The sequence below is a fragment of the Argentina anserina genome, chromosome 4 (assembly GCF_933775445.1).
Source record: "Argentina anserina chromosome 4, drPotAnse1.1, whole genome shotgun sequence".
NCBI lineage: Eukaryota > Viridiplantae > Streptophyta > Magnoliopsida > Rosales > Rosaceae > Argentina > Argentina anserina.
The window spans coordinates 23847605-23960077 of NC_065875.1; the positions used below are offsets into that span (position 1 = coordinate 23847605).

General features: G+C 36.9%; 6 protein-coding genes, 1 long non-coding RNA gene and 2 pseudogenes across 8 annotated transcripts; 1 reads left to right on the forward strand and 8 right to left on the reverse strand.

Annotated features, from left to right (window-relative positions):
* Positions 1 to 462: 462 nt before the first annotated feature.
* On the reverse strand, positions 463 to 2642 carry LOC126792437 (cytochrome P450 CYP749A22-like). Its single transcript, XM_050518855.1, has 5 exons — positions 2351 to 2642; positions 2016 to 2239; positions 1577 to 1809; positions 1035 to 1413; positions 463 to 932 (listed from the first exon to the last, which is right to left on the reverse strand). The coding sequence occupies exons 1-5, from the start codon at positions 2640 to 2642 to the stop codon at positions 504 to 506; spliced, it is 1557 nt and encodes a 518-aa protein (XP_050374812.1). The 3' UTR covers positions 463 to 503.
* Positions 2643 to 26058: 23416 nt separating this feature from the next.
* On the reverse strand, positions 26059 to 27277 carry LOC126792438 (cytochrome P450 CYP749A22-like). Its single transcript, XM_050518856.1, has 2 exons — positions 27077 to 27277; positions 26059 to 26397 (listed from the first exon to the last, which is right to left on the reverse strand). The coding sequence occupies exons 1-2, from the start codon at positions 27275 to 27277 to the stop codon at positions 26059 to 26061; spliced, it is 540 nt and encodes a 179-aa protein (XP_050374813.1).
* A 93-nt stretch (positions 27278 to 27370) lies between these two features.
* Positions 27371 to 29723, reverse strand: LOC126792439 (cytochrome P450 CYP749A22-like; annotated as a pseudogene).
* A 1782-nt stretch (positions 29724 to 31505) lies between these two features.
* On the reverse strand, positions 31506 to 33712 carry LOC126791483 (cytochrome P450 CYP749A22-like; annotated as a pseudogene).
* Positions 33713 to 34291: 579 nt separating this feature from the next.
* LOC126791449 (uncharacterized) lies at positions 34292 to 36979 on the forward strand. Of its 2 annotated transcripts, XR_007671821.1 has the most exons (5): positions 34292 to 34640; positions 35104 to 35283; positions 36065 to 36138; positions 36452 to 36572; positions 36778 to 36979. It is a non-coding gene; the product is annotated as an uncharacterized LOC126791449 (long non-coding RNA). The 2 variants fall into 2 exon arrangements; XR_007671820.1 differs by having other exon boundaries at positions 34292 to 35283.
* A 9847-nt stretch (positions 36980 to 46826) lies between these two features.
* On the reverse strand, positions 46827 to 49835 carry LOC126790308 (cytochrome P450 CYP749A22-like). The gene is made up of 5 exons (XM_050516499.1): positions 49555 to 49835; positions 49250 to 49476; positions 48895 to 49127; positions 48003 to 48381; positions 46827 to 47917 (listed from the first exon to the last, which is right to left on the reverse strand). The coding sequence occupies exons 1-5, from the start codon at positions 49823 to 49825 to the stop codon at positions 47489 to 47491; spliced, it is 1539 nt and encodes a 512-aa protein (XP_050372456.1). The 5' UTR covers positions 49826 to 49835; the 3' UTR covers positions 46827 to 47488.
* A 7157-nt stretch (positions 49836 to 56992) lies between these two features.
* On the reverse strand, positions 56993 to 62444 carry LOC126790198 (uncharacterized). The gene is made up of 14 exons (XM_050516354.1): positions 62064 to 62444; positions 61850 to 61984; positions 61600 to 61750; positions 61396 to 61454; positions 61159 to 61218; positions 60893 to 61042; positions 60642 to 60770; positions 59615 to 60301; positions 59162 to 59354; positions 58869 to 59062; positions 58467 to 58571; positions 58235 to 58374; positions 57678 to 57956; positions 56993 to 57569 (listed from the first exon to the last, which is right to left on the reverse strand). The coding sequence occupies exons 1-14, from the start codon at positions 62361 to 62363 to the stop codon at positions 57302 to 57304; spliced, it is 2850 nt and encodes a 949-aa protein (XP_050372311.1). The 5' UTR covers positions 62364 to 62444; the 3' UTR covers positions 56993 to 57301.
* A 964-nt stretch (positions 62445 to 63408) lies between these two features.
* Positions 63409 to 65031, reverse strand: LOC126791543 (uncharacterized). Its single transcript, XM_050518003.1, has 3 exons — positions 64543 to 65031; positions 64370 to 64446; positions 63409 to 63878 (listed from the first exon to the last, which is right to left on the reverse strand). The coding sequence occupies exons 1-3, from the start codon at positions 64880 to 64882 to the stop codon at positions 63579 to 63581; spliced, it is 717 nt and encodes a 238-aa protein (XP_050373960.1). The 5' UTR covers positions 64883 to 65031; the 3' UTR covers positions 63409 to 63578.
* A 9607-nt stretch (positions 65032 to 74638) lies between these two features.
* LOC126790084 (truncated transcription factor CAULIFLOWER A-like) lies at positions 74639 to 82019 on the reverse strand. Its single transcript, XM_050516217.1, has 8 exons — positions 81614 to 82019; positions 76630 to 76708; positions 76482 to 76546; positions 76269 to 76368; positions 76151 to 76192; positions 75824 to 75865; positions 75577 to 75701; positions 74639 to 74782 (listed from the first exon to the last, which is right to left on the reverse strand). The coding sequence occupies exons 1-8, from the start codon at positions 81796 to 81798 to the stop codon at positions 74707 to 74709; spliced, it is 714 nt and encodes a 237-aa protein (XP_050372174.1). The 5' UTR covers positions 81799 to 82019; the 3' UTR covers positions 74639 to 74706.
* Positions 82020 to 112473: the final 30454 nt, after the last annotated feature.

Sequence of the window (112473 nt, forward strand, 5' to 3'; positions counted from 1 at the left end):
ATACTTTATATATACTCTAAAAGTTAATAAGTCAAGTATTGAGCCGAGCTTGTCCAGAGTCCGAACTTACTCGCGAGCTAAATGAGTCAAACGAACAGAATAATTATTGTTTAAGCTCGGTTCATCCAAAGTTGGGCTTAATATGGAGCTTAAACTCGGCTCATTTTCAAGGTCGGACTTAATATTGAGCTTAAGCTCAGCTCATTTAACTTTACGAGCTCAAGCCAAAACGGGTTAAAAGCGAACCAAACACGAGTCAAACACTAGCGGCTCGAACCTATTTACAGCCCTACCGTGAGCAATGTAGTTCATTATGACGTGGTTATACAAAAAAAAAATCATCCAACAGTCTTCTAACCATATAACAGGCCGGTAAGCAACTGACCAGTATGAAAGTTAAATACCAATGGTTATGTTTATTTCATAGGCTACACACTAAGAACGAGAAATATGCACGGATGCATGGAATGTAAGATTTTATGGAGAATTATGGTCTTCGCTGCTCAGAGTGAGTGTAAAATAACTTGAAGTCCATGCTGTGGACGAACTGTGAGAAACTGAATGGGGGAGTGCACATAGGCTGGGGAAAGGGTGAAGGAGTAGCGTTGAAGAATCATTGAAAGAGCAATCTTTGCTTCTATGGTAGCAAAGTTGAGACCAACACAAGTTCTAGGTCCCATTCCAAAGGGTAAGAATGCAGCAATGTTGTTGTTAGTAGCACTAGCAACACCTTCGGAAAATCTATCCGGTTTGAAAACATTCACATCTTGTCCCCAGAACTGAGGTTCATGATGAAGTGCTAGATTTGGGACAAGTATTTCAACATTAGAAGGAACAGTGAGGTTTCCCAATTTAACTTCCTTATCCACTCTTCGTATGAGGCTTATAACTGGAGGATATAGCCTCAGAGACTCATTGATGATCATACTCATCTGCATGGAAAATAAATATTAACAGCAGCTCAGGATTAATGGAACATTTCTTCTCCCATTAGAAAAAGATATACTGAGGACAGAGTTCTTATACGTTCGTACTGTTTTCAGTTTGGCAAGGCCACCAGGACTTGGAGGTTGTTTGCCGAATAACTGCAGGACTTCCTTTCTCCCTTCCTCCTGCCAGTCCGGATGGAGAGCCAGAAGAAAGACAGTCCAAACAAGCAAAGAGTTAGTGGTTTCTTGTCCAGCAAAGTAAAATGTCTTGCACTCCTCAACCAATTCGTTCCCCGAAATCATCTGTTTATTATCAGCATTATGGTGAGCCTTCAAAAGTACTCCAAGAAAATCAGTCCCAAAGCTGGCTTCTTCTCCAGTCACAGCCTCCCCTTCTCTTTTCTTAACAATTTCTAAAATGGTGTCCTTGATTCCCTTCTCAAGCTTCTCTGATTCTTTCTCATCACTTGTTTTATACAACATGCTGCAATTTTGAATTTAACAATATCGAGAAGTAACAACACTCAGCAGTTGATATCATAAGTTTATCTTCTTTCTTTAAAGTTATAGTGTAATACAGTCCACCATATAAAAAAGAAGATTCACCAGTAGCTAAAGGAAAATCAATTCTTTCAATGTAGAGGTACCTGATGCCAGGAACCCTTAGTTTGCGATTATTTCTGAATATTAAGGAGCTTAACTTCATCAACATGTCAAAAATATCTCTCCCTTCCAAATAGCTGCTACCAAATGCTGTCTTTGAAATCACTTCAGAAGTGAATAACCTAAAATGTTCATACACCTCGATCTCTTTTTCTTCATGCTTTTTCCACCCTTCGAGCATCGTCTCAGCACTAGCTATCATGTCTGGAATCATATTCTAGCAAAACCGAGCAAGAATCACTTAGCAGATTGTACAATAAAAATTTAAGTCTTTTCCTTTACACAGTTGAGATTATAAGTACCACTACCTAATAGTCTGCTGCTACTGCACAAATATTTGTAAGGGCGCCAGTCACTAGTAAGTACTAAGTAGTACTATTTATTCACATACAAGTCAGAGATAAATGCAAGAAAGGAACTTACTTTTAAGCTGTCTCCATGGAAGGCATGGTTGGAAAGCTTTCTCAATTTTGACCATTTTTCACCTTCTGTTATGGAAATGCTGTCTCCCAATAGCTTCTTCCCATATGGATTGAGCTTCTGTTTTAAAAAACACCTATCTTTGTTGTTGAGTATCTCCTTCGCTAACTCAGGTTCTGTAATGACCAAAACTGGTTGATGGCCATACCATTGTACATAATTCCTCCCTGTGTAGAAGATAGTACGTGAGACCATAAAAAAATAAAATAAAAACCAAAGCTTTAGAGTAAAACTTAACAACTAAACATGTTTGAGTTAGGAGTTGGCTAGTTGATTACCGTAGCTCTTGGTCCATGAGTGAATGTGAGGTTGAACTGCAGATAGGACATCATGTGATAAGTTCAGTACAGGCCTGCTCATGGCTTCCATTTGCATGTTGCTGATTTCTTTGCTGTTTCCATGGATGAGTTTGTAAGAAGGACCTCTGATGCCTTGAGAAGCCAAGAATTTCTGTGTGCGGGTTGGAGTCCACCATAGTCTGTGAAAGATCTTGATGAAGATCAGAGCCAACACAAGAAGGAAGGTACACAAAACACTGTGAAGATCGAGTACTGTGTCTCTTACCCTCATTTTTTGTGTGGTTGTTTGTTCTCTCTTTCGTGTTCCTTTTATAGAGAGTGTATAGCAGGCACCGGTAGAGTGCAGGCACCGGTAGAGTGCAGGCACCGTAGAGTACAGGCACCCTCATACTTTAAATCTTCTTCATTTAATTTAGAATTTTCCTCGGTTATTTTTTTTGGAAAATTATTTATTGGTACTGATTACATTTAAATTAACTAAAAACTTATTTTTCATATTTCTTATGCAAATTAGAACATAAGCTTAAGCCCAAAGAATAAGTAGAACAAAACTGATTAATTAATTAATGCAAAAATATCTAAAATACATTTATTTTCGTGAAAATTATCAAATGTCACTCATAGATCTAACAAATTTCTCTCTTCTCGTTTTTTAGTTTTTTTTTTCTGGTAAATTTAAGTTTTCCGGCCAAACCACCTGCAATTTGGAGGTGAACCAATATATAAAGTTGTTCCTTATGTCATGGGCTTTCATTTAAGTACCATATTGCATATGTTTTGAGAAATTTTGAAATTTTGAATTTTACTCACCAAAAACCACAGTAGCAGTTGGTTTCTCGATCGACAGTAGCAGCTAGATTTATAGTTGACAATAGCAGGTACTTTCCAAGTCGACAGTAGCAGTTAGATTTATAATTGACAGTAGCATGTACCTTTCAAGTCGACAGTAGCAGGTGTCTTCCAAGTCGACAGTAGCAGCTGATTTTTAATTTGACGGTAGCAGTTAATTTTTATAGTCGACAGTAGCAGTTAGTTTTTATAATCGACAGTAACAGATGACCTCTTCATTGATGGTAGCAAACATTATGTGTAACGACCCTAAAATTTCGAGCTTCAAAACTCAAAATCTTAGAATCGTTAAACACAAAAATAATCTCAATGAAATCGAAATCATTTTAATGTCGCAGCGGATCACATCTGAGTTTAAAATATAACTCAGTCAAGCCGATTATTACAAACCCAAATGATAACTCAACATATAACAAATGGAATTGTATAATCCTCACAACAACCTCACAAATAAAATCACACCAAATCTCACACACAATCCACGCTGGAACCTCACCACGACTGGATGCGATCGACTTCGAGTTTTCGGAGTCGTCACTCAATCACCACTACTCAGCACCTGCGGAAGTATTCCCTACACCATTGAAATTGGTGCACCGGGATTGCAACACAAACCCGGTAAGCTTTACAGCTCGTATGAGTAAAATATTAAGATAACTCAAGTCTCATAAAAGACACAACTCCACATCAACACAGTATAATGAAAAATCATGAGAAAACGAGCAACCCATCTGGTTACTCTAATACTTTCACAAAATGGTATCTAATGAGCGCTGGTACACATCCGTTACCCCTCACTTAGTATACCGCTGATGTTGGGCAACCACCCGCCACCCAACATCCAAAACAAGCTGAGTACCCATGATCAGATAACCACCCGTTACCTCATGCAGTACTATGGCAGACAGACTAGAGCTCTAACTGTATCGTAACTTTCGCCCGGCCAAAGGCTAGGTTCCGACTTGCCTCACATGTACAATAATCTCACATCATATTGTACCACACATCACGTCCGAAGACAAATCACAATATTTCACATTTTCCGTGATAAAATCATGTACAATAATCACTCATCATATTGTACGTTTTAAAACTTTCACAATATATCCATAATAAAAATCATAACAGTATATTATATAGCAAACTATATATATTCGTATTTATTTACCATTTATACAATATATACATAGTCCACTATATCATATACATGTCATATTTCATAAACACCTGAAAAATTACGTACGATAATCTCACATCATATCGTACCATTAAAATCACACATGCACAATTTTTCTGTCACCGAAATGACTATTTTTAATGAATTAATAACAGTATGTAATTTAATGAACTATATATATATATATGTATTTATTACCATTATACTATATATATACGTAGTCCACTAAGTTATATACATGTTGTAATTCATTAAATAAACACACTTGCAAAAATGTTGAATCACCGCGAGGGTAGATTCGTAATTCAGTGAGATTTTACTCACCTTATCGACTTGAGCGTAAATCCTCAATTTCCGATGATAATCCCTTTCCTCGATTTAGCGATCACCTTAAAAGAATAAGAAAAGAATTTAGAATCGTTTCGTAAACCTTTAAATGCCAAAACAGTAATATACGGTTACTGTTCAGCAATTTTGGTTTATACGAAGTTACTGTTCATGGTTCACTATTCACGGTTACTGTACAATACTCCATTAATACGTATTGCTGTACGTATAAATATTATATACGTATTTCTGTACGTATAAATATTAAATACGTATTTCATGTACGTATAAATATTAAATACGTATTATCTGTACGTATAAATATTAATACGTATTTCTGTACGTATAAATATTAATACGTATTTCTGTACGTATAAATATTTAAATACGTATTTCTGTACGTATAAATATTTAAATACGTATTTCTGTACGTATACGTACGATTTAATGTAAATACAAATTCAGTAAATAAAATTTACTAAATTACCCTTTTACAATTTACTTTTTACATTTACCGAAAGTAATTTATAATTACATTTACCGAAGGTAAAATTTAATTACATTTACCGCAGTAAATAAAAATTACATTTACTTTTACCGTACACAGTAAATTACAAAAATACCCTTCTGTCAAAACTTGTCCCACCGCCGCACGTGGCGGCGCGTGTGGCACACGCGCCACCTCCGGCGGCCCGCGCGTGGGGCCCACGCGCCGAGGCTAACCGCGGCGCGTAGCACGCCACCGCTACCTCGAATCTCTCCTACTTTCTCCCCTCTCCTTCTCTCCGGCCTTAGGCCGCCCCTACACCACCCCATACTTCCACACGCGCCGCCTAAAGCGGCGGCGTTCATCAACCCCCGATCTCCTCAAATCCAACCAAAAAGTTCCAACAATCATCATCAACCATCACAACAATTACTCGAAGCTATTCATTACCTCTATCGACGTTTTGGACCGTCGGATTCCCTCGATGAAGCTCCAAAAGTCGCCGTGAGACTCGGTTTCGGAGGAAGGGTGATCGATGGCGCCGCTGCTCGAGGTGAGTCCCCCGTGGGTAGGTTCGTGTCGCGGAGGAAAGGGCGAGGTCGTGGTGGTGGCGCCGAGCTCCTACGATGCCGGCCGCGTCGAACTCGACGATCCCGAGGTCAAGCTTCGTCGGTGTTGCTCGATCCCCGCTCGGGGTGCGTCGCCGCTACTACCGATCGCTGCGTCGTGGTCACGCGGTCTCTGTGACACCGGCGGTGTCGAGCACGGAGGCGATTGGAGGGAAATCGCCGGCTTGGAAGGAGAGATAGGGGAGAGAGAGTCGCGAGGGAGGGAGAGAGAAAGGGAGAGCGGCGGGATGAGAGAGAGAGAGAGAAAGGGTTTCTGATTATGGAAACCCTAATTCCATAATTATCTATTTATACTAGTTTCCAAATCGGAAACTAACTTCCGACGTTAATAACTTTTACCTCCGACGTCCGATTCGAACGCGTCACATACTCTCGAACTCGTATCGACGAGCTCTACAACTTTCGTGAAGAAAGTTTTCGCAACCGAGCGACGGAGTAAAAGTCGATAATTCAGTTCGGAAACGTAACGTTTTTCTTAATAAACGTTCCGAAAACGTTTCCGTTTTTTCGTTTCAAAACATCGCAAACAATAGTTTCATTTTATTTGAAATTCCAAAACTTAATAGAATTCAAAACAATTCACATATTGTTTTAAAATCTAGGGTTATTACAATCTATCCCCCTTAAAGGAATTTCGCCCCGAAATTCAAGCTCACTCAACAAATAACTGTGGATATCTGGTCATCATGTCTGACTCTAGCTCCCAAGATGCGTCACCCTCATCATGGTGACTCCACAGCACCTTGACTAGCTCAACTTCTCTCCTCCGAAGCTTCTTTGTGGATCTATCCAGAATACGAACCGGCTCGACAACAAATGGTATTTTCCTTCACCTCAATGGTGTTATGATCGATCACATATGCGACACATCAGGATCATACTTCCTCAACATGGAAATGTAGACGACATTGTGAACGTCCGACATGCTAGTAGGCAACGCTAGTTTTCCCACCTTCTCGAGAATCTCAAAGGCCCAACATACCTCGGCCAACTTTTCTTTCTTGTCAAATCTCACTACACCCAACTTTGGCCCAATAGATAGATGATCGACATGGTCTACCTTAAGTGTCTCATAGTGTACCATGTCGATGCTGGAATGGTAACTGTCGTTGTAGGCGAACTCAATCATTCTCAATGATTTCACAGCTACCTTAAAATCCAGCATACAAGCTCCCAACCTATCTTCCGTTACCTCAAACTTCCTCCATCAGACAATTTGTCGCATGTCCTAACAATAATAGTCGCATGTGAGCTACTCCAAATATAATTATCCTCCCGAACATAATGATGTTTTCAGCATGGAGGCGTCGACGCCCTCTTTTGTCTAGTTCACCACTCTCTTGCGATTTGACATACTATCCTCACGTCACGAGTTAGCTCCTACCACTGAGCGTGGTCAAAACTCTCAACATCTAACATGAGTCAAATCAATGATTAACACATGCCTACTACTTACATTACACATAGTGGTTTTCAAATAAACATGCTTTATCACGACAATAACTTCATGACTTCACCACAATGCATCGCTAGAATAACGAACCTACCATTCCTTCCAATCAACAAAATAATCTCATTTCAAGATCATCTTATTGTAACCATAAAAAGTTGTCGTGCATGATACTCACCCAAGTACCCTATTTGTATTGGTAACACGATAAGGAAATCTTAGCTCATCGAGTTCACAACCACCACAGCACACCACCTTGGACTAAGAATTACTCTCCAAAAATTTCACCAGAGAATCGACTAATATACGCACAAGGCAGTAGAGAACCTCTACCGCCACCACAAGAGCGACACATCACGCATCCCATCATACTCACCAAACTTACCGTCGAAAATTAATTACAACTTCTTGCTTCCATGAGTGGTATGCCACAATTTGGGGTTCAGACAAGAAGGTGATTATCTCACATCGGTGGAACATGAAAATCAGGCGAACTTTACAGCGCGAAATCCAACACGACCACAACTGAGACATACTTTACCCCCTGGTTCATACATGCCTCAAATGCAAGACATATGGTCCACACAAATGCCCCCGTGCATCATCTAAGATATTGGTTCCTCCCACCGTTGCAGTACTAATAAATTTAGAAATTACTTCAACGGAACCCGATATTAGGTACACCATCCCCTCAAAACTAATCCAAAATGATCGCTATACCACCACTCTAAACAGTTGTTTCTTTACTTTCATTAAGAACTCTCCTGGCCAACGCATTCGGCCAAAATAATTTCTCTGCAAGCAGTAATATAATTGGGTACTCTTTATTGTAAAATTTATCCCTTGTTGAACACTTCAGTCAACTTCTCCTTATCCAACAATAAACAATCTGATGCATAGAGGAAAAGAACCTCTAAGTCTCCAACATTAACGCCACTTGTACTTGAAAAGAAAATTTGGTTCTCAACCATTTCTTTACCAGTTGGAAGGTGCTTGTCACGAAAAAGAAATTCGTTAAAACACCACTAAGCTAAGGTCATCTCATATCTTACCTTTAATAGAGTTACTTCACCGCCATTGCGTCTCGTTTGGACCTGTGGCATTGTGAAGTTCCAATCCTCAATACCAAAATGATTAAATCCTGAAAGACCAGCGTTCTCATTTAAATGCTCATCTAGCAAATAATTAATTCATATCGCCACATTGAGATTTCTCCATCACCTTATATTTCTTGCTCAGCCAAGAACAATGTATAACATCAATTGTCTATAGCCGAACCAAAACAAGTTTGGAATGTCACATCGACAAAATGTGAATCTCAATTCAATAATTGTATTACCACTTTATGGACGTATCATACGCCCTACCACTCTGATAGCAATAGCGTTAGAGATGCTAGTCACGAAAATTTTCGTTAACCACCTCCAACCTATGGTCTACACATCACTTACCTGAACGTAATCTCTCAACCTTGTTAGGCTTCAACTTAGATTAGTTGCATAACTAAAATCTAGTCCTTAACATTTAAACACTGAACATCCCTCAATATAGGGTCAACGCTCTCTATCAAGACTCCTTGATAGTTCTCTGCCCTGATAGGAAACTATATACTCAAACCTGTTAGCATTCCAGTATTTGGATCGCATGTCAAACTCAGGGAGTATTGTAGCCTCTCTAAGCTGATCGCACCAGTCATTAAGTCTTTGAATTCATTTGTCTCATTCATACGTCGTCTTTGTTATAGGGGCTATAACACAGTATCTCCTGAAACGTCTCACTTTTCTCTGATATCACAACGATGTATGTGATAGCTACTTCAGATCCACATACTCAACATATGCCATGACTCAAACTCTCATGACATTATCCGCCTCGAGTCAAAGATACGAAACTCTGATTTCCTGGGTCTACGAATGAACCCACCATGTCAAACAATCAATCACCGTGTACTGCGTACTCAACCAATCAATTCCTATGATCACATCATAGGTGTGATCCGGAATCACGATCAAATAAGCAGTGAACTCTCCACTTCCACTCACAATAGGACAAGCCTTTCATTGTCTCCAATTCGAGGAACACTCCAAATGCGAAGTGACACATAAAGAGTTTCTCATAGATGTAGGAGTCAATCCTACCATCTCCTCTACCGAACTATCACTAATAAGTGTCGATATCATCTTCTTCTCTCTCAGGGTACTCAATCATCTCAAAGTAGATTATGATGTCCTCGATCCAGTGGTCCACTACCATATGATCCAGGCCTCTATGAAATAAGACGTTGACAGACGATTAAAGTCCTTGATCAACTTAACACATGACTATCGTCGTCTCTAACGACAGTAGCACGGTCAACCTGTTCTGCCCGTGGAGCAGCCTCCTCGTAAAGGTTCTCCACATTGCGGACTCGGCCTGCAACCCTACCTCGGCCGCGACCTATCGTCCGTCCTCGACCCTGTCCACGACCATTTTCCAAATTCATCACCATTCAACAATTAACACTCAGTCATACATGTGAAGTCTCGAATTCGACAAAATAGATCCAACCAATATCAATCATAAAACTTCAGAAGAAGGTGAATCATCGGAATATCGTCACAATACTCTCTACAGGACCAAACCATAAGGTATGGCTCCTAACACTCTCGCGTACCCGGCGACATATCAATACCGAGGAGCATGTGATGGGTGCCCGCCTGCAGTCGGATCATCGCTCCCGGATGATATTGATAATCACCAAATACACACTTAGGCTCTGATACCAACTGTAACGACCCTAAAATTTCGAGCTTCAAAACTCAAAATCTTAGAATCGTTAAACACAAAAATAATCTCAATGAAATCGAAATCATTTTAATGTCGCAGCGGATCACATCTGAGTTTAAAATATAACTCAGTCAAGCCGATTATTACAAACCCAAATGATAACTCAACATATAACAAATGGAATTGTATAATCCTCACAACAACCTCACAAATAAAATCACACCAAATCTCACACACAATCCACGCTGGAACCTCACCACGACTGGATGCGATCGACTTCGAGTTTTCGGAGTCGTCACTCAATCACCACTACTCAGCACCTGCGGAAGTATTCCCTACACCATTGAAATTGGTGCACCGGGATTGCAACACAAACCCGGTAAGCTTTACAGCTCGTATGAGTAAAATATTAAGATAACTCAAGTCTCATAAAAGACACAACTCCACATCAACACAGTATAATGAAAAATCATGAGAAAACGAGCAACCCATCTGGTTACTCTAATACTTTCACAAAATGGTATCTAATGAGCGCTGGTACACATCCGTTACCCCTCACTTAGTATACCGCTGATGTTGGGCAACCACCCGCCACCCAACATCCAAAACAAGCTGAGTACCCATGATCAGATAACCACCCGTTACCTCATGCAGTACTATGGCAGACAGACTAGAGCTCTAACTGTATCGTAACTTTCGCCCGGCCAAAGGCTAGGTTCCGACTTGCCTCACATGTACAATAATCTCACATCATATTGTACCACACATCACGTCCGAAGACAAATCACAATATTTCACATTTTCCGTGATAAAATCATGTACAATAATCACTCATCATATTGTACGTTTTAAAACTTTCACAATATATCCATAATAAAAATCATAACAGTATATTATATAGCAAACTATATATATTCGTATTTATTTACCATTTATACAATATATACATAGTCCACTATATCATATACATGTCATATTTCATAAACACCTGAAAAATTACGTACGATAATCTCACATCATATCGTACCATTAAAATCACACATGCACAATTTTTCTGTCACCGAAATGACTATTTTTAATGAATTAATAACAGTATGTAATTTAATGAACTATATATATATATATGTATTTATTACCATTATACTATATATATACGTAGTCCACTAAGTTATATACATGTTGTAATTCATTAAATAAACACACTTGCAAAAATGTTGAATCACCGCGAGGGTAGATTCGTAATTCAGTGAGATTTTACTCACCTTATCGACTTGAGCGTAAATCCTCAATTTCCGATGATAATCCCTTTCCTCGATTTAGCGATCACCTTAAAAGAATAAGAAAAGAATTTAGAATCGTTTCGTAAACCTTTAAATGCCAAAACAGTAATATACGGTTACTGTTCAGCAATTTTGGTTTATACGAAGTTACTGTTCATGGTTCACTATTCACGGTTACTGTACAATACTCCATTAATACGTATTGCTGTACGTATAAATATTATATACGTATTTCTGTACGTATAAATATTAAATACGTATTTCATGTACGTATAAATATTAAATACGTATTATCTGTACGTATAAATATTAATACGTATTTCTGTACGTATAAATATTAATACGTATTTCTGTACGTATAAATATTTAAATACGTATTTCTGTACGTATAAATATTTAAATACGTATTTCTGTACGTATACGTACGATTTAATGTAAATACAAATTCAGTAAATAAAATTTACTAAATTACCCTTTTACAATTTACTTTTTACATTTACCGAAAGTAATTTATAATTACATTTACCGAAGGTAAAATTTAATTACATTTACCGCAGTAAATAAAAATTACATTTACTTTTACCGTACACAGTAAATTACAAAAATACCCTTCTGTCAAAACTTGTCCCACCGCCGCACGTGGCGGCGCGTGTGGCACACGCGCCACCTCCGGCGGCCCGCGCGTGGGGCCCACGCGCCGAGGCTAACCGCGGCGCGTAGCACGCCACCGCTACCTCGAATCTCTCCTACTTTCTCCCCTCTCCTTCTCTCCGGCCTTAGGCCGCCCCTACACCACCCCATACTTCCACACGCGCCGCCTAAAGCGGCGGCGTTCATCAACCCCCGATCTCCTCAAATCCAACCAAAAAGTTCCAACAATCATCATCAACCATCACAACAATTACTCGAAGCTATTCATTACCTCTATCGACGTTTTGGACCGTCGGATTCCCTCGATGAAGCTCCAAAAGTCGCCGTGAGACTCGGTTTCGGAGGAAGGGTGATCGATGGCGCCGCTGCTCGAGGTGAGTCCCCCGTGGGTAGGTTCGTGTCGCGGAGGAAAGGGCGAGGTCGTGGTGGTGGCGCCGAGCTCCTACGATGCCGGCCGCGTCGAACTCGACGATCCCGAGGTCAAGCTTCGTCGGTGTTGCTCGATCCCCGCTCGGGGTGCGTCGCCGCTACTACCGATCGCTGCGTCGTGGTCACGCGGTCTCTGTGACACCGGCGGTGTCGAGCACGGAGGCGATTGGAGGGAAATCGCCGGCTTGGAAGGAGAGATAGGGGAGAGAGAGTCGCGAGGGAGGGAGAGAGAAAGGGAGAGCGGCGGGATGAGAGAGAGAGAGAGAGAAAGGGTTTCTGATTATGGAAACCCTAATTCCATAATTATCTATTTATACTAGTTTCCAAATCGGAAACTAACTTCCGACGTTAATAACTTTTACCTCCGACGTCCGATTCGAACGCGTCACATACTCTCGAACTCGTATCGACGAGCTCTACAACTTTCGTGAAGAAAGTTTTCGCAACCGAGCGACGGAGTAAAAGTCGATAATTCAGTTCGGAAACGTAACGTTTTTCTTAATAAACGTTCCGAAAACGTTTCCGTTTTTTCGTTTCAAAACATCGCAAACAATAGTTTCATTTTATTTGAAATTCCAAAACTTAATAGAATTCAAAACAATTCACATATTGTTTTAAAATCTAGGGTTATTACATTATGGGTCAAAGAGGGGTAAAAAAGTAAAATATTTTATGACATGTGGTAACTTGCCATCATTTGGTCCTTATTTGTAAATTTTGGTCTTTATTTGCTCTATCAAATTAAATAGTGAGTTATTTGTAAACTAAATTTTTGTCTAGTACTTTTGAGTTATTTGCTTTCTAATAGCACGTTCAAACAACGCGCCCAGTTTGCACAGATTACCCCACGCGCAGTATTCTTCTTCTCTAACATGTGTTCTTCCTCTGTGTGCATCGCTACCGTGTGCACCTTTGTTGCATGTAGCACAATTCCGACTTACCTCGGCATAGATTCAAGTCCATTGAGTCATTACCTTTGAGTTATTTGCTTTCTAATAGCACGTTCAAACAACGCGCCCAGTTTGCACAGATTACCCCACGCGCAGTATTCTTCTTCTCCAACATGTGTTCTTCCTTTGTGTGCATCGCTACCGTGTGCACCTTTGTTGCATGTAGCACAATTCCGACTTACCTCGGCATAGATTCAAGTCCATTGAGTCATTACCTTAACTTATAGCAAACCTAAAGTCTGCACTAGTCAACAACAATCAATACAACGCCCGTAATCTTGATATTTAGTTCTACTTATTCTCCAAGTGGTTTAAGTAAAAACCAGTCATCTTACAAAGAGGTGAAGAAAAATCCTAGCAGTTATCTGTCGCAGGTCTTATTCGAACTCATTTGCAAGTTTAGTCAGCACTTGCATTCAGTCGTTTGAGAAGAATGAACTACATGAGCACATTCAACAAGCAGAAGCAAGTTGTACCTGACTCATAGGTACTGGCACGCTAATGCATACACAATCAAGAAACAAGGCAAACCGCAAGAATTCGTTGTCGCGTGTTGACTGTTCGCCGGAAGTGAAATTCTGAACCGAACAAAACCTAACCAATTTTAGATTAAAACTCAAATATCAAAAAAACCATTGGGTGTTGTTATTCAGATTCAGAAAACTAGTTGGTGCATCCGTTCTGGACATCGAATAAAGCAATTGGTGTTGCAACACAAAATCTGATTGCAACTCTGAATTTCGTAAAACCCAAATATTAAATACCTTGATCTCCATCTCTCTGAGTTCTTGAAATCCAAGAATTGAGTTTCGGTATATCAAATATTAAATATCTTGATCTCCATCTCTCTGAGTTTTTGAAATCCAAGAATTGAGTTTTCGGTATATTGGTGCGGTAATTAGATTCTAAACAACAATCATTAATTTTATGTTCTTTTCTTTTTATGCTTTGATTACTTGACCCAAACTGTCAATGCCTTGATTCGTAAAACCCCAATACACTTCAGTAATACGTTGCGGAGATTGTAGAGTCAAAGTCTCAGAAACTGATTATGAAATATTGGCGCTCTATCTTCTTCTGGAATTAGTCGTGCTTCAGCCTTCAGGAAAACTCTCGTCCATATGAAGATCACTGGCTTCTGTGTAGCCGACCCAAATGGCACGCGCAATTTGATAATTAATCCACCTGTACAAATCGACAGTGGAGATTTGTCAGTGGAGGAGCTCGCCGGTTAATACAATTCGTCTCTCTCCCCCTTTATATTCCTTAGCATGAATAGCCATTTTGACCCAAGCTTGTTGCCATGATTGACCACAATCCTTAATTAGAGATAGCTTGATCAGAGAGTACTTTTCAAAATTACATACCGATCTGTTTCTGAAAATCATTTCCCCATTAACTATCTGACTCTGATAATCAGCAGCCGACCATGACTTTATTTGTCTAAGGGCGGCAAAATATAAAAATAAATAAAATTTAAACATTAAAATTAGAGACAAATATTATTTCTTTGAAACATTTTCGAATAATACTTATCAAGCAAAGAGTTATAATATACAAGACACAAACACACCCGGGTATAGTTGAATAATTGCATAGGGTGGTTTATTTAGAGATATGGGTGGTTAATAAGAGATATAGGTGGAACTATTTAGATATTTTCTATTTATTTTGTAAGTTACTATTATATCACTCCCTATTTTATAAGTACTAATCTTTTTAAATCTTATGAGGTTAAATAGTACATTTTTTTAGAATTGGCTAGCAAGCCCTCTTTTGGTTATTAGAGTACAGATTCTACATCGAAAATCTTAGTAGAAAAAAATAGGATCAAACAATAGGTTGCGTTTGAATCTCTTAAACCCTATTTTTTTATTAGATTCTTTTATTCATTTGTAATTTAATAGCACATATGCCAAAAAAGAAATAACACAGTCCAAAAAAAGAAAAAAAGTTTGTTAGTCTTATAGATCTGCACGTTTTGGCATTCTATCACTTACCATAATATTCCTCATATTTTCTATGTTATTCTCTTAAACATTATCATTTTGACTTTTATTATTTTAACTTCTATCACTTACCATAATATTCCTCATATTTTCTATGTTATTCTCTTAAACATTATCATTTTGACTTTTATTATTTTAAGTATTTTTGGAAGCAAATGAGAGGATTATGGAGAATATTCAAAGCCAAGGTAGAAAATCTGTTTGTGCAGAACAATCAATTTCGACGGATCATAGCGGGCAGCACACACCGTGGAAAATTATGAATCATATATCTAGTGGCGGAGCCATGATTTGATCTTAGGTGGGTTCAAACATTTAGTACCGAATCATCGATCACAAGTTCAAAAATAAAATATACGAATATCATACTAATTTAACACTCTTATTCAATAACTTCAAAAGAATCCAAAAATCAGTTTAAGATAAAACATAAATGTTTCATATCTTAAAAATAAAATCTAATTCGAAACTAAAAAAAGATGAAAAAAATGCAACATAGAGTTATCCATCAAAACAACTCTTTTACTATGTCTAAACTTATTGATATGATTTTCAAGTATGGATTTGATGATAGTCCTATATGAATAAATGAGATTGGACTCATTTATAAGATATTAGGAGGTAATATTAATTACTCTATATATTTACTCTAGTTTATAAATAACCTATACAATATATAGGATTGTGGAAACGTTTTGGGGTGGGTCCAGGCCCAAGAGAGCCTAAATGTAGCTCTGCCCCTTCATATATCGATGGAAAGCCTTATGAGTCTACTTTCCAGAATCATTGAAATCACATAAATATAATTTTCCTGTAGAAAGTTATGCACGATTTAGCGAGCAAATGTGTGTCTGGCCAATAATCACGTTGTGGATTGAAAGTTATATTTCAAGACTCGGACCACTCCGAGCAACCCATGGATGAATTTTGAAGTATAATTCTGATATATAGAAGATTATAGAGTCAATTTATGAGTCAAGCAAGAGAAATCCTATAAGAAAACAAAGAAGACAACCCTAGTTTGTAACTCTATAAAAATGGGACTTCTTAATCTTTTCTCTTAATAACGGTATAATAGTCTTTTCAATTAATCTTGTAAAAGATTGTCAACCGTAGTATAGAATAAACGGGGATCGTTCGATGCCAGAGACCGATGGTACTTTCACAGTGTAAGCTAAACAAAAAGAAAATATATATAATTAAACTAGGGCTTCATATAAAAAAATCACATTTGACATATGTAATTAGAAAAAAGTCAAGCAAGATTCGAAAATTATAAAAAGTCATCTTTTAAAAACTCTTAGAGCCTTACCCTTAATGTTTAAACAATTTACAATGTGCCACTCAATTTTTGTTTTTATCTCTCTCTCTCTCCTCCTGGGTCGACCTCATCTTTTAAAAGCTCCACCCTACCTGATTTCGGCTCCACCGCATCACTGCATCGCTTCATCGCTTCTTGATCTTCTTGAAGTAGATTTGCAAGATCTTCATTCTGGTCTCACCCCTGACCTCCGTGGCAACTCGGCGGCGGCAGCGAAAGCAGTTTGCTCGATGACACACGCCTGGGAGTCGACCTCGTCAATGGACAAGGTGTCATAGCTTCCAGATAGATGAGAGGGATTGGTGAGGGTATGGATTAGACGCTTGATGACAGCGTTATGGATGCACTTGGTCAGTGGCCAAAGGTTGCAATTAGCGGCGCCAAAGGTCGGCTTCCAATTCTATGACCTATGCTTAGGTGGGTCATGCAATTCGACCTCCACGGTGCTCTCGGCGTCAGACATTTCTAGAGCTTCGAAATTATCAAAAGGAAAATGGAAATGATATGATGATGATGATGACATGGGTGCCTAGAGCAATTTTCTGGGTGCCCAATTAAAAATTATGTATAAATTGTTTTTCTTTCATGGTTGCACTACCTATCATATTATTTGTCACAAAACACCCGTCACACCACATATCACACTAGCTGTCACACTACCTATCACAGAACAATGTTTGTGTGATAGACAAATAACTAGTGTGATAGGTAGTGTGGGTGGGGATGTGACATCACATTAATGTCGATATTTGAATCGTATGAGTTGATTTAAAAAGTTTAAGATCACATAACAGTAAATAAAGTTTTGTTATATCTAGTCATTCTTCTTCTTTTTCTTCTTCTTGTTAGAACATTCACATAAAACAGTGTGACAACGAATGTGATAGATAGTGTGAAAAGGGGTACAATTAGTGTGATAGGTAATGTGACAGCGGGTGTGATAGGTAGTGTGACAACGGGTGTGAAAGATCGTGTGATAACGGGTGTGACAGATAGTGTGACAACGAGCGTGACAGGTAGTGTGATAAGACGTGTGACAGTTAGGGTGATAAGTAGTGTGATAGATAGTGTGACAACAGTTATGACACGAGGTTTGACATGCCCAGAGGAAATGTCTAAAAATGCAAAATAATGTTAAAATTCAAAAGAGATTGGTATAAGTATACTCAAGATGAAGAGAATAACTTGAGTTAGTGTTTTGAGCTCCGATTTCACCGGAATATCTTAGAGCACTACTATTGATGACGGCAACCCCTTGTGAGGGTTGCTGCGCCATGTACGGTGGTCGGTTCGGAGTGGGTATGATATCAAATGAACGAGGGGGTAGAGATATTTCCAAATGTACCAACCACGCTCAAATTTATCGTCGGACGGTAAGGTTATGGTCGAAATTCCAAGAAAAAGGAAAAAGAAGAAGATGATGAAGAAAAATAGTTGGAAAAAGGGAAAAATTATCTGGAAAATATTTTAAATGTGACTTTTTTTATAATTTTGTTCTAAACTTGTTGACTATTCTAATTTTTAGTCAATTGAGATGACATTTTTACAATAGGGAAATAAATTGTGACATTTTTTCTAATTTATGATGGGAAATTGTACTATTTTATAATTTTTCCTAAAATACTATACTAAATATAGTAAAACTTCTATAAATTAATAGGCTCGGAACTGAGGAATTTATTATGTTAGCGAGATATTAATTTATCAATGTATAATAAATTTTTCCTTTCACTTTTTTCGAAGAAAAAAAGTTTTACCTTTTATTTATGCACCAAATTGTTTAAAATATTATGTTGTTTGATTTATTTATATTATTTTATTGACAAAATTATTCAATGACATCCTCATAAAGGTATATAAATTATGTCATTATTAATTTATATATTCGATGAAGTCTCTATGAATTCAAATTTCTATTATCTTATAAATTTAGCAAAATATTAATTTAACACGTTAGCCCCGAGTCGGGACCGACAAAAAATAATATTTTAGCGAGATTATTAATTAATCAGGTATCATGGTGAGTCGAACTTGGTCTTTCTCTATGCAAGTTGAAGCCAACTTTCACTAGGTTATCATTGCAATTACAACAACTCATGTAAAAAAATATTCTTAAAAACTATATATATCCATTAATTATTCAACCGTAGATTTAGTTAAAATAATCTCAACCGTAGATTTTTGTTAAATTTATAATTTTTGGACTTTAGCATATTTAATTTTATGACTTTGTATTTGGTAATTTGGTTGAAGTTGTATAAATTTTTGTATTTTTGTTGTTATTTGTTATTACTTATTTGGATTTGACCTTTAAATTTTCGGGTCATAAACATGTTGGTAGAGGTTCATTACCAACTGTACCAACCCTACCAATTAATTGGTATACCAACTTTATTGGATGGTAAAAATAGTGGATTTGTTATACCAATTATATGTTGGTTGGTAGGTGGTATTGAGAAAATGATGTTGGTATACGGTATACCTACCAATCCACCCATATGTTCTACTGTACATCAATGAATTGGAGAGTTTTATGATTATAATGTAAATAAAACAATAATAAACAATACAAACAAACTTGATAAAGATAAGATGGAGATGAGATTAGGGATTCAGTTGTCCCTTACTGAATACGTTTCAAAACATGTGTAAATCATAGATTCCAAATATTAAATCAAGAACCGGTTCCAATTAAGAACAAACCGTAAAGGCACTACATAAATACTTATTACTTCCCACAACTACTAGAGCAATATGACACACCATTACTTGGCCATTAGAATAACCAATCCAGGGTATAACCGTTATTCCTTCAATGAATTACCCTAAGTAATTCAGTCAACCAAGTAATTCAGATAACGTTATCCCTAAGGAATAAACACAATAGAAGTTTGATCGAAACAAGTGTGCAAAACTAGTGTCGAAACGCCTACTGAAATATCTCGGAAATTTATAATTATTTTTTAATTATTATTCGAAGATATTTAAATTGATGGTGATCCGATTATATAGTACGAGGGAGAAAACGAAAGTGTTCGATCGATTTATACAAAGAAACATTATCGTGACGGGTCAAGAGTTGACTTTTTATCCGTTTGGAATCTCATAAAACTTCATTCATGAAAGTCATAGAGTTCGTCAATACGAATTCGTGGACATGTGGCACGCCTAAATCGGAGTTTGTATGAAGAAGTTATGAATCAAAATGTAATTGGACATTTTTAAAAATAGTATAAATATGGGAATTAAAGAGAAAACCTAGATTTTTCCTTTCTCGAGCGGCCGACTTTGGGCCGCCGGATCTCCGCCGTCCGGCCACCATAGAGCGGCACCGGTCTTGTTTGAAAAATTTGTTGTGTCCCCTGTCGATTGGTGGCTGCGTCAACCGCCATCTCACCGCCATTTGGGAGCGGTGAATCCCGGAAGTTCCCCCGAAAGTGAACATTTCGCCGAACTTCACCTCGTCGGATCTCCCTCTCCCGGCCACCAATCAGTGAGATTCTTGTCCCATTTTGAAGGTCTCATTCCATACTACAAACCCTCCAGAAGTTTAACCCAAATCGTTTTGTGCTAAGAGAATTGAAGAAAAGAAATTCCAAATTTTAAATTGGGGCTTTTCGGTTTTTATTAAATTGAAGTGTTTAGGCTCGGAATTGGACTTTGTGGTGAACTACAAAATTGTTAGGAATGTCATTTAGATTGTGGTGGTGAATTTTGGTGGTCATTGGTGGTGGTCGGAAAACAGGCGGCGCATGGACAGTGTTTTATGAACATTGTTAAGCTGTAATGAAATCGTCACCTGAGATTTTACGTATCGTTTTCTAAGCATTTTATCATGCTATTAGGTGACCAACGAAATGAGTGAGGGAATCATTTTTGGTGTCGTGGAAGTTGCACGCAGGAAATAAAGTGAGTAAACCTCACAATGATCATCATAATCGAAGTAGTGTTATAATTATTAAATTTAATTTGAGTTGTTAACATAGTCGTTGCATCACTAGTTTATAAAAATTATTCTAAAAATATGTTTTGGTTTAAATTACGTGAACTTGATCGTCTACGGTTCATGGGTAAGTGAAACACTATTTTAATAAATGATTTTAAAAAGGTTTTAGTGATTATGGACTATGGTGAATTCATGTGAGTAAATCTCACTATGGCAAGTCTACCATTGGTGGTGACTTATATGTTTGAATTATTAAAAAGAGTGAACTGTGAAATTTATATAATATAGTGAGTTGTGTATGTGTACAAAAATGGTAAATACGATACATATATATGGATTTCTATATTATATAATTTTTCGGTTTTATTTCAAATGTGAGATTATAATGTTGTGACTATATTTATATTGTTGTGCAAGAGTCGCTTGGTTGTAGTACAATAAACATGTGTTAATTGTTATATTGTACGTGGTTTTAACATTAAGTCTTGTTAAAACGTTTTCTGGTCTTTGGACATTGTTTGCAGTAATCGGAACCAAGCCTTGGCCGGGTGTCAGATATGCAGTTAGAGCTCTGGTCTGTCTACCATAATATTGTATGAGGGGTAACAGATGGGTTGTATGGGTCTCATGAGTACCCATATTTTTGAGTGATATTGGGTAACATATGGGTTGTCCAGTGTCTATCGGTGTACTGCATGAGGGGTAACAGATGCGTTCTTGGGACTCATAAGTACCCATGTTTTAAATGATTTTTGGTAACTAGAAGAGTTGCCCAGTGCCTGTCGGTGTACTGCGTGAGGAGTAACATATTGGTTGTCTGGGTCTCATGAGTACCCATGTTTTTGAGTGATATTAGGTAACATATGGTTGCCCAGTGTCTGTTGGTGTACTGCATGAGGGGTAACAGATGGGTACCTGGGTCTTATGAGTACCCATGTTTTTAAATTATTTTGGGTAACAGAAGGGTTGCCCAGTGTCTCATGATTACACATATTTTTAAATAATATTGGATAACAGATGGGTTGCCCAGTGTCACATGAGTACGTTTGTCTTTAAATGTTATCTGTCATATTTCCTTGGTATGCGATGTATGTTATACTGTTGGTTTACTCATACATGCTAAAAAGCTTACCGGGTTTGTGTTTACAATCCTCGTGCACCAATTCGATGGTGTATGAGATAGTTCTGCAGGTGGGGATTAGCAAATTCAGAGGGTTTACTCCGAAGATTTATTTCTCTGTTTGTTGGTGAGGATTGAGTGAATTTTACATTTTCATTGGTTATAATACTGAGGTATAAACTGGTTATGCATTATTTAAGTCGATTGAGTCGTGCTGTGGACTTAGTTTCGATACACTGTTATTATAAGATGATTTCAATATATTTGAGATTCTTTTAGAGTTTTCATGGCTTTGAATTCGAATTTTTATCATTCGAAATTTCGGGACTGTGACACCTACCTGGCATGCATTCCTCTTTATTTGGTTTTACCTATTGTCCTATAGGTTTTACTACTTTGAAAAATGTCTTCTAACCGTTTAGGAGATCAGTCAACCTAATTCTAGCCTCACTCACAAGTTCATAATGTTCTATAATACACAAACATGAACATAAACAAGCAAGAGTTCTCCATAAAACAAGACCAAATAAACATATTCAAAAACTTAATAATATCGAAACCAAGAATCAAACCATGTATATCACATATTCGGGGTTTCTAACCTCGCCCTTAATAAAGAGAATTTAATTACAAAAACATAGTTGTTATTGTCCCATAGGGGCAGAGAGGAGAAATAAGAGACGAATAGAACGAGAAAGAAAAAAGAGATGAAGAAGAAGCCCTCTTTTTATAGAGTTACAAACGTTCTTCTCAAACTATAGTTATCTTCTTTGTTTTCATAGGATTTATCTTGCTTGCCTCATAAATTGATTCCATAATCTTCTATATATCAGAATTATACTTCAAAAGTCATCCACGGGCTGCTTGGTGTGGTCTGGGCATTAAAATATAACTTTCAATCCACAACGTAATTCTTGGTCAAACATATATTTGCTCACTAAATCATGCATAACTTTATGTAAGAAAATCCAAGGGATGTGATTCTAATGGCTCTGGAAAGAAAACTCATATGGCTTTTCCATCGATATATGATTCATAATTTTTCAACGTGTGAGCTACCCGCTATGATCCGTCAAAATTGAGTGTTCTGTATAGGCAGATTTTTTGATTTGGCTTTGAATGCATCTTTTCTCCATAATTCTCTCATTTGCTTCCAAAAACACTTAAAATAAATAAAAGTAAGTCAAAATGATAATGTTTAAGAGAATAGCATAAAAAATATGAGGAATTAGACAATATAATCATAACATAAAATGATTTTATCAAATACTCTCACACTTGGCTTTTACTAGTCTCCTAGTTCATTGATCTATTTAGTTTAGTTTAATTACTTTTATTTTCTTTTTATTTAGCGTAAGTTGTGAAAATACCCTCAATATCTAACAATGAACAATCTCCGTTTTATTTTATATTACGATTGACCATCTTTTATAAAATTAATTGAAAATGTTATTATTTTGATCCTATCAGGGAGTCGATATGAATAGAAATAGTATACTGTAGCAGAAAAGTCAATAAGCATATATACCCTCACTTGCCCCTATCGCGGTCTGCCTGTGCTGATAATTACAAGTCTCGATCAATTGGCATCCTAGCTTGGCTAATTTTTAGGATGATGAAACTCTTTTAGAGCATTATTGTTCAACGTGTTAGAAACCTGAACAATGTTATATCATTAGCTAATTAATAAATTGTTCAACGTGTTAGAAACCTGAACAATGTTATATAACTAGCTAATTAATAAATTGTGGCAATAAAATTTGGACAAAATAGTGATATACTACATATATAATTAAGGACATGTAGTAAATTATATATGTAGTAAGAAAATGTAATAACCCTATTTTTAAAACAATATTTGGTTTGATTTGAATTCTATAAAATTTTGAAATTCAATTAAAATGAATTTGATTGTTTGCGACTTCACGAAACGGAAACGGAAACGTTCTCGGAACGAATATATCGACTTTTATTCTGTCGCTCGGTTGCAAAAACTTCATTCACGAAAATTGTAGAGCTCGTCGATACGAGTTCGTGGACGCTTCACGCGTTCGAATCGGAGGTCGTACGTGAAAGTTATTAACGTCGAAAGTTAGTTTCCGATTTTGGAAACGAGTATAAAAAGGGCATTTTTGTGATTAGGGTTTCCATTTCTGGAAACCACACTCTCTCACCTCTCACCCGCCTCCCTCAGCTCTCTCTCTCCCCGATTTTCCTTCTCTCTCCCTCCGAAAATTCCCCTCGTCGATCCGCCACCCTCCGGGCCGCCGTGACGTGCACCGCCCAGCTCAACGTCGTCGCAAGGACTCCCACAGCCACCCTCCAGCTCGCCAGCCCGTGCCCCGCCGTCGTGAAGTCGCTAGGACGTTGCCAAGCTTCTGCAGATTTCCTCTGCCGCTGCCTAGCCACTCCGGCGCCTCTTCGGTGCTCCCCACGGCTCAAACAAGGTAAGGGTTGATTGAATCGAGTTGTTGTGATGTTGTTGTTGTGTTTTTGGATGGATTTGTGAAAGATTGGAGTAGATCGAAGGAGGAGGGGTTACCGCCGCCTTAGGCGGCGCGTGTGGGTGCGTGGACGGAATAGGAGGTGGCGTGAGGCCGTGGAGGAGAAGATGGAGGAGAAAGGAAGAGAAATGGGGTGGCGGTGGCGTGATATGCGTCGTTGGTGGTGTCGGCGCGTGGGCCCTACACGCGGCCTATGTACCCCACGCGCCGCCACGTGCGGCGGCGCATGAACAGTGTTTTCGAAGGGTAAATTTGTAATTTATTTTTACGTACGGTAAATGTAAAAGTGATTTACGTACGGTAAATGTAAATTTTATTTTACGTACGGTAAATGTAAATATAAATTACTTTCAGTAAATGTAAAAAGTAATTTCAGAAGGGTAATTTCAGTAATTATTATTTACTGAGACAATATTTACATTTGAATAGTATTCGTACGTACAGAATACGTAAATAGTATGTACTCGTACATGAATACGTAATAGATGTGTATTTGTACAGTAATACATGAATAGTCCCATTGAATAGTACACATTGAACAGTAAATTCGTAAAACCGGAAATTGCTGAACAGTAATAGATTATTACTGTTTCGGCATTTAAAGGTTTACGAAACGTTTTTTAATTCTTTTCTTATCTTTTCAAAGTGATCAATCAATCAAGGAAATGAATTATCTTCGGAAATTGTTGAATTATGCTCGAGTCGATAAGGTGAGTAAAATCTCACATATTTACGAATCTACCCTTACGGAGATTCAAGATTTTGCAAGAGTTTTTAATATTGAATTACGACATATATACGATATAGTGGATTACATATGTACTGTATAAATGGTAATAAGTACATATATATATATAGTTTGCTATATTATATACTGTTATGAATTCAATATGAATTGGTCATTTCGATGACGAGAATTATATATTGAGCAAGTGATTTAATTTGTACAATATGAGGTGTGATTATTGTACGTGTTGGCAAGTCGGAACCTAGCCTTTGGCCGGGCAAAAGTTACGATACAGTTAGAGCTCTAGTCTGTCTGCCGAAGTACTGCATGTGAGGTAACATGTGGTTATCGGCTCATGAGTACTCATATTGTTTGATGTTGGGTAGCAGGTGGTTGCCCAATATCGGCGGTGTACTACGTGAGGGGTAACAGATGTGTACCAGCGTTCAGTAGTACTCGTATTATAAATGTATTTGGGTAACCAGAAGAGTTGCCCGATTTCTCATGAGCACTTCATTTCATATATTTTTGGGACAACCAGATGGGTCGTCCATTGGCTCATGAGTGCATTTATATTTGTTGATTTGTGGAGTTTCGTATATATTGATATGCGAGTTATATTTTCATTTTACTTATACGAGCTATAAGCTTACCGGGTTTGTGTTTACAATCCCGGTGCACCAATTCGATGGTGTAGGGGATAATTCCGCAGGTGTTGATTAGTGGAGCGCGAGAGACGACTCCGGTGACTCGAAGTTGTTCATTAACCTGCTTGTGGTGAGGTTTCTAGTGTGGATTTGTGTGTGAGAACTTGTGAGGTTTTATTTGTGAGTTTTGTGAGAGATTGTGAGGATTATTACATTTCCATTTTATGTAATGTTGAATTATAAATTTGGTTTGTAATAATTGGTTGTCTGAGTTGTATTTGTGAACTCAGTAATGATCCGCTGTGTATTTAAAACGATTTCGATTCGTTGAGATTGTTTTGGTGTTTTCTTGACTTTGAAATTTTGAGTTTTCTGCTCGAAATTTTAGGGTCGATACAGAAAAAGTTTTGATTGATTCCTAACAGAAGTGTTGATCATGCAAAGCTAATGATGAAATACTGGCCGCATAACCAACTCCGGTAATATGTATAACAGCTTCTTCACGGTATAAGAATGTCGCCATATTGTTATTAGTAGTATTAGCTTTAGCAACTCCTTCTGAGAACCGTTCTGGTTTGAAAAGATGCGCGTCTTGTCCCCAGAGTTGATCATCATGGTGTATTGCTAGAAATGGGATGATTAACTCAACCTCAGCAGGAACAAGGAGCTTTCCAAGTCTAACGTTCCTCTCAATACTCCTTGTGACATAGATAATGGGAGAACATAGCCTCAGGGCTTCATTGACGATCATACTCATCTGCATGATCGAAGATATATTTTCATGAATTGCACAACCTTTTTTTTTAATAGGGCAAACTGCCCTTAATTTATTGAAATCAAACTAATAAAGGAGGGGGACAAAATAACTTGGCTTCATATGTTTGATAAACTCTAACAAAGAGGATACACAAAACCTCAATCCGGCATGTGTACACTCATCTATGCAAAACTATATATATATATAACTCTTAGTAAATAGCAAATCCTCAGCCAAGAAACCCTTAATTAAATGACGGTATGAAGCTGATAGTATTAGCAGACAGTTGTGAGATACCAAGAATAGAGAAAATATACATATCGTGATACTTCTTGTAAGGATGAAAATAATACAGAGCATACTCTCAGAACAATTTCAAAAGATGACGACATGACGTTGGGTTTTCAACACAATAAAAATCTTATATTCGAAACACACAAGATTCCTAGTGATCCAAATAAACCAAATTAAATTACATGAGACTAAAAACCAAAATCGACGTTTAGATTTTGGGAACGCTGATGTTAATTAACATTAATTTCAGAACAAGGTGATCAAGGTTTCTCTAATTACGTACGGTTTTTAATTTTCAAGGGTCATTAGGATTTGGAGTTTTTATTTCCTGCACTTCCTTTCTCGCTTCCTCTTGCCAATTGGTATGGACAGCTAGAAGAAAAACTGTCCAGTCCAGCAAAGTATTAACGGTCTCTTGTCCAGCAAAGTAAATCGACTTGCATTCATCAACTATATCATCTATAGAAAACCTGTGCTTGTCATTAGTATCATGATAAGCGTTTAATAGTGCGCCAAGAAAATCACTCCCAAAGCTCTCTTCTCCCCCACTCCTCGCCTTCTCTTCTCTTTCCTTAACAATCTCCATTACGGAGTTGCGAATTCCTTTTTGAAGCTTCTCGGCTTCGATCTCATCGCTGGTCTTGATAAACTTGCTGCAATATTAAGTGAAAGATTAAATCTATGTCTGATAGGGGGAGTGGATATAAGCGGGCGAAAGAGTGAAGGAGTAGCGTTGTAGAATCATGGACAAGGTAATCTTAGCTTCAGTGGTTGCAAATTAAGTTCAAGCCTACACAAGTTCGAGGTTCCAGTCCAAATGGCATGAACGCACCTACATTATTGTTAGTTGCTTTAGCAACGCCACCTGAGAATCTCTCTGGCTTGAAAAGATGCACATCCGGTCCCCAAAATTGAGGTTCATCATGAAGTGCTAGAACTGAGACTAGCAGTTGAACATTAGCAGGAACAAGAAGCTTTCCCAGTCTAACTTCCCTTCCGCAGTCAACAGCAGGTGGATATAACCTTAGAGACTCATTGAGGATCATACTCATCTGCATATCACAATTTAAACGTAGATGTTAATTTTCAGAAGTTACAGAAGCAAGCAACCCTATCTTCTGGACTTTCTTACAGTTTTAAGTTTGGAAATGCCATCCGGACTAGGATTCTGTTTTCCAAAAAACTGTAGGACCTCCTTTATTGCTTCTTCTTGCCAATCTGTATTAACTGCTAGGAGAAAAATAGTCCAAGCAAGCAATGTAGCAGTGGTGTCTTGTCCAGCTAAGTAAAATGTCTCGCAATCATCAACTAAATCATCCACCAAAATCCTCTGGTTCTGATCAGCATCATGATGAGCTTTTAAAAGTGATCCAAGAAAGTCACTGCCAAAGCTTTCTTCTTCTCCACTAGTTGCCTTCTGTTCTCTTTTCTTAACAAGCTCTATTATCGAGTCACGTATTCCTTTCTCGAGTTCGTTAGATTCAGTTTCATCCCTGGTTTTAAAGAACTTGCTGCAATATTGAATAAAACAATGAACATAAGAACAAGGTCAATCATCTCAGAACCTTGTTGTGAGTATTTATCTGCTACAAATAAGATGGAAGACAATGAAAGAGAAATAAAGAAGATTATTCTCTACATGGAAGATCTAATTTGTCAGTTGGTTATGGATCAACCATAATTACATCAAATAGAGTTTATGACTGTTCTTCCATGAAATGCACTAATGCAGTATTAGATCAATTATTCAACAATTTGAGGCATATTAATTACCGTACCTCATCTACAGCAGCAGAATAAGAACGATCCTCCCGTCAATTCAATAGTAGATCAAAGTACAGAATAATGAGATATCAGGATCTCACACATTGAACAATCAATAATTGATTCAACAAGTACAAAACTAAATTCAATCATATAAAGAGAGTTACCAATCCACTGATATTGGTCAAGAATGAAGTATAAAACTGCCATTAGTTCATTGATGATTGAAAAGCTAGAGGTTCAATAACTAAAGAATGTTTGATTCATGCTAGGCTTCTGCCACACTTCAAGTCGGTTAAACGAGGAAACAATGGCTATTTCTGTGATTTTCAATTCAAAATTTATTAGATGTAGGTTACCTGATAACAGGAACTTTGATTCGGAGCGAATTTCTGAATGATAACAAGGTCAACTTCTTCAACATCTCAAAAATGTGCTGTCCTTGTAAGTAGCTGTTTCCAAATGCTGTCCTGGAAATCACTTCTGAAGTGAATAACCTTAATTCTTCAACCACCTCAATCTCTTTCCCTTTATGGCTTTCCCACCTTTTGAGCATCATCTCAGCACTAGTTATTCTATCTGGAATCATAGTCTAGTCAAGAACACACCATCATGCTACTATCTGTATTTTAAGCTTTAGTCTAACTAACTGGCACACAAATCAACCACAGTAGTACTTGTAAAAAACAACCAGTAACTGATAAGAAGAACCTACGTACTTTTAAGCTCTCTCCATGGAAGGCATGGTTGGATATCTTTCTCAATTTTGACCACTTTTCTGCTTCAACTGTTGTTACAAGGCCACATCCTAACAGCTTCTTCACAGTTTTCAGGCGGTATTTTCTGATGAGCTCCCCTCTTTGTTGTTTAGTATCTGTTTGCACGGCTCAGGTTCTAGAATGGCCAACTGAGCTTGTGAACCGAGCCATTGGAGATAATTTTTCCCGGTTGACAAAGATGACAATATTTTATCTTGTAACTATATATTTTCAAAAACCAAAGATCATAAACAGCTTTAATACCATCTACACTGCTCCATGAATGAACATGCGGCTGAACATAAGCAAATATGTTGTGAGATGGGTCTGCTCGTGGCTTCCTTGCGCATGTTGTGGGGTGGGGGGGGGGGGGGGGGGGGCTGTGAAGCCATCAATTTCTGCGTGTGATTCGGTGTCCTCCACACTTTGTGAAAAGATTTTGAAGATCAGAGCTACAAAACAGAATAGACACAGAAAACTTTAAATGATGACCACTAGACCTCTGTGCATGGAGGCTCAAAGCGAAAACAAAAATTGAGGTCTCAAAATAAATGTTTGAAAAACAAAAATAAACCTAATTGTTGAAAGTTGAAACATAAACAATACTAAAATCTCTATAAACAAAAACGAAGCAAATTCATTATTCTATACATATCAATAGCCATAAAGTCTTATATTTTCAACTAATTACGATTCCATTACATTATTTTAACTAAAATAGAGAATGAAAAATACCAAAAAATATATCTAGAAAATAAAAATAAATAACTTCAAGAATCTTACATTATATGTCTTTGATTGAAAAAAAAACCTTAAAGTGAGAAAAAAATTTATGCCTTAAATTGATAAAAGAAAAAAACTAAAATAAAAAAGATATAATCAATGAATATTAGAAAAAAAAATATTCTTATATTAAAAAAATGCAGGCATACAAAAAAAAATTTGTTGAGACCCCTAAAAATTTTAGGGCCCTATACTGGTTCCTAGTCTCTTGCCCCAGGCCGGCAGTGGGCCTCTCGAAGAACTCATTGCACTATTTTCTCATTTGATTCGCTGAACCTACGCACTGAACTATAAGTCTATAACTCCAAAATTGATAATGATGTGATTTAGGCCTTGAGGAGATTGAAAGGCTTAAAAAACCAGATCAAAGTTAAAGTATCCTAAAGGACAAATATAAGTTGTGATGCTTTCATGCTCTTCATTTGTTTAGACATTTTTGTCCTAACAAGCGTGTTGGCTTCTATTTGTTAATACTAGCTACACTCTAAAGAAGCAAAGATGTCATATGCAATGGACCCTATTTGACGTTTTACTCCATTACTTTTTGAAACTCTAAATGAATACATTCCAACTTAGATGAGAAAAATAGGTAGACAATTATGAAATCAAAGAACTCAAGAAAGTAGTGATTTGGGGAGGTTATATAATATTCCTGACATCATCTCTATATAAAACTCATTGTCTAATAGTGACCCTTAACACCTTAACTAACATACTGAGAAGAAAGTCGTGATTGTGAGAGGTAATATATTGTACTGCTGGTGCTGAAGCATACATGTAATGACAGATGATTTTCAACGATAAAACCTCAGAATTAAAATAAAATTCTAGAAAACAGGTGTACATCATATATGGAATATATGGTTGCAGATTAGTTTTAACGACAAACCTCAGTTTTACCTGAAATTCCAGATTTCCAGGCATGACCTGTTGCAGGTTGCAGCTAATACTATCGGAGGGTTGAAGTGATCAATTTCCATTTTCTTTTTATTCCAAAATTAAGGCAGATTGCGCCTAATCGGGCTAGGCGGAACTTAGGTACACCGGGCCTAGCGGGCTGAACGGGCCCAACTTCAAAAAAAGCCAGGAAAAAAAATTAGGAAGAAAACTCCGGTCTCGCATCTCTCTCCGGCGGATTGCAACTCGGCCGGACACCGCCGTCACCAGCTGTTCTTCCTCCTGAGGTACTTGTTCGACCCTCTCTATTTCTAATATATGGTTTTGAGGAACTGAAACAGAGCTAGTTATACAAATTAAAGGGAAATTCTATAAGTCAAGCATCTCAGAACCCTTCTGTTTCATTCTCCTTATGAAGTCTTCGAGAAAAGTTTCATATATATGTTTTGTTCGCAATGATTGTTGCTATATTTGAACAATTTCAATCTGGATATATAACTATATGACCAAGTTGACCCTAATTGCTAGCACAATTGTTCAGACTTCAGATTGCTGTGAATAACATATACATGAACTTCATGTCATGAACAATAGCATTAGTTTAAGCGAGAATATCAGACAATGTTTCACAATCCAAATGAAAACTGTGAAGGTTTGGGAAATACCATAGATTGTTACACATTTAACATTGAAAGCTTCGAAACACAAATCAAGGAGGAGGGCTTTTAAATTCTGAGCTTTGCTATTCACAATGGTTGTAGCAACACTTGAAGTCCATGTTGTGGCCGAACTGTGACAAACAAATAGGGGGAGTGGATATAAGTTGGGGAAAGAGTGAAGGAGTAGCGTTGCAGAATCATCGACAAGGCAATCTTAGCTTCAGTGGTTGCAAAGTTCAAGCCTACACAACTTCGAGGTCCCAGTCCAAACGGCACGAATGTACCTACATTATTGTCAGTAGCTTTAGCAACCCCTCCTGAGAATCTCTCTGGCTTGAAGAGATGCACATCTGGTCCCCAAAGTTGAGGTTCATGGTGAAGTGCTAGAACTGGGACCAGCAATTCAACATTAGCAGGAACAATGAGGTTTCCTAGTGTGACTTCCCTTTCAGTTCCGCGTTTAATGGCAACAACAGCAGGATATAATCTTAGAGACTCATTGAGGATCATACTCATCTGCGTTGCACAAGATAGAGAACAAATTATGATTTAATCTTAGATGAAATATTTTTTACCACTTACACAGGCAATTAGTAGTTCTAAACTTTCTTACGGTTTTCAGTTTGGGAATGCCATCCTGATTTGGATTCTGTTTTCCAAACAAGTGCAGGACCTCCTTTCTTGCTTCCTCTTGCCATTCTGTATGAAGTGCTAGAAGAAAAACAGTCCAAGCAAGCAATGTGTTGGTGGTTTCTTGTCCAGTAAAGTAAAAAGTCTTGCAATCATCAACTACATCATCCACTGAAATCCTCATGTTCTGATTGGCATCGTGATGAGCCCTTAAAAGTGATCCGAGAAAATCACTCCCGTAGCTTTCTTCTTCTCCACTATTTGCCTTTTGTTCTCTTTTTTTAACAAGCTCTATTATGGAGTCACGTATTACTTTCTCGAGTTTCTCAGATTCAATTTCATCACTGGTGTTAAACAATTTGCTGCAGTATTAAATAGAACACTAACCATAAGAACAAGGGTAACCATCCAGCAGCTTGTGGTAAATGTTTATCTGTTACGTAAAAATCACTGATCTATTGCATAGCATAATTAACTGTCATTCACTGGTTCTTCTTATGTTCTGCTTTTGCAACTCAAGTGAACATGGAAAAAAAACTAGCTATTTCTGCAACTCACAACTGAATAAATAGTAAAAGGAAGGTTACCTGACACCAGGAACCTTGATTTTGAGCGAATTTTTGAATAATAACAAGGCCAACTTCATAAACATTTCAAAAATTTGCTGTCCTTCTATGTAGCTGCTGCCAAATGCTGTCCTGGAAATCACTTCTGAAGTGAATAACCTAAACTCTTCAACTACCTCAATCTCTTTTCCTTCATGCCTTTCCCACCTTCTAAGCATTATTTCTGCACTAGCTATCATATCTGGAATCATAGTCTAGTAGTACAATACCATCATGTTATTATCGATCGTGAAGTGGCACAAATAACAACCACAGTAGTATTTGCAAGACGTACAGGTAACTGATAAGAAGAACTTACTTTTAAGCTCTCTCCATGGAAGGCATGGTTGGAAATCTTTCTCAGTTTTGACCACTTTTCTGCTTCAACTGTTGTTGCAAGGCCATATCCTAATAGCTTCTTCACAAAGTTTTCAGGCGGTAACTTGGGATAAGCTCCATCTTTGTTGTTCAGTATCATTTTGCATAACTCAGGTTCTCGAATAACCAACTGCGGCCGCGAACCATACCATTGTAGATAATTCTTTCCTGTTGGCAAAGATGAATATTTTATCTTGATAACAAAATTTAAACCCATCAAAAATAACAAAATTTAAAAAACAGAGTTCATATAGAGGTTTAAATACCATATGCACTGCTCCATGAGTGAACATGAGGCTGAACATAAGGGAAATTGTTGTGTGATAAACTCAAGGGTTTGCTCATGGCTTCCTTGCACATTTTGGAGATTTCTTTTGTGTTTCCATGAATAAGTCTGTAAGGGGGGCCTCTGATTCCCTGTGCAGCCATCAACTTCTGTATGCGATTCGGAGTCAACCATAGTTTGTGAATCATCTTAGAGATCAGCGCTACAAAACAGAACACAGATTAAAATTGAAATGATCACTAGGCTTCCTGAAGAACTCATTGTTCTTCCTTCTCTTCGATTTGCTGAAACTACTGAACTGCAAGTATCCCTGAACATTATATAAGTTGTGATGCTTTCTTGGGTTTCATTGTTTAACCCGCGACACCAGTTTTGTCCTTACAAGCGTCATCGTGATGTGGCAATATCTCAGCCATTCGATGTCATCTACGGTTGTGCTTCATAAAGAAAGTCAAACAAAAATCGAAACTGTTAGCTTAATCTGTTAGTACAATGCAGAGGATCTGCAACCCACCCCTCTCCATCATCGAGCAACTTCAATTTCTTTCGATTGTCAAAATTCAAAAGATTCCAACTTCCACATCTATACTTTCTCGTCTCAGCCGCAAGCTCTATTATGTTTTGAATCTCTTATAAACTTCATCTAATTCACTAATTCACATCTATACCTTCGAACCAGTGAAATCCTCTCTATTTACTTCTCCATTTAGCTCAGTTTCTGTTGTTTGTGTTATTGTTGGGATGCAATTTTGATTGTTAGATAGATTTGATGACTCCACTAGGTAGGTAGAACTGATTTCAGTTGGGTTGGGTTGGGTTGGGTTGGGTTCACAGAACGCACATACAGTGTTCGACATAATGTCTCAATGACATAACTAAACTGAACCAGTGGGCTATTCCATGTTTAACGAAAAACCTAGCCTTCTTGTTTCTTTCTCATTTTTTAACAGCTCTAAATAGACTCTTCAAGGATCGTTTTAGTTTTGGTCTTATGCAAAACGGAGTTGATTTGAGAAACTTACGGTATTTCAAACCTTGTTATGTGTTTCAGCAATTCTGCAGATTCGGCAATTTCTGTGACTTTGGTTCTGTGTTCAATCATTCATTTGAACTCCAAATGACTTGAAATTTTGAGAGATTGTAGCTTTCTGGAGATTTTCACTGAAAAATGTGGAAAGATCAATCTTTGGTGAATTTTTCTCTATCGATACCTGTTTTCTGGAAATTTTTCAAACATGCAGCTCCTTTCATTTTTATAGAATCTAATTCCTAGAGTTGTAGTTTTTACAATTGGTACGATGAATCTTATTAGAAAAGCTATGCCACATGTTGAGTATTTCAAATTTCTAGATGTATAATTTTGGCGTACACTGTTAACAACTTAAACATCGTTTGTAACCTTTTCAGAATATACCACGGGTAATGTCTAACTAAATTTAGTCTCCTTATCACTTATTTTTGCTGTGTTGTTTCACATAAAAGAATATAACTACTGTCACTTATTTCTGTTACTGTAATGAGTTACACTAATGAAGTTCAATTAGTTCCAGAATTGTTGTCATATGTATAGTCGTTTGTGAAGCAAATTTGCTGAGGTTAGGATTTGAATATATGTCTGCTGTCTTATTTCTGCTTAAATACTTTTTGCATAGATTCTAAGGCTGGGAGGAGCAGCTGCGGAGGCATCAGCACCGACCCAGCTTGTCGGGACAAATTCCCACAATACCCCCAGAAAACCACATTACATGAGGTTGAGGACTACTCTGTAGTGGAGAAGAGAACCTGGTATCCGAACATTCACGCCCCAGCTTAAAGGCCCCAATTCCAATGAGGTCTCTATTTCTTTGCCCATTTGGTTTCATTTCCTAATTATCTCTGTCTGTAAAAATGTGGAGTTTGAGAATCATTACAGTTCTTCATTGTTTATTTTTTTTATCATAAGTAAAGTTATAGCTCATTTGAGATTAAATCAAGCTTCTTGTTGGTGACTGAGCAAAATTTGTGGAGTGTTGGTTTTTAGCCATAATTAAGTGGGTTGATGTGTTGGAATTCTTGAACATAAGAGAGTGAACATGTTGTCTGTGTATGAAATACATTTCTTTGAAAGTATCTGGTAAGCCGTTTGTACATATGCTTATAAATTATATCAATTGTTAGCTGTCGATTTGCATCTTGATGTTCACCAACTGTCTTGAGGATGTAAGACTAGGTGATCAAAGGGTGTTAAGGCTACCTATACCAAGCGCTAGAGCTCAATTTTTTTCATGTGGATGTTGTTGTCTTAGTTTTGGTATGTGCTTGTTCTGTATGGTCAGTGCATTAGGTGTATACTTCTATGTTCATTCGTTTCCTTTGTTATTCCAGATAATAAAGAATCACAATAATTGCCAGTTGACCAGCATTACATTTCAGAAAAGTTAAAGCACAACCTCGTTTATTCATGTCGCAGTAGTTCTATCATTCTTTTATAAATTCTTGTTCCTGTTACCCTCATGGTCAGTAGCTCTTGTTTTTATCCATGGATTTCTGTGATAGTCACGGTGACTCGAAAGCTATTGCTTTCTCCTTTTCAGTGAAGTGCATAATTGATTATACTGTGTATCCTTTTTTCAGGGGATCAAGAGTAAGGTTCGTACCAAGTCTGGTATATTCTTGAGTCCTCAGGGAAGAAGTTCACAATGGTACAGGTAGTTTGTTATAAGTATAATACTTTTCCATTCTACATTAATCGGGGGCTTATTCCATATTAGATGTAATTTTTCTGTTCATGTATTTCCAGAAAATTAGGATTCAGAATCTAACCTCTTTGGAAGTTAAAATTGCATCATTTATTTCCAGATTCTATATTCAAATTCCTTCAAAACATGATGATATACACATACATCTCATCTAATTTGTTAGTATTGAGAGCTTTCAAGGTCAGGCTTTTGATCCATGGTTGTTTATGTTACCTTACACCAGTTATCTGACTTATCTCCGTCTGACTGCATGTTGATATAGGTGAGACTGTCACCCACTCCCCAGTTCTATACCATCCCGCAGACCATGGACAAGAACTCTTAGAAGCTTTGGGAGAGCTTGAATTCAGAAATTAGTTTCTGATACCAAGTTATGATGGAAGGTATGACTAAATTTTATTTCTCTCTTCTTTCCTCTCGTTTATTTTGCATTGTAGCTAACCATGATTCAATTGTGTCCTCGCTGTCTTTACTTATTTATATATATATATATATTTTTCAGTACGAAGTTAAAAGATGTAATAGAAGTGGAGGATCTTAGGAGCTGGTAACAATAATTAATTTAATTATCTTTTTTGATAAACTCAGGGTCCTTTTTTAAGCAACTCAAGAACTCTCCTACATAAATGGTTCGGAGATGACAATATCTTGGAGGTGAAATTTACCTAAGCACCAAGAGAGATATCCCTATTCTTCTGCTTCAACTTCTATGAACCCTAAATTTCTCCGTCTACTACCTAACTCAAGAATATTCTGTAATGTGGTCATTTTATGAAACTCAATATGTGCCGTCCCTACAACTAAAATTTCAAAATGTTTTGTAGTGATTCGTTCTATTTTGTGGATTTTTGTTTACAAAATGCTACAAATGTCGCATAACGTTACAAAAGCCTACAAATTTTGGTAAAAAAATATAACTCATTGCAACAAGTTTATTTTAAACCTAATATAAATATTATGATACATCACTGGACATTTCGGTGCTCGACATCAGTTGATGTCATCAGTGTATACAATTAGGGACCTCGTAAAAATTTAGTCGGATTGAGACATCGTTTGACCATTTGAACCTATGGTAAAAAAGAGGCATTTTCACATATTAAAACTCAATTTGATCGCACACATTCGGTGAAAAAAAATTAGTTGGTTTGGAAGATGTAAAACAAAATGCTACAAAACATTACGAATTTCTATAAAATGTTACTAAATTTTGCGAAACACTATGAAATATTACGAATTTCTACAAAATAATATGATAGTATCCTTAAAGAACCTAATCTAAGCGAGAAAGTGTACAAAATTTTAAAGTTAGTCTTAGTTTATAAAATACAACATTTTTTGCATTATCTTATGAAACACTACGAAATATTATGAAATGTTACAAAACACTGCGAAATATTATGAAATTCTATAAAATGCTACAAAATGTTACGAAACACAACGAAATATTACGAATTTCTACAAATAGTATGATAGTATCCATAAAGAACCTAATCTAAGTGATAAATTATATAAACATATATATGTCGTTGGATTACACATTAGACGACAAATGAAAGTCGTCTGAATGTACATCACGCAATAGATAAGTGTCGTCTGTTGCTTTTCGTTAAATTTCGTGGATTTTTGTTTACAAGATAGTACAAATGTCGTGTAGCGTCACAAAACTTTACATAATATTACGAAAAAGTTATAAATTTATATTTAATTCTGAAACATTTAAACACATATATGAAAGGGGAATTATATAGCTTTATATGAGCTATAAGTAATAGATTAAAAATTTAAGATGGTCATTTAGATAGCAGTATGAGATACACTATCATATCTTATATATAAATACTCCCGAAAGAAAAGTTAGTCTTATTTTGCAAAATACCTTAATTTTTTAGTAACTTTACAAAACACTACACAATGCTATGAAATGTTACGAAACACTACAAATTATTACACAATTCTACGAAATGTTACGAAACACTTAGAAATATTACGAATTTCTACAAAATAAAATGGTGATACGCATAAAGAACCTAATCTAAGTGAGAAAGTGTATAAGAGTCCAAAATTAGATTTTATAAAGTGTATAACATTTAAATCATGTTATATATCAAGGTCTCACATTATGAACCAACTATATGAAGGCAACTTCTGAACATTAATCAGACTGTACAGTGTTTTGCGTATATATATTTAGACATATTGTAAAAATTTCATTCAAATTGGATCTCGTTTGGCCATCTGATCATCATAAGAAGTTAAACGACAATTTATACACCCTATGAATAGACCCATCTCCGGGAACGAATGTTGCACCTCGTTTACATCTATTGGACCATGTAATTATGGAGAATCAACTTGTGTGGTCTAATGCTAGACCCCTAGTTAAGACTGCACCGGTCAATGCAGTTTTCTAACAGATAAACACATTTATTTAAGTTGATAGAAGATTAGATGGTAAAAAATTGTTCAAATTTGACCAAATTTTTACACGGTGTCTTAGTATATGTATTGATCACATCTAACGGTTAGATTGACAATACCATAAACTTAGTTTGTCCATCATCGAATTGTTCACTAATGTGTCATAACATTTATATCATGTTATATATCAAGATGTCACATTCTGAACTGGCTATATGAAGACAACTTTTAAACATCAATCAGACCGTAGGATATTTTCCGTACATAAATTTAGAGATCCTGCAAAAAAAATGTTCAATTTAGACATTGTTTTGTCGTTTGATCATCGTAAGAACCAAAAATACCAGTTATATGCCCCATGGGTAGACCCATCTCCGGGACAAGAAGGTTGAACCTCATTTACGTCTCCCAGAGCACATAATTATGGAGAATCACCTAGTGCGGTTTGATCTCGAAACCCGATTTAGGATTACACCGGTTAATGCAGTTTTCTAATAGATAGACGCATTTAACATTATGAAACACTACGGAACCTTGAAAGACACTACAAAATATTTTGAAATTCTACAAAATAATATGATATGACACATAAATAACCTTATCTAAGTGAGAAAGTGTATAAAAGTCTAAATTTAATCTTAGTTTACAAAATACCTCAATTTTTTAGTAATCTTACGAAAACACTACAAAATACTACGAAATGTTACGAAAAACTATAAAATATTACGAAATTCTACGAAATGTTATGAAACAGTAAGAAATACTACGAATTTCTACAAAATAATATGATGTTACCGATAAAGATTAGTATCTAAGTGAGCAAGTGTATAAAATTTCAAAGTTAGTCTTAGTTTATGAAATACAACAATTTTTGCATAATCTTATGAAACACTACAAAATTACGAAATATTACAAAACACTACGAAATATTACAAAATTATACAAAATGCTACGAAATGTTACGAAACATTACGAATTTCTACAAAATAATATGATAGTACTTATAAAGAACGTAATCTAAGTGAGACTGGATTTATGTTTTTAATTTCCTGGCGGGGTTATTGGCAGGAAGAAATTATTCGTTTGGAAATTTCCCGAAAATTCGGTTATTGGGGAAAAATCAATATACTTCTAATGTCGAATCAGGATCAACTAGGACAGAAATAAAGCAAAAGTGTATAAAATTCAAAAGTTAGCCTTAGTTTTTTTTTTTCTAATTCCCAAACATTTCCTATGTGAGGCCCGAAGGCAAACCCATCGGAGGACAACCCCCAATGTTCCACGGTGGTACACTATTGCATCTTCGTAAGAAACCACCGAAATACTCCAAGGTGGAATCAGGATGTCACTAATTTCCACGCCGGCGATTCCAGCTATTTCTTGATCAAGCTCGGGGGAGGATACTGCATATGTTGCGGCAACACCAATCTCACTCTCCTGGACAGATGGTTTGTCTTTTCTGCTCTACAGATATGCTTCATGTCCTTGTCATCCATTCCCATAACTCTCAACTTTATAGAGCATACCAGTGACATCGGCTGGAAGGAGTATGTAATCAAAGTCTTCTCAAAAGCTTCAACAACAATGCTGCTTGGTATCAACAACAAAAGAAGCCTGATATCCAAGTAAAACCATTCAACAAACACAATCCATATATAAGTAAATGATCATTTAGATTTTTTTTCGATTTTATACAAACTGGGAAGGATACCAAACAAACTGCTACATATAACCGTGACAATGGTATCTGGCAACTTTACATAGTTGATCCATCAGAGTTGTTAGTGTTCTAGGTGATGTTCTAAAGCGGATAATGAACTATATTAAATGCAGGCTACAAAGAAAAGTAAATCCTTAACTAATCTATCATTCTATTACAACAGCAAGTAAGACCATGTTATATGAACACAAGAACTACCTTACTGTAGCAAAAGGAAGAGTTTCACTTTCTGAAACAACCACTTACAAAAAGGATAGTCAGACAATGTACTTACAACTTAAGCATCAAAATCATCAATACATAATGAACAACTTTTCATTTGTGATTTAACTTTGTGCCAATTCTATACTAGATAGACATCTTTAAGTACCCGAATACAAATTTTTGTTACATGACAACAGAAGCAAAACAACAATCATCCAAAGCAAGAACAAGGAAAATACCATAAGCCGAGAACCATAAGAACAAACTCCAAGAACAGAATCTTGGCCTCAGTTTTGGCTTTTGGCTTTGTGTACCCCATAATGTACGAAACCAAAGCTAAGTATAATCATGAGATACACAAAATCAAAGCCAAATATGGGTATGTTTGGTGCAGCTGGACTTTACAGAAAAGCTGGCTTCTGCTTTAAAAAAAAAAATAAGCTGCTGAAAAGCAAAGTGGCTGAGTGTTTGGTAAACTGACTTTTTTTAAGTGTTGTTGGTGGAAATAGATTGACAAAGTGTTTGGTAAACTGAATGTCAGCTTGTGCTTTTTGTTTGTAAATGACCAATTTAGACATGAATGAAATTTTAACTTTAATTGAATGGTAATACTTATTAATTTTAATTTTATGGCTAATTGAATCTTTATCATGCTTATATGAAATTATTCCTAGATATAATTAATTACTAATTATTATGGTGAAAATTATAATTTAAAATTATGTTTTACAAATAACCATTAAGTTTCATTGACATCAAATGACTACAAAATGATAAATTAACACCATTAGACATTAATCAGCATTACGGGCACTCATTAAGCTTTGGGTGATGCTATTTTTTATCCTTTCAATTTCTTGTACACCACCATGAGCATGATGTTCTTCTTCGGCATCATCGTTCATCTCTATGTCATGTGCCATGTCATCGGATCTTTCTCCAATACGGATAAAATGTCTATCACGATTTCCATATCTCCGAATATAATTATGAAGTGTCATAGTTGCAATCACAATCTTCACTTGCTTTGGAAATGAATAACCTTGCATATTTCTTAAAACCTTCCATTTCTTTTTCCAAACTCCAAATGTGCGTTCTATGACGCCTCTAAGAGAAGAGTGTGCTTGATTAAATACCTCTTTCGCATTTCTTGGTTCTTGCCTGCGGTATTGTTGAAAATGTTGTTTTGGTCCTCTATAAGGTCCCAGAAATCCATTCATTTGTGGGTACCCCGAATCTACCACATAATATTTTCCTGTTAAAATAACAAAATATTATATGTAACAAAATTTAATTAGAAAATAATATATATTTTTGACCAAAGTAAAAAATTTAATTAATTATACCTGGTGGAGGCATTGGAAAATTTATATCAGGATTTTGCATAACTGATTGGAACACCCTTGTATCGTGAGCAGATCCTTCCCAACCGGCACATACAAATATAAATTGCATATCAAAATTACAGGCCGCCATAACATTTTGGGTTGGTACTCCTTTTCTATTATAAAATGGTACTGACTCTTCAGTAGATATAAAAGCTGGAATGTGCACTCCATCAATAGCACCAATGCAATCCTTAAATTGATGAAATTATTTGTTAATAGATAAAATAATTAAAGTAACTTGTAATATTCTAAGTAAGTAACAAACTAAGTACCTTAAAATGCGGCATATATCTTTTGTCCCTTTCTATCTCAGGTGCAACCCCATTAAATTCAGGATCTAACGGCTTGATGATTTCATCACCAAAGGCAACCAACATATCTAACGCTTCTCCAAAATATCTAGAAATGGTTTCCCCAGAATGTTGGAATCGTTCTTGTGCGGACCTATTACCGCACCCTTGTCCTAGCATATATACTAGCAATCCCACTACTTCCACGTGACTTGTTCTATTTGAACCCAACATCCTATATTTGACCTCCAAATCACTACATAAACGATAAAATACATCCTTCTCCATTCTAAAAGCATTGTAACACCTTGCATCATGACCTCCTAATACTTCTAATATCCACTTATTACCTGTTTGAGATGATGTCATGCAAGGAGTTTTATGCACATAATTCTCATAATAGTGTTGAATGAGCAAGGCATTAAGTTGCGTGAATCGGAAGTATATCTCCTCCTCCACGTCATCTACTCCAGAATTGTTCATATATATATATTAAGTCCAAACCTGCCAATATAATTTAAATTTGTAAATCTACAGTAGTAGAATACTTAAAAGAGTAAAATATCCATAATGTAATTCAAGCAATGCATACACAATATCCAACCTTTAGTAAAAAACTACAATGTAGAACCTTATCCAACATAATATAAATTAACCAACAATGCATGAAAATAACCAAATAATGTCCACACACACACATGAATAAAATCTCAATCTGAGCCTATGTCTTATGTTTCACTCATCTCAAACTTTAACCACTCCAACTTGATCGTATGATCTTCCATAGTGCAAAACATCTCCCTCTTCTCTTGATTAAGAAATAACCGAGTGGCAAAGAACCACAACTTAGATCCTGGCTCAGCTCCGGGCAAAGAAGTGACTACCTTCATCACTTCTTTAATGCTACTGTTCGGACATTTTGCACTCTTACTGATCATAGAAGATGCTGTACTCCTACTCTTAATGGCCTCACACATTCGATCAATCTTCTTTGCTAGAAGAGCAGCACCTCCGACCCTACCGGTTTTTGAGGCCGATCCTTTACCTTTCACAACAGTACTTGATTTCCTTTTTCCTTTTCTATTAGAAGGACCATCAGCTTCCGGCTGAACCTCATCAGAATCATCACTTGACTCAAGGAAATCTTTATTGATTCCTTGTATTGGACTTCTAGGTAGAGGTAGTCCAGAAGAGGGTACATATACATGTTGTCCAGTTGCTGAAATATCCAAGTACATCCTATCCAACTTAGCTTCGAATTCAGGTGAAACTTCCTTTTTCCTAAACTTTGCACAAGCATTCTTATCCTGTGAAGGAAAAAATACATAATGTAAATCTGCACTCTCTATTGAATGGCTTGTAAATAAAAATGTAGAAGTAAATATACAAACCTCAATTATTTTTGCCCACCAATCGTCTTCTGCAACAATGGTTCCTAACCGGTTATCCCAACCAAGACCGGTATAATTATTGAGCAAATCTCTCCATAACTTCCAATCAGTTTTGAGAGAATCCCATTTGTTTTTCAGTTGTTTTTTAGTATATTTTTTTCCGGTCTCATTATAAAAACCACTCATTATATTCTCCCATTCTTCTGAATTAAAATGAGTGTTTGGACGATTACCCTTTTCCACCTCCTTAATACATAGGTCACAAAATGCATCTACAAGAGTATCATTCCAAGAAGCTTTCTCTTTTTCCATCTAGTAAACATAAAAACACATGGACTGAACATGAGCAAATAGATCCAAAATTTATATGTTCTATGCATATCCATTCAGTGACAACTTCATGTAACCAATACAAAAGCACTTACACAATATACAAAAGCAACTTTGGAGTATATGGAAAACGATAGAGTGAATATGTTGTGCTCAATATAACCATGGCTGGAAAATTTATATGGCAAATTTATATAACCATGGCTCTTTAATTAGAAGAGCAGAGCTGGGTGAAGTTCCTCCTTCCTGGAGTGGGGAGCTATAATTTTCAAGTTCATGTAATATCCCTATATACTTACTATATAATTTGCGTAATTATTCTTATTTGTTGTTTTTCTTCCGAAATCGACTAAGTTGTCAGCACCTTAACACGTGTAATTCTATTATTGCGATTGGTCATAGTTACTCCTCCCTCAAAAGAACAAGAGACCTTCATCAGAACAACAAGTAAATTATATATTCCAGTTTGGTACTTTATCACCGCCTAACAAAATGTGTCCAAACATATTCATTTATAGTAAACACATAAGTGTTATCAAAACAGACCTAAAGGAAGCATATATTTTTATCACATTGTATAATGTTACAAACAAAATCTGAAGAGAAAGTACAAGTCCTGCCTATATATAATAAGTTCTGCAGAAAGAGAGGAAACTATAACAAGTAGAAGCCTTTCTTAAAATTTAACAAAAGGGATACTATGGCAACATGGTTTGTTAATTTATTACCTACAAACAGATTAAGATCTATCACTTATGTATATACTCTTCTGTATATACTTATGTTCAATTATTCCCAATGGACCAGGTTGCAGCACTATCACAACAGTTTCCATCTCATGCTCCAGCTGCCTAAGAACTAGAACACGATCCAAGTTCAAATGTACAATGATCTATAAGATGCTTTAGTAAGCAAATATATACACTTCGAGAGCAAGGCACAACTGAACATCATAATTCAGTGCTTTAGGCAGCTTAATTATTAATAACATGAAAATTATAGGTACAAATATAGTCATAGGCAACTGAGAAAAGGTGTTTTTTTTTCTAGCCTTCTGTCCCGCGGCTCTAACCTCTCATGCTACTTATTCTCCAAACACTTTCATCCAATTCTAAATAATCTCCATTGGCAGGTTGCTGCTATGACTCCTTAAAAGCCTCTACATTCTATTATTCTCAGTTTCTTACTAATATATTAGCTTTGTAAACTGAGAGCCTAACAATTACTTAGCATCATGTTTTACGACCACAACACATGTAATAAATCTACAATTAGATGAAACTATGACTAAACAGATTAGAAGGTCACTCCACACAAAGGAACAAGAGTTTCAATTGTAACAAACACGATACTAAACCAATATTGTCAATCAAACAACCTATTTGGCTATTTCCTTTTCCCATTCACGTAAAGTTCCAAACTTGCAGCACTTATTGGAAAATTTAGATGCAATAATTGCGTATCTGCAATTGGGTTTACTGGGTTTCTATCAGATGGGTTCGTGAGTCATAACTTCATATTCACTTTAGCTCCATAGCCATTCCAATTTGAACTAAGCAAAGGGAACAAGCTTGAATCTCAATAAAGCAAATAGTTGGGTCATTAAAATGAGAGGAGGTACCTGAAGAGTCTGGAGAAGGGCAAAGACAGCAAGGAAACAGAAATTTGCAGCTATCAATCTTCATCCCAGATCTGGTTTAGATTCGATCAATCTTCTTCACCATGGAATCTGTATCAACCTCTTCTTCTTCCTCTAATGGTGTATCTGTTCAAATGTGGAGAGAACGGCTTAGGAAACAAGTAGGGTTTTCAATGGCTCATCTGTGTTATTCGTATCAGAGAGTGAGGATAATTGCTGGTATTTCAAAAGTTTCATTTAACTATAGTACACGCGCTACAGTGCAGAAGCCCGCTTCCGGCTTCCAAAAGGAGCCCTCCCCTTACTTCTGCGTTTAAGAGAAAAAAGCTGGGGCTTCTCTAATAAGCTGCCTCCACCCAAATTTACCAAACACTTTTCCCTTCCTTGCTTATAAGCAGGGAAGCTAAAAAGCCCCCCCAAACGCAACCTATGAGAAGTGAAAAACTTTCTTGAAGCAACTACGCAAAAAACCAATCTCAAATTGACTCCTTCATCTTGGAACAGGGGAGATTTCTCCATATGTAGAGTCCCATATATAAAAACCTAATCTTGGTGAAAAACTGAAAACCCATGAACAAAAAAAAACAATCTTGTTGAAAACCAATGAACAAAAACCAATCTTGGTCGATGTACTCAGTCTTCATCAACAAACCCAATATGGAAATCAAGAATGCTAAAACAAAACGAAGAAGGAAAAGTACCAGATATTATGCATTCAATCGAAATGGGTTTATGGCTTCACTTCACATTTTTGCATAATTTTGAATGTCGGGGTCGGAGATCCTTCTAATCCAATTAGCCAGTGCGTCTCCTCCTCCTCTGATGACCAGTCCTCTTCCTTATACTAGAAACCCGGTTTCACGCGTAAGACCGGTTTCACTGTTACGTTTTTTCCCCTATCTCAAACGGTTGACTTAGACGGAAAATTACGTCATTTAGACGTAAAGTTACGTCATCATTTTTAGAAAAAGCTGGTGTAGCCATGCACCAGGTTTGCTGCAGACGTTCCCCGAGCTTGCTTTGTGTCTCATATTGTTTTTTTTTTCATGTTCTTTTATTTCCTTTTCTTTTGAGGAAGTGGTACAGAAAAGTAGGGGGTGGCAATGGTATATAATACCATCTCAACCAATTCGTATACCAACCGTACTAAATACGTTGGTATACCAAATACTCGGTACACGTTATATGGTACAGTATACTGTACCAACATTAAAATACGGTAGGTAGGTGGTATAGATTTACATATACTCGTACCTACCAACTTATATCATATTAAATTATTTAATTAAAATATATATATATATCTTTAAATTTCAACCGTAGATTTATTGAAAAATAAATCTAAACCGTATAAATCTACGAACCTTAATCTAATCTCTCTGAGTTTCTTTCTCAAGTACACTTTTTTTCTCATCTTCAATTTCTTTATTTAATTATGAATGAATCGATTCAATCGAATTCCTAAGTACAAATGCTTAGACCTATCAATAGCATCATCCTTGCTTACAACATATGTTGGCATATCGCATTTAAACCTATCATTTATTTTTTCAATTGTTTTGAGAATTCATAAGTACTTTAACAGTTTGACTATTTGTACTTTGGCTTTCTATTTATGACTTTGTATTTGGTAATTTGGTTGAAGTTATATAAGACTTTGGAATTCTATTGCTATTTCACTTATTTGTTATTACTTATTTGGATTGGACCTTTAAATTTTTAGGCCTTAAATATGTTGGTACAAGCTCATTACCAACCGTACCACTTAATTGGTATACCAATGTTATTGGTTGGTATAAATTGTGGATTTTTCATACCAAAGATATATTAGTTGGTATATGGTATTGGAAAATTAAGACTGGTATATCAACCAATCCAACCCTACATAAAAGTTCCTTATCTCTGAACTCCACAGTTTATAATGGCTGCAGCATTACTTGGACTCCATGTCGAGGACGAATGGTAATATACTGAAAGGGGGAGTGAACATAACCCGGTGAGAGGGTGAATGAGTAGCGTTGTAGGATCATTGACAGTACAATCTTAGCTTCAGTGACTGCAAAGTTCAAGCCCACACATGTGCGAGGTCCCAAGCCAAAGGGGAGGAAGGCACCAATATTGTTGTTAGTAGCTTTAGCAACTCCTTTTGAAAATCTCTCTGGTTTGAAAAGATGCGCATCTGGTCCCCAGATTTGAGGTTCACGGTGAACTGCTAGAATTGAGACAACTAGTTCAAGACCAGCAGGAACAATGACCTTTCCCAGTGTAACTTCTCTTCCAGATTTCCTTACAAGGGAAACAACAGGAGGATACAACCTCAGAGACTCATTGATAATCATATTCATCTGCATTTCACAAGATATAGAACCAATCAGGATCTAGGCTTAAACTAAAGTTATTCAAAGCAAGTAGTCAATTCATATTTCTTACCGTTTTAAGCTTGGAAATGCCATCAGGATTTGGATTCTGTTTTCCAAATAATTGCAGGACCTCCTTCCTTGCTTCCTCTTGCCAATCTATATGAAGTGCTAGAAGAAAAACAGTCCAAGCAAGCAATGTATTGGTGGTTTCTTGTCCAGCAAAGTAAAAAGTCTTGCAATCATCAACTAAATCATCCACTGAAATCCTCATGTTCTGATTGGCATCGTGATGAGCCTTCAGAAGTGACCCAAGAAAATCACTCCCAAAGCTGTCTTCTCCATCACACAATGCCTTCTTTTCTCTTTTATTAACAATTTCTATTATGGAGTTGTGAATTCCTTTCTCGAGTCTCTCTGATTCCAACTCATCGCTGCTTTTAGATATCTTGCTGCAATGTGTATGAAACAGTAAACATAAGAACAAGAGTAACCATCCAAAAACCATAGTAGCTGGGGAAAACATTGAAAAAAGAACAAAATATAAAATTTTCTCCGCATGACTAGTCTAATATGCAAACAAGTCTTGGATCGACAACAATATAAGTTAAGTGGTTCTCATTGCTCCTGGAAATCAAGAATGTTGCCAGAAATCATTTGGTTACTAAAATTGAGTTTAGTGGTTCTCATTACGTTTGTCCAGTTTTTTAATTTGAGTTTTAGTTTTTCTCAAACAAGGTCCTTCAACCTACCCAAAAATCATTTGGGTACTAAAATTGAGGCTATAGAATCTCACATGTTGAAAAGTTATCAAATGTGGGCATTTTCAGCAAAACGAAGGGCTTAACCTTTCTAGGATTGTAACTCTCTCCAACAGTCCAACTCATATGAATATAGAGCAATTTCTCAAAAAAAAATTAAAAAAAAAGGTTTGCGATGCCCAATTTATCAGCTAAAAAGGTTACCTTATGCCAGGAACCTTGACTGTGAGCGCATTTTTGAACAATAAGAAGCACAATTTCATCACTGCCTGAAATATGAGCTCTCCTTCTACATAGCTACTTCCGAAGGCTGTCTTCGAAATCACTTCTGAAGTGAAGAGCCGAAATTCCTCACACACCTCAATCTCTTTTCCTTCATGGATTTTCCACCTTTTAAGCATTGTCTTAGCACTAGCGATCATATCTGGAATCATAGTCTGGTACAACAATACCATAATTGCTATAATTAAATCTATCTCTCGGATAAGAATGGAAAAAATATCAACCACAGCAATACTCTTCGCAAGAAACTACCAATAAATTGATAAGAACAACTTACTTTTAAGCTTTCTCCATGGAAGGCATGGGTAGCAATCCTTCGCAGTTTTGCCCATTTTTCGGGTTCTACTGTAGTTACAAGACCATCCCCTAATAGCTTCTTCACAAAGTCGTGAGACCCTCTTTTCGGATAAGCCTTATCTTTGTTGTTCAGTATCTCTTTGCACAACTCAGGTTCTTGAATCACCAACTGAGCTCGCGTGCCGTGCCACTGAAGGTAAGTCTTTCCTGTTGACAAAAATAACCCCAAACTTAATCTTTGCAACAAAATTCCAAAACAAAGAGCTAGTGAAGATCTTAAAATACCATATATATTGGTCCATGAGTTAACATGCGGTTGAACATAAGAAAGTATGTCATGGGATAAACCCAATGGCCTGCTCATGGCTTCCTTGTGCATGCTGGAAATTTCCTTGGTGTTCCCATGGATGAGTCTATAACAAGGCCCTCTGATTCCCTGAGAAGCCATCAGCTTCTGTATGCGAGTTGGAATCCACCATAGCTTGTATATGCTCCTGACGAGGCCTAAGACAAGAAACACACACAGAAAACTTGAAGCAAGGATTACTATTCCCATCTTCAGAATGTTTGTGAATGCCGTTTTGAGCATATTAGTGTCCACCAGAACCTTATTATATAATCCAGTGGCCACGTACATTGATTATCACTCATTGCTAGAATCCAATGTAATTATTTGCTGCGGTCATCAGTTACGTTTTTACACCAATGCTAGCTTTTGGGTGAAAGGTTCCCATGTTAAAAGTAAAATTTACATTGTTCATGTCATTCACCATTGTTAGATCTGTTTGGATAAAATTGGTTGTGCAGTGAGTGTTCTATAAAATTTGGGAGCCATGGTTTCAACTCGATTCTGGAAGAGTTTGTGAATTTTGGGAGACATGGCATGATTATGTTCATGACTCAAGTCATGATACATTCGATGTGATTGCCATAATTATAATGAGCCAAACCTACTTGAAATTATCTGCTCCTCAAAAAAAATATCTTTGTGGTCCAATATTTTGGAGTTATCCTATAGCCCAATCTCAATACAGAAGGAATTAAAGAAAGTAGGTGATCTTTGGAGTGACGCATAGAACATATTGTTCTCCAGCTAATAGATTTTACTAAAAAATGAAGTAGATTTGTTGGGTTTCACCTGCAAGAGGGAAAAAAGTTCGGTTCTCTGGTTGCTCAGATTTAGGCTTTTAGCAAATCTTCCATGTTTGGGTTTCAGGTTTCTCCAGTTGTGATGCGAGGAAAAGCAATTTGAGTTTTCACTTCCATGATTGTTTGTTAGTACTTTTCTTGAGCAAGAGATATATTTGGGTTGAGGTTAAATACTTTATTTATAATCATGCAAAATGCAAACTCTATGACAAATCATCAATTTAGTTTACTTAATTTAAATACCAAATATTTGAGATGTATAGACAGAAAAAAGAGAATTAAACAAGTAGAAGAAACATAGCCCAAACAGAAAAACAAGCCATACCATCAGCAGAATCACATTCTACTTTCAAGTGCCGGGACTTGACATGCTGTAACTACAGGGTTGGCAAAATACATAATAACTCGAGTTGATGAACTAAAATGTAGATGTCATATATGCCAAGTCAACAACGGAGTCCCAAACAAACATGTAAGATACTGATGTTTAAGCACAAACGACATACATACCTGAATGTTGAAATATCTGTTGACATCAGTACATGTGTTGCGGCAGTCGGAGCTGGCATTGCAGCGGCAAGAAAAAGCTGATCAAGAAGAAAACAATTGAATCGATCGGCACTAGTTTTCCAATTGGGATAAACAAATTGTTCTCAAGCTGGTAAACAGGAGAATTTGACTAAGAAAGACAAAGGAAAATTTAGAAATTGGGTCTTATAGCTGACATAGGGGGCAGAAAAAAAGCTTCGATTGTTTCTTTTCTTCCGCAGTTCAAGTCGATCTTCCATATCTGGGAAAAGGCCTCTCCTTCATCTTTCAACTGTGAGCTGAATTACTGCTGTTCTGGCTTTCACCGATCCCACCCATTAGTTGATATCTTATTGCATTTTCTAACAATGCAACAGAGTCGTTGTAGTATAGACGTATAGTGGTAAGTATTCCCACCAGTCACCCGGGTTCGATCCCCGGCAATGGCGAATTTTTGGGCATTCAAAGTAATGATTCTCACTTCTTTATTACAAAGGAATGATTCTCACAAAGTTGATAGCGTGTTGTCACACTCTCTGTCATACTACCCACCACACTCAATATCACACTGTATTATGTGACTTTGTTGTGACAAAAAGAATAAGAATAAGAATAAGAAAAAATAACGAACATTTGTTTATTGTTTATGTGATTTTGAATTTCTAAATCAACTCATACGATCTAAATATTGACATTAATGTGATGTCACGCCCTCAGCCATATTACCTATCACACTGCCTATCACACTTCATGTCACACTACCCACCACACCCACTATCACACTGTAATATGTGACTTTGTTGTGACAAGAAGAAGAAGGAGATGAAGAAAAATGACTAGAAATAACGAACATTTGTTTATTGTTTATGTGATTTTGAATTTCTAAATCAACTCATACGATCCAAATATCGACATTAATGTGATGTCACACCCTCAGCCACATTACCTATTACACTGCCTATCATACTTGCTATCACATTAGCTATCACACTGTCTGTCACACTAGCTATCACAATACATGTCACAGCAGAAAGTTAGTGTAATAGATAGTGTGATAGCTAGTGTGACATGCAATATGATAGTGTAACAACAATTTTCTTAAAAAAAAAAAAGACTGCCCAGTGGACACCCAGAAAATTGCTCTGAGCACCCATACGTGCATCTTCCCCTAATAAGTGCAGTGAACCTGCACCTCCACCCTGCGTCTCCACCCTGCACCTCCACCCCACGCCTATACTGTCAAACTACGACTTCCATCTCTCGCGGCTCCACCCCCGCCCCTCTAACCCATACCTCCACTGCGTCTGCAAACCATGACTTCACCCTTCACCGACGATCTGGTGCATCCATTGAGCCTCAAACCGCACTAACGAACCCGTGCATTTACCCTGGGCCGATGAACCCCGCACCTCCTCACTAAGGCATCTTCAAGCGTATATGCAATATTGGTTCAAAAACGGATTGTTGTTTGATATCCATAGTGGCATTTCTGTAAATAAATTTAACTTCAGTGGCAACGCTATAAGAGATTTAGGAATATGACTTTTTTCTAATTTTGAAATCTTACCTGACTTTTTTCTAATTTCATGTATGAAATGTGATTTTTTTATATAAGAAGCCCTTATAGTACAAGGGAAGCCTTCTATATTATTATATCAGATTGTTCACAAAAAAAAAGTCAAAACATTATACTATTATCCTTTTTATTATGTTGGACACTTTTGTTTTAGTGTTGACTAGTTTAGTTTTTTAATTCATGACTTGTTCGTTAGATAAACTATAAAAGTATCCGCGCTTTGCTGCAGGTTTAGTTTCGTAACATAAATCGGATACCCTCTCTGATATTGTTAATGGTTTGCTATTTAATCAATGTAGATCTTACATTTTGATACATCCAATCAGAAAGGAGAAACACAATAGTTCAGAATTGTAACAAAACAATGGTTTGTTGTTTAATCAATGTAGATTTTGCATTTTGATACATTCAATTTAGAAAGGAGAATACAAACCAAAAAAAAAAATTCACCATCCACACCATAAACCATAGATTCGCAATTACTAATATAGAAATAACTAATATTAGAAGTTTAGAACTAATTAAATTGTTTCACGCTAAACTTTCGCAATTTTATAAGTTCCTTTTGAAATCCCCAAGCTACATCAAGTGAAATCTTCTTATTACCACCTATTACTAATATAGAAACAACTGATAAAATTACTAATATATAAACTATTGGTATTAGAAGTGTAGAACCAATTAATTTATTTCGCACTAAACTTCTGCACTTTTATAAGTTCCTTTCGAATTAATACCCAAGCTACATCGATCTATGCATCAAAAAGGAATCAGACCAACTGAAATACTGTCTATACATTTTGACATCTACACTTCGATTGTCTCATATGATGACAATCATGGCAGATATCAGTTCTTAAGTCCAGTTTATGTCTGTAAGAAGAATGCATGGCTCATCAGATATAAACACGACACTCACCAATTAAAAGCATACATCAAACCATTAAGTTCATTTGTTTTGGGATCTAACTAATTTGCACTTGAAAAATTGAAACAATACGTGAGTCATGGATTAACCATAAATTACATCAACCACACAATAGTACACAATAAACATGCAAACACATTTCAAATTCTTCAGAGTAGAAAATGCCCAACATTGGCTTTTGTCTGTAATCTAACTTGCAAAGAAACTATACTGCAAAAAGTGTATTCTATATTTGAAAAATTTGTCTATCAACAACAAAGAAGCAATTATAAACTACATATACCAAAGCCATGAAATCAAATCGACCAAATACTTGTTCTGAATTTAACTTTCAATTCATTTGAAAATAATGTGTGTGTCATTGCATTCCTGAAATAATTTTAAATTTTTAATTAATATAAGGGCAAAATCGTAAGAGCAAGTTTTAATTATTTACTTAAGAGGAAGATTACAATTAACAGAAAATGGAGGGAAATACAGTAATTTTCCCTAAATTGAGTCGAATCGAGCCGAGCTATTGAGCCGAGCCGGTACTGTTCGGATGGCAGGACTGTAATTAAAAAAATGAGGGCAAAATAGTAATTTCGTGCGGTCTTAGTTATAGTGCAGGGAACAGTAACTTAAAAATAATATATAGTGAATTTTTATTTTATTTTTACAATTGTAAGATTTAGAGATTTTTATAAATAAACATCAAGATCATTTCCTCTTATACATAATGTACTTACTATAAAAGTAGCAAGAACTAGGTACTATCATGTAATTGTAACGTACGTAGATGTATATAAATAAATACCAAGGTGCGTGTGTAGTAGTACTACTGGTACGTCGTAGACTCGTAGTACTATAGTTTTTTCGATACCCGCAGACCGTAGTGATGTAGCTTGCTTTGTAACACTGCTGAGTATATGAATAAAAAGAGTACGCCCGGCCGGATTGGTACGTGCTCTTGCTTATGTTCCGTACGTTTTGATGACCTTTATTTGAGAAGCTAGCTATGCGAGTTGGAAAATTCTAATATATATACATCTCACATCCAACGGTCGATATTATTTTGTGAGTGGGGTCAGAAAAATAATATCCATTGTGAATCGTCGGATGTAGGATGTATAGCATACATTGATATATAATAGATTAACCAATGCGAGTTTGCGTACAAAAATTACTTGATGAGAACGATCATGAACACGTTCAAGTCATAGCTAGGGTTGGCTGGGTTGCGGAGGGACTCTACCAAGAGTCCAAGACAACAATACAAGAATTGATAAGTCGACTTTGATTCACAAGTTCAAGAACATGGTTTGTAAATGGAATAGTGATTCAAATTTTTCTAGTTTTACCCCAGCCTGACTAGCATTTCTTGGAGAAAACGTTCCAACAAAAAAATCCCATACATTGGAAGTTGTAGAGGAGGCGCGTCCTTTTATTTCATCAAGAAAGTTGTTGAACAGACTCCATAGTTCATTTACTTCCTGGTAATCAAAAGGATCAGAGCCAGTAAATGTTTCCAACGCTACCATCAATTCCCCATTTCACAAAATCTGCATATAAAAGCACCACCTCATGTCTACACAAACATCACCAAATCTCGCTGTGAGAAAAGAAGAAAAACAAATAAAGAAGGGAACAATGGGAGGTAACGCAAGCAAGGAAAGCTCTGGAAAGGAGGAAGGAACTGAAAATGGTGCTGCGGTGTCCGGTGACTGCTGTGAGCTGACCCAAGGAGATGTTTCTACCGGTGTTATTGTGGGAGTTGCTGCTGTGGCTTTGGGCGTAGCTGGACTTGTGTCGGCTCTAACATCGCAGAGGAAAACCATGAAAGCGCCTGGACGAAACAAGAGGATTTACAGGGATGACTTTGAGCGTGACCCTGCTTCCTATTTCAAGGACTTGCGCAAGTGAGATATCTGGGCATGTGGATCCGCCAAGGCATTGATGAGATGCAGTAGTTCGTTACTCTTCTATGTTGATGTAACCCTAAATTAGCATTTTGCATTATCTGTCTGTACGTGTTCGTACGTACACCTCTTATCAGTTTATCTATGTTAATTTCTTACGACCATATATGATCTTGAATCATCTTGTTGTGTTGATCTGTTTCCTGTCTATGTTTTATATATGTAACTCTGATTTAATCTTCTCTATCGATGCGGAAATATTGGAACTTTGGAAGTGTATTGAAAGTTGAGCAGTCTAATGAAAAGGGATATATAGTTGAGAATGGCAACGTACCAATCTCAACATTCGCAAGCTTAATTAGGAAGGAAATCAAACCAACTCACTATCGCAGACTCCTTTTAGTCCTTTACCCTTTTGACACCATTGGAGTCTTTTTACACGTCTTTACCCTTAAGGCTTAAGCAACTTCCCTAAAGCAGCGCCAATGATCGGACATGGCTTTTGCTTGGATATATAAGTTACAAAGGATAAGCAATTAAGCTAACACCGCCCGAATACAAGTGAGTTTGCCAAATCAGTTGGAAAAGGAATTAAGAAGGAAATGGGAGCTAATGAAAGCAGGGAAAGCTCTAGAGAAGGTGAGAATGATGGTGGGCCGTCCAATGGAGCAGCTGCTGCCAGTGTTATTGCGGGAGTTGCTGCTGTGGCTTTGGGCATAGCTGGAGTTGTTTCGGCTCTTTCATCTTCAGGAGAGCAGAGGAAAACCATGAAAGCGCCTGGACGAAACCAGAAAATTTACCGGGATGACTTTGAGCGTGACCCTGCTTCCTATTTCAAGGATTTGCGCAAGTAAGATATCTGGGCATGTGGATCGGCCCCGCTGCCCGCATTGAGATGCAGTAGTTCGTGCCTCTTCTGTCAGTTCTTTGTTTATGTAACCCTAAACTAGCATTTTGCATTAATGCACTATCTCTATCTGTGTTCGTATGTAAAACTCTTATCAGTTTATCTATGTTTCTTATGACCATATATATATCATCTTGGATCATCTTTGTTGTGTTGATTTGTTTCCTGTCTATGCTTTATGTACGTATCTCCGTTTTGATCTTCTCTATCGATGCGGAAACGGAATTGTTATCACAAGTTAACCAGACTATTGGTAGAGGATAGTTGAACACTCGCAAGCTTAGTCAGGAGGGAAATCTTACCAAGTGACTAAGGAACGGACCACTGGAGACTCTTTACCCTGAATTCAAACTTGAGCAACTTCCCTAAAGCAGCACCAATGATCGGACATGGCCTCTATTTAACTTCTTTTCTTTCTTTTTTCTTTAAAATTTTGCGAGTTAATCATGGGTTCTCATGTTGTCCCTAACCAAGTAACCATATTTGTAGTTTCTCAAAAAAAAAAAACGTAACCATATTTGTGTTCACTCTAGATGATGTCCCTGTATAACTTTCTATGCCATCGTTCTTGATGGTCAGCGGATACAGTTTTGCCAGGGTTCCATCCCATCGTAATCACTGAATAATACATCGCTCCAATTTAGTGATTTCAGCATATTTGCCCCTGCTTCCAGATTAGGAGCATGGGATATGGTTAGCAAGATCCTCAAAGTACAGATTGAGAAGCCCACAAAATGGGAAGAATTTCTGGAGTTTTATTGATCCATCTCAGTGCAAAAAGGAGTACATGTATTAGTAAATCAAAATCCAGACAAAATTTGACCTCAACTGCCTCTCTCCAGCCAAAGACCGCCCCAATACAAGACCATACTCTTAACTTTTGAATAGATATCGTATGAGTGAGACCGAGCTCAAAACATTACTATGAACAAAAGTTACAAAACGCAAGAAGAAAGATTGGTCACCAGTCTTGCCTTTCTACGAACCTTGATTCCTTGAATGAGAAACACGAGGTAACGCACAAACCAACATAACAAGAACTGAGCTCATCTTCTTCTCTTCCCCCTGCCTTTTCCTAATTGCCCAGATTTCATAGCATGTTCTTGCTCTTGAAGGAAAAGTCGTGCTTTTCCATATTTCTCAGCTCTTTCTTCTTCCATCAAAGCCTTATCCCTCGATTTCACCTCCTGTAAGAAATAATTATCTTTTCGCAGTTCACGAACAGCACCTTTAGCTTCTTGTGTCAAACGCTTCTTCAACTTCTTTCTTTCAACTCGTTCACGATCTGGATCGTAGTCTCTGCCCTTGACAAAGCTGCAGGGAACAACAAAGCATCCAATGGTCAGCATAGTTATTCAGAGATAACTGTTAAACAAAATAGAAAGACACTTGAGGGAAAAGTTTTTTTTTTTTTTAAATTACTTCTCCTCAAATTTTGGATTGAGCATTTTGATAGCCACTGGCTTTTGCTTCCGCATCTGAAGTGGTTGCCGCTGCATGCAGTGTTTATCTGCTTTTGTCTTAATCAGCAGACCAACCTCTTTAAATTTTTCAGTTAATGCACTTGGCATATTTTCTTGTTCCGATAATTCAAGCACCAATGTTGAAATCGGCAAAAATATTTCGGGGAAAGAGCTGAACCCTTCGTAACAACTGACATATCCACGTAGAGTTTCAATCACAGTAACCAGCATACTGGACCTGAAAGTTTTAGATTAAACATAAAAAAATTGCACATGAAAATTCAAAACAAAAATAATATACCTGACCATATCCCTAGACCAAGTAACTGGGCATAAATTTTTATACAACACTACAGAATTGGCAGTCCTTTAGTTTATAATGCAATCATTAGATGGTGGCATCGATTAAAATGACGTGATTTGAGGGTTCATTTTATGAGCACCGCGTCTCAGCCTAATGCAACAAGTGGACGCTTATTGTCATAATGCATTACCGAGTACTGACAGACTCCAAACCTGAAATTATTGGAGGTGAAGAATGATGAGTCTTCTGGCAGGTCCATAATTGTGAGAAAATTAAGTGGATCAATCTGATCTATAGATTCATGTATGTGTAGAAGGGGTCTGGGTGCTTTTAATTCCATAAGATGATCGATCTGCCAAAATATAAAGAGTATGGTCAATGTACCTAGCAACCATTAATCCACAAGGCATTGTCTAATAAAACTAATTTGAAGCATGTTCTTACATCAGAAGCTTGATTACACTTTGGCTTTCTTTCTTTGGCCGCCATTAACAATGTTTGAAGAAATGTGACTGCTTCAGGACAGAACTTCTGAGATTGTTTAGTGATCTACAATTATAAAATTAACTAGTTAACTACCTGGTAAAATAATTACAGCAGAGGTAAGGAAACACAGAGACATGAAAAAGTTCAAAACAATAGAAAGTGACAGCTTTAGATTAATATTATTTTATTCACATAGTAGTCACTCAATCAGCTTGTATCACGTGTTCAAACATCAGGATTAGGAACATGTAAGAAAGACAAATGAGACTGCCCATGTGACACAAAATTATGTGAATTCAGCCTCACTTGAAGAACATCAGGTATTAGAAAAGAAAAAGATGTTATTGTAGATATACTTACAGAGAGAAGCAGAGAGCATAAGAATGAGCCAACTGCAACATCACGACCAGACAAGATGGGACAACGCGTCAGATATTCACACATCAAAAATATTGCTGGAGTCATGACCACATGACGAAAGTCTGAACATGGAAATATCAGGGACCAAAGCCTCAGGAGAAATAGTGTCTTTGAAGTAGGCCAACAACTCCTTTCTGCTTACACGAAACAAGAGTGAATGAGTTAGCATAGTTTAGCACAACCAAGTTCAAACTTTGTACAAAAAATAAAGATACCATTACATTGTTGATTACCTGGGTTCTTCACAGTCTCACAAAATCTTGTTCTAGTGCGCAGGATCCTCTCACGAGCACAGATTGAAGCAAAATATGGAGTCTCCATGCTCATTTCCATCAAGGGCTTTACCAACAAATTCAGTAACTCCAAATTCAGCGGTTTTTTATTTGCCAAGGTGGCAAAATATTGCAAAAGTAAACCATAAAATACCTGGAAAATGAAATGACTAAGAATGAGTATCATAATTCAATCCTTTTTGGAAAGACCAAGTTTCAATCTTTCTACCAAAATAGAAAATGAGATGCAATCTCAACAGATGAAGTATATCTCAAGTCACTTCACTTCTGCCTACAGAAGCTAAATTCAAGTCTGAGCTAATTAACTGGAAAGCAATACTGAATAACACATGTATCACACAAAAGGCAGTCAAAGATTCACTCAAACAACATAGAAGCAGCAAAAGTTCATACTTGCATTTTCTTCTTATTTTCTGCTGCAAGCTTGATTGCATTGCTTGCCCGGATTCGATGGATTATCAAGGCGATGTCAGCATTACAAAGATCATCCAATAATGCATTCAACTCTTCCATGCTTGTTGGAGCTTCAATTATGTAAGGGAGGTCTGACTCAGTTGAAGATTGTTTATTGGTTGGCAATTTTTTGTCGTCCAACGACTTACCATCACTTTTACTAGCTTGTACAGCATCATTTCTTTTCAACTTCTTAAGATCTCTTTGGTCCACCTCTTTTTGATAACCATCATCATCATTTCCGTGTTCGTCAGAGTCTTCTTCTTCATCATCTAAGTCTATTTCAAGATTATCATCATCACTCTGTTCCCATTCCTTATTCAATAGATCTTTTTCCCCTTCACAATCATCTTCATCAGATCCCTCAACACCACCGTTTTCAGAACCTTCTGAACCCTCAGAAGAATCAGAATCATCTCCTTCACTCTCAGACGCACTAGCATCTTTTCGTTCGAGAATCTCATCAACCCAACCCTTTTTAGCCCTTGGTTCTTCTTCAAGTGAGAAGGAATCACCAAGATCATCTCCAGATATGGATCTTGGCCTCTGGGTAGATGGTTTATCAGCATCCTCATTGTCATCATCACTATAGTCATCGGTGGGATGCATCCTTTTCTGTCTCTCTTCCTGAATTGTGAAACTTGTCAGAAATTTAGTAAACTAATTGATAAATAAACCAAATTGCAACTAAATATGGCTTCATTTAAAGTTTAATCATATAGCTTATTCATTTATGAATCTCTATAGCTCATTAGAACATCGATGACTTTTCTTAGTGCACCAATTTAAGCATACAGCACTTGCAAACATCAATTTAAAATTTAGCAATCCAGATTCTAATACCACTAATACATAGCTGCAAGACAAAGGGAATTTCGTGTTTGATGGGTCAAGCAATGGTAATATACTAATAACAAGCATCTACATAAAATTTGTATTCAAGCTCACGTATGTCTGAACGAGATACCTCCAATCGTTCGAGTTCCTCCCTCTCTTCTTGTGCTATCTCTTCAGGCGTCTTTGTCCTATTTGAGGGTTGAGCACGCCTTTCCATTGCCAATTCTCTTTCAAGTTTATCATAAGCGTCAGATTTCTCCTGACAAAAACAGGAAACCCAAGTCTCAATGTCATGCAAGTATTTTAATAACAGTTCACAAAGAGTAAAAAAAAAATTCTAAAAATAAAATAAACTTGAAATCTCTATTGAAAATAGCATACCTGCTCAGAAGTTCTAAAGATCTGAGTAGCAGAAACGTCATTCTTAATGCTCTTGTTTGTAAGAGCTTTCGAAGCAATTACAGAGGTAAATTTTTTGTCCAATTCTTCCATCAAATCTTTGTTTTCATCCTTCTCCTTCGACTTCTCAAACTGGGAATAGACGAGAAGAATGAGGAATCCATAACAGAAGAAAGAGAGTTAGGAAATTGATGTATCCACTATCACAAACCATTTCAATCACATATATAGAAGTAAGAATTCCCCACCTTATAATTTTTGGACTTCAAGATCATCTCAGCATATCTTTCCTTGTCACTTTTATGCCTCTGTTACAAAAAAAAACATGAGAAACCATCAACAATAGAACCCATCCACATTTTGATGGCACTAATATTTCTACCTGAAATCTACTAAAAACGAAAACTACTTTGCTGACAAATTAACCTAAAAATTTATTTCACTATAATGGAAACTTAGGTGAGATATCAAAACGAATCACACACATTTTCATTTCCATCACTTAGATCCTCGTCGTTATCATCAGACTTCAATTGATAACCTTCTGCAGAGTTGAAAAAAAAAAACAAGTAATGTTAATAGCATATATATATCATACTAATAACCAAACCATAAACAGCTTTGAAACCCCAGCTAGCCATCGCAAACTATCATCATATACAAAAAACAATCATCAAACTTATCCTTACTTTTCTTAGCTTCTCCCCCATCATCATCATCCTCAGGGGGCACATCATCCTCAAAATCATCCCTCTGAGACAATGCCCCTAGGCTCTGAAGCTCAAACTCCTCCTCTTCCCCGTCCGATAAGTTATACTTGCTTTTCTTGCTCTGCTTCACCTATCGAAAAATGCGCAACGAAATCAGCACCAATCAATTAAGATCAAACAATAAGCATCCACATGACCTGTAACTAACAAAATCAGAATCAAAACTCACTTGACGCTCGCGCTGCGTACGCCGAATGGCCTTATCAAACTCATCAAGCTCATCATTCTCCTCTCCAATACGCTTATCCAAGAACACCGAGGACTTACCGCTCTTCTCGTACTCCTTCAACAGCGTCTTCTTCCTCTGTTTCAACACAAAACCAGATCAAATTCAAAGCTCTTGGATGAAATGTAGGGATATGAAGAAGAGTAGTAGGAGTTACCTTTTCGATGGCCTCAGAGCGAGCGCGGCCGACACGGCGCTCTTCGCCTTTGCGCTTTTTTCCGAGGATGTCGAATTTCCGCCGGGACCAAATGGTCTCGAAGGGGTTGGGCTTCGGCGGCTGGGCCTTCATAGCGACAGCCTTGGGTCCTAGTTTACTTTTCTTCTTCTTCTTCGTGGTGGTGGTGGTGGTGGTGTCGTCGGAGCGAGTGAGCTTTGGTAATTTGCCGACGAAGGGGTTGGGTTGCTGGGAGTGGTGCTTCATGGCTGCGCTTTGCGTGCCGGACTTGGTCTTCGCCATGGCAAAATGGAGGTGGGTGGTGGTGGCCGTTGATACGGTTTATAGATGATGAAGAAAAGGGATTAGGGTTTTGCAGAGAGCTTTCATTTTTGGGAGTTGGGTCGGATCTTATTCGGGTTTGGTTTGAGCCCACCTCTCACTTTTAAATCCCACTTTTCAATACAGAAATTAGATGCAAGGAGGAAAAAAATTTCAATGTTCCCAAGAACTGTTAATGTCCGGTCATCTTCATTTGTTATATTTTGACATATAGATTTATTATACTAAAATATAATTTTATATATTTTTATTATTTATAAAATGACATTCATGACTATTGATGATTTTGAATTAGAATTTATGGTTTAAAGTTTAGGGTATAGGGTTTTAGAGTATATGGTTTAGGGTTTTAGAGTTTGAGGAAATAGAGTATAAGATGCATGGTTTTAGAAAGAAACTCAAAATAATCTTTGATAAAATATCTTAAATATGATTTTTTTAATTAAATCATAAGTGTTAAATGATGATTAAAATATAATACCACTAGGTATTAATACGTGGTTTTCGGAAAAATTGAAAAATTCCACCGAAGGGAGGTGGTACCTAAGTTTTTGATGATCCAAGAATTTGGCCCAACCTATTGAAAGTTTTTACAAGCACCTGTCAATAGTAACTAAAATATTAATAGTTATGAAGAAAAACTGTAAAAGATTAACTTGTCGTTATCAGTGAGTTGTGTTATATATCACTCAACTGATGAGAGTAGGTCACATTAAAAACCTAAAAACCTCACGAAATGTAAATGAATCGTGAGATGATATATTGTTGTGAAGTGGGGAGAATCAGAAGACAAGAAGTCGAAAACACTATTCTTTTTTCTTTTTCTTTTTTGATATAAGAAGAAGCAAACACTATATGACACTAATGTGTGTCCCAGAATTATATACTTAGGGTACAGGCTATGTGTTAGTGCCATATGCCATGTGCGATGTGCCTTTAAACATTGAACAACTAGGGTACAGCATCTAGGGAAGATCATAACCAAGGGGGTCCTATTGTCTATTAAAGCAAATAACAGTCACCACTGGCCTCAATAATGGCATGACATGAGTAACACTTTTCCCTTCACACCTTATAATTCACTGATGAATATGCTTTGTAATTTACACAACCAATTAGACTATCATACAGACACTTGATCATACATGTATTCCTGCTCGATTAGTGATACTTTTACTAAGCCAGGAGCCAGAAATCCTTCTGCCGCTTTGTAGTGATCAAGTACCCTCCGACCTTCTTGCTTTTCCTCCTCACAGCAATTGCCATGCAACTGGCATTCTGTATACAGTACTCCACCACCCCACCACCGCCACCCACGCGGCTGCTCCCCGCCCACATCATCAGCAGCCGCCACGTCGTAGACCTCTTCTTCTGCCCCAGAACCAGCAGTGCCACCCCTTGCTTTTTGGCCTCTTCCACTATTGTTGGTCCTTTCTCCTTTTTCCCTAATTCCACCACTGCAACCTCAGTTTGTACCTGTCACCAACACTAATCATCATCACAAATTCACAAAATAAAAGCAATGACATGAAGTTACTACTGCCTTTTTCCATGATACCATATATATAATCATCATTAATCACCTTGTAAAAATGATCTCAACATTGTGTATAGTGAATACACAAGACTAAACTGGAAATTATCATAAAGGCAAGGAGTTCTATATGCCAATTAAGGTACCCTACGTTATACATGTCAATGATGTCCTCAACCACCCCTTTAAGAAATTAGTAGTATTCTGATGAAAGAAGCTATATGCTGTTATACTCTGCATACAAAGATAGATATGGATTGCTTGCCCAGAAGAAATGTACATAAATTGCACAAGGAAAGAAGAACTGCACGTAGTTCATCTTTGCTTGAGGTGGTAAATAATAAGCTTTCAGGTCAAAGATGGTGTGCATGGTAACAAAATTTGAAACTGGTCCAAATTGCAGTTTATGAGCTCAATATACAGTTATACAAACCTCAGGTCTCTTCAACTGGCACATATTTCTCAGAGAATGAACAAGCTCATAAGCCCTTGGAGCTATAATATCCTCACCTTTAATAATAACAAATGATCAAATTCAACCACCAGTTTTCCAAACTCAAACAACATTAGGATACGAAAAATTAAACTTAATAAAATTTCTCAAACCTTGTTTTGAAGTTGAAGGTTTGGTCACATGTAGCAGTACAAGCTTGTCCTGGTTCTGAACAGTGTGAGAAAGTGCCCATTGCAAAGCTCCCTTGGCTTCAATGCTTGAATCAACCACAATCATGATCTTCCTGGCAAAGACCATCCCTGATTTTTTAGCACCATCTCCATCTTTAGCTTTCTGTTCTAGTCCACCATTAACACTACTCTCAACTGTCCCACCATTTTTAGTGATATCTGCAGCATGTGGTTTCGACTGTATAGGTGGAGAACGAATTCGAACATGAGGCCTAATCCTGTTCAGACAGAAACTTGGCAACTTCGTACCTATTTTCCCCATTTTCCCTCAGATAGAGATGACTACCTCAAGTGCGAGTGAGAGGTCCAGAAATTGTTATAAAGAGGAGGGTTGAAGAAGGTGTGCAAATTATTCTAGAGAAGGTTATATGGGCCAAGGCTAATTTGCTTTTCTTTCCATTCTTTCTTTGTTCTTTTTATTGAGGAGTAATCATGTTAGCTAGGGTCTTTGTTTCCTTTGTATTTCCTTCTTTTCTGCTTGTCATGAAGCTGTAGGGCCATTTCAGAACCAGCACTTCACTTCAGATAGTAATCTGGCATGTTAGTGCAATCAGTTTTGTTATATCTCATCACAACAAAAACAATCATATGCTTTCCTTTCTTGATGGCACCTAACTAACACTCTTCTTTTTGTAAATGTAGATTCTGATGAAATGCCTCATAGAAACCTCTCATAAGATGAGAAATCAGTGAACATCTAACAGTGTTCATCTTTTTTCATGATACTGATTGCAGTTTGGGACATTCTACATCAAGTTTGTATATGGATTTTGATATAACATATTCTAACTTGCAAACTATCCTAACATTTAAATTTCAGCTGCAGGGCCCTTGCTCCTTCTGATTGAGATTATATTAGAACATTTTTGTTCGGTTTTCGAATCAGTAATCCTAATTGTGCTGGCATCCTCTTAGGGCAATTATTAGTGCTATACAGTATACAGTATATGATTAAAATTTGCATCATGTAACTGATTGGATCTTTGCAAGGGCTCGATTAGCACTTATTTGTATGCATAAAGAAGTAGCTTCGCTCAAACGCAACCAAAGTCATCATTTCACCAAATATCAACTTAAGAACAGCAATCTAATTACTCATGCTAGGTGGTATATGTAAATGATTGACTGAAAAGCTCAAGTCTCAGCTGCAATTTCAATATGATGCGTAGTGATCAGGAGCAAATAGCTAGTTTATGTTACATTAGATTTGAATTTGCTTGTACAAATAGCACCGAATAGCACCGGCTTCTTACTCGCGTACTGTTCCATGTGCTTCTGAAATCAGAAGTTGGACTCCAGAATTTGCTGAAGACAGATAACAGAAAACTTTGATGCTTCTACTCGGAAACAATGTCATTAACTTTGAAGTTTGAACCACAATGGGACGTGCCAACCTCCGTTTTGACTTCCAATCTCTAAAAGCAATTCCAATTTGAGAAAGATAAAAAAAGGATGATTTACATGTCTTATGATAACAAATTACCCAATCAATCATGATGCTTATGTCCTTGCAGTATTATATGCCAAAAGGTTGCCACCAGGCCACAGCCCTACAAAGTAGTACATCTTATCAAACTTATTACAGAACTATATGTCCAAAACCGGTTAGCTCTAGAGTGCTCCTCTGTAAAATTGACGTGTAATGTATACTTATTCATCACATAAGTATTATCTCACTCAAATACCATACTATAATTGGTTTGTCGACTATCATAACCAATTCATTCCTCAAAAAGACTAACCTCAAATCCAAAAGTGCTTGTCTTCGGACCTTTGATCGCAAGTTTCATTTTGTACAAGGAGTTGGGTGTAATGGGGAGCCGTTCAAGCCCTGGAAGTCAATACAATCACCTGACTGGATCCTTGGAGAACTAGGTGATACAAAAGAAAAGAGAGAGAGAAATATTACGATTTTTCTTTTTGCATGTAAAATAGATGACACACTTAAAAAGCGGGCTTGCAAATTGACCCATTTATTAACAGGCTCCATACATGTTGTAAATGAGCCCAAAGGCCCATCTGAGTTGTCAATATATTCCCACTTCGTACCCTACTAGGAAAATGACAATAGAGAATCTAATCTCAAGAGGAAATCTATAAATACATGTTGTTGCCGCTCTGTTCTTCCATAGTTCTAGTGTGCCTTGTTTGTTTGGAATTTCGGATCTTGGTGATCAATTCACCATCCAAGTTCAAAAGTAAGTGATGGGTTCTGTTTGTTGTTGTGGTCATAAAAACGATCTCGACATTCTCGAGTATGATGAAGAAGAGGTGCCTGTGTCAACAAGACCACTGATAATGGGGAAAGTCGTCGGAGGACTTGGTCATGTCTACGCTTCCTCAGAAGAGGCTAAAGATGAAGGAGAGGGGCGAGATGGATTACAGCGATGGTGGAGCTGGAATTATTGTAACGGAAAGCCGAGCGCCGGGCGGCCCCGGCCTATACCAGAATCTTCTAACTAACTAGTACGTACCAGATAGAGTAGTTAGCCTATGCGTTTGTATTTGTCCACTAGGTTTAGTGATAGTTTTATACATCTTGAAGAAGTTTTCTTATATTGAAGAAAATAAAAGATCATCAGTTGCTGTGAGCATGCATACCAACGACGCTTAAAGGGTTGGTGTGGTTGTATCTAAGCCTTCATTAGTGAAACTATTGATTATAAAGATATAGTTGGTATGTAGTTTTTTTCACTTCTTACAAGTTGTTAGAATGATTTTTTGTAACACTTTCTTTGTAGAAACTCTATAATTATAAGGAATATGAAAGAAACTTCAAAATAAAATTTACAACGTGATGACTATATTGTCTCCGCATAAGCTGATTTTAGGCCTTGTTATTCTAGGCGTTTGATTACGTATATTCATTAATGTGTACTAATAATAAAACGAAATATGATGTCAATCACATCCTTCAATTTGTGAAAAGCAAAAGCTAACTGTAGATGATACGTACAGATTGAATGATCTCAATTAGACATGTAACTAGACAATTGAGACAAAATGTTAATCTCTGTCAGGAGATCTTGAGAGAATATTGCCTCTTCCTTCCTTGGACCCCAAAAGTAAATTAAATTGTAGGAGTCAAACCGGCATGGGAGTATCACACAACTCTCACCAACCCGATACATGTAGAACTAGAGCTCGAGCTCGGGATAACAAAGTAGGAAAAGGAAACAGACAGACCAGTGAGTAATTAAAAACGTTTTGGAGAATCCAAGTTTCAATATGACTAACATTGAAATTCGGTATGACCCTTAATTCTGGATTTCGCCGTAAATCCCTACGCAACTCGAGCAAGGATTCCCAAAAATGTTGAATTTTAATCGACTCTTTATATATTTTCCTTTCTATTTATTAAATTAATTAACAACGAAGTGCCTTCATTAGCTATTATCTATATCACTGCTACTCGATCTGTTTGCTTCTTCCGTTCTCTTTCTCATCGTTTAATAGTTCTGAGATTCTTGGTAGTCAAGAGGAGGTTATCGCAACCTGCTAAGGTTTCAATACCGTGCATGCATTATCGGATTCGGTATGTTTCCTAAAATCTAGCTTATTCTAATTTCAATTATTTTCAGAGCTTTTATCGGTCTGGGACTCTCGAATTTGGACTAGTTTTTTTTAGTCTTCGGACTTTTTTGCTCCAACTATGATCAATCATGTTTATGATTACATAATTTAGATGCGATTTTGATAATTGATTATTATAGCTAGAATGGTTTTCCTCAAAGAGAGACTAGCTTCTTTCTCATGTTACATTACTTTTTTTCGTCGACGATCTGTGCAGGGTGTGACTGAAAATACAAATTGGAGCTAGTAAAAATTGAAGCGAAGTCTTTATGGGTTGTTTTTGTTCTTGCTTTGATGTGACTGATACTTTGGATACCACGGAGGATGATAACAATACCAACGATGGTAACCGGATCATCCCTAACATATACAACAAGGTACCTATATTATAGAATTCCGTTACTTTCACCTTTTTCAATCTATATATTGTTCCTCTTGTTAAGTGTGATCAACTATATCGAGTGTGTGATAACCATAACCAAGTTGTGATTCAGCAGATTGCGTCCGGGAACGAGGTAGCACCTAATGCTGCTATTATGGAACTTGTAAATACAGAATGTAAGACTAGCAGGGATACTGGCCCTTTGCTTATCGAAAAGGAGATAGGAAGACACCGTTTCTTGTATCCTTCGTCCATAGAAGAAGAAGAATGCCCTACATGTCTTGAAGGTCAGGATTGCTCTAACTTTTAAGAATTATTGTACACACACACACACACACTATTTAAGCTTATATGTAGTGCTCTTGTTTTACATTCCCATTCACACGAGAATGAATACTATGATCGATTTGCATTGCGAACGTCCAGTCATTACGGACACACATTAACTTGATTTTCTAACTTTGCTGCTGATATATGCTGACGCTCCTTAAATCTGCTGCAGAATACACACCTGAAAATCCAAAGATAACGACAAAATGTACTCACCATTTCCACCTTGCTTGTATATATGAATGGCTGGAGATAAACCAAACTTGTCCAGTTTGCAGCCAGGTAACCAACTTCTCTAGCTAACTTCATACTGTTTTGGCTGAAAATGGTGGGGTATTGGTTTGTAACAGAATAGTAGTACTTGGTCTTGAACTTGACCAACTTCAAATTGGTTTTGTAGGTGATGTCATTTAATGATCTCTGAGAATCAGAGATCACAAAACCGCAACGGCTAGCCCGCAAATAGAGCAGCAGTACATAAACGCGGAAGAGGATATTTGCCTAGCAATCAAAATTCTGAGGATTGAGAAGGCTTTTGAATGATCTGTAAGATATTGTTTCATTAAGTTCTTCAGAAAGAGTGCAGCTGTAATTTCTAGGCTTATAATGATTTTCCAATCGAAATCATACACCAATTATATTTGATTTCATTTTCCAGTTCGCTTGTAACTGATTTCTTTTCGCTACCTAGTCTTTCTTTCATGATGGTCACTTTTGTGCATACTTAAATAAACCTAAAGGCTTTGTCTAACAAGTTGTAACGACCCCAAAATTTCGAGTATAAAAACTCAAAATTTCAAAGTCGTTAAACACCAAACAATCTCGATGAAATCGAAATCATTTAAAATGCCACAGCGGATCATCTCTGAGTTCAAAATACAACTCAGTCAAACCGATTATTACAACCAAATTATAATTCAACATTATAACAAATGGAAATGTATAATCCTCACAACAACCTCACAAGATAGTCACACAAAATCCTCACATAAGCTGGAGATAAATAACTTCAAGTCCTCTTAGTGGTCCGTCAATTCCCGCTAATCCCCACCTGCGGAGTTATCCACTACACCATCGAATTGGTGCACCGGGATTGTAAACACAAACCCGGTAAGCTTTACAGCTCGTATGAGTAAAATGAAAATATATAACTCGCATATCAATATATACGAAAATTCACAAATCAAACAAATATAAATGCACTCATGAGTCAATGGACGGCCCATCTGGTTGTCCCAAAGAAATATGAAATAAAACGCTCATGAGAAATTAAGTAACCCTTCTGGTTACCCAAATGCATTTATATTACGGGTACCAAGAACGCTGGTACACATCTGTTACCCCTCTCGTAATACACCGCCGACGTTGGATAGCCACCCGCTACCCAACATCCAAAACAATCTGAGTACCCATGAGCAGATAACCACCCGTTACCTCACATGCAGTACTAAGGCAGACATACTAGAACTCTAACTGTATCGTAACTTTCGCCCGGCCAAAGGCTAGGTTCCGACTTGCCAAACACGTACAATAATCTCACATCATATTGTACTAATCACGTCCGAAGACAAATCAACATTTTAACAATCTCAATGTTAAAAATCACGTACAATAATCTCACATCATATTGTACCAAAAATCATGTCCGAAGACAAATCAACATTTTAACAATCTCAATGTTAAAATCACGTACAATAATCTCACATCATATTGTACCAAAAATCATGTCCGAAGACAAATCAACATTTTAACAAACTCAATGTTAAAATCACGTACAATAATCTCACATCATATTGTACAAATCAAAATCACATGCTCGATATTTAAATCTCGTCATCGAAATGACATAAATCACGATAAAATCATAACAGTATATTATATAGCAAACTATATATATATGTACATATTTACCATTTATACAATATATATATAATCCATTATATCGTATACATGTCATATTTCATAAACACGTCCGAAGACAAAAACTCGTCCGAAGATAAAACATTTTAACAAACTCATGTTAAAACCACGTACAATAATCACACCTCATATTGTACAAAAATCACATCACATGCTCAACATTTAATTCTCGTCATTCGAAATGACCAATTCCAATGAATTCATAACAGTATATAATATAGCAAATTATATATATATATATATATATGTACTTATTACCATTTATACGATATATACGTAATCCACTATATTGTATACGTGTCGTAATTCAATATTAAAAACTCTTGCAAAAATCTTGGAATCACCGCAAGGGTAGATTCGTAAATAAGTGAGATTTTACTCACCTTTTTTCCTGCGTGCAACTTCCACGACCCTGAAAGTAATTTCCTCACTCGTTTCTTCAGTCACCTAATAGCACGATAAATGCTTAGAAAATGATACTTAAAATATCAGGTGACGAGTTCAGCACAACTAAATGTTGTTCATAAAACATTGTTCACGGAACACTGTTCATGTTTACTAATCACTGTTTTTACTAAATCACTGTTCACAGTTAATGTTTTTACCAAAACACTGTTCAAAGTTACTGTTGTTACCTTGACACTGTTCACATTTACTGTTACATATCACTATTCACAGTACTGTTACAGAGCACTATTCATGTAGAGTTACTATTCACAGTTACTATTCATTCGGCGTTACTGTTCACCGCCCGCCACTAATCATCACCAAATTTCACCACCACAACCTAAACAACATTTCCAACAACTTCCTAGTTGACACCAAGGTCTAAATCCGAGTCTAAACAGTCCAAACAACGAAGAACATGAAATCGGCACTATTCACAAACCCTAGAAATTGAAATTTTGATTCGGATACTTACACTTCGATTTGGCTCGATTCCTTTTGTGGGAATGTTGCTGGGACTGAGACAAGCAAAACCCCCCAAGAATCTTGAGCCATGGTGGCCGGAGGAGGCGGCGCTGCCACAGCAGTAACTTCCGGCGGTTGCTACACCGTGTGTGGTTGTCGCCGGAGTGCAAGGCGTAGCCCAAAAGATGGAGCTCGTCGAGCCCGTCAGTTTGATAGGTGGCACGACACGAGGCGACGTCGGATGGTGGAGAAATCGGCCGGAGAAGGTTTTTGGGTCGGGTGAACAGTACCCCGATCTGATTTTTAGAAAAAATCTGATTTTCTGATTTTTAATCTCCTCTCCTTCCTTTTATACTATTTCCAAAATCGGAAACGAACTTCCGACGTTAATAACTTTTGCATCCAACGTCCGATTCGAACGCTTGACGTGTCCACGAATTCGTATCGATGAGCTCTACGACTTTCGTGAAGGAAGTTTTTGCAACCGAGCGACGGAATAAAAGTCGATCTATACGTTGCGGTAATGTTACGTTTTCTAATTAAACGATCCGAGAACGTTTCCGTTTTTGTTTTGAAATGTCGCAAACCTCCAATTGTCGTCTTGAATTAATTTCACAAGTTTAACACTTAAAAAATACTCGACATTTAGTTTCTAAAAATTCGGGTTATTACACAAGTAATCGTGAAGTTAATAGAGAAGTCGATCACAAAACAATTTCCTGAAAGTTACTGCCCAATTGATATGTATGCAGAAATTTGTCTAACTTTAAGTGCAGTTTCCATCAAATTCATTACAAGATATGTTTTTTTAGAATCGACGATTGAGTCATATATTAATTTATGAACGTAACATAAACATAAAACACCCTTTAAGGATTCGAAACAATGAAACCATGCTAGCCAAATAAGAATCTCATATAACTTTATGCTACCAAACCATCAATGAGATAGCACAAATGAACCAGAAACCAAGTATCCAAAACAAACCAAATGCGAGTCTACTCACTTATTTCCCGCTAGGGCCATCCTGTTCAGAGGAGGTAACCTAGCAAGATATGACCAGTCCTACACCGCGGGGGACTCCTCCCCAATGACCCTGGAATCACTGGAGTCACTGTCATTGCCTTGCACAACAACCGAGCTAGCTCTAGTTTCTTCTGGTATAACATCGACAACCAAAGAACATTGATACTTCTTCTTCGTTGATCTCTTTGCCTTCTGGGACCCCTCAAGAGCTTCACCCTCCTTCATCACCTTAGGCTTATTAGTAAAGCATTTAGGACAGCCTGGCCTCCTCTTCTCCAACCCCTTCTTAGCTGGGGAAACCACCAAGCTCTACCATTCACCATAGGTAAAAAAAAGATTAGCATCAAATGAAAACATCAAAGGGAATGAAGCAAACTTCACCACTTGCACCTCGCTTGGAACCCAACAATGCCACTGAAGCAAACTTCTCCACATGGCTCAGCTCCTCCACCGGCAGTGTTACTACCTTTGGTAGCTTCAGTGCTTTCGGTTGAGGAAAAATATGAGCCAGTTGTGCTAGTGTACTAACTCTGCCGCCGACATTCCTAGCAGAAGAAAGACAATTGTCTGCCAGAGGACGATGTCGCAGGATCACCAGTGCCGCCGCCACTCAAAGACAGACTAGCCCCTCCAAACAGGTTAATTCTCGACCCAATAGACCATTGCAGAACAAGAGAGGTACAACCCAGGTTAGGATTAACCTTCCATTTACCCTTACCTTCATTTAAGCCGACACTCACCACTCCTCAACTCGACATCGGCGCACCGCACAAAACCTGAGGCTCCAACAGATTGGGAGGCCCTCCACAACCTTATTCTAAGTGCTCCAAGAGGCCACACACTTGGCAGAAACCCACAACTCTCATATACTTGTAAGACAAGGTGGCCGAAACCTTATCTGGCCCAAACTCAAACACTATCGGCGGATAAGCCTCCTTAAAAGGATCAACAACAGGATGTCGAAGACGGAGCTTCGCACCAGGACCTCGTTTAATCCCTAGCCGGTCAGTCTCCTCGATCACCCCCAAAGTGGATTCGACGAGTTCAATGGCCTCAATCGTGAAAAGTTTGGGTGGAAGCCCTAAAAGTTCCACTAAGACCATGAACGAATCGTAAGGCACCAAATGCACGTCCGCCAGGCCGTCATACGGCGCTAAGATAAACAGAGAACGACCATAAAACCATGGTCTGCCAAAAAGATGCTGCTTTCGATTTGCTTCCCTGGAGAACTACAACACAAACCGATCACGACTACCCTCATCTCCCAGATCGATGAACGTGCCCATGACAGAATTTGGTTTCGACCGGCGACGTTTGTTGGAGGGAAGCCATCCATCTGTAAAAACGGCAGGCGAGAGAGCTGCTGCACCTGCAACAGAAACAAACGAAGTCCACCCACCCTCACAGATGGCCAATGCGGCGGCAACCTCGTTAGACATAGAGAATGCTTGAGAGGGAAGGGATGATGCAAAGCTGCTGTGTTTTTGAAACACTAGAGGAAACCCTAGAGAGAAAACGGGGAGCGGCTACTCTTTCAGGCGGCAACCTCGTTAGACATGGAGAATGCTTGAGGGAAGGGATGATGCAAAGCTGCTGTGTTTTCGAAACACTAGAGGAAACCCTAGAAAGAAAACGAGGAGCGGCTACTCTTTTCTTAAGAAAAATTCTTACTTGTCCACATAAGATACTCTAAAATACATAATATATTTAATTAATTAGCATTCTCAAGGCTAAAGAACTGTCGCAAAACATCAAATATCATGATCATCAATATATATCATAAATCAACCTCTCACCATTCCACCAATTAGGCTTATATGTATATCAGCCTATTATATAGATCCAGAATATAATACATTAACCTCATGCTACTAGTGCACTTAGCAATTAAAAACATTACTTGGTGATGATACTCATAAAGCAAAGCATCCAAGGTGGCATGATTACAAAGATGGCTCCAGAGTAAGGTCAAGCTGGTTCCTCCTCACTTGAAGAAACTGATCATTTTGCTGAGTGCCCCTGCATATATCATAACCATACACCTTATTATTAGTAAGGTCCATGAATTTTAATATTTAAAAACGAGGAGCGATAATAGGAGTTAATTCCTCCTATGATACCTAAAGTATGGCTACTTAGACAATTTAGTACCTGATGTATGAAAACGGACAATTTGGTACCTAGAGTTCTCATTTGTAAGCCATTTTGGTACCTCTATCAATTTTAATCATATTTTTAGGGTTATTTTCGTCATTCTAGCCCTAAACTCATTAAATTCACATTTTTCTTCATTTCTTCCTATAATTGTGGCCTCTTTAGAGATAATTAAATTAATATATCTATTTCATTTAACATATACTTTGCATATATTAAAAATAATTTTTATTCTTAATATACTTATTGTATCCGAATTATTTTTTGCAAAGGAAATAAATTGTCTTTATGCAATTGTAATTTTTTATTAAAATATATTTTTTAAATTACTTATAATTAAAATTAATTTAGATTGATAGCTACATTATGAAAAATTATATACGTAAATCATCACAGATACTAAGAGGATGAGTTATCAAATTTTTAGTGATAATTTAGAGGCAATTTGAAGATATTATGAAAAAATGAAGTAAAATAGAGATAAGATGACGAAAATAACCATGAAAATATGGTCAAAATTGACATAAATACCAAAATGGCCTAAATTTGAGAACTTTAGGTACCAAATTGTCCGTTTTCATACATCAGGTACCAAATTGTCCAAGTAGCCAAACATCAGGTACCATAGGAGGAATTTACCCGCAATAATAGTATATTACCCCATGTTCAAACATGGAAGTGGAGCCGTTGCTAGCAGGTTAAGGCCATGGTTTTGTTGTTGCTGCTGCTGCTCCCGATTATGAACCTCTCGAGCTTCCGCTGCATTCTTCTCTTTCTCCTTAATCTGGATAATATGTTGATTAATTTTAAGATTTAAACCTAATGAAAAGAAGAGCAGTGCATAAAAATGTACACATTAATTAGAAAATACTTTATTAGCATGTATATATATATAGTAAAAATAACCTTCTTTGAAAGCAGGTTGTTTTGCTCCTGCATTGCCTTCTCCTGTCAAAGTGACGAGCATAAAGAAAGTTAGTGAACAGATTATGAGACTGCAAAAATTTAATTAAATGACTACACACATATACACCTACGTACGTATACAACTTACTACAGTAAAGTGAAAGTGCCCTAGCTCTCTTTTTCATTGTCAAAGAAAACAAAATTCTAGTGAAATTGACTTAATTATATGAATCGAATCTCTTAAGCTGCTAGTTACAATAATTAAATTTCCACAAAACAAAAAATTCCTTAATGCTGAGTTTAGTAGTGAATATACAAAATGCAGACCTTTCTCTGAAGCTCAGAGATTGACTCATGCATGAGTTGGTTCTGCATAACATAAAAAAGTATTAGTACTAAAATCAAACTAACTAAAGGTGGTCTGCAACCAAGTCAGCTAGCATACTTTTCTTGATCGAATTTGCTTAAGAGCAGTGTCTAGCTGTTGCTCCAAACTTTGAATCTCTTTGAGACTCAATGAATCCAGATCTTCACCCAAATAGTGCCTGCAGACAGATTGGTTTAAGCAGATAAATACAATGAATTATTAATTCAGGACTGGAAAGCTGTAGTTGGTGGCAAGTTATTCAAGAGTAGTAAATTAACCGCATGCATATACCTAAGGTTTCTTTGCAGAAGCTCAACCTTCACCTTCAGCCTAGCGTGTTCAAAGGTCCAGTTACCCTGCGTTAATTATCAAGTGATCTGACTAGTTTAGCAAAGAATACAGTAAGACCTCAGTATTGCTTTCACAAAATGGCAGATACCTGTGATTCAAAATCAGGTTCGACTAGCTGTCTCTCCGCATACGAGTACCTCTCATAGCGTTCAAGTATATTCTCCATGCTGCACAACCATTTCGAAGTATGACCATATATTTAACAAGTACTTGAGTAATATATGCGAGAAAGAAAACTAATATCCAGTGCCTCTGTACTTAACCGCATTAAGGAGTGACTAGATTCTTAACAGTTTCGTGAAAGCATTTATAGAGCGTGATACATAATACAAAGAAGAAGTCAACCGTGTTAATCAATGGCGGATCTAAGGCTCAAAAACTAGGTGAGCGGAAAATATTTAGCTATGTTGTACGTTCTATTTAGAAGAAAAAAAAAGTTTCTACGATTAGAAGTGAAAATAGAAAACCAGAAAATAAAACAAAAATATTGTTGCAACAATAATAACAAATAATATGCAAATAGGGAGCAAATTCCAAGTCGGATGTGACTGAGCCTATTTCTCTACCCAATAATAACAGTTTCCATATTTCCTTTTTTCTCCTCTTCTCAAATATATATAAATTATAAGAGTCTGTAAAACATCCTGAGCTATATTTTACCCAGCAGAGGGAACAAACCTTCAGCAAGAATATAAATCTTTGCCCAGCAGACGCTGGGCTTGCATCCTCTTAGACCCGCCTCTTGTGTTAATTTGATTGGTCATTGAACATACAGGAGTATATATATGTTCCAGACTATATGAATATATGGGTAAGTCAAATTAATTTATCAGGAACACTCATATCTTGATCAAAGATTGGCAAACATATTTAATTGATAATGAAACTCAAGGCCTGGGGTTATATTCTAATTAAGGCATTACTGGCTATGATTAGGATAAGTGTACGTATCCGTATAATCAAAATGCAGACTTTGAAATATATGCGGGAATATACTAAAGTTTTAATGACATGTCAGGCAAATTAATAGTCTATGACTGTAAATATATTAGTATAACGAATATACTCAACTGAACCATACCGCGGCTCTAGGGTTTTCTCTCTAGTATCTCTCCCCCGCGTTTCTATACCTAGGGTTAGGGTTTCTTCAAAAAATCCAACTGTTGTGCGGCGTCTTTCTATGGCTGCTCAGCTTGTTTCCATGACTGCTCGCCTAGCCTCCAAACTATCCCTTGAACACCATGATGAGCCTGTGGATCTCGGCGACTTATGTTGCCCGGATACGGGATTTGTTGCTCCTCGATTCTACCTGGTTGGTAGACTTAGTACATCTAACACTGTGCCCTTCGATTTTGTTTGAGCTGCAATGAGATCCATGTGAAGAGTCTTTGTTCATGTTGAAGTATCAGAGAGAGCAGATCCCTACTTATTTTTCTTCACGTCTAAACGGGATTTTCTTCGAGTTAAGAAGGGATGGCCATGGAGTTTTCAATGTGCCATGATTGGGATCAACGATTATGATGGCTATTCTGATATCAACGATGTTCCTCTCGACTTTGTGTGGATTTAGATTGAGATCTAGCACCTGCCGACAACGCTATAAACAATGTTAAACAGCGACAATCGTGGCTTGTGTACCAACTGTACCGATACTGTCCCAACTTAGCCACCTCACAGGAGTTGGGTTTTAATCACAAAAGGCCTCGGTACAATTGGTTATTATCCACCCACTTATAAGCTTTATTTTCTTTGTCACTTCTTAGATGTGGGATGTTTCCTCTCCAACACGCCCCCTCACGTGCAACCTAATTTTTAGGTCTGCACGTGACAGATTAACATCCCACATACTGAGATGAAAGAAACTAAGGTCCAGTAACTAACGACACTTAGTAGTCATCCAATCGGAAATCCTCCGATGGCATGACAACGTGACACCCAACTCGGGCCCACGAAAGATTGGAGGCGCGACTGCAGAGGGACCCGCTCTGATACCATGTTAAACAGCGACAAACGTGGCTCGTGGACCAACTGTACCGATACTGTCCCAACTTAGCCACCTCACAGGTGTTGGGTTTTAATCACAAAAGGCCTCGGTAAAATTGATTATTATCCACCCACTTATAAGCTTTATTTTCTTTGTCACTTCTTATGTGTGTGATCTCTCCTCTCCAACAAACAACACCGACTGCTCGGTTTGTTGGTGAAACAATTGGGATGGTGTTGCAGGTCAATGAGTCGAGGTACAATAGAGGCCTAGTTGGGGTTCGGCTGATTCTCTCTCTCAACAATCCAGTGCGGCTTCGCCTCTGTGTGTCACCAAATCATGTCGTCACTGTGCTCTACAAGTATGAAAGATTGGTTGGCCGCTACCATGGTTGTAGAAGTCCATGTCCTCTCGGCTTGGGAAACGAGGAAGCTTTTGAGGCTACTCCATCAGCTCTTCCAGCTAGGGATAATTTGCCTCCACCAATTATCTTCAAAGGTAACGCTCCGGCAACCCTCACTGCCCCTAAACCCTAAGTTCCCTAGGTTGCCTGTTTTATTCCCTGTGGAGAGCAGGTCAGTGCAAATTCGACAAGTGGCCAAGTTTCCATCACCTTTGAAAATCACTGCTCTCCGTCGCAATCAATGTTCTAAAAATCGCCGTCTATGTGCCCGAAGACCCCTGGCCGCCGTGATTTTGGGCTAAACGGCGGTGTTAGGCGACTGGCCGATTTTTGCCTGCCTAGGCGGCTGGGCGGCTAAGTTTTTTTTTTTTTAAGTTTTAGATTTTATGTTTGATTCGGATACAAAAGAAGTACTTGAATGATATGGAAAAGAAGATTTTGATGACCTCCGGGGGATTATGCTTGCAAAAATGCATTCCTGTTATTTGAATTGTTTTTCTTATTTTCCAAAGGGTTGGTGAATTGTGTTTCTTATTATTGATTTTACTAAGTTCATTGTTGTTGAATTGTATTTCTTTTTTTCCTAAGAGACTAAGATCATTAGATCAATATTGTTGAACATTTCTAAGAATTAAGGATTAAGGATTAAGAACATATGTATTTTCAATATTCTAGACATTATATATATTTTTACATTAATTTCATGGATTATATTCTTATTTTAATTATATTTATATAATTATTTGTTATTAAAAATTTAAAATATATACAAAAATACAAATCCGATTAATCCTCTGGGCGCTAGTTTTCAGCTGTCCGCCCAATTAACGCCTAGCGTTTTTTATAACCTTGATCGCAATAGAGAGGAGGATGGGGAAGATTCCGGCAAAAGATCCAAGCATTCTCTGGAGGTCGTGTCATTTGAGCTCGAACCAAAAGCCTTAGGGTTTTTCATGGGGTAGATGGGGCTTTATGTATTCTAAATAAGTCTCCTAAGTAGCCAGGGAGATCTAGGGGAAGCAGGAACAAGAAGACTTTGAGGCGTTTTGGAAACTTTTTGATGTAGTGAGTAATAGCTCCGGTTGATACTTATTCGATTCAAATTAGGTACCAGGTCTTATATCTTTTTTCAGCCTACTCAAGTCCAAACCATTAGGACCCCTTAGAGGTTCTAACCAGGGGGCACGCAGATCCCAGAAACGCATAGAGGGTGGTACAACTGAACAAGTGCTTGATACGCCGCCGGCAGCAGTGGCACCAGACGGTGGAGCATCGGAGATGGGTTCTACACTTGGCATGAGCTCGAAACTTGGGGAAACATCGAAGGTCGACGGAGAGTAGTCCCTTTGTATGGGGACGACCCCTCCAGTTTAAGAAGGTTTCACTTGTTTATGTGTTGGTTGAAAGGTGCACCGCTGGGTCTAAGGCCTTTTAGTTTCGTTTTCAAGTCCTCCCTTTTAATTTGAAGGTTAATTTTTATCGTATTGCTTTTCGTTTTTTCGTTTAGTTGGACATTTGCTTAGTTATTTTGGTTTTCCCTTTTCATAGTTTGATAGTTAATATTGAATTTGTTTTTGTATCGGAGCATACTCCTGACTGACCTAGTAATGTTTATTCGTGATTGGCTTAGGTCAAATGAAGTTATTCATTTTCTAAAAAAAAAGTTTATGACTGCAAATCCAAATTTCTTACCAAGACTTATTTGAGTTTTAATTATTGTGGGCTACAGAAGTAAATTACGTAGAGAAAATGAGACTTCGGCATAGATTTATCGAGAAAACATCAATAGGCTAGCTACTGAATTACATGTTAGTAGGGAATAGAGGAAAACTAACTATGGAAGCAGCTAAGAACCAAATAACATAAGTTAGTGTAGTACTCTTAATTCTTTAGAATTTTTTTTCTCAGAAACATATTACAGAATTACAGAAATTACAAAGATCAGGAAACAAAATCTTTCATCTAATTTTTTCTACAGGAATAGCAATTTTTTTGTTTGTTTAACTTTAGACTGCTGCACTCTCTTCTCTCAACGACATGTGTGATGATGGAATATTCCATCTAGGTCTTTTACGTACCCTGCTTCCAATCCTCAAAAATTGTTCCGGTGTTCTGTTTTTCTTTGCTAATATTTATAATATGGTATAGAATCATTTTCCAAGGTTAATGTTTCAATTTTTTAATAGCAGTAAAACATGTACAAATTACAAATTAGTAGATTTATCATAGCTAGGAAGCTGCGACCCAAATCCAGGCCATATATGACCAAGTGTCCCAAAACCAGATGTAAGTACTCATAAATCTCACATATATATAAATTTCATTCAGTTGTCAAAAAAAAAATTCATTCTAGGTCATTAATACTTCTCTTTAAGCAGCTGGAGTCCTACTCTATATCAAATTAAGTAATAAGTACTCTTGACACTAATTTCCCTGCTAGCTTGCATCCACATGAATTTTTTTACAGCTTTAATAAGAACTTGGCCTTATTAATCAGTGTTTTTTTTTTTTTTTTTACAACAAGAACTTCTTCTACTTGCATGATATCCACCAAGCAAGCTTGGATAAAAATGACAGATAAGAAGAAAAAATAAACTGAATAATTAGCAGAAGGAGAAGAAGTAGAGGAAGAAGAAGAAGAAGGTGGCTAGCTAGGTTATATATGAGAGATCGAGGTTAGAGTACCATGAATCAGTTGCGTATTCAAAGAGCTTCCCTTTGTTAGAGAAGACAATCAAAGCAACCTGAGCATCGCACAAGACAGAGATCTCATGCGCCTTCTTCAGCAACCCAGTTCTTCGTTTCGAAAAAGTGACCTGCCTGTTGATCTTGTTCTCTATCCTCTTCAGCTGAACCCTACCCCTTCCCATATTAAAAGCTACCGACCTAGCTTCTTCCTGAATCAGAAACTTTCGATATTTCTGATCTATACCCAAACAGAGTCAAGCCCCAGAAAAAAGAAAGACAACCCGAAACTGGAAATTTAAGCAAAAAGGAGTGAGGAAAATTTAATGGGTCGTTTCTTCTTCTAGCTTAGCCATATCTGAGTCGTTTGTCTGTGGAAAAAAGTCATGTACAGAATGTATGTATGGAAAAGGAAATTGGGGAATTTAGGATTAAAAGTGGTTTCAGAGGGGTAAGGTGGTTTTGCGGGAAATGAAATACCGGTGTGGCTTTTTAAGGATGCGTTGTCGACTTCTGATTCGCCGCAAGTACTATGTGGTTGTTTCCCTGTGATTTTGACAAGTCGCAAAGTCGCAAATTGGTACGGATGACTATTGCTGTGCACGTCGACGTCGGACAGTAAAAAGTAATCTTTACAGTAAGTTTTTAGTTGGGTGGTTGTTAGAGCTTGGTTCTTCATCTTGTACTACTATTCCAAGGATAGATTCGAAAGTACGAGTAGTAAATCCTAGAGAGAGGATGAGGTTCCCCATTCTGAAGGGTAGAGTTTGAATTTCACCATGTCCTCAAGTTCAAAAGAAAGTAAAAGAAATTTCGGATTGATCTTGGTATATCAAAGGCTTCCGAGTCCAGCCACCAAGGTATTGCATCCCCTATTTTGTTCACTTTGTCAACTTTGGTAATTATATTTTTATTATTGTAAAATAACTCAGTAATTTTTTTCCCAAAGGGATGCATCACTCATATGCGCAATCTACATGAACGTAAAGTTTATTCTAAATATTCATGACTGAGATCGTAAGTTAGAAACTATGGTCACTTGCAAGTACGAGATATTTGATTAGAAGATTTTTTTTCTTTAAAAAAATATATATATATTTCTTGAATTAGGTACCATACATTTCCCATACTTGGTGAGTAACTTATCCTATAAAACCTCCTGTGTGGAAGCATGACTTCCAAGCGAAAGACTGGCCTACGTCTTGAAGACTTGGACCCTCCAACCCAAAATTAGAAACTCAGATATACTGAATTCACATAATATTATCTCTTCAGGAATATAGCCGCTCAGCTATACAGAATTCACAACAAATATATGTACCTCAGTGTTTCTTATAACACTTTTGGTTAGCTAGATTTTTATTTTAGGGGTATTTCAATATATATCTATTTTTTAGAAGTTCTTTTAATATACTTACTTATTTTCTTTATTATGCACCGAATTATAACTATTATTTAAAATTTAATTACAAAATGTCACTATTAGCAGCTTATATGAATTAGTGATTAGTAAATCAATAAGTGTGCTCTCATTAACCGCCTTAATTACATATTTTCTTTTACTCATCATAAATTTATAAATAATTGAGCATTTTCTTAATTACATATCTAGAATTTAGAAGCTTTTTAAACTAAAATCAAGTTAAAATCGAAATCACTTTTATGGTGATTTGAACCTTTTTATAATTTAAAATTGTCTATTTCATGGGTAGAGTTGTTCATTTCAGAAATTTATTTACAACCTAATTTTGAGGTAGAGATATACGTTTTTTTAATTCCTATTTAGTAGGTTTTTTATTTTTAAATACAACTTAAAAATTAGGTATGTATTTACATAGCTAACATCTCTTCTAGGAATTTTCACATCAACCTATTTGTTAGGCAACTTCCAAAGATCTATTTCATAGGTTGAAATTAAAATTTTATACTAATATGCATATTTCTATCTATTAGGTAATAGTAGAGTGAATAAAAGATGAAAATTAAAACTTAAAATAAAAGGTTTACCACATGAAAATTCATGGTATAAAGATATGAAATGAAAATATTTTAGAAAACATATATATCATGGACGTACTTTATTGGTAGGTTCAAAAAATTGAAGAAATTACAAGTACACAATAAGCTTAGTTTTCTCTCATATAATCTACAAAAACTGGAATAGTTTTTGTATTCTGAAACTATTGATCATAAGAGCTATGTAAAGAATTTTTCTCAAGAAAAATTTGAAATCAAATCTCTCAAAAATTTAATATAATGAAAAATCATTGCAATGATTGAAATAAACATGTAAAATAAATAGATGCAACGATTGAAAAAACTAAAATAATCAAAAGGTCAAAATAGGCTTGTAGAAAATTAATTTGGATTTAGATTGAAAAATATTTGAGTGTGAGTTTAATTTACAGGAGGAGCTATAATATATGTTCTAAATTTCTCTTGTTTTTAATGACAATAGAAATAAAAGCAATTGCTTTTTAAAAGCTACTACCAGGGACCTATAATTTTTTTTAAAAAAAATTGCTTATCTTTAATATACCAAATTTTACTAAATTTGAAAGTTGAGATATAAGCTGATTTTTTAAGTGAAACTGCACCAAATTAGCTCTTACAAGCACGATGAATAGACCCGAAATTTTAAATACAACACTTTTTATGTTTTTTTTTTAATTTATGGTCTCACCACACCAAGTTGATCTATCATGTTCAAAATAAGTGTCTGTACTACCAAAAAGGTGCAGTGTCACAACCCCGAAATTCGAATGATAAAAATTTGAATTCAAAGCCATGAAAAAACTCTAAAACAATTTCAATCAATCAAAATCATCTTATAGTCATAGCGTATCGTAACTGAGTTCATAGGACATTTCAGTCGATTTGATTATTACAAAACCAATTTATAATTCAGCATTATATCAAATGGAAATGTAAAATCATCTCAATCCCCACCAAAATAGAAATAAAGAAACTTCGAAATCTTCAGAATAGCCCTCCAATTTTGCTAATCCACACATGCAGAACTTTTCCCAACACCATCTAATAGGTGCACCGGGATTGTAAACACAAATCCGATAAGACTTGCAGCTCGTATGAGTAAAACCACAGTATAGCACGCATAGTAATACAAGAGAAAAATACTGAAAACATTTAATTATAAATGCACTCATGAGTCTCAGGACGGCCCATCTGGATGTCCAATAATATCTGAAAATATAAGTGCTCATGAGAAATTAGGCAACCCATTTGTTTACACGAATACATTTATAATACGGGTACTTATGAGACCCAAGTACTCATCTGTTACCCTTCATGCAGTACTTCGTCGGGCATTGGGCAACCCATCTGTTACCCAATATCCCAAAAATATGGGTACTCATAAGCATGTAACTAATCTGTTACCCCTCATGCAGTACACCGGCAGACAGACTAGAGCTCTAACTGAATCGTAACTGTCACTCGGCCAAGGCTAGGTTCCGATATGCCAACACGTCTGAAGACAGAAAAACGTTTTTTAACATAACTTCAGTTAAGACCACGTACAATACAATCCTCACATGTTATTCTACAAAAACAAAGCGACTCATGCTCAAATATAATAAATATTAATGATATAAATAAACTAATTTGGAAATATGAATATGACAGTATATAATATAGCAACCCATATATATGTATCAATTTTACCATTTATACACATACACAACCCACTATATCATATAGATATCATAGTTCGATCTTTAAAACTAAAGCGTAATTAAGAATCACCACCAAGGGTAGACTCGTCATAGTGAGATTTACTCTTTTTTTTTTCTCAGCGTAATTTCCATAATACCAAAAGCAAATCATTCACTTGTTTTGTCGATCACCTAGATTGAATAAGAAGTGATTAGAAACGTTACGTAAAACCTCAAATGCCGAATCAGTACTATTTTTACTGATCAGCAATTTACGGTGTTTACGTAATTACTGTTCATGTATTAATGGTCATGTACGTACTGTTTTATGTATTACTGTTCTTGTACGTATTGTTTACGTACTACTGTTCTTTTCCATATTGTTTACGTATTACTGTTCATATACATACTTTTTACGTATTATTGTTCATGTACATACTGTCTACGTATTACTATTCCAGTAAATACTAATCATTGATTTACTATTTCAGAAAATTACTTTTACAATTACTGTACATAATTTACTTTTACATTTACTGCTTAGAAATCACTATTACAATTTACAGTACATAAATTACTTTTATATTTTTACTGTACATAAATTACTTTTTACAAAAAATTATTGTTCACGCGCCCCCGCATGTAGCGGCGCGTGGTGTTCACGCGCCACCTCTGGCAGCCACGCGTGGCGCTCAAAACTCTTCATTTTCTTGATGGTCAACTTCTTCAGTTCCCTGTAGACCACACATAACCACAGAGAACTATCTTTCTTTTTCACGAACAACACCGGTGCACCCCAAGGTGAGACGTTAGGTCTAATGAACTCTTGGTCCAATAGTTCATCTATATGCACCTTCAACTCTTTAAGTTCGTTTTGTCCCATTCTATAAGGCGCCTTTGACACTGGTGCCGTACTGGGTACCACATCTATGCAGAAATCCACCACTTTGCGAGGAGGTAACCTTGGTATCTTCTGAAACACCTCACTATGCTCAGATACTACCACAATATCTGCAATAGTTACTTTCTGATCTGCAGATTCTACTTGTGCCAAACCGCAGAGAACCTCTACCGCCACCACAAGAGAAACGCATCACGCATCCTACCACCCTCACCAAAACTTACCGTCTGAAATTAATTACAGCTAGCTGCTTCTATGAGTGGTATGCCACAATTTGCAGTACAGACAAAGAAGATATTTATCTCCCGACAATGTGACATGAAAATTAGGTGGATTTTACAGCGCAAATTCCAACACGACCACAACTGAGATATACCCTACCCACTGGTTCATGCATACCTCGAATGCATGACACATGGCCCACACAAACGCCCCAGTGACATCATCTAAAGTATTGGTTTCCCCACAGTTGTAGTACTAATAAGTTTAGTAATCACTTCAACAGAAACCTGATATTGGTTCCACCATCTCCTCCAGACTAACCCAAAATTATCGCTGCACCACCACTCTAAACAGTTGTTTCTTTACTTTCATCAAGAACCCTCATGGCCACCTAATTATTTTGAGAAGCCAAATGATCCTGCTCAATTATCAACGCATTCGGCCAAAATAACTGCTCTGCAAGCAGCAATTAAAGGACCACTCTCTTATCGTAAAATGTATCCGTTGTTGAACTCTTGAGTTAACATCTCCTTATCCAACAATAATCAACCTGATGCATGGACAGAAATGAGCCTCCAAGTCTCCAACACTAAACACCACTAAACCAAGGTCATCTCATTCCTTACCTTCAATAGAATTACTTCACCATCATTGCGTCTCATTTGGATCAGTGACATAGCTACGTTCCAATTCTCAACACTAGACCAATGATTAATTCCACGACACATTACCGTTCTCAATTAAATGCTCATCTAGCAAATAATTAAATCATAATGTCATAAATGAAATTTTCCCACCTTAGATTTCTTGGTCAGCCAAGAACAATGAGTAACATCAATTGTCTATGGCTCAATCAAGACAAGTTGAAACACAACGACGATCTAATCTCCACTCAAGAATTGCATCACCTAATTAAGGATGTATCACACACCCTACCCCTCCATTACAAATAATGTTTGAAATCTTTGTCACGAAAATTTTCGTTAAACCACTTCCAACCTATGGTCTTCACATCCTATACCTTAAAAATAATACTTCAACCTCATTTGGCCTCAATTTGGATTAGTTGCATAACTAAAATCCAGTCCTCAGCATTGAAACACTGAATATCCCCCAACGCTGGATCAACGCTCTCCATTAAGACCTCTTGATAGGTCTCTGCCCTAATGGAAATCTATCTAATTAAACCAGTTAGCATTCATGTAACTTCTTCACCTTGAGTTGATGATAACTGGATCTAATATCAATCTTAGAATACCGTAACTCCTCTAAGCTAATCGAACAATTCATCAATCTTAGACAAATGATACCTATTCTTGATGGTCACCTTATTCAATTCCTTATAGTCCACATACAACCGCATGGAACCATCTTTGTTTTTCACGAACAACACTTGCGCACCCCAAGGTGAGACACTAGGTTTAATGAACCCTTAGTCTAATAGGTCATCTATATGCACTTTCAATTCTTTTAAGCTCGTTCTGCCTCATCATATAAGGCGCATTCGACATAGGTGTTCTACCAGGTACAACATCAATGCATAATCGATAACTCTCCGAGGAGGTAAACCCGATATCTCCTGAAACACCTCACTATAATCGGATACCACAACAATGTATGTGATAGCTAATTCCTGGTCCACAGACCCCACATGTGCCAAGACTCATGCTCTCATGGCATTATCCGACTTGAGGCAACGATAACGAAAAACTGGCTCTCCGGGACTATGGAAAAATACTACCATGTCCAAGCAATCGATCAAAGCATGACGTGACCTCAACCAATCAATTCTTAAGATCACATCATAGATGTGGTCCGTAATCACTATCAAGAAGCAGGGAATTATCTACCCCCAATCACAATGGACAAGCCTTGCAGATTGTCTCAAGCTCAAGAGACACTCCAAAAGCTGAAGTAACACATAAAGTACTTCCAAGAGATGTAGGAATCAACCCTACCACCTCTACTACCGAACTAGCAATAAAAGAGTTTGATGCTCCCGTATCAAACAGTACTCTAGTAAGGTAGTCAAAAATAGGTAAGGTACATTCCACTTCTGTGTCTCGCTATTAATCAAGATATCTAGAGGGAACATGGATCATCGAAGTATCATCACAACACTTCTATTTAGAGGACCAAACCTTCAGGTGTAGCTCCTAACACTCTTGCGTACCCAGTGACATATCAATAGCAAAGAGCATGTGATGGGAATCCGCTGCAGTCGGGTCATCGCTCCTGGATGATATTGATAAATCGCCGAATACGCAACCTACGCTCTGATACCAACTGTCACGACCCCGAATTTCAAATGATAAAAATTCAAATTCGAAGCCATGAAAACTCAAAAACAATCTCAAATATACTGAACTCATCTTATCATAACAGTGTATCGAAACTGAGTCCACATCATGACTCAGTCAACTCGAATAATACACAACCAATGGAAATGTAAAATTCACTCAATCCTCACCACTAACAGTAGAAAGAAATCTTCGACGTCTTTAGAGTAGTCCATCAATTCTGCTAATCCACACCTGCAGAACTATCCCTTACACCATCGAATAGGTGCACCGGGATTGTAAACACAAACCTGGTAAGCTTTTGCAGCTCGTATGAGTAAAACAACAATACAACTCGCGTATAAATACAAAATAAACATATTGAAAACATATAATTATAAATGTACTCATGAGTCATTGGACGGCCCATCTGGTTGTCAAATAATATCTGAAATTATAAGTGCTCATGAGAAATACGGTAGCCCCTCTCTTTACCTAAATACATTTATAATACGGTACTCATGAGCGCTGGTACACCTTTGTTACCCCTCATGAAGTACGCCGTCAGACATTGGGTAACCTCTCGCTACCCAATATCTAAAAGAAAAATACTAAAAACATTTAATTATAAATGTACTCATGAATCATTGGACGACACATATGGTTGTCTAATAATAACTGAAAATATAAGTACTCATGAGAAATCAGGCAACCCATCTGTTTACCCAATTATATTTATAATACGGGTACTCATAAGACCCAGGTACTCATCTGTTACCCCTCATGCAGTACACCGCCGGGCATTGGGCAACCCATCTGCCACCCAAAAATCCCAAAAATATGGGTACTCATAAGCTGGTAACCCATATGTTACCCCTCATGCAGTATACCGGCAGACAGATTAGAGCTCTAACTATATCGTAAATGTCACTCGGCCAAGGCTAGGTTCCAATATGCCAACACATCTGAAGACTGGTCCGAAGACAGAAAAACACGTCCGAAGACATAACACACGCCCGAAGACATAAAAACACGTCCGAAGACATAACACATGTCCGAAGACAGAAAAACACGTCCCAAGACAGAAGAACACGTCCGAAGACATAACACACGTCCGAAGACAGAAAACGTTTTAACAAACTCAATGTTAAAACCACGTACAATAATCAACACATGATATTGTACAAATCAAATCGACATGCTCTAATTTCGGAATTTCTGAAAAATCTCAAATCATGAACCCTAGAATTGAAATTTCTTGATTCGAGTTCTTACTTTTCGATTTAGCTCAAAACCTTTGCAGGGGTTGTTGACGATGTTGAGGCAAGGAGTTTGAAACCGGTGGTGAAGCCTAAACTCGCCGGAGATCGCCGGAAAATTGAAGAACACAACTGGGTCACCTATGGGTATTCGGGTCGACTTTCGGGCTTCGATGCGTGGAAACTGGCGTACTACTCCATGATCCACCACCACATGGAGGTGCATAAGGAGGAGACGAAGCTATCTGGGTCGGCCCGGTCACCTGAAACCGACAGAGTCGGCCAGAAAAGTCGGGTCGGGTCGCAATGAAATTTTCACCTCTAAAGGCACGGGTGCGGAGAAATAGGGAGAAAAATGGAGTTATGACAATTTAGTTTAGTGTAAGATACTTGGGAATCGAAGAATAGATTACAATTTACTGTAGAAGCGGAAAAAAGCACATATATATATATATATATATTCCACAAAAACCGTCAAAATCTACAGCTTACCAATAAAAATTTCTGCCAGTTCATACCCTGGGAAAAGAGAGCTCAAAACAGAAACATTTGTTTCAGGAAAAACCAAATGGATTAGTGACAAAATAGAAACACATGTTTCAGGTAAAATGCAAGGTAATTATAAATAAAAACATACCCTCTGGACTGGAAGAAACCTCAGTCTGGTCACCTGTTTCACAACAACGTTGTTACTTTCAGCCGACTCCAAAACCCAACAGCAACACACACACACACAAAAGAATATATATGTATATATATATATATATATATATATACACATATACATTCTCTTTTGGTATTTAGAATTGCATAATGATCAAGCACAACTCAACACAAAAATATAATCATACCTGGGGGGAATGGACGTCCTTGAAGACAACTTGTTTTCATCATACAAAGTTAAAGTCAACTACAACAACAACAATAGCAGCAACAACAACACCACAACCAACAACCATCAAATTTCGACCGACTCCAAAACCTAACAACAACACAAAATATATGGATTCTCTTTTGGTATTTAGAATTGCAAAATGACCGAGCACAACTCAACACAAAAGTATAATCATATCTGAGGGGAATGGACGTTTTTGAGGACAACATGTTTTCATCATACAAAGTTAAAGTCAACTACAGTGACAACAATAGCAGCAACAATAACAAAAAAACAACACCCATACATGCTTTAGTAGTGCAAATGGCAATCTATTGAAACTGAAAATAATGTGAGATCAACTGTGTAGAAACAAATGGCTTTCTCATTGACAATTGTCCAACTGAAGAAACTTATAATAACAAAACTATTCATGTTCTTGATAATTAATACAGTTTCAACAGATATTCGCAAACGTGAAAACAAAAATCAAGAGCTTACAGTAAATGACATATTTAGTTCCATCAACACCTGCAAGAGACAATGTCAAAAAACCAGTGCCATAAGCTCCAATAAACATGCAGCTTTGACCAAACATGAATAATTGCAATGAATAATAATACATAATCTCACATACACAAAAAAAAAACTAAATTAGACATGCACTCTGCACTAGGACAAAATTCTAAGAAAGGTTAGCTTGGAATTTTAATAGAGGATTACCGTAGGTAGCTGTTGGTGTTATTGGCCTTCTACCTGCTAGGGGTGTTAATTGAAAACCGAAAACCGAAAAAAAAAACGAACCATAACCGAACCATAACCGAAAAAAACCGAAGAAAAAAAAACCGCACCAAACCGCAAACAAACCGCACCAAACCGAAAGATTTGGTGTGGTTTTGGTTTGGGATGTTTGGAAACCGAAACCGAACCGAAAAACCGAATATATATATATATATATATTATAAAAAAATTATATTATTTATAGATATATTTAATATACATAATTAAATATGTTATCGATCGAGACCCAAACTTTATCAAAATTCGGTGAACTTTTTACCATATCTGTATTTATATATGCTGATCACATCCGACGGTCGAAATTTAATAATTTGAATTTTAGATATTGGAATCACAACATGTCTACTAATGTGATATAACTTGTTTAGTGGTCTTTTTGCAAATGTATGCAGTTGTGAAGCAACTATATCTTATAAATAGAATTTTGCAAATCTGTCTGCATGATGCGTTACGTAGTGTGAAATATGGTTATGGTAAAAAAATCACATATTTTCGATAACGTTTGTGTCCCGATCGAGACGGTCAACCCTTTTTACGCTTATTATCACCTATGGGTAGCCTTATCCCTGGAACGTAAAATTTTTGAAAATTTTACACTAGCTGCTACATCACATATATGTGAGAGTGTGTGCATGAAAAAATCCACCAAAACTAGACAAGAAGTAGGGGGTAAGAACAAATTCACTTAATTAGATGAAATTAAGTTAATGTTGACCACATCGATCGAGACCCAAATATTATCAACATTAGATGAATTTTTTACCATATCCTTATTTAAATATGTTGATCACATCTGACGGTCAAAATTTAATATTTTGAATTTTAGACATTGGAACCACAACATGTCTACTAATGTTGTATAACTTGTTTAGTGGTCTTTTTGCAAATGTAGGCATTTTGTGAAGCAACTATATATTATAAATAGAATTTTGCAAATATGTCCGCATGATGCGTTACATATTGTGAAATATGGTTATGGTAAAAAAATCACATCTTTTCGATAACGTTTGTGTCCCGATCGAGTCGGTCAACCCTTTTTACGCTTATTATCCCCTATGGGTAGCCTTATCCCTGGAACGTAAAATTTTTGAAAATTTTACACGAGCTGCTACATCACATATATGTGAGAGTGTGTGCATGAAAAAATCCACCAAAACTAGTCAAGAAGGAGGGGGTAAGAACAAATTCACTTAATTAAATGAAATTAAGTTAATGTTGACCACATCGATCGAGACCCAAATATTATCAACATTAGATGAATTTTTTATCATATCCTTATTTAAATATGCTGATCACATCTGACGGTCAAAATTTAATATTTTGAATTTTAGACATTGGAACCACAACATGCCTACTAATGTGGTATAACTTGTTTAATGGCTTTTTGCAATTGTATGCATTTGTGAAGCAACTATATCTTGTAAATAGAATTTTGCAAATCTGTCCGCATGTTCTTTTTATTTCGTTAAGAATCAAGTAGATAGACAAGGAAAGAAACTCCGATTTTCTTTACAAAATAACCGAAATAAAAACCGATATAAACCAGAGAAAAACCAAACCGAACCAAACCGAATAAATAGAACGGTTTGGTGTTCGGTATCACCTATAAACCGAACCATTTACACCGATTAACACCCCTACTACCTGCTGCACAGTTGCATTCAATTAGAAACAAGAAAATCTGATCATGAATGCATAAAAGGACACAAACAGCCGCAATGCAAAAATCATACATGGCCGTCACACAAATCTTATGAAAATGGTAAAAAAGAGAATGTGAAATCTTACAATGTGATGGCTCAGGCCTTGAATGCTTGAGTTGGTGACCTGCTTTTAGACATGAGCAAAAAAAATAAATTTGTGAAAACATACATGTTTACTTTATTTAGTATTGGTAGTAAATTTAATCTTTAAATTAAGTTAAATTTGAATGAAAATTCAAATTGATCAACAAAGTAACTATTTTATCAAAAGTCATAACTTTCATGAAAAGGCATCATGAAGGTTGATGTGGAAAAAGGTATGTCTTTTAAAATAAGATGGTTCAGACTTGTATACATACACAGCAGTCGGAGCTTATTCTGTCCACGGTGTGAACCTCCACGGCGGTATTTTTCTCAGCGCATGCTTAGCACGCTGCATTTGATGTTATATCTTTACTTCACTCGATCATCAATCTTCAGAGCAAGAGCCCACTTGGTTGGAAACTGAGTTTGTTATATCAGTATTTCTAGATATATGTTAGAAAGAAACCCAAGAACTCATCTGGGTTAGCTACATATGATATGAATTTATGTAAACAAGTTACCTAATATTGGATTGACTGCCGATGTTGGAGTTGCAGGGGCTTAGTAGAGAATAGACAGGATTAGTGAACTGAATCTGGGTTCATACGAGGATAGAAGGAACTGAAGAGCTTTGTCCATTCTAGAGAAATAAACATAATTGTATAACTGAGATATTATGATTGTTGACTTCCCTTTCTTGACTTACTTCTTCATTTCACTCTAATATTTGGCATAGATTGAAGAAGGAACAGTCGTGTTATGGGTTACGGGTAATTCTCAGAGACGATCAACCTCTACGACTGTTCCTTTTGATTTGGATTGATACACGGATCGGCTGGATTCCTCTCGACTGCTTTTAGATGACGATTTTGGCAACAAGCACACCAAGAAATCGTCTCTGTGTTATGGGTTTCATGGCGGAGATTAAAGAAGGAACAGTCGTGTTCTGGGTTTCCCCAAGAGCAGATGAATTTTACTGATTTTCCTTCGAGATTTATTAACCAACCACTGGATGCCACGTGTACATTTACCCTCCGTGACCCTCCACAGCCGTGGAGGGAATAATTTCCGCACAGCAGTCCATCACTTCAATAAAAAAAATTCTGCATCAGAAATCTTATCAAAACTACAAAAGTTTTTCTGCATTCATATTAGAGTTTAAGAGACTGACAGAGAATAAACACAATCTAAGTTCATTCATCCTCAGATGGTTGTGCTTCTTCTAGCCTCGATCATCTTGCTAAGTTCTAGCCTCAATCACCAGTTCTAAAGGTTTTGATTTTTATTCTGTTTTTTTTTTAATTTCCTGAGATTTCTTTGTGTATATATGTTTTGAATATAGCAATTATTGATTTACATTTCTAACAAATATATCATCTGTATATACGTACGTAGAGACCAACATCAACACTCTTATGAGGCTAAATCTGCCCTCAAATGGATCGAACCAAGATAATTTTGCCAGAGAAGAAGTACATATATATATATATATATTAATTTTTCTATATCAGCCTTAATTACTACCGTAATTATTTTATCTTCAAAAACCAACTCTATTGCACAGCAGAGTACGTAAAAAAAATGACTACATCTTCAACAAAAAACACTATCTGAAGCTTACCATCACAAGGGTCCACTTTGCACCTATCACAGGGGTCCACTTTGCAGTTATCTAAACGACCCGAATAAAAATACAGCAAGGTAATTACTTAACCAATACTAAACCAAAGCGCATGAAAGGTCATCATCTTTCACAAGAAAACATACATTCATATGTAAAAGCATATCACTTAACATTTTAACGTATCAACAAAAAAAAACATTTTTACGTGACTTGTATGTTGGATATTTAGGAATGGGCAAAGATACACATTTGCATTTGCACATCAATATTCCAAAAAACAAAATTACTAGCATCCACAAAAAGTATAAAAAACTGGATTTCATTAAGATGGACAAACTTATATCACAAATGTGAGTTTAAAACCAAATAAATGGGGTATAGAGAGACTGATTGACAAAATCGATTGCTTATGTCCATTGAGTCAATGACGCAACTTCATATCTATAACTTCTCTTACATCGATCCAGAGCAAACATGGATAAGGAATTGGAGTAATGAAAAGAGAACAAAATATACCAGATTTCCAGGCGGCGGATGGTGGTGCGGTCTTGCCGGCGGCAGTCCCTTTCCTGCCTATCATGCTTTTCACGATGAATTGACCACAAGGTCATAATGCTTTTATTTTGTTAGGATATCGATATTAATCTCTTCTTCTGTATATGTATTTGCAATAGGCTTCTCCTTAGGGCTGAGCCCATATTAGTAGTAAGAATGATGCCCTAGTCCAGTCTAGTCCAGTAGGTAGTTATCTATTATCTAAGTAGTACGGACACGGACACGAGTATCCAATACACGATTCGATAAGTATATATGGTTTATCGAAAAAAATTTGGACATAGACACGTGGTGAACACGTTAATTAAATATTATTTATAATATATATAAGTATTAAAAATTAAAATCTAACTTATATAGTTTCTTAATTAAAAAAATTTAAACAAAGATTTAAACCAATTACTAAAATATTGACTTTTGAGGAAAATTCGACCTTCTAAAAATAGATTTTGATAAATTTTCAAGAAAAAAAATTTGATTAGTATAAATTTTAAACTATTTGGATGGTTATATCTATTAAAATATGCATTAATATACACAAAAGCAATTTAGGAGGACTAGTTAAAGAGTTCACATCTCCTTGGAGTAACCAAGGTTCGAATCACACTATGTGCAATTTTATGATTTTATTGCATGTGCGTATCCAGATCGTATCCAAACAAGGATACGTGTGTCCGAAACGTATCCAAACAAGCATACGCGTGTCCGGCGTATTTGAGCATATTTGTAGCATATTGTGTCCGTATTCGTGTCAGACACGCAATACGTGTGATGTTGCACGTGTTTGTGCTACATAGTTTAATATGCAGTTGTAGATTGTAGAATCATATTATAAGACATTTTCTAAAAAAAATCATATTATAAGACTGTAATCAAACAAGAATGCTGGGTATGATGAATGAAGAACAATCTTAGTATTATTTCTAATCTTTTAGTAGTTGTTAATCTTGATCCCAACATATTTTCTTAAAAGACGAAAATAAAACCCTAAAATTGAATTGACGTACTAAAGGAAGAAGAAAGACGAATCGGGAAAAAAATATATCAGTTCAATGAAATTGTTGTTGTTGATTGAGGGCATAAACGAGAATTAACTATTGTTACCGCTACCTTCTTCCGGTGAGAAATTGTGGATATGAAAAGGGGGTCTAGCTACTTTTTAATTATGCCGTGAGAAAATCTGTCAGCAACAAATATACATGGCTTTTTTTCCCCTAAAACGCGATGCCAAACGGGCCCTTAGTACTAATCTCTTATCCTTTTTTTTGTCCTTCTATTCATAAGTAAATAATAAATCTGAAAACCAGCCCAATAATTGAAAAAGTTGTTGGAAAGCTAGGTATGGAAATTTACAAGATCACCCTTGCTTGCTAACCCACAATTTTTCGTCCAACTTTGTTTTAAGAGCTGTTTCCTATCGCTACCAATGCCCTCGGCCACTAGGAAAATTCATATTTACGTCACTGTTATTTTAGGGGTCTCACATTTACCATTCATGAATTAGGGTTTTCTCAACTAGAGATTGAAGGTGATGCCCTCCCAATTATATGCATTTTACATGACAGTTCTGAATTTTGATGATCGGATAATACCTACTTAGCTCTAGCTGACCTTATCCAGTAATAAGAGGACATGTGTCCTTTTGTAATTTATTTTTATTGTTATTGACATATATCTAACTTTAAGATGATATTTAAATCCAAGGCCACACCCCTCCTCTTCCAAGCTCCAAATCCAGGTGTGTTCTTTTCTTTTCGGCGTGTAAAAGTAATTAAATTATTTTATTTAATTTATTATACTGAATTAGAGTTAGCCTGAAATAAATAAATAATTAAATAATTGATGAAAAATGAGAAATTATAAATGGGCAGGTTAATTTTTTTTTCTTCCTTTTTTCACTTTTATATGTCTTTTTGGTCATTTCACATGCGTTGAAAAAGTCAAAACAAAATTAGAAAAAAAAGAGGTCTAAGTATTATTTTGAAAAATATGAATATAAAATTCCTTATGTAAACACATACCATTTGAAAAACTACCCTAAAAAGCTCTTAAACTAAGAAGTAAGAATGAAAATCGAGTCTCTAATATGAATAGAGCAAGCTATCAAATGACCAAGGTTCTAATAGAGCCACATAAAAAATAAAAATAAAATATAAACTCATAAAACCCTCTGGAAAATAAATTGAAGTAATATGGATTCAAGTCAAAATATAAATTGGAGCATGGATCAGGATTTCAATGTTAACCAACACTCTTCAATTCTTCATTTGCAATTAGGTTTGTTGCAATTGGACACATGTCCGTTTATTAGTGGCCATGGTTAGCTACAGCTAACCAAGGTCGGGCTGCCAAGTCTTTTCCCCAATAATCATAGTCACTTTGTGGGAAAAGGCTTATAGTAAAATATTTTTATTTTATAGTTGTCACTGTAAAGATAATAATGTTGTTCAAAAGAGGCATTAAAGTTGAGTCTGTCATTATTTGGAATTGAGTTTCTATTCATACCTTCAAAATTGTTATTTAGCTCTCTTTACTCAGTAGATCTCTATTTTACTTTTATAGATACATAAAATATTATTTAGACCTCCAAATTTTCCTAAAATGCCAATTCTCTAATTTGATATGTCAAATTATACTACTATCTATTAATTTTTGTTCTACTCTATTTCAAATTCATTTATTATATACAACTAAAAAAATGCATTATAATCACACAAACTATCTTCTCAAATTAATTTGATCACTATTCTACTCGTTTTTCAAATTCATAACAAATTGGTAAACTATATTTTTCATTCATTGATAATAACATCAACGTATATGAAATATTTTAATATTTAATTAACGAGTTTTGTTCATCAATGTATATGAAATATTATAACCTCTAATGAACGAGTTTTTTTTTGCTGAAATCGAAGTTTATGAGAAATTCTATATAGTTATATAGTTTATACATTAAATCGTCCACATTCAATATGATGTTTATCAACTACATTAAATTTTTGACTAATGATGTTTATAAAAAAAGAAGATAATTAATTAAATCATTTAATGCAGTTTGATATCTCATTTTGGATTGTCTAACAATAAATATAAAAGATAATCATCTACATTTGTATTTTATAATAGATAAGTAAAGAATTATTTATCTTCTTGTATTTTTTATTGTTATATGTTTTTTGGTAATTTCATATGCATTGATTATGTCAAAACTATATAGGAAAAATATAGAGGTCTAAGTGATATTTTAAGAGGTATGAATAGAAACTCCATATTTAGAATACGTCGGGTACGAGTATGGATATATCAATATGTCAACATGGACTTCCATCGTATAGTCTAGTTTAATTATAAATTAGTAATTTATTCATTTGTTAATTTACTTTCATCATAAATTCAGTAATTTAGTATTTATAGTTTACTAAATAAATAGAATCAAAGAATCAACATATATTTTGATAGCTTTTCTGACCATAAAAAAAGGTTTCGTTTAGCACCTTCAATATAATCTGATCAATGGAGATCGATTCTGGCTTGGAACCGCAGAGGTCTCAACAACGACAGTTGTGTCCACGCTTTGCAAACCTTAATCACGCAGAACAGACCTAATATCATCTTTCTCTCAAAGACCAAGGCGAGTGACCCGGAATATGAACTAACTGTGTTCGGCTATTGGCTTATCGCAACTGTGAGACTGTGTACAGCGAGGGCTAATCCAGGGGAGTGGCGCTTTTCTGGGTTGACGGGATGGATGTCCGCTTCCTTTCGAAGTCGCGCTTCCATGTGGATGTTGAGGTATTTGCGACAGATGGCTCGGGTGTGGGATGGTGACTCGCTGGTATCTATGGTAGGCAGACGGCTTCGGAGCATCATTTGTCTTGGGAATTGGTGAGGGGTCTGTACGATGCTTCTTCTCGATCTTCCGTGGGTGGTTACTAGGGACTTCAACGAGATTCTCATTGTCGTGAAGAAGGACTAAACATATATTTTGGTGTCTAAATCTTGTTAAAGCTACTAAACATGTTGATGATGATGATTAGCTTTACAGGTTTGATGAGTACGTAGAAAAGAGAGGAGTAGTTTACCTAGGTCGTCATATCACGAGAGAGAGAAAGGATGGGGATGAAGAACGAAGAAGACGAGTGATGAGTGGGAAACCCTCTATTGAGCTAGGGGATTCGAAGCAGAGAGCCTTGTACACCAATAGAATAAATGCTTACCATGTTCCCTGTCGTTTTCTTTTATGTATATACACAAGCTCTGCTGATTCAAAATAAATGGGGATTTCAAAAATAGAATAACAATTGTACGAATCTAAGGAACAAATTTGCTGACCGCCTTTTATTTGTTCATTTTATATCCACTATTATAAACTTATGTCATGTGTATTTTCTCAAATCATTTTTAAATAATAATTGAGCAATTAGACACATGACATGCGTTTATAATGATGGACACAAAGTGAGCAAATAAATGGCGGTCGGCAAATTTATTTCTATGAATCTAGATTATGAATATGTCATCCTTCAAATACATGATTTTGAGATGCAAAACATCAAAACATTTTCTAGTTTTCTGTCGCTTAAAACAAAGGACATTTCAGTCCTAACTCTCTCAGTATAGCTCCGCCCCTAATTTGCTATATGATTAAATGTGATTGCTCAAATCAAAACACATTGTACTGAATACAAAATCATGAAACTAAAATCAATCAATATCACGAAATTGGGTCTTCTATTGTTCAATTTCAAGCTATCATTGTCAGGAATGCAGTCTGTCATGTATAAGCCTGCATAACCTGTTAATTAAAAAACAGAGAGGCCATTATATTATGGTCCCTATATTATAAAAACAAAGCAATCAAAGCTTTTAACTAACATGAGTGCTTACCTCCAGAATCATTTCCAAGAATGATCCACAAGCTCGGTTCTCAGCTTTTGAAAAACATCCTTAGAAGGAATGTAAACCTCCAACTTGATCTTTCTCATACCTTGTGTAATAATCTTCTTCTTTTTCGAGAGAGACTATGTCGAATTTTAAGTATAATTTTTCTAAAAATAGTCCCCGTATAATTTATTCAAAATTCAGGGTAGGTCCTGATTCCAAGGGTCCTGATAATTGGTATCCGAAAATAGGTTACCGGATTCCTGTCGCTATTTCATATGCTTAATGACACTTAGCATCCGTAGATTGATGGTTCGACCCGGCGGGTTCATCAGCATTTAATGCTTGGATGCTATTGTGTTTATTAAGTATGTGAGGTAGTTATTCCTTTTACATTTATGGACGATGTTATGCCATAATTGCCTTCGGTCTCATGACTATGCCTCCGTACGCTGACCTCTAATAGTATCATTACTTTGCTTGAGTAATGGAAAGGTAAGTGACTTGCATCGTTACACTTGGGCTATAGAGTGGATTATTGAGGTGTTGAATTCAGATCAGATTTTGGATCTGGCATGAATCGGCAGTGTTTATCTTCCTTGACTTGATGGGTTATTGGACTACACATAAGTTGCGAGATGATTTATTTTATGTGTCAGATGAGGGTTCGGACATGTGGACTGTGGTTGAGCAAGTTTTCTTATAGTTAAAACGTTTATGAAATAAGAGATTTCATGAGAGAGTGAACTGGTATGTGTTGTCTTGTGAGGCAAATTGCAGAAGATGTATCATGTATGTATTGGTTGAATGGGTAAATTGTGGATGGTACGTAACTGGACGAGTTACATGGTTATTGCGGATCCCTTTGGGGTTTTATATATTGAAAATTAGTTTCCGAAACTGTTGTGGGTTGCATTGAGGTATGTAATTCGGAGGTTTGCTCTCCTAAATACGTTGCACGCGTTGGCAACGTTGTAAGTCTTAAAAATTCTAGAGATTATGTGGATATGAAATGGTCCAGGTTGTTATGACCTTGTAACCATGGATGGAAGGTTAACTACGTGATATCATAGGATTCCTTGATGTTGAGAATGTTGTTTCGGAGATGTTAGAGTTACTCGAAGGCTATATCTAATGGATTGGTGACTGAACTTAGAATTAGTGGGGGACGTATGAATGAAGCTAGTCGCATTTGGGGGCCTTGTGACAGTATACAAGTTGGCATCAACTAATCATTGAACCGAATCGATTCTATCCTTGAGTATTACATTACAAGAGAGGAAATGAAGAAACATATATATTGTGAATCTCGGGAGTACCAATTAACTGTAATAAAGCCCGTTAGGGAAGTGAGGAATATAGATGTGACATGGATGTGGTTGTTTAGAAGAGTAATGTTGATTTGAAATGTCTGATTGTTGGGAGAATGGTTGAGGAATAAATTGGAGTACGAAGTAATTGTAGTTGAGGTGGTTGATTGAAAAAGCGTAGGTGGGTGCCCTTAGTAATTTTGTGCGGCGTTGCCTCACAGCTGAAGATTTGAAGTAGGGGTTTGGTTGATCTGAAAATTCATGGAATAGCTGACCATCTTCTTGTTCCTTTCTACCATTTGCTTATTCCCCTTCTGGTTATTATGGATATTGGATTTGTTGTGGAATTAGGAAAAAAAAATCTGAAATTTAATTGAAGGGTATCGCCCTTATGGTTGTTCTTTGTTGAAGGAATAAATCCTAGCCCACCGATTTGGCATCCTTTTCTTGTTATGAACTCTTTGCCCCTATCATTGAAGTACTTCCGTCAGTTTTTTTCAACTTTTCCGTTATCTTGGTGACGTGGCAAGTACGTGAGGCCCACAAAGAGGGTTAAAAGACAAAATTAACCCTATCTGAGAGGAGCAATGTTTTTCCCGACCTTTACCTTGAGAAAGACACCCAACAATTCCAATTTTGGCGCCAATTTTCACTCCCTACTCCTTAATTTGTGTCTCTTATCTAAACTAAAGAACTACCGCTAACCAGTCGACCACAATCTGATAAAACCTAGATTAATCTCATTTTCTATTTTTACCCTAGCACTTGTTAAACTAACAGAATAAATATAGAAATTCATATGGAACATCTCATTTCCACAATCTCATAAGATGTTCCATATAAATTTCTATATTTATTATGTTAGTTTAACAAGTGCTAGGATAAAAATAGAAAATGAGATTGATCTAGGTTTTATCAGATTGTGGTCGACTGGTTGGCGGTAGTTCTTTAGTTTAGATAAGAGACACAAATTAAGGAGTATGGGGGAAAATTGGCGCCAAAATTGGAATTGTTGGGTGTCTTTCTCTTGGTAAAGGGCGAGAAAAACATTGCTCCTCTCAGATGAGGTTAATTTTGTCTTTTAACCCTCTTTGTGGGCCTCACGTACTTGCCACGTCACCAAGATAACGGAAAAGTTGAAAAAAACTAACGGAAGTACTTCAATGATAGCAATACTAGAGTCTGGGTATCACATTGGTACGATTAAGAGTTGAGGTATCACATTGGTAGGTACACCATAGTTGAGGGACTGTTGGTGAAAAAAACTCTTTCCTTTTCCATGAGGTCAGGTTTGGGTTTTGATTCGAGTTCAAACTGGTAAAAGTAATTGTTGTGGGTATCACCAATCCTTTTGCATGGTGTACTGTTGGATGATCATGGTCCAAACAAGTAGCAAATGCTCTTTCTTAATTAATCTAGTCCCGATCTGCTACATATTAGCTCGACTGTGGTTTTTTTTTAATACGGCCAATGTTCTAAATATCAGGATATATCGGGGATATATCGGCGATATATCGGTGATATTTAGAAACCGATAAGATAAATGCCATATCGCCTCAATATATCGGGTCAACATGCGATATATCGGTTTGACCCGATTTTTCGGTGGATTTTTTTTTTCGTTTGACTTTTTTTTCGTTGACTTTTGTTTTCAGTGACTTTTTTGTTGACTTTTTTTCTTGTTACTTTTGTTTTCGGTGAATATTTTTTTAAGGAGACGATGTCGTTTTGAGGAATTTCAACATAAATAGGCAGAATGTGATTTATGAAGATGATTTTATCTCAGAAGATGAGGATGAAGATAATGGAGAAGATGAGTTTAACTTTGATTCTGATGATGAGAGAGTTTATAATGCATGAATGGATAATCAATATCTCAATCTATCTTTTGTGCACCTATTTTGTTCAATTAGTACTTAGTAGTTAATATTATTTGGTATATTTTGAAGTATATGTTTATAAATATATTAAATTTAAATTAAAAATTAATAAAAACGATAAATCCGATATATCTCGATATATCCCCGTTATATCCTTATTTTACAAAACCGATACGATGTCGATAACCTCTATTTAGACCATTGAATACGGCAAACTGTTCCTAATTTATTGAAATCAAATTAACAAAGGAAGAAGATAAAATAATCTGATCTCCTATGTTTGATAAATTCCAACAAAAAGGATAAATAAAAATTCAATCCGGCATGTGTACATCCACCAATAGAAAACTATATATATAAAAAACTTATAGCAACTACATACAACTACGGAGCTACATATCCCATTGAGGTTGTGATCGAATTAGAGAGCATAAGAAAGGCTTGAAGATCGTTGAGCATCAATTGCAATTTCAGTGAAGCAGCAGGTAGTATTTAATCCTCGTTTAAGTTCACGATGATTATAATTGTGTTTGCATATTTAATTAGTTTCAGTTACAGTTTTCAAATGATCCTGGCAAATGTGGTACGTACATAATTGTCGTTGCTCTGGAGAGTATTATCGAGCGTACCTTAGGTAGAGGCGTAGATCGAGCTGTCCAAAGTTGGACTAATCAATGTTTGTTCACAGAGCACTGTTAAACAATGAACAGACCATAGCAACTAGTACTACCTTACTTATTGTACGTGTTAGCATCAGTCAACATATACCAACAAATCTCACCAATCAAATCTCTAGCCGTATAAATTGACAAACAAATCTTTAGTTTCATACTTGATAATTGATAGTTTAGAATCCTATAAATACCTTGTAATTATTCAGTTCAATATATAAGATTGTAGCATATTCTATTTGCTATCAGAGCATTGCTCTGTTTTTTCCTGGGTTTTTTGGTTGTTTACCTTTTGGCAAGCTCGGCACCGCAACGTGAAGTGCTCCTCCGCTGCTCCACTGCCGTACTCCTCATCTAAACCCGACCGGACTCCCGGCCCTCCGTGCGCCTCCGACGTCGCCATCGTCTAGCGCTCCTCACCAAGCACCGGCGTATCAAGATCCATACCTACCGGCGCTGCAAGCTGCTTGCTGCTCCGCCCCTTTCACCGCCACCGTGACCTCGTCGCCATCGTACGCCTGGCGCCGCTCTCTAGACCCCGGCACCGCTCCCTCAGGCCAAGCCCGCCGCAACACACGCGCCTCCTTCCTTCTACCTCCAGCTCTGTCCTTATATCTGCCCAGTCTGACCCAGCCTCGACCCGCCCGGCTCGCAATCAATTTCAGCCCGGCCCGCATTCAGTTTCGACTCGGCCCGCATTCAGTTTCGCCCCAGCCTACATTCGATTGCGACCTGACCCGGATTGTGATCTGACCCGGATTGTGACCCGACTCGGATTGCGACCCGACCCGACCCGGATTTCAACCCGACCCGGATTGCGACCCGACCCGGATTTCATATTTTTTTTCAATGGGTTCTGGAGACGAAGCTGATGTTCCGAAATTTGAGGTATCTGTCAAGAGTTCTGATAGTGGGTCATTTGGGGGAACTAAACTCAATAGGACCAATTACCGCAAATGGAAGCGACTTATGACGGCTCACCTTCGAGACATGCACAAGATGGGGCATGTAACCGGAATAACTAAGGCTCCTAGTGCAGATGATATTATTGCCTATACTAAGTGGGACGACGATGATGGCCTTGTAATGTCCGTCTTGTGGAAAGCTATGAACGAAGAGATAATTGATTTGGTGGAAGCATGTGACACTGCGCAGGCAATATGGCTGACACTTGAAGACTTATATACTAATGACTCTGATTTCATACAGGTTCATGAGTTAATGTGCACCGCTTTGGCGATGCAACAAGATGGGCAACCGGTGGCGCAATATTTCACCAAACTAAGAAATATTTGGGCTGAGATTGATGTGAAATGTCCTTGCATGATCAAACATCACGAGGATATTATTTGGTACCAACGTGAGTAGGAGCTTGAGCGAGTTCACTATTTCCTGAAAGGTCTTGATACTAAACATAACAATGCGAAATGGGAATTGCTCCGCCAGACCGAGCCACCTAGCTTAACTACAGCTTTCACATATATCAGTAAGGATGAATCTCAGCATAACAGCCTTCATCAGACACAAGTTGAAGTTTCCAGCCTTACTATTCGTGCTAGATCTTCAGCACCGCCCCTTCAGCATGCCACTTCATCTTCACTTCATCACCAAGGACCACCACCAGGCTTCGGGAATCAGCCCCGCCCTTCTTGCTCTTATTGTCAAGATACAAACCATGCTCGTGCAACCTGTTGGAAGTTGTATCCACACCTTAGGCCCCAAAGGCCTAATTATCGTCCTAAAACAAAAGCAGCTATTCAACTGGTCCAAGAACCAGATATTTATGGTGTGGTTGGACATGATCATCATACAGCAGGAGGAGTAACACCCACAGCATCAATAGCTGGTCATGGTAAGATTGGTATGGCTTTACATATTTCTCACTTTGGTGGTTTTGATACATAGATTATTGATTATGGTGCATCCGATCATATTATGACAAATCTTATTTTACTATATTATCTCCTCCACCCAGTACCATATGTTACTAATGCTAATGGTGAGGCATTCCCCGTATTAGGGAAAGGGCCAGTTCGTATTACTCACACAATAGAGCTTCACAATGTGTTATATGTACCTATTTTATCTCATCATTTGATATCAGTCCCACAATTAAACACTGAAGCTAAGTGCTCTGTGATATTTTTTCCCATGTATGTGATATTTCAGGATCTTCTCACCGGGGAGTTAATTGGTCGGGGGTATCTACGGGGCAGGTTGTTTCATCTGGATCAGACATATGCGGAAGAGAAACCAGGGGCACAGTCCCGAATCGCTTTACTCTCCACTTCTGATAAGCTAAGTGAAGTTTGGTTATAACATCGTCGCTTTGGGCATCCTTCATTTAGTGTTATGAAAAAATCCATGCCTACTTTGTTTAATGGTGTGGATGAGTCAGTTTTTCGTTGTGAAACATGTGTTTTAGGCAAGAGTCATCGGTCTACTTATTCCCCTAGTACTTATAATAAAAGTATCATTCCTTTTGAATTAATTCATTGTGATGTTTGGGGACCCTCCAAAGAGTCTATTGTTTCGGGAATGCAGTATTATGTGTCATTTATTGATGATTGCACACGTCTTTCATGGATTGTCCTTCTGAAAACCAAAAATGAGGTTTTTCGGCTTTTCAAGCCTTCTATACTACTGTCCAAACACAATATAATGCCACAATAAAAAAATTTCGTTCTGATAATGGGGGAGAATATGTGAATCGTGTCTTTCAGGAGTTCTTTAACGCACATGGCATTGTTCATCAAACAACGTGTCCTTACACATCTGAGCAGAATGAAGTTTCCGAAAGAAAAAATCGTCATTTACTTGAAATGGCTCGGTGTATTCTCTTTAGTGCCCATATGCCTAAATACCTTTGGGGTGATGCTGTCATAACTTCTGCTCACCTCATTAATCGTCTTCCATCTCGTGTCCTTGAAGGCAAAGTTCCATATGAGGTGCTTGCATCCCATGTTTCCTTACCCTCTTTTCATAATCTTCCCGCCCGTGTTTTTGGTTGTGTTGCTTTTGTCCATCTTCCAAAACATCAGAGGTCTAAGTTGGATGCCCGAGCGGTTAAATGTGTGTTTGTTGGATACAGAGGGCATCAGAAAGGGTACAGGTGCTATCATCCACCAACCAGAAAGTATTATGTCACTATGGATGTTACTTTGAGGACATGAGCTATTTCACGTCTTCTGATACTGCCCTTCAGGGGGAGATTTCATATTTTGAAGAGTTGTATCATGGAAAGGGGGAGACAAGTCAGCCATGAGATATGGTGAAAAGTTCGGTTGAGATTACTGATGATTCTGGTATAGTCACTCCAGAGATTCAGGTACCAGAAGCTGAGAGTACAACTGCCCCTCCTGCCTCCCCTACTCTTGTATATACCCCTGACCAACGTTCCACTGGTACAGAAGATCACTCATCTGAGGTTAGTCATTCTATTGGGGCTAATACTAGTGAAGCTAATAGTAGACAATATGTCTTGCCAAATAGGTCTACTCGAGGTCAGCCAACAAAAAAATATGAACCTACCCTTCAGGCTAAAGCTAAGTATCATGTGGCAAATTTTATGTCTACCAAAAGATTGTATAAGTCATATGAATCATTTGTGAATCAAATTTCTGCTGTATCAATACCTAACAAAGTGCAGGATGCATTGGGAGATCCAAAATGGAGAAAAGCGATGGAAGCATTACAGAAGAACAATACTTGGGAGCTTGTATCTCCACCACATGGCAAGAAGGCATTGGGATGTCGTTGGGTGTTTACAGTGAAGCATAATCCAGATGGGTCAGTAAGCCGGTATAAAGCACGCCTAGTAGCAAAAGGGTTCACCCAAACATATGGCATAGACTATGATGAGACATTTGCACATGTTGCAAAGATGAACACTATTCGGGTATTGCTCTCTTTTGCTGCTACTTTAAACTGGTCACTTAGACAATTTGATGTTAAGAATGCATTCCTTCATGGAGAACTTACAGAAGAAGTGTATATGGATCTTCCTCCTGGATATGTGGCAGCTTCTCCAGATAACTTTGTATGCAGATTAAGAAAGTCTTTGTATGGTCTTAAACAGTCTCCTCGTGCTTGGTTTGGAAGATTTTCACAATTCATGAGGAAAATTGGCTACAGGCAGAGTAATTCAGACCACACATTATTTCTCAGACACCAACAAGGGAAGGTAACAGCCATAATTATATATGTTGACGATATGGTAGTTAGTGATAATGATACTATTGAGATGGATAAATTACAGAAGCAGCTAGCTACAGAGTTTGAGATGAAGGACTTAGGTACACTCAAGTACTTCTTGGGCATTGAGGTAGCCGGGGCAAGTGATGGTATCTATCTATGTCAGAGAAAGTACATCCTTGATCTACTAACAGAGACAGGTATGTTAGATTGCACTCCAATTGATACTCCTATTGAGCAGAACCATCGGTTAGTAGAGTACCTATATCAGGTGCCTACTGACAAGACTCGTTATCAGAGAATAGTTGGACGCCTGATTTATTTATCACATACCAGACCAGATCTTGCATATGAAATAAGTGTAGTGAGTCAGTTCATACATAATCCCAGTATGGATCACATGGATGTTATTGTGAGGATTTTGATGTACTTGAAGTCAGCTCCAGGGAGAGGAGTGATGTTTTCTAAACACAACAATGTCATTGAGGTTTGTGGTTTCACAGATGCAGACTGGGCTGGAAATATTACAGATCGGAGATCCACATCAGGGTATTTTACCTTTGTTGGGGGTAATCTTGTTACTTGGAAGAGTAAGAAACAAAATGTGGTACCTCGATCTAGTGCTGAAGCAGAATACAGAGGTATGGCTCAGGGAGTGTGCGAGTTGTTATGGCTTAGAAATTTGCTACAAGATTTGGGTGTTAAGCCTAAGTGTGCTATGCAGCTGTACTGTAACAACAAGGCACCTATTGATATTTCACAGAATCCTGTACAACATGATCGTACAAAGCATGTGGAGGTTGATCGTCACTTTATAAAGGAGAAGCTAGATGCTGAGACCATTAGCTTTCCTTTTGTTCTTTCAGAAGATCAACTTGCAGATATACTCACAAAAGGAGTGTCTAAGAAGGCTTTTTATGACTCACTTAGCAAGTTGGGCATGGTCGATGTGTATGCACCAACTTGAGGGGAAGTGTTTGCATGAGTCAACATACACCAACCAAATCTCACCAACCAAATCTCTAGCCGTATAAATTGACAAACAAATCTTTAGTTTCATACTTGATAATTGATAGTTTAGAATCCTATAAATACCTTGTAATTATTCTACTGTACGTCCTTGACGATTAGTCGTGTATATGATGATGAAAGGGAATAGTGCATAGAGATATGCGATTCATCATCCTAAAAACCTTCATAGAATGAAGAGGTATCCGTTGATAATCCTATATATTCCTCTTGGAGTATTTTTCACCAACAGTCCCTCAATTATGGTGTACCTACCAATGTGATACCTCAACTCTTAATCGTACCAATGTGATACCCAGACTCTAGTATTGCTATCATTGAAGTACTTCCGTCAGTTTTTTTTTCAACTTCTCCGTCATCTTGGGGACGTGGCAAGTACGTGAGGCCCACAAAGAGGGTTAAAAGACAAAATTAACCCAATCTGAGAGAAACAATATTTTTCCGGCCCTTTACCTTGAGAAAGACACCCAACAATTTCAATTTTGGCGCCAATTTTCCCTCCATACTCCTTAATTTGGGTCTCTTATCTAAATTAAAGAACTACCGCCAACCAGTCGACCATAATCTGATAAAACCTAGATCAATCTCATTTTCTATTTTTACCCTAGCACTTGTTAAACTAACAGAATAAATATAGAAATTTATATGGAACATCTCATTTCCACAATCTCATAAGAATATAGAAACACATAACTTAACGAAATTCAAATACATGTGTTAAGTACCATTAGTTCTTACAAGCAAAAATCATGGCAGATCAACATAAAAGGTGGGAACTATACTTCGAATGGTTCCATGGAGTTCAAAAGCCCAGACAAAGTCTAAGTTAACTCAAAAAAGCTAGCACTTGGTCGAAAAAAATTAACCTAGCTGATCATATATTATATCACAAATGTTCATTCTTCAACAGTAAGATTCAAGCTGTTCCTCATCCCATATGTGACAAAAATGCATGAATATAATCCACTCTTATCTTATCTCTAGAACTCTTTCTTTCTTCTTTTTTTTAGCCGAAAATATAGCTGGTAAGCTAAGATCATTGATTGAAAACGCCCCTACCCAGATATATACTCAGATGACTGAAGATATTGCTTGCCAGCAACTTGGTACACTCATTTAGATCGACACTGTGGCCTATATATTGGGTGAGACTTGGCTGGGGGACATATTAGAGTTCTGTCGTCCCATACTGTCTTTGCAATCACAAAAGAAGTTGGGGCCTTTGTTCCCGAGTTTCGGAAGGCTGAGGCCGGGACTTATCTTTTTTTTGGTGAGGCCGGGGCTTATCTTAGTTCTTAAAACTTAAAAAGCCCTGATCAATATATAGAATTAGAGTACTTCTATTTGGTGCATGCATGTACTTCCTTTACTGTTGAGTTACTTCGTTAATCTGATTGTATGTTTCACCAAACGAGTTGATCCATTAATTCGATTTATTATCAGTTTATCACCGATCTTAGTTATGAGAAGAGAAGTATATATCATTGATATGGTTATATAGAGTCATCCTCATTACTTAATTAATCATCAAAAATTAAACTCAGAGCCAATTTGTTGAATAAGATAATTATGATTTGCGACTAAGCTTCCCCATCCAATGACCAAATGGACGAATTCGAAATCAATAATTTAGCTAAATCGGACATGGACGAATTTAACAAGATAGTCGTACTGAAATAGCAAGCTTGAGAGAGAGAGAGAGATGGGATTGATGGGAAAACGAAGACCATGGAAGGTAACTTTTGGAATGCATGGTGCAGAACCGAAGAAAGCTACTGAACATGTTGAACATAAGGCCAACATGATTGTACAGGATTGGTTAAGAGAGTATGCAGACGCAGCGCAATCCTTTGGCAAATTGTGAGGGACTGACGACAAGCATATGCATGTTTATCGTTTATAAGCAGATATATGACCTGTTGACGCACCACCATTCTCATCCTAACCTTCCATTTTCAATCGTGGACCTTAGATTGCCCCATGTATATGGAATCATGTTTGATTATCTAAAAAAGTTGTCTGTGATTATGATCCTTTGTTTATATAACATATTCGACCCCAGAAAAATAACTAGGGTTTGCTTCCGCAAATAGTTATCGATATAGGGCATGCAGGAGGGGCACGCAGTTAATAGCTGTAATAAGGTTATGAAGCTACGTCCAGCTAGATAATTAATTAAGGAAGAACCTAAGGATTTGATTTATCCTCTTTGAGTCGATCATTGGGGTCATGATTTAGAGTAATTATTATGTGTACCCGCCACACATGACATTGTCATGTGGTGTACCCAGCTAATCATATTACGTCATAGTATAATTAACATGCACGCGGTGAAAATTATAAAAGTACTTATATGTAAGAGGGTACGACACGTGGGATATGTGTCGGTATATATAATAATTTCTCCATGATTTATTGCTACTTCCCTATACTTTTGCGACAATTGGATTTAATAGGCCTGTAAGTTCCTTGGGGCAAGTTTAATTTGGTCATCGATAATGATTTTTTTTTGTTTCTCCCATTATTTTTTGATAATGAGTTTCTGAAGATTGCATATGTGCATATATAAAGTGGATTTTGATCGTTTAATGTGGTTTGAAAGTTTACATCGACTAGCTCTGTGCCAAGAGTTTATCTATTTGCATGGTGTACGTGTTTAGCTTCAAAACGATGGATTAGGAAAGCTTGATTCAGTCTTGCTACCTACATGAGTACGACGTACGTTGCGCTAATACAGGCAGTACGTGTTCTATCAACTTTATCACCAAGCTAAGGTAGTTATCCGCCGCTAACGAGGGGTTAATATTGCTTAATCTCTAATATGCTTCAGTTAATGCATGGATGGTAAAACATTGGGTAACTAGGACGCCTTATTTTTGACACATCAAAGATCAACCTAGGAATGTCAAAAATCAT

Coding starts and splice junctions, on each gene's coding strand:
- LOC126792437 (XM_050518855.1), bottom strand. CDS start 2,642: ATGAGGGTAAGAGACACAGTACTCGATCTTCACAGTGTTTTGTGTACC. Junction 2,240..2,350: donor CTCATGGACCAAGAGCTACG/GTAATCAACTAG, acceptor TCTTCTACACAG/GGAGGAATTATGTACAATGG. Junction 933..1,034: donor GCCTTGCCAAACTGAAAACA/GTACGAACGTAT, acceptor TTTTCCATGCAG/ATGAGTATGATCATCAATGA.
- LOC126792438 (XM_050518856.1), bottom strand. CDS start 27,277: ATGGAGATTGTTAAGGAAAGAGAAGAGAAGGCGAGGAGTGGGGGAGAA. Junction 26,398..27,076: donor ATACTTTGCTGGACTGGACA/GTTTTTCTTCTA, acceptor TCGATCATGCAG/ATGAGTATGATCGTCAATGA.
- LOC126790308 (XM_050516499.1), bottom strand. CDS start 49,825: ATGGGAATAGTAATCCTTGCTTCAAGTTTTCTGTGTGTGTTTCTTGTC. Junction 49,128..49,249: donor TCCATGGAGAAAGCTTAAAA/GTAAGTTGTTCT, acceptor TTGTTGTACCAG/ACTATGATTCCAGATATGAT. Junction 47,918..48,002: donor GCATTTCCAAGCTTAAAACG/GTAAGAAATATG, acceptor TGTGAAATGCAG/ATGAATATGATTATCAATGA.
- LOC126790198 (XM_050516354.1), bottom strand. CDS start 62,363: ATGGCGAAGACCAAGTCCGGCACGCAAAGCGCAGCCATGAAGCACCAC. Junction 59,355..59,614: donor AAAATAAGAAGAAAATGCAA/GTATGAACTTTT, acceptor TTCATTTTCCAG/GTATTTTATGGTTTACTTTT. Junction 58,572..58,868: donor TATGCTCTCTGCTTCTCTCT/GTAAGTATATCT, acceptor TTATAATTGTAG/ATCACTAAACAATCTCAGAA.
- LOC126791543 (XM_050518003.1), bottom strand. CDS start 64,882: ATGGGGAAAATAGGTACGAAGTTGCCAAGTTTCTGTCTGAACAGGATT. Junction 64,447..64,542: donor ACCTTCAACTTCAAAACAAG/GTTTGAGAAATT, acceptor TTATTATTAAAG/GTGAGGATATTATAGCTCCA. Junction 63,879..64,369: donor GCCAGTTGAAGAGACCTGAG/GTTTGTATAACT, acceptor TGTTGGTGACAG/GTACAAACTGAGGTTGCAGT.
- LOC126790084 (XM_050516217.1), bottom strand. CDS start 81,798: ATGGGAAGGGGTAGGGTTCAGCTGAAGAGGATAGAGAACAAGATCAAC. Junction 76,709..81,613: donor GAATACGCAACTGATTCATG/GTACTCTAACCT, acceptor ATGGTTGTGCAG/CATGGAGAATATACTTGAAC. Junction 76,369..76,481: donor CTTCTGCAAAGAAACCTTAG/GTATATGCATGC, acceptor ATCTGTCTGCAG/GCACTATTTGGGTGAAGATC.